The following is a 127,923-nucleotide window of genomic DNA, read 5'->3' on the forward strand; positions in this document are numbered from 1 at the left end:
GAGCTCTCCTGCGTGCTGGCCCCTTCCTAGCCCTGGGACCCAGCAGGGACCTCATTCCGTGGTCTCCCCATCTCATGCATAAACTGGGAGTGATAGCCTTCCTCGTGTCATAGGAGGGCCGTGTGGGTGACTTACTCTCTGGGGCTGGCGTGTGGCACGGTCTTACTCAGGACCTAGGACTTATTATTGTGTTATTTCTTTTTTTTTTTTTTATTGTGTTATTTCTGAATTATACCCCCTCACAAGCCCCTGGGCCCTTCAGGGAGCTTCCTATAATGAGCAGATTAGAAACAGGGAGGTACTAAAATCTCACACCAGGAGTCCCTGGCATCAGGAGAGGGAGGCGCCACATAGCCAGCCATCTAGCAGTGCCTTTTAAATTTGGCACACCAGACCTATCAGCCACCTTCCCCTAGTCCTGGCCTGGGCATTGACTGGTTCCACCTGGCTGTCACTTTTGCCCCAGAGCACTTTGTGATGTCATTCCTCAACTTGAGCGGTTGGGGAGAGCCTCCTGGGTTTGCAAAAGGACCATCATTCCTCGGAGTTCTGCGTCCTATCTCTGCACGCGCACCCACACTTTCCCGTGTACCCGTGGGCACCTTTCCTCCATCCTGCTCACAGCCCATCAGGAATTGGTGTCATTCTTCCTCCTGACCAGAGAGTAACTGAGGCTCACAGGAGTGAGTGGCCAGACCAAAAGTCCTCCCTGATGATGGGGAGAGCCTGTGTCCCCCCTTCTGCCCCCCTCCTGGCTGGGCTGCCCAGACCCCCGCAGTGGATACTGCAGAGCAGAGTTCAACCAGAGAGTCGAACTGTGGGGCCTCCTCCCCTTCTCTGGGGTGGGCCATACTACCTTTGTTTCCATCTGGGCTTTTCCCTGACCCTGGGGGGCTTGGAGCTGAGGTGGGTTCTGGGGTCTTCCAGCAGACTGGGGTGGCCCTTTCCCATCACAGCCTTCGGGGAGCCTCTTGTCTGGGACTCCGAGCCGAGCTAAGGAGAATGGAGAGGCCTTCCAAGAGGAAATGTGACTCCCCGCCCAGGGAGGGCCACTCTTGGGCCTGCTTGCTCTCTGCCTCCACCTCCCCCACCTCCATCTCCATCCTGGAGAAATCGGATGCGCCCAACTCCCCAGAGGACCTGACGTGGACAAGGAGGCAGAGGATGAGGATCTGGTGAAAATTAATAAAGAGCAGCTCACTGGAGTGGAAGCGGGATGCTAAGTGGGGAGGGTGGCGCCACTGGGTGTCAGTGACAGGCCAGGCAGACTGAGATCCAGCGCAGACTCACGACAGGGGAGAACCATCAGTTAGGGCCCAACAGGGAAGTGTGCGCGCCGCACCTGGGACCAGAAATCGGCCACCCGTGCATCTCAGCCAACGGGAAACTGCCGTCACCCCCATGCTCGCTTCTCTCCAATAGACTTTTGTTCAACATCCCCACCCCCCATTTCCTCCATCTTCTCCATAAAATAACGTTCCTCCCTTCTGTGTGTTGGGCTTGCCTGTGGTTTTGCCATAGCTTGCTTGTGATTGGCAATCCTGTGCTATTCCCAGGGGCCTGCGGCCCCCCCCCTCCGCGATGGGCTCCCCAGGGCGCAGCGGCAGAGAGGAGGTGGAGGGGGGCGGGGTGCCCGGTTTCGTTTCTGCGCCGCCGGAGCCCCCTCCCTGGCGTCCAGCAGAGTTTCATTTCTCCGCCGCGGCGGCTGCGGGGGCGGGCGGACCGCGAGGGGCGGCGCCTGGCGCTGCATAAAAGCCGAGGGGCAGCCGGTGGCCCTCGCGGCTGCGCGGGGACAGGTGAGTGTCGCGCTCCTGGGTCCCAGCATCTTCCATCGGGCTGGTGGGGGTGGGGGGGTGCTGGCTGCAGAGACCAGCTCTCCGGGGCGGCGGGCGCGGGGGGGGGGGGCGGTTGGGGAGAGATGCGGGATGGGAGATTGTAGCGGCTGGCCCTGGTGATTATGGGGATGGGGATGGGGATGCTGCGCTCTGGCGCGCCTGGTTCTCTTCGGGCCAACAGGCTGCTGAGGCTCTGATGACTCATCAGGAGCAGCGCCCCCCTCAACCCTGCGGGCTCTTCTGCTGGGGAAGGTGGGCAGGCGGAGGGGGTGGCGGCCAGGTGGGGGGGGGTCTTTCAGGGGATGCGCACTGAGAAAGTTTCACATCCACCGCGGCGGGGCCTCCACGGCCACCTCCAGGGTGGACCACCCCTCGGGCCCTTTTGTATTTCCTGCTGTTGACCCGAAAAATAAAGCAGTGAGTTCTTTCGCCCGCCGAAGTGGGTTTGTTCGGGAATAGCCGAGATGCGCAATCCCGGACACGCAAGGTCTTGGCAAAAGCGTAAGAGCAGTCCGCCCAACCAAGGGCTGGAAGGGGGTGGGGAGGGGCTGTTTTGACCATTAGTCCACCCGAGAGCAATGCAAGGGTTCGGGGTGATGGCGGCTTCTCGTGGGCCGGGGTGCAGGAGGGGCGGATGTCGGTGGGAGACGTACTATTGCCTCTTTCTCCGCGGAGGCCCGCCGCGGAGGGTCCTCGGTGGGATTGAGGAGGAATGGTACAGGCCCCTTCCGGCCTCCCCATTGCTCCGGGGACGTTTTGACTTTGTCACTTTTCCCACTGTCGGGGAGCGCAAGCCCGGCGGGCGCACGGTTGGGACTGCGTAGACGCGGGGTCCGCGGGAGCCGCTGCGGACGCGGAGGGTGGAGCGGAGGGTTCCCGCTAGGGGGCGCGCCGAGTCCCGAGCCGCCCAGCGGGAAGGAGCGGCAGGTGCCAGGCCCGCCCCCCGCCCCCCCCCCCCCCCCCGGGGGGGACCCAGGCGTCTGGGGAGGGACCCCTGCCCAGGAATGGGCCGCGAACACGCTAGTCCCCAGGGATGGAGGGAGGTGAGACGGTCCCGGGGGCTGACCTAGGGAACCAGGCTCTGACACCTGCGCTCTGTCCACCCCTGGTGACCACTGAGCTGTGCCCGTGGGATTCTAGGAATTTGGTTAAATTTTAAATCGGGTTTTGTCAAGTGATTCTGACCCGCAGCTGTCAGTCCCAGGCGGCTCCTGAAATGTCTAGCTGTGTCATTTTTTTTTAATATTTTATTTATTCATGAGAGACAGAGAGAGGCAGAGACACAGGCAGAGGGAGAAGCAGGCTCCATGCAGGGGGCCCCACGCGGGACTCGATCCTGGGACTCCAGGATCATGCCCTGGGCCAAAGGCAGGTGCTAAACCGCCGAGCCACCCAGGAGCCCTGTGTCATTTTTAAAAAAAAATTTTTTTTAAAGATTTATTTATTTATTTATTTATTTATTTATTTATTCATGAAAGACACACACACACAAGGAGGCAGAGACACAGGCAGAGGGAGAAGCAGGCTCCATGCAGGGAGCCCGATGTGGGACTCGATCCCGGGTCTCCAGGATCACGCCCTAGGCTGAAGGCAGACGCTCAACTGCTGAGCCACCCGGGCATCCCTCATTTTCTTTTTTTCCACTTTGGATCCAAGCTGCTGGCCGGGATGGCCAGGAGCCCCTGTCATGCGGGCGTCCCTTCCCCCCATTTCCATCCTGGCTTCCCTCCCATTCTAACACCCCCTCCCTTCACCTCCCAGCACTGAGCTTTAAGTGGAGAGCATTAGGTCTAAAGTACACCATAAAAAATTTAAACATCAGGGGATTTCAAGAGAAAAAGGTAAATTTAAGTTCTGCGAGGATTATTTTTAAAACTGGACTTAATTTTTGTTGGGCACGTTGTGGACTTTGAATCGGTCATTTGGCAGGATGCGCACTGGTTGGTGGTGCTTATGAGGGGTCGGGAGATCTCTATGGAGTCTGGGTTGAGGAGGCTTTCCCACAAGGGTGGCAACCCACTTGGCACCCGTTGAATGCCACCTCCACCCCCCAGTGCGGAGACTGCCCAGTGATCCTGCTGCTGGATGGTGTCTGGGTCTGGAAGCCACTGGCAAACTTCCACCCTCTGAAATCAAACGTTCAAGGGGCAGCTGGACAGCTGCCTCGGTGGACAGCAGGGCCCTGAGTGTTCACAGACCTGCCCTGGGTAGTCTCCCCCACCCCTGCCCCAAACTTTGGCAGTGAGAGAAGAGGCCGTCCGTCCTGGCTGCTGGGGTTGAGCAAGATGGGTGAGGATGGAGGCTTGGGGGTGGTGTGCACCTACTTCAGTACTCCTCGCAGTCTTGTCTATAAACATGCGATAGGGATTAGACATTTTATTTTTTATTTTTGTTTTGTTAAGATTTTATTTATTCATGAGGGACACAGAGAGAAAGAGAGAGGGGGGAGAGGGACAGAGACACAGGCAGAGGGAGAAGCAGGCTCCAGGCAGGGAGCCCGATGTGCGACTCGATCCCGGGACTCCAGGATCACACCCTGGGCCGAAGGCAGCACTAAACCGCTGAGCCACCCGGCCTACCCTGGGTTAGACATTTTATAAGCGGTTTGGGGCTGGGAGTTTGACTCCACCAAGGCTGGAACTAGTGAATGCATTCAGTTGAGTTTGACAGCTGCCGTGGGGTGCTGAGTGTAATGGATGAGTAAGAAATGAGCTTTAATTGGGGCACCTGGGTGGCTCAGTGGGTCCCAAGGTCCTGGGATCAAGTCCCACATCAGGTTCCCTGAGGGGAGCCCGCTTCTCCCTCTGCCTGTGTCTCTGTCTCTCTCTCTGTCTCTCATGAATAAATGGATAAAATCTTAAAAAAAAAAAAGAAAAGAAAAGAAAAAAAAAAAGAAATGGGCTTTAATGACGGAGATCACCCTGCTCCTGAAATTTTCACAAAATCCTGTGTTGACCGAATCTGAACCTGTGGTCATGGAGGTACAAGCCCTGGGGACCATGGATGTCCTGACTGGATGCGTTAAGGCCAACTGAGGCAGCTGTGGTCTTCAACTTGGAGCTCCAGTCTGGGATCCCTTGAGCACAGAGCAATTCCAAAAGCATAGAGGAGAAGGAAGGGGAGCTAAGGAAGTAAATTTCCAAATTTCCATATTCTGTAAGTAGTCGTTACAATCGATTGCCTTTCAGAAAACCTTTCTCCCACTTGCGTTAAAAGGAATACATCCAAAAAAAAAAAAAAAAAAGGAATACATCCTTCTCTCCCCTCACCCTTTTTTTTAACCTGGCTCTTTCAAATGCCCCAATATTTGTTTGTTTGTTTATAAAGATTTATTTATTTATTTGAGAGAGAGAGCATGAGCAGGAGGGACAGAGGGAAGAACAGACCCCACACACTGAGCATGGAGCCCGACTCGGGGCTCAATCCCACAATCTTGAGATCACAACTCAAGCGGAAGCTAGGAGTTGGTTTCCCAACTGACTGCACCATCCAGGCACCCCTCAACTGCCCCGATATTAAAGGAAGATTGCATAGCTCTTGGGGGAGGGTCTTGTGAAAAGAAGCATAGAGAGCATCAAAAAAAAAAAAAAATCATGGAGTCAGGCAGTAAATTTATAGCAAGGCTCTGTGCCTTGTCCATCTATCTTAGAACTAAGATATCTAAGATTTACCAAAAGGATTCTGAGAACCATGACCTCGCTTCAACGCACATCCCCTGCACACCGTTCTCAGCAGTGGGACTTTCCATTGATGTGCGCTCACATTTATTCACCCAGGTGTGGTCACCGGGCGTGAGAGAACAGCTCTGTGATTCAGTCCAGCTAGTCAGCGCTACGTCGTCAAGTTAAAAGGAAGTTGTGTTGGAGGTAAGTACGTGCTTTATAATTTTCATAACATTTATTTCAAGTTACGGAAAAATTCTCACGATCTTTTACCCGAGATTATTAGATGTGTAAAATTTAATATTTAGAGACTTGTGGTCCCCGAAATTATGAAAAATGAATTTCAAATATGTATGTATATGTTTTTTGGATGCAGATGAGTATGCTAAAGTGGTTAATTAACTTCTTTCAAAAGAAAATGATACTGTATCTATATTGTATATATAGGAGAAGGTGAGTGTTAGTGGAACCTATGGTGGTAATCAAAATAGGTTCAAAATACACAAAATGTATAAATCAAACCATCATGCTGTACGCCTCACACTTATGCAGTGATGGATGTCAGTTATGCCTCAATAAAACTGGGAAAAATAAAGTAAAAGGCAGTAAGATACACTTGTATGGGGGAAATGGAATAAAAATATGAAGTCTAGAGCAAGAGGAACAAAGTAAAAGAACCTAAAGGTCAGGTATTTTTTTCAACCATAATTTTGGGTATCAAATTCCCATAATAAAAAAATAAAATAAAATAAACATAAAACAAAACAAAACAAAACAAAAACAAATTCCCATAATATTCAGATTCCTGCAGCTACATTGGAAGAGGTTCTGTAATAATTTTACTTTTACATGTGAATTTCAAAAGCGCAACAGTAATTTTATTCTTTGCCACAATTTAAATTTATGGCGAAAAGATTTTTGATGTTTGACCTCAAATTGTAACAGGAAGTATGTAGTTGGAAGTTTGGGCTCTGGAGCACATTCCTGAAGAGGGCTGGGCTGGGAGGCAGGTCTGTCTCCATTCATCCTTCGGCTCCTTGTTGTCATTTCTTTTCCTTAACTCTTTTCCTAAAGAGTTAAGGAGCCCAGGGTGGGTCCCCGCTATGTCTTGCGGTAGGCGTGTTTCTGTGACTGACGGTGGCTCAGCTTCTGAACTGTCTTAATTCTGATGTGCTTTGGTTTTAGGCTGCATTGATAAAGGAAGAAGATGGTTAATTCACAAGGAAAAATCACTGACTCGAATCCTGTACCCAATCATGTGTTACTAAACGGACTTACTGATAAGGCAGAGAAAAATCAGGGAATAGTAAGTTGCTATCTGAAAAAGTCTATCTGTGTGGACATGAGCCGTGTCTGTGTGAGGACTGTCCATGTAGACCGTGCTTCCTCCCTGCTGCCCCCACCCCATGTCAGATGCTGCTTCCTTATCCCTCCTGCCCTGCTTGCCTGTGTGATCCCTCCCTTGTTCAGCTGGGGTCCGTCTTGGCTGATGCTGGTTGATGGGGTGCAGTTTCAGCCTGGGAAGCCACGGGAGACACTGATGGGCTCCTGGTTCAATGACCACTGTGCTGTCCTGTGCCCACTGCATGGCTCCACCTCCAGCTGCAACCCTCAGGTGTCATTGTGACGCTCCCTCACAGGGAAGCCGTGTGGTGCCCTTTTTCCCAGAATCAAGGGGGGATTTTTGGGGGGTGGAGGGAGCCAAACTTGGCCTGTGGAATTGGTCTGACCTGAGTTTTATCCCAATGCGGACACTTCCAGCTGTAGGATCTTGTTTATAAGATGGCTCTTCCTCCCTGGTTTGAAAGCCTGGTTTTCCATCTCCCGAGTGGGAATGATAATAGTATTTACTTCATGTGACTATGAGAGAGAGAGAGCTCTCTTTACTGCTGTCATGCATCTGAAAGTCACATGGGTCGTCAACCTCTTTCAAGTTGACTCCATCTTTGTAATCGATGCTTGATAGTATTTTAAACAATATTAAAAGCCACTGAAGGGCATAGAAAGATAAGAGGGCTCCTAATATAACTGTGTTTCTTGCCTGACTCCAACCAGCAGCATATGGGGTGGTAAGAGCTCATGCTACTCGTAGGCACTTACTTGGCCATAGCTTGGCCTTTTCCAGGCACATTGAATGGGTGTGTTTTATAATTCAGCAATTCTATTTCCACGTGTAGACCTTGTAGACCTTGGTTCTCCAAGTGTGGAGACCAGCATCCTCAGTAAGGCCTGGAAAGCTCGAAATGCAAATGTGTCTGAAATGCAAATATCATCCCCACACAGCCACCTCCCCCAGACCTAAAGCACTAGGAACTCCAGGGGTGGCGCCTACCATCTATCTGTGTTTTCATGGGCCCTCCTGGGTGATCCTGTTGGTGCTCAGGTTCGAGAACCACTATGCAAATTCTTGCAGGTGTACTCGCTGAGAGCCATGTTCAAAATGATGTTGTTTTATGATAGCAAAACCCAGAATCAACACAAGCACCCGTGAATGGTGGACACATATGTAGATAGCGGTACGCTCATGCAGTAGAATTCTTATATAGGAGTCAGAATCAAGGCATGAGGTCTGAAAAACCTCATGGTGAAACAGAGTCAAGTCATCGAAAAAATGTATGGTGTGGTCCCATTTATATAAAGTTCCAAGTCAGGCAGCGGGAAGCAGTGTATTGCTTCAAGATGGGTAGGTGAGAGAGCCATACAGAAGAACAAGGTTCTTATGAGCTCAGGATGGAGGGACCCTGGGTGTGGGGAAGGGTGACAGCAGGAAGGTGATGGGGGAGCATACTGGAATTTTGGTGTTTTCTTTTTTTTTTCTTTTTAGATTGTGTGTTTTCTTAATTCAGGTAATTGGCTCATGCACAAGCACTACTATTCATGTTTTATAAACTCTTGTGAATGGGTGATATAAAAAAATGAAAACCTAAAAGAACCCATGAGGAAGGCTAAGATGGCATCTGGTGGGTACAAAGGTGTAGGCAGTCTTCCAGCATGACCACCACAGGGCTTTTCCTGTGGAGGTGTTCTCCAGACCTTTCTGAAGTTTGTTATAGAGAAAAATCACAGCAGGCACTTGTTAAAAACATGACCAGGAGGATTTTATTGGAGGCTATGGCTATAAGGGAGAGAGATCGAAGTCAGGGTAGCAAGGGACGATGGGGATATATAGACAGCCAGAAGGGTGAGAGAGAGGAGCAAGAGTTACTAAGATCAGGCTAGCAACAAGGGGCCAGGGGAGGGAACTTGATTGACTCTAAACGGTGAGCGGATTCTGGATGAACTGCCTTAGCAGATTCTTTGCTAAGTCTGGACTCAGCACCCCAAGAGAGGTAAAGCAGAGAAGAGGGCTCAAAGAGGCCCCACTAACATTGGGTCAAGGGGGTCTTTGTCTGTATGGACCCCCTTCTCTGCAGAAATCTGTCAGCATTGTCTGTGTATCAACTTTTGTACTCACGTACTTTGTAAGGTAGTGGTTCTCAACCAGAGCTGCTTTATCCCCTTGGAACACATGGCAATGTCTGAAATCATTTTGGGGTCTCCAAACACCACTTTGGTGGTATTCACCTCAGGGTGAATGACGAGCCAGGCGTTCTGCTAAACCTCCTGCAATGCACAGGATGGCGCCCGACAATGAAAGCTGATCTGGCACAAACTATAAATAGCTTCTCACCGTGATATAAAGGAACTACTAAAACTTATATATATATATATATATATATATATATATATATATATATATATATATATTACAAAGCCCATTCTCGTATTTTCTTCTTAATCAGGTAGGTTGTTCTCTTGTTGAGTTTTGAGAGTCCTTTATATATTCTGGGCATAAGTCCTTTATCAGATATATGTTTTGCAAACATTTTCTCCCAGATTATGGCTTGCTTTTATTCTCCTAAAAGTCTTTTTTAAAGATTGGGTCTTTTCAATTTTGATGAAGTCCAATTTATCAATGGTTCTTTTAGGAATTGTACTTTGGGGGCCACATCTAAGAAAACATTGCCTAATCCTAAGCCACAAAGATTATTCTCCTGTTTTCTTCTAGAAGTTCTGTAGTTTTGGGTTTTGCATTTAGGTCTATGATCCATTGTGAGTTAATTTTTTTTATATGATGTGGAATATAGACACAAAATTCTTTTGTGCATGTATATAAATGCCCAGTTGTCCCAGCACCCTTTGTTGAAAAACTTATCCTTCTACTACATTGCCTTTGCACTTTTGTCAAAAATCAGGTGGCCATACATAATGTCAGTTTATTTCTGGAATACATATTCTGTTCTATTATCTATTTCTTTATGTTTGCACCAGTATCACATTGTTTTGGTTACTGAAGCTTTTTAAGTAAATATTGAAATCAGATAATGTTAGTGATCCAACTTTGTTCTTCTTTTTCAAAATCACTTTGACTATTCTAGGCATATTTAGACCATTTATATTTATTGTGCATGTTAATGTAACTAAGTTTGAGGTCATTTTACTATTTGCTTTCCGTTTGACCTATCTGTCCTTTATTTCTCTTTTTCTCTGTCCCTACCTTCTTTGAAGTAATCAAATTATTTTTTATGATTCTAAAGAAGGACTCTTTAATATTCCCTATGGTGCTGAATTGCTGGTGATTAATTCATTTACTTTTTTATGTCTGAAAAAGTCTTTGCCTTCATTTGCTAAAAAGATATTTTGGCTGGGTATAGAATTCTAGGTTGATGGATTTTTTCCCCCCAATCCCGCAGTATTTAAAAAAGGCTATTCAACTCTCTTCTTATTTGTATTGTTTCTGATGAGAAATCTATTGTAAATTTCATCTTTGCTCCTTAATGTGTAACATAGTCCCTGGCTGCTTGAACTTTCTCTCCATCACCAGTTTTGAGCAATTTGTTTAAAATGGGCCTTGAGGGATCCCTGGGTGGCGCAGCGGTTTGGCGCCTGCCTTTGGCCCAGGGCGCGATCCTGGAGACCCGGGATCGAATCCCACATCGGGCTCCCAGTGCATGGAGCCTGCTTCTCCCTCTGCCTGTGTCTCTGCCTCTCTCTCTCTCTCTCTCTGTGACTATCATAAATAAATAAAAAATTAAAAAAATATATAAAAAAAATAAAAATAAAAATAAAAAATAAATAAAATGGGCCTTGATGTAGTTTATGTTTCTTACATTTGGGATTCGTGGAGCTTCTTGGGTCTTTGGGTTCATCATTCAACAAGTTTGGGAAATTTTTATCTATTATTTCTTTACATATTTCTTTCTGTTCCTTTCCCATTCTCTTTTGTGAGCTCTATGAACCTATGGTATTAGGATGATTGAAGTTGTCCATCTTTGATGGAACAAGTCCTCCAGGCCAGGACAGAATTCTTTGATTCTGCTTTCTTTAGGGGAACAGCCTGTGTAGCCAATATGAGGAGAAGGTACGCCCATGCATCGACCTCATCGACTCCTTGCGGGCGCTGGGTGTGGAGCAGGACCTGGCCCTCCCGGCCATTGCTGTCATTGGGGACCAGAGCTCGGGCAAGAGCTCTGTGCTGGAGGCTCTGTCAGGAGTTGCCCTTCCAAGAGGCAGTGGTAAGAACTTGCCCTCTGTATTAGTCAGCTCAGGCAGCCATAACAAAGTGCCACAGACTACAAGGCTAAAACAACAAAAATTTATTTCTCATAGTTTTGAAGGCTGGAAGTCCAAGACCAAGGTGTTAGCAGGGTTGGCTTCTCCCAAGACCTTTCTCTTCATGCAGATGATCATCCTCTCATTGTGTCCTCATGTGGCCCTTTCTCTGTCCATGCAGATGTCTGATGACTTTCCTTTTTTTTGTATGGATGCCATCATATTTGTTAGGGCTGCATTCTTATGAGCTCATTTAACTTTAATTACCCTTTAAAAAAAAAGATTTTCTTTATTTATTCATGAGAGACACAGAGAGGCAGAGACATAGGCAGAGGGAGAAGCAGGCTCCCTGCGGGGAGCCCTATGTGGGACTCAATCCTAGGACCCTGGGATCATTCCCTAAGCTGAAGGTAGGTGCTCAACCACTGAGCCACCCAGGTGCCCCTTAATTACCCTTTTGAAGAAAGGCCCCATATCCAAATACAGTCACATTGAAGGTTAGGGCTTCAACATATGAATGGGGGGGGCATGATTCAGTCCATAGCAACCTTGTGTTGCATATTTTTGTATGGATTGTATGTAACCTGCACTTTGTGGAAGGTCTAAGTAAATGTAGTTGGGTCCCTAGAACCATGTGCATGTGGGTGTCTTTCCTGAGCCCCTTCTCATGAAGTGACCTTCCAAATGGGAGGTCAAGATTGGTGCTCTGGTTAGTGGTGCTGTTTGAGTGCCAAGGCCAAGGGATCAGTGAGGGCTGAAGGGAAGGAGGTAGATCTGAGATGGACCTTGAAGTACAGGTCAGATGTAGAGGGTGGGATCTGGAAGTTTGGAGCAAAGGGATTGTGGTAGGATGGCCTGGTGACAGCAGTACACATCCCTTATGGTAGTAGATCCTGTATCCTGGGGAATAATGGAGGATATTTGCCTGAGTTTGGGGGTTTCCCACTGCAGTGTGCCATCTGAGCTGATGGCAATACACTGAGATGAAGTGAGAAACCTAAAGTGATGGCTTTCAAGCATTCATGAGCAAAAAATTACCTGGGATGCATACTCTAGATGCATATTTCTAAGGCCACCCCAGACATAATGTTTCTGAATGTGACAAAATAAGATCAGACTGCTTTAGCAGTCTGCCCAGATGATCATGGAAAAGTTTGCACACCACTGGTCTGAGGCCACCCTTTGGGACCGCTAAGAGCAGAGTTTATAGGACTGATGTGCATGTGGCCTCCAGGTATTGTTACAAGATGTCCTCTGGTGCTGAAGCTGAAGAAGCTCATAAATGAGGATGAGTGGAGAGGCAAAGTCAGTTACCAGGATACTGAGATGGAGATTTCAGACCCTTCAGAGGTGGAAGTGGAAATCAATAAAGGTGAGTGCCCCATGTTTGTTTGTCATCACCTGCTTGGATGTCTGGTCACCTGTGTGAAGTGGGAGGAGGTCCATCTGTCCTTCTTCCTACCTTCCCTTTCTGGGCTGGTCTTCCTCTCACCCTGTGAGCCAGGCCCTGGCTCCCTCATAGCTTCTCTTCTTTGACCCTCATTATGACCAGCACCTTGGACAGGATCTGATCTCAGCAATTTATTGCTTAGTTTGTAAGTAAGTATCTGGAGGTAATGTGAATTTTAAAATTTAAACAAGGAGGAGCTGTCCTTTATTCAAGGGCTTTCCCCCTCCACAGATCTGATGGAGGAAGAATCGGTTTGTGGGGCTGGGAAACCTCTTTCCCATTCACGTAGGAATTCACCTGGTTGAAAGGCATTCTGGAACACTCCTGAACCCTCTTTAGAAGCTTTCCTGGGGCCCTTTCCGCCAAGAGTGAAATGCATGTGTGTGCATAATCCTAGCTTGGGCTGACTTACGATAGGTCTCAGTGAATGCAAGCCACGCAGGTCACGCTGCCAACTTGAAGCATCTGAAAGGGGAAATAGCACTTGAAGTAGGGAAGGACCAGTAGTGACCCCATTGGCTGCTGCTGAGACTGAGGAGAATAAATAAGCTTTTCAATCATTTGAGGAGGGTTCAAAAGTAGCATAACATTAATATTGAGCAGCAGAAAAGGAGTTTGACTTTTATGAAGTAGAAGCCCTAAGTCGTATTTACAGACTGTTTTTTACAAAAGTTAAGGGATGTTTTATAGTCAAAACGCTATTGTGTGATTGTTGGGGTCAGGTTAGCTCCTAAGGCAGAAAATTCAAAACCACTGTGTATACTTAATTGTCCCTTTCTGTGTAACAAACTGATCTCAAAACCCAATGGCTTGGAACTGTTCATTACTCGTGATTCAGAGGATCAGCTGGCTTGCTGGGTCCAGCAGTCCAAGATGGCTTTGGTCACATACCCAAGCCCGGGGCTGCAATGACCAGGCCTTCTCTCCATGTGGTGGCCATCCTCTTCCAGGAGGCCAAGTTGGGCTCTTTAGATGGTGGTAGAGGGCTTCCCAGCAACAAGGGGGGAGAAGCCCCATGCACAAGTTCTCAATCTCTATTGCAATCCATTCTGTGATGTCCTGTCAGCCAAAGGGGGTCACATGGGCAAGCCCAATGTCAAGGGACAGACTGTCTGAATGGGAGAAGGTCACCCTGTAGAGGAGCATGCAGACAGTGATGGAAGGGACTGTTGAGGCCATTTGTGCAAGTGGGCTGCTAACACGGTGGTTTAAACAATGTGCCCATTTTATTTCTCTCTCATGTAGATGTCTGGAGGTGGGCAGACCAGAGCTGGTTTGAGGGTTCCAGCGTCAGGAACCAGACTCCCATGTTGTTTCTCGTTGTGTGTGGCCGTCACTCCCAAAGCCACATAATTATTCAGAATGCCCTTGTCCCAGCCAGCTGGACACCAGCACAGGGCTTTTCCTGCCTGTTCAGGAGAGTTTATGGAGGTTGCCTGTGCCTTTGTCACATTTATCTCATGGGCCAAACTTAATCTCACAACCACATATCTGGTAAATGGAAATTGGAGGCACAGTTATCAGATAATGACACACATGCCATTGCTGTCACTCTCATCCCAAGGTCTTGAGTGTATAAAACAAGCCAAAAAGGCATTCTGGGTGTAGAAAGAAGTCAAATGGTAGCAGCTAACAATTTGACAAAATCCATGTATATCTTGAAATTTTCATCATTAAGGAGGAAGAAGTAAAATGAAATCCCATAATGGAATACCAGTGCTCATCTTCCTTGAAATAAGCACATTCCCCTCCATACCTTTCCAGATCATGTTTCAAGAGTCCCTGTGTGTTTTTATTTGCTTTCATTTTACCTTGTTGGTAATTTCCTAATGACATCAATGGGAAGATTTAGGTGTGACAGCAGGAAGAACTCAGGTCTGCCCAGCTCTGAACTGGTACAGGTGGGGGTGATCTTGAGGGATGTTTTCACTAGGTCTCTCTGCATATGGTTCTGCCCATTGGCAAAGAAAATACTGAGTTGTGCTTTGAGGTTCCTTTTAGCTCCAGAAAAGTACATCTGTTCCAGATATGCCTTGTCCAGGACTCATGGCAGGGAAGTTTTGCTGTAGGGCTGTAGGGAGATGCTTCCACTATAAGCTCTGTTGAGTTTCTCTCATTTCCCCCTTCCCTAGCCCAGGATGCCATTGCCGGGGAAGGACAGGGGATCAGTCATGAGCTAATCAGCCTGGAGGTCAGCTCTCCTCATGTCCCGGATCTGACCCTGATAGACCTCCCTGGCATCACCAGGGTGGCTGTGGGCAATCAGCCAGCTGACATCGGACGCCAGGTAAAACCTTGGTCTGGGAGGGTTGCGGAGTGGTGCCCCAGACAGCAGTGTGTTCAGGGCTGAGCCAGGATAGTGAATCTCAGGAGGTGTGAAGTGGATGGGGAGAGCGTGGTGGTCTCTGTGGCCTCTACCAAGTCAGATGGAGGCACTCTGGGGAGTGTGAGACCAACAGGCAAGACTGGAAATCCATTTTACACACGTTTGCGTTTTACCCCGTGACTCGTTTTTGGTTATAGTTACATTTTGTGGTGTATCTAGACCAATGTGTATTAGGAAGGGGTTTTATGTGGGGAGAGAAAGCATTAGAAACAAGTATAATGATATTTTCGTATTGGCGAATGTCACCCAATAGATGAAATAAAGATTTAGGGCACAGTTGAGCGCTTTTTTGAGTTTTATTTTTCCCCGTGGTTATCAGCTGTGGAGTCTTAGAAGGCAGTTACTGGGCTAAGATCTGGTGGTTTCCCAGAGCTCTGGACCCCAGAGCTCTGTTTCTGCCACGGGGAAACTTGGATTCTTGTAACCCAGGCATGAGTTTTAAGTGCCACCAGGATTTGCCGTGGGCTCATTTCTTTTGGGGAGATACTCCTGGGACTCTGAGGTCCCAAAGCAAGTGCAAGGTCAGGCCCTGTCCCTGCTCTCATATGCTCTTATTTTTCCGCAGACCAAGCAACTCATTAGGAAGTACATCCTTAAGCAGGAGACGATCAACTTGGTGGTGGTCCCCTGCAACGTGGACATTGCCACCACGGAGGCACTGAGCATGGCTCAGGAGGTGGACCCTGATGGAGACAGGACCATAGGTAAGAAGAAGGAAGAACCTAGACACCATAGGTGGTCTTCACTTTGCAGCAGCCTCAGCCAATGATGCCGCTGGTCCTGGCCGGACTTGTGCTTCTCCGAGGGTGGGCCACGCGCCACCTGCTGCAGGAATAACTGCAGAATGTTTAGAAATTCAAGTGCCTCGACCCCGCCAACCCTCCTGTGTCAGACTCTACGGGGCAGGGCCCTGCATCCTAAGACTTGCCTCGGGAAGGGGGTTCTGCTGCACAGGGATATTTGAAAACCACTGCAGTAATACTAGATTGAACTTTGCCACTGGGCAGAAAGAAAATTAAAAGGTCATCATATGCTGCTGTCTCTCTGGCAAGGGCCAAGAGCTGGGGGAGGTAGGCCCCCCACCACCACTCAGGAGGGCAAGTTGTCTTTGTGCAGCCTGAGCTGGCTCTGTCACAGGCGGGGGCTCTGTGTCACCCTGGGCTGTGGTCTGCCCTCAGGCTAGGCTGTGAGTGTTCTCTAATCAAAAGGCCCCGGCTTGCAGGAATCTTGACAAAGCCTGACCTGGTGGACAGAGGGACTGAAGGCAAGGTGGTGGACGTGGCACAAAACCTCGTCTGTCACCTGAAGAAGGGCTACATGATCGTCAAGTGCCGGGGCCAGCAGGACATCCAGGACCAAGTGAGCCTGGCCGAGGCTCTGCAGAAGGAGAAAGACTTCTTTGAGGACCACCCACATTTCAGGTACCCTGGCTGTGTTTTCTTATGGGTGAACCCAAACCTAGGACCTCTGTTTTGCCTGGGGACAAAGGAGATATTTGGAGTGTATGTGTGAGTGCGCTTGTATAATGACCCTGGGAATCGTCTGGAAGAATAAGAGAGGAATTGACATGGGGGCGCCTGGGGGGCTCAGTCGGTTAAGCATCTGCCTTTGGCTCAGGTCATGACCCCAGGGTCCTGGGACCCAGCCGTGCGTCGGGCTCCCTGCTCAGTGGGGAGTCTGCTTCTCCTCCCTCTCTTGCTCCCCCTGCTTGTGCTCTCTCGACCTCTCTGTGTCAAATAAATAGTCTTTTTTTTTTAAAGAGGAATTGTCAAAGTATAGCAGAAAATAAATTTAAAAAATCAGATGAGGAAAAAAAAATCAGATGAGGGAATTTGCTATAGTCATTTATATATGGTGTTTGAACCAGAATGAAGACGTAAATGCCTCAGAATAGAAAAAAATTTAGAAAGCCCGGAAATTGACCCAGATACATATATTTGATGTATGATAAACATGGCCTTTCAAATCACTGGCCACATGAGTTTGATTATCAATCAATGGACTGGAGGAAATTATAAACTTTATGTTATGTACATTTTATTACAATTTAAAAAGTTGGCAGTTGTAGAGACCAACACTTAGCCATGCGTGTACTTTCACAAATAGACATGTAAACTCATGGTTCCCTGCTGCCCTTTAGCCTAAAAAATCCTTTAAAATATAAATAATCCGGGATCCCTGGGTGGCTTAGCGGTTTAGTGCCTGCCTTTGGCCTAGGGTGTGATCCTAGAGTCCTGGGATCGAGTCCCGCATTGGGCTCCCTGCATGGAGCCTGCTTCTCCCTCTGCCTGTGTCTCTGCCTCTCTTTCTCTGTGTCTCTTATGAATAAATAAATAAAATCTTTAAAAATAAATAAATAAAATAAAATATAAAGAATCCTGTAAAACAAAAAAAAATAAAAATAAATATAAAAGGAATGAGCACCATGGTCAAAGAGGATTTAGCTTTATTTTTTTTTAAATAAAAAATGTTCGTTCAAAAAAATGAAAAACAAAGAATCCTGTAATAACTCAGCGAACATAGATTTGGGTGGAGTAAGAATAAGGCTTCCTTCCTCCAAAAAAGCTCATGGTGTAAGATCTCATCTTGAGGAAGGGCCGTGTCCCACAAACCCGTATCCTGCACACTCCTACGTAGGTACACGTCAGTGTATTTTTGTGAAGCCCTATACCGATATGCATTGTGTAGACTGGCATGTGCATCACACACAGAAGGATGTGAGTGTTATGAAAATACATTTGTAAGTGATCACGTGTGTTTTTATAAAGACTGGTTTTATAGTCACATGTCATGAGGCATATTTAATGTATCAGCTGGAAGGAATCACTCAATACTATTTTTTTAAACATTTTTTTTCATTTTTTAAAAAGATTTTATTTATTCATGAGAGACACAGAGCGAGAGGCAGAGACACAGGCAGATGGAGAAGCAGACTCCCTATAGGGAGCCTGATGCGGGATTCGATCCCAGGACCCTGGGATCACGCCCTGAGCCCAAGGCAGATGCTCAACCACTGAGCCACACAGGCATCCCTTTTATTTTTTTAAATAGGCTCCATGCCCAGTGTAGAGACTAATGCAGGGCTTGAACTCATGACCCTGAGATCAAGAGTTGGATGCTCCACCGACTGAGCCACCTAGGGTCCCCTGTACCATTTTTAAGTTATGCTTTTTTATTTTAATTCCAGTTGTCAACATACAGTGTTATATTAGTCTGAGGTGTATAATTGATTCAACAATTATAAAGTGATTCAACCATTCGGTACAACTCTCTGCCGCTGTTGAAGTATCCAAAATAACTACAATTCGGTCACCATTCCGTGGAAGCCAGTTCTGACCCTCCATTGGGTACCACTTGCAGGACATCCCTTCCAGGTGGAAGGAACTTGACTGTCCCTGCAGTGGAGAGCCGACTTGCGTTTCCTGGCCACACCACGGTGGATGTGTGCATGTCTTCTCTTCTCTGTCTGCAGGGTTCTTCTGGAGGAAGGAAGGGCCACAGTCCCCAACCTGGCGGAGAAACTGACCTCTGAGCTCATCACGCACATCTGTGTAAGCACGTGCAGAGCCGTCCGTTTTCTGACTAGAATCCCGTAGGCCCCAAGCTCCACCACGGGGGCCTGACTAACCCACTAACGGATCTCCCCGGTGATCTCTCCAGGGTGCAGCTCAGGTTCAGTGGGTCTGGGGTGCAGCTTGGGATTCTCTATTTCTAGCAAGCTCCCAGATGGTGTGGACGCTACACGTCAGGACCACAGGTTGGGTGGGATCTGATAGGCTATATCCACGTGGCCTAATTAAAAATTAAAGCCTTAAGGGCACTGCACCAACTTTGCCTTTCTCCTAGTCAGCCACTGTCCATAATGTCCCGGTAATTGTGATGTGCTTATATTTCATATTTTAAATCTCTCTGTGGGTTCTTTTTCAAATTTGTCTGGCCAGAACTCTCCTGCACTTTCACATTTGCCGTCCCTCAGAAAGAGTTGTCACTTGTGTTTTGCGCTCCACAACTCCAATGTCAGAAGCCTTGGTTCTGCGGGCCAGCCCCTATGAGGACCTGGGTCAGGGTTTTGACTTTGGGCCTGTTTTGGAACGTGATCTGCGGCTGTTCGTGGAAGCCCGGGTTCAGAATGGGTTTGTGCAGGGAGAGAGGCAACGTTTGCTTCAGCCAATCCCCAAGAAGGGCCTCCCGGTGGAACCGCTTTACAAATTCTCAGCGTGAGGTTTTGGGGGAACCCCTCGGGGAGTGGGAATTTGGGCAGCAACCCTGTTTGAGGGCTGGCTTGTAGTTACAGATGTTCAACAGAGATTTTATGTTGTCCCACTCAGCGTGGAGTTCAGGCATCCCGTACAGTCCCCAGGAATGGGGATGGAGGGTGGGGTGGTGCTCAGCATCCCAACATCGTGACAGCCTGGCTCCTTGAGGGCCCGGCTTTACTTAGAAAGAAGATGCTGGCTCACTGGATTCCCCGCCTTGAGCAAGCTTACCTGGATTTATTCTTTGCCCCAACCAAGGGAGGCTCTGAAACGTAAGCTCAACTCTTCTCTCCTACAAATGCCCCATGAGGCTCTACTCCTCCCTCCTCGTCCATCCCTGGGTGCTCACGTCACCTGGCTGTGCCTCTGGGTGTCTGTTCTGTGCCTGCCCGCTCACAGAGGCATTTCCAGGGATGCTTTGATGTGTCAGCCCGCAGTTTTCAATGACTGCAGTAGAAGAGGGAGCTCATGCATGCCATCAACCATGTTATCAGAGACAGAAGTCCCTGATACAGTTAGTTTGTGAACAGCGTAAAAGTTGGTTGGATCAAAAAAAAAAGTTGCTTGGATCTCAGATTGTTCTAACTGCTGCTAAGTGGCTCTTTCTCATCTCCCTGCAGAGTGTATGTAATGTGGTCACAGAAGGAATCCTTCCTGGCATCATATGGGGTGGTCGCTTCAGCACATCCCGAAGGCTGTCCTTTGGGGAGCAGGGGCACAGGGAGGCCTCGGTGAAATTGGCACCTGCGGACACCCCCCCTCCATCTTCTCCCTAGAGGAAGCCAGGCAGTCAGGCACACTTTGCAGGAGGAGGCCTGGGAGCTCCTGCTCCTTCCTTGTCCATACTCATGTCTTTGCATTATTTTCTGTTTTCCTCAGAAAACCCTGCCTCTGTTAGAAAATCAGATAAAGGAGAATCATGAGAAAATAACAGAGGAGTTACAAAAGTACGGCTCAGATGTGCCCGAAGATGAGCACGAGAAAATGTTTTTCCTGATAGATGTGAGTATCGCCATCGCCTCAAGTCGGGGAATCGCACCTCGTGGTCCAGAAAGGGATCCTGTGTCGCACGCACTCTCATCCTGCTCCCCGAAAGCTGACTCGGCGAGTCTGCCCACTCAGTCTGCCCACTCAGCACCAAAGAGGGCCCGGGGCGCGGAGTGACAGTGAGCAGGGAGTGACTCCCCCAGACCCCGCGGCGGTCAGGGCAGGGTGCGGGGACCCGTCACCCCGGCAAGGTGGCGAGGAGTCACGCGCCCTCCAGGCCCCCCTCACTTGTGTTCGGAACGTCTCCGCTTATACTCCCATTCTTCTTGATAGAAACTGAATGCCTTTAACCAAGACATCAGCTCCTTAATCCAAGGGGAGGAGTCCGTGGGGGAGGACGAGAGCCGGCTGTTCACCAAAATCCGAAATGAGTTCCACAAATGGAGCGCTGTGATTGAAAAGAAGTTCCAAAGAGGTGAGTGGAAGCCGCGTGCGCCCCGGCCCACATCCCTGAGCTCAGGCCAGCAGGTGTCTGCTGCAGATTTCAGAGGACACCTGGCCAGAACACGCAGGGGGATCGGCCCAGGTCAGCCCAGGCCTCCACGAGGACCAGCCCTCCCTCGACAGCGGCGGGTCAACACGGCACCTGCCACACGCACCCGGGGCCCCAGTGCCGCTGGCCCCAGAACAACGGCGCCTTGGGCTCGGTCTGCTGGCCGTGGCCTTGAAGGCCGGGCGTATCTCAGTGCATTTCATGGTTGCGGCGGCGGCGGTGGCGACACAGAGGACGCGAAACACACCCGAGGCATCGCCTTGCAGCACCAAATCCTCAAGAGTCCGAAAAAGGTGGAAGTGTGACCTGAAGTTTATGTTTCCATATTTCAAGAAGCTCAAAGTTAATCGTGTACAGACCAGTGATGAAGCTGCAGCAGCTGAGGGGAATTTTAAGGAACCTTGCTTTATTCAGGCAGCTTGGTGGGTTCCGTGACTTATTCCAGCTGACCCGAGGCTCGGTTTGACCGCTGTCCTTGGCTTTGGGTAATGAACGTGGGAAGATAGATCGTGCCATTTTTTTTGCACAATTCGAAAGCCACACCTCTCGGTCCTGTCTGCTCCTTGGCAGAGGGCATGGAAGGTGGGACAAGATAAATAACAGTGTTTCTTGGTGGAAAAAAAACAAGGAGGTGGCCACTCGCCACGTGTGCACAGCTCCCATACTGCTTACTGATCCGCGGCGCAGAGGGTCGAACCCCTGCCGTGAGGCGTGTTCTTACGTCAGGGAGGGACCACTGTCCCTTTCAAGGAAGACAACGGTCCTGACCTCCAGCAACCCCCTCATGCATTGCTCAATAAGCTTGCGACGGCACACAGCCCGTGAGCTAATGTAGCTCTTTTTTTTTTTTAAGGGGCTAAGTTCCTCCCAACGAATGATCAGTTGCAGATCACTGGGCCCCCACATGCAAGAAGAAGAATTTAGATTCCTAACTCGCCCCTCATTCAGAGATAAACTCAAAATGGATAAGAAACCAAAATATGAGCCCTAGAACTCTAAAACTCTTAGGACAAAAATGTAGATTTGAATCTTCGTGACTTTGGATTAGGAGGCGGTTTTTAGATACAGCACTTAACGGGATGGGCGACAAACAGAATACTAGACGAAGTGGACTTCGTCAAGATTAAAAATGTGTGTTTTTAATCCTCGTGTGTGTGTGTGTGTGTGAGAGAGAGAGAGAGAGAGAGAGAGAGAAAAGGCACCCCACCCCACCCCACCCCATAGAACAGGAGAAAATATTTGTAAACCACACATCTGATAAGGGTCCAGAATCCAGACTATACAACGAACTCATAGGATTCAACAACAAGAAGACAAATAATCCAAATTAAAGATGGACAAAGGATTAAAGGAGATATTTCTCTAAATGAAGACATACAAGGGGCTCATGGATGCTCGGCGTCATTAGCCATTGGAAGAATGCAAACCAAAGCCACGGAGAGACCCCGTCTCACTCGCATGTTAGGATGGCTGGCGCGTGTTCATGTCCCCATTACTGATCTCCTGGGGCTTTCATCACAAAGACCGGGGGTCTGAACAAACCTATCTTCTTATAATCCTGGAGGCTGAAAGTTTAAGATCAAGGGACCGGCACGTTCAGATTCTCCAGACGCCTCTCTCCACGGCCTGTAGACGCCACCTTCTCCCTGTATCTTCACGTGGACTTTCCTGTGTGTGTCTGTGTCCTGCTTTCGTCTTCCTATAGGGACACCAGTCAGATTGGATTTGATCGCCTCTTTAAAGGTCCTGTTTCCAAACACAGTCACATTTCTGAGGTGCAAGGGGTTAGGACATATCAATTTCGGGGAGATACAATTCAGCCTTTAGCAGCAGACAGCGGAATCTTTATTCAGCCACAGAAGGGCATCAAGCACTCAACATGCTCCCACATGGATGAATCTTGATGACATCTTGCTAAGTGAAGGAAGTGAGACACACAAAAATACACTTTTTAAAAAAATTCCGTTGATATGGAATGCCCAGAGCAGGCAAATCCATAGAAATAGGAAGCAGGTGAGAGGTTTCCAGGTGCTGTAGGGGCAAGGAATGGGGGGCACATGACGATGGGCACAGGTTCCAAGGGGGTGACAGAGGTGTGTGAGGATTAGCTAGCGGGGATGGCTGCACAATTCTGTTAATGTTCTAAAAATCACTGACCTGTACACTTTATAGGGTGGATTTTGTAGCATCTGAATTCTATCTCCACGTAAAAAAAAAACCAAAAACAAAAATCCTATGAGAACATGTCTCCCGACCAAAAGAAGATGATACCCAGACCTTGATTCCTGGTTGGTTCTTCGAAAAGAGGCACCAGAGCCCTCCTGAACTTCTACCAGAGGAGGTAGCCTCCACGGTGCAGTTTGTCGAGAATAAAAAGAATTCCAAAAGTGTAAAGGAAAAGTGTCTTATGACAGACAGTGACCTTATGTGCCTGGTGACTCTGCTATATTTATATTTGATTTAAAAACACGCTGCACTCACACTATTGCACGTGACTTCGTTCATGATATGTCACTGATTATGGGTGGTGTTCATGGTCGTTTTTATTTTTCCTGTGATACAATTTCTTTGGTAAACATTACAGGATTTCCTCTTGGGAAAGTTCCTCTTCCTTGCTCCTGGGTTGTGCATTCACTGCCCTCTGGTGTCACACCCCAGCTCCTATACTTGCCGTCTGGAGATGACTAAGGAAATGGTCTTGAGATCTGGCTTTTTATTGCAAACCCCGAATTTCTTTCAGTTTTGCAAATCAGATTTGAAAAAAAAAATTTTTTTTTTGCCCCTTGCCTCTCTGTGTTTGCAGAAAGTCTCAAATGGTAGTGTGTAAAAAAAAAAAAAAAAAAAAAGACCCGCAAGGTTATTTCTGTAAAATAATTCAGAACCATTGTCTTCCAGGTTACAAAGCTATATATAAACAAATGGAGAAATTTGAAAATCGGTATCGTGGCAGAGAGCTGCCAGGATTTGTAAATTACAAGACGTTCGAAATTATTATAAAACAACAAATCAAAGAACTGGAAGAGCCAGCTGTTGATATGCTGCACACGATAACTGGTGAGTTCTTGATTTTGCTTTTAGGCATTTTATGTCTAGGGCAGGGAAAGGCTTGAACCCAAACCAGTGCTGAACTCCAGAGTCCTCTGCCTGGGGGTGTTTTCCAGCATCCAAGAACCGGACTAATTCTCTGGTCCTCTGGACACCAACTGGGTGTTCAGCATCTCTGTTCAGTTCCGATGCTGAGTTAGCACCGATCTTACAGCATAAAAGCTCAGGCCCACAGCAGGGCCCCCACTTTAGGCTGGGCTTCCTTTTTTTTAAAAAAAAATTTTTTTCATGAAAGACACACACAGAGAGAGGCAGAGACACAGGCAGAGGGAGAAGCAGGGTCCCTGTGGGGAGCCCGATGTGGAACTTGATCCCGGGACCCCAGAATCACGCCCTGGGCCAAAGGCAGATGCCACCCAGGCGTCTCTAGGCTGAACTTCCAATGGACAGACTATAAATTGGAGTTTCCACAGCCCCCTTCTCAGATTCTATAATTTGCTAGAACAGCTCACAGAACTTAGGAACACACTTTACTTCTCTCTACTGGCTCATTTTAAGGGATGTACTTACCTTTGCCAGTTTATTATAAAGGATGGGAGTGAAAGAGATACGTAGAGGAGGTCTGGGAGGGTCCCCAGGGCAGGTGCTTCTGCTCTGTGACACGGTGGCGGGGGGCACCACCCTCTTGGCACGTGGCTGTGTTCAACAAGCTCTCTGAACCCTGTCATTTAGGGTGTTCAAAGGAGGTGTAATCCATTATCTCAAGGACATAATCGATTATTAACTCCATCTCCAGCCCCTTTCTCCTTCCCAGAGGTGGTGAGGTGGGACAGTGGGGTGGAGAGATGGGGCTGGAAGCTCCCGGCTTCTCAGCCAGGCTTGGTCTCTCTGGTGACCAACCCCCATCCTGAAGCTGTCCGGGGCCCACCAAGAGTTAGAATGAGAGACGCTCCTATCACCCAGGAGATTCTGAGGGATCTAGGAGCTCTGGGTCAGGAACCAGGAACACAGACCAGATGCATATTTTTCATGGTCCACACCCCCAGGCAGCTCCACAGCTGGGATTACTTCATAGTCTCAAAATACTCCATGTATTGAAGTCTCTGAGGGTTAAGGTTGACAGTTGACTGTCCACTGGGGGAGGGTGTTGGGTGTTCTAGAGTGCCGTATGAATGTAGGGTGTCACAGCCGTTGTCATAGTCGGTGGGAGATGGTCAGCTGGTGAGGAGCGATACAGCATTCCGCAGGACTGGCCGATCCCTTCTCCTGGAACTGCCATGCACCTGGGTTTTCAAGACGTCCACTGAATCTCTTTTCCTTGTCCCCACCGTGGCTGATGCCATCATCGCCCAGGCTTCAGCTGGCTCATTTCAGCAAGAAGTAATAATCATTCATGGATCCGTGAACCCGTAGAGGTTGGGGCCAGTCCCATGGCAGCAGCTTACGACATGTATTTTTGATAAAATGTGACCTTGAATCTTAATAAGTGTATATCAAGATAGGTAACTGTGTTGTGTTGATCAATTTTTCACTCTTAATTTGTTCTGGAAGAAAATTTGTAGTGCTTAGAGCTTTATAGTCCTAGAAAAAACCCTTTAAAACCCACATATATATGTTTACCTCCTTCGGTTTCAGAGAGATATGATGTGGAGTCAATGAAAGATTTCAGGGCACCTGGGTGGCTCAGTCGGTCAAGCCGTCTGACTCTTGATCCCGGCTCAGGTCTTGTCCTCAGGGTGCTCCACTGGGTGCGGAGCCTACTTGAAAAAACAAATTTTGAGCATAAAGATGCTATGCACATCTTATTAGGATAGAATTCTGTGAGGAAGGGAAATGGAAATATGAGGAGTTTCAAAAATAAAAAGAAATAATGTAAATTTTCTGATTGAGTAAGAGCATGTTCATATAATTTTTTTTTTCAAATGGGTAACATGGACGGTTAGGTCCTATTGATACATTTAAGGGTGCTGTGTTTTACTATAGAATATGAATATATTTATAACTACAGAAATTAAATTCTTTGCAACTATTTTTGCTTAGGATGAAAACAATTTCTAAGATTTTATTTATTTATTTGAGAGAGAGAGAGCATGAATGGAGGGGGCCAGAGGGAGAGGGAGAGAGAGAGAATCCCAAGCAGACCCACCACTGAGCACAGAGCCCGAGCTGGGACTGGATCTCACAAGCCTGAGATCATGACCTGAGCTGAAACCAAGAGTCTGGACACTCAACTGACTGGGCCACCCAGGTTATAAATGTCAAAGAAATATACCAGGGAACGATTAGGCTTTAAAATTCTTCCACATTGTTCTCTAGCAAGAAGGTACAGCATGGCCTCCGTCCCCAAGTGGGAAGAAGGGGCGGCAGGGGGAGGAAACCTCATTTCTCAAGATTTCATCCTCTCTCTCTCTCTCTCTCTCTCTTTTTTTTGCAACCTACGATAAGGAATGAATCTTGTTTTTTTCCTCAGATATGGTCCAGGTTGCCTTCGGAGATATTTCAAAAGCAAATTTTGATGAATTTTTCAACCTCTACAGAACTACCAAGGTAAAACTGACCACACGTTATTCCAAAAAAAAAAAAAAGTCAGCCTGATGCTGGAAAACAGATGCCATGGATTAAGACCATGTTCACTTTCTTGGGTATTTGGAGAAGTGGACTGGGTGGGTGGCGGGGGGGAGGCTTGGGATGTGTCACTTAAGCTGCCTGGGCCTCTGGAAGGAACATGGAAGAAAATGTTTGGGGTGCACCTAGCAGTTTGCATCACACTTGGTGGCCGCCATTGAGCTCCGGGGACACCAGATATTTTCTGCATGAGAGACCTATTCCCCGGCCTTGGGGCAGCCAGTTTCTCTAAACTATAGGAATGTGAATCGTACAGAATTAAATGGATTTAAATTTGACCCCACTTTGACCCCCGTGAGCTCTCTGATGGGTATATACTCCTTTTTTGTTTGTTTTTTAAGATTTTATTTATTTATTTGAGAGACAGAGGAAGAACACAAGCAGGGGCAGAGGGAGAGGGAGAAGCAGACACCCCGCTGAGCTGGGAGCCGGATGCGGGGTTCGATCTCAGGACCCTGGGATCATGACCTGAGCCGAAGGCAGATGCTTCACTGACTGAGCCCCACAGGCACCCCTTGATTAGATGGGGCTCCATCTAATCCTGATTAGATTAAAACTCCTGATTAGATGGAAAAGATCCCAAAAGAGAAAGAAAGAATCTGAGAAATCAGGTCGGCATGCAGGGCCCGTGCGGGTTCCCAGGCTCAGGTCGGAGGGGTGGGGGGTCGCGGTCTGGGCACACCTGCGGCCCCAGGCTCCCCGGAGGTTGTGACCCCCGGCCGGGTGGGGGCCCCAGCCCGGATGGGCCAGTGTGGGGTGCAGACCTCAAAGGGAGGTGCCATCCTCATTCACACGGGAGCCGGTTAGCCGTGGGCTTCGCGGGGGACCTCCTTCCTCGACCCAGGGATTTGTTTCTGAGGGAACGCGGCCCTGCCTCTCTTTTGCCGTAGTCCAAAATCGAAGACATTAAATTCGAGCTAGAGAAAGAAGCTGAGAAGTCCATCCGACTTCACTTCCAAATGGAGCAGATCGTCTACTGCCAGGACCACGTCTATCAGCGGGCCCTGCAGAGGGTCAGGGAGAAGGATTCGGACGAGGAGAAGAAGAACAAGAAGACCAGCAGCATGAGCCATGACGAGGTTTCTTCTGTCAACATCTCCTTGTCTGAAATCTTGGAGCACCTGCTGGCCTACCGCCAGGTGAGTCTGCAAGCGTCTCCCAGAGGCGGTTTTCTTTTTTTTTTTTTTTGTTAATTTTTATTTATTTATGATAGTCACAGAGAGAGAGAGAGAGAGGCAGAGACACAGGCAGAGGGAGAAGCAGGCTCCATGCACCAGGAGCCCGATGTGGGATTCGATCCCGGGTCTCCAGGATCGTGCCCTGGGCCAAAGACAGGCGCTAAACCGCTGCGCCACCCAGGGATCCCCCAGAGGCGGTTTTCACGCCGTGTCCTTTCCTTGAAATGCCTCCCCTTGGCCCCCCCACCGGTCTGTGTGGCCACCACCAGCCGGCAGCTCGCCCTCAGCCCTGTGGGCCCAGACGCGTCCCTGAAGATCCCATCTGGGCCCTACTGATGTGCAATGGGCCCCTGTCAATCACCCTCCCCCTCTTTGTCCTGGAGTCTTTTTCCAGAACCTGAATTCTGCTGGTTTGCTTTTTTAAATAAAGATTTATTTATTCATGAGAGACACACAGAGAGAGAGAGAGAGAGAGAGAGAGAAGCAGGCTCCATGCAGGGAGCCCTATGTGGGACTCCAACCCAGGACTCCCGCTGTGGCCGTCTTTTTTAGGCAGAAACGTCCCCCAGTTCTTGCTCCTCCCAGCCTCGGTATGAATTTTTGAATGAGCTTCCCCACCCCCACCCCCATTCCTGATGAGAAAAGAGAGCTGTTGGCATCCTCCTGGCGACCCTGTGCATTTTGTCGCTGTGCTGGGGAGAGCTGACATCTTTGTGACAGGAAAGATTTCTGTCCAAGAGCCTCATGGGTCTCTCCGCTTTGCGATCTCCTTTTTGGGTGGGGTGGGGTGGGGGGCCCAGAGGTGTTGGTGTGTTTTGTCTTGGTGTCGACCGTGCACACTTGTGAAGTTTGTTCCCACGTGGTTCCTCGCGTCTGTCCCCGCTGTGAGCCTTTTCTTCCACCGTGTCTTGCTGGCTGTTGGATACGGTTTCCGCGTCTTATTTCACACGCCAAGCCCGTGAGGACGCTCCCCTCTCCTGTGGGACTTTTGCAGCCAATTCTCGTGTATTTTCCCAATGAACACGATGCCAGCGGCGCTGCCCCTCGCGGACCTCCTTCCCAACCACACCCCCTCCCAGTCCGCTGCCTGCCTCCCTCCTTTGCGCTGGGCCCTGCAGATCATCCGGATGCTCTCCCTAAGGTTAACGGCAGCTAACGATCTTCATTGCACCTGCATCCTCTACTCCCCTTTGTGGTGTGAGAGCATGTGCCGTCCTGAGGTCAGGATGCGGTGTCCCCGCAGCCGACCCTGTCCCTGGTGTGCTCATCGTGAAATCGCGGGGGTGGAGGGGGTGTCCCTGGGGTCAGCGGTTGGCACGACGGCCCGGCTCTGTGGGACCTGGGGAGGGCCAGGGCAGGGGTCCAGGGCGCCTGTTGTCACCACTCAGAAACTTCTCCTCCGTCCCCAAGGAGCTAGTTTCCTGCAAATGTGGCCGGTCTGCGTGGTCCTCTGTGTGGCCATCCTCCAGCATCATCTTCCGTGGGGCCCCAGCCTCGGCTGCTGGCTCCTCGTCTCCTTCCCTCCGCCTCCATGGGGTGGCCGGCCACGTCCCTCGCTAGCTGTCATCCCCGGCACGAGCAATGTGTCCCAGCACCGCCCCTCGGGCTGCATTCACTATGCACTTATTCTGCACCTGGCATCTTTTTAAACTTTGGTGTTTCAGCTTGTTTAATCCTTTTTTAACCATCTCACGAGGCCAGGCATAGCCTCAGTATTTCCTGGAGAATAGTGAGGCTGAACTTGCTGGGGTGCCGGGATGAATCGGCTTCCCGAGAGATGAGCCTGTCTCAAGAAAGAGAGGCTTGTTTCAGGGGCAGGTGGGGCCTGGGGAGGGAGGTGGGGGTGGCGAGGCTGACTTTGGACACGCAGGCCCCGCAGGGGGTTCCCCTCTGTGGATTTTCACAGCCCAGCCTCTGTTCTGCTAAATAATTTTTGTGTTGATTAAAAAAAATATTTTCAGTGGAATTGTAAATAAATCGAAAATGGAGTTTTCTTACCCCATCCGGCCATTTACCTTTTTCACGCGCATTTTATCGTCTCTGATCAGAGAAGGAAGCCGAGTGGTCAGGAATCCCTGGCGGGGAGGTGGAGTCAGGGCCGGGATTGGGGGGGGTCCCCCCTGTACTGTGGATTCCCCGCTGCCTCCAGCCCAGAGGACAGTGCTGGGTTCGAGAGATCCGGGCAGGGGGGACCTGCACCTGCCAGGCCCGGCCCGTCCGCCCCCCACCAAACCTCTGTGAACTCTTCTTCCCTGGCAGGAGGCCACCAACCGCATCTCCAGCCACATCCCCTTGATCATCCAGTACTTCATCCTGCAAGTGTACGGCCAGAAGCTGCAGAACGGCATGCTGCAGCTGCTCCAGGACAAGGACACCTACAGCTGGCTCCTGAAGGAGCGCAGTGACACCAGCGACAAGAGGAAGTTCCTGAAGGAGCGGCTGGCGCGGCTGGCCCAGGCTCGGCGCCGCTTAGCCAAATTCCCTGGTTAAGGCCGGCTCCCTGTCCCGCCTGCATCTCCAGGGCACGTCTGCAGGGAGCAGCACCCGCCCTCTCTCCCCAAACCCACATCGCAGATACTCGAGGAGTTAGTAGCCAGTCTTCCCGGTCACCATCCATGCTTGTCCCTGAGTGGGCAAGGACCTCCTAAGAAGACGCAGGTCATGATTAAGATCGAGACTTAGGGATTGAGTCCCACGTCGGGCTCCCTGCACGGAGCCTGCTTCTCTCTCTGCCAGTGTCCCTGCCTCTCTCTCTGTGTCTCTCATGAATAAATAAATGAAAAAAATCTTAAAAAAAAAAAAAAAAAGAACGAGATTCAGATTGGGGGTGGACGCCGCCGCCCTCCTGGTTAGGCGAAATGATTTTCTGCCCTCGGGGTTGTTCCCCTTGAACCCTCTCCATCTTCCACCAGGGGACCAGTGCATGCAAAGCATTGTAGAAGGATTAGTTCCTGCTTTTGTGCAACTTCTTTCATGCACCTGTTTTGGGAGCATTAGCGCCACGTGTGGGTGCTCTTAGAAGCTGTATTTCACTGATTTGTAATAAACTTGTTTATACCAGACATTGCTCTGATGCCTTATGTTCGGGTGGGGGGTGGAGAAGCCTGAACATGACAGCGGGTGGGACCCCAGTGGAGTAAACGATGGGGCGCTGGCCTCCGTGGCCCGGCCAGGGAGAGCGCAGGAGCCGAGCAAAGAATGAGGCCAGAGGGAGCCAAGGACTCAAGCTAAAGAAATGGAATATAAATGAAACAAGAAATGTGGGTGAAGGGGGTCGAAGGCCCAGGCTTCCAGTTCGAAGACACATAAGCTGACAACACTGTGTTGCGCATTTGCAAGTCGCTAAGAGCGTAGTTCTTCAAAGTTCTTATCACAAGAAGAATTGTGAGAATTGTGAGGTGGTGGGTGCTAAGGAACCAGACTCGATGCGATGATTATTCCACAAAAAGCACGCAAGCCCGTTAAGGGGGGCACCCGGCAGGGTTTTGCAGGCAGATGCTCTGGCTGTGGCGGGGGGTCCAGGAGGTGGACAAGGCAGGGTATTGACCTTGAATTGCCCTGGGGGAGCCCTGCAGAGTCCCGACTGCCCTCCTTGGTCTGGCCAGGGCTGGGGACACGTGCAGACACCCTGCCGCGGGCGGCTCAGGCCTGGGAACCCCAACAGCAGGCTGTGGCCACATGGGGCGCAAAGAGATCTGCCTCCATGTCCCTAAAGGGGGTCAAATTGTCCGAACCCACGGGAGAGCCCCCTGAGGGAGGGCTGGGAGCGGGTGCTCTCCGGGGAGACACATTTCTGTCTGCACAAGCAGTGTGGGCGGTGGGAGCACCGTCTGCCAGGTGTCCGGAAAGGGAGAAGCTTCCCAGGAGCTGTGCGTTTCCAGGCAACGGGGGCTTCAGGCCAAGCCAGCCAACCGCTTGTTGGGGGAAGCAGACTAGTGATTCTGTCCCCTCCGCAGCCAGCCCCATCCCCCAGGTCCCTTCTGACGCTCGGGATGCTAATGACCGCCAGTGCTTTGGCGTAATCTGAGAATTTGCTGACAAGGGAGGATGCCCGGAGAGCTGATGCGCATTCCACGGGTTCCAGTCCGCACCTCATGCCTTTTACGCCAATGACACACCTGAGGGTTGACTCACAACCCCTGAGGGGCAGGGGCAGGTTTCCTTCCTGCTGAAAGGAAACATTATTGCACAGACTTCTGCAAGAGTTGGGGAGGAGCAGGCCTTCCTACAGCATGTGAGGCCCGGGTCCCTCCTGTTAGCACAGGGATGTGGGCCCGCTTCTTGGGGGCGGGGTGGGGGACGGGGCTGGGCTGGGTGACATCTCCAGCACCAGGCATCCCTCCCCCCCCACCCCAGGAGGGTTCTGCTGGGACCAGAGCAGCCAGGGATGTCAGAGTCGTCCGGGGGTCTTCTTTGCTGTGCTTCCGATGTTGCTGGAGCTTGAAAGAGAAGGTGGACGAAGGAAGCTGAGAGTGTGTGCTCCCCAGGATGGAACTTCCCAGGGAACATGCCTGCTGCAGACTCACGAGGTGCTTGCAATTGCTTTTGTTTTATGCAATTTTTAAAGATTTTATTTATTTATTCATGAGAGACACAGAGAGAGGCAGAGACACAGGCAGAGGGAGAAGCAGGCTCCTTGCAGGGAGCCTGATGCGGGACTCGATCCTGGATCCTGGGATCATGCCCTGAGCTGAAGGCAGATGCTCAACCACTGAGCCCCCCAGGCGTCCCAGCAATCAATTTCATTTTGATCCCAAACAGCAGGTGTCTAGGGATCCCCCAGGCCTGCCCCAGGGAAGCATACTGTCCTTTCTCCTGTGTGTTCAGACTCAGGGAGAGACAGCTCTGGAGTCCACTTAGGGTGACTTCTTTGCTCAGATGGCAGCCGGGCTCAGACGAGGGGTTGACATGCCCTCCGGTTCTCCCATCAGCTGTCCCTAGCCGCCCCCTGGCCCTTGAGGGACACTGCCAGGATCAGAACCTGCATCTCCAGTTGCTGCTGCCCCTTCCTCTAGAAGGAAAGTCCATCTATCTGTCCAGAATCTAGTAGAATATCCAAGATGCCCACTCCTGAACCCTCTGTGCAGCTCCTTACAAAGCCAGGCTCGGGGCGAGGCCTTGGTTGGAACGGGAAGCGGCCATGAAATCAGAGCGGAATCAGGTAAGCCCTAGAAGGACAGAGAGAGAGAGAGAGAGAGCTGAGAACAGGCCTGGAACCTGGGTTCGAGGCAGGACTGTCCCGCATGGACAACTCAACCGGAGGCAAACGGAGGGGAGCGCAGGTTTCCATGCTGGGAACCCACCCGCTGAGCCAGCTGCAAGAGGCAACCCGAGGACCAGCACACCTTACTCCCTTTCTATCAACACGCGTGTCTTCACTTTCATTAGTATTTGGGGTTTGTTTATATTAAGCCAATGAACTTATATCGTTGATAAAGGTCTTAATGCAAAACTATCAGGATCTCCCTAGTTTCAGCATTCCGGCGAGATCCTCTAAGTCGAGTCAGCATCACGCACAAGTGAAACCACTCGCAAGGCGGCTCCAGCATGAAAAAAGTAACTGAAAAGATTGTCGGCTGTGAAGGCCCCCGCCCTGTCTCTGCGTGTCCCCTAGAAGCGATGATTCGCTATTCACTAATTCAGCGTTCCTGACGGTTTTGTGGGACATAATTACCATCAGATTCGACTGTATTTCAGGGCATGGCCTAACAAAACTGTGTGTTTTATTATTTTTTTTAAATACAGGTTTTTTTCCATAATTTTAACCCATCTTGGTATAATAAAGACGGTCACCTGTCATGCATGTAGGGCCCACGGGTTTGTGGAATGAAGGCTCCAAATGGATTTCTGTTCTCGGGCAGATGAAAAACTCATCCAGTCTTTCTCTCCTGCTCACGGTCCCGACTCCACGGGACCGGCTGAGGAGGCGGTGCTGCCACCAAGAACCAAGAGGGGCTTTGGGGGAGACAGCTTTAGGGGACAAGATGCTGAACGCATTTTTTAGCAGGCGGGCCTGGGGATGATGTGTGGGGTAATGGGCAGAGAGGTCTGGAAGGGAGTTGGGTCTCAGGGTCTGAGTCTAGGGGAAGCGGGAGCCACGGGTGATGCCCATGCAGGAGATGCTGCGGGTCACCTCCGACCGGCCAGGCCTGAGGGCCGACAGGACCAACCGTAAGACCCCATCTGCGCTTGCCACCCCGGCCCCTCTTGGTCCTCAGACCAGCCCCCCCCCCACCCGCCCCTGCCTCCACGGGCAGCAGCTACTCAGCATCCTTGCCCAACAAGGAGGTGCAGACCTGGTCGGCTCCCCATGCAGATCTCCAAAGACTCAATAAACATTTGGAAAAAAAAAAAGTATAATTTATTTGTACAATGCTCACAATTCAATTTTACAGTTTTAAAAAAAGATACAAACCAAAGAAGACGAACAGTGGTCACATACAAAGAAGCTAAGGAAGGAACACGTTCTCACCCCAACGATGCTTTTCAAAATCTGGCTTGGAGAGCCGGGACCGGCGGTGCCGAGGGTTGGGAAGGCCCCCAGGGATGCTGCGGCCAAGGAGGCACACGGATCTGAAGCATCCCGCACCCCCGCCTGGGGATGGGACCCCACGACCTTCCCCTTTCGGGGTTAAGCCCCGGCAGCAGAATCGTGCGTGAGCAGAGGCAGAGCCTGGGGAAAGCAGTACACGGGGCAAGAGCGCTTCTGCTCCCCGCCCGGCATTCAGGCCTGGCCCTTCCCTCCAGGGAAAGGCCGCAGGACAGGAAGGGGCCTCAGGGCGTCCCCACCCCCCTCCTCTTCTCTGGTGCAAGCCCAGGTGCTGCTCCTCTGCAACACCTGTGTGCAGAACCCCTTGCAAAGCCCGTTCTAGCCCGCCACCGTTGGCACTTGGCCGGGACCATAGTCGCAAAGAGCCAAAGGCAGCGACTACGCGGAGGCATCAAGACTCGGTGAGCACTGAGGTAGGTAAGTAAGGTGTAGAAGCTTCACACCGAAACAGTGTCTCTTGAATCACACATCCCTGATTTCCCCCGGGGGTGGCCTCAATTTCCATGTGATTGGCAGGCCCCAAGGGGGTCAAGCACGGCACCCCCAAGGACGAGGATGGGGAGTGAGGCTGGGTCTCCCTTGGGGGCGCCCCTGCCCAACAGGCGGAGGCCAACCGCCCAGCAGCGCGCATGCGGGACGTGTCTGCAATGGCTTTCCTTGCTCCGAGGGCTCTGTCTACACCCTCGCCCTCAAGTCCTCAGCCATGAAGGGCTGGTCCCTTTATTTCCAGCCACCATCCGGGGTTACTGAAAAGGCACTAAAAAATGATCAACGAAGACCCCTGTGGGGAGACTGGCCCTGGGGTAGCCCTCCAGAGCAGTGGCCTCAGAGCCTGCCCCTGACGGTCCCACCTGGCTTTCTCCCTTTCAATCTCAAGTCATCCAGCAGCTGAGAAGTCACTGGCCCCATATGCATCCGAAGGTGGACCCCGGAGAGGGCTCGGAAGGAAGATCCCAATGGGGGAGCCCCCACCCCATTGCTCCGCGTTGGCGCTGGGTGCCCGCACCCAGCTGGGCCTGGCCACCCTTTTTGGACGAGGGGTCAGGGAGCAAGTTCTGCAGAACCGTGGAGAGTGCCAAAGACAGACAAATTCACTATTTAATAACGATGAAAGGACCTTCGAAGCATCTCTAAAAATACATCATGTGCGAGGAATGGAGAATCAGCCCCTTCATCTCCTCGAGGAACAAGGACAAAGGCCACGGGGATCAGCTGTTTGCCTGTTTGGCGGGAAAAAAAGAAATAACGTTATTTTCTTCAGACATAAAAGGGGAGCCAATGGTTTTTCTCCTCCCTAGATTGACTTAGAACCTAATGAGCGAGCTAAGAGGGGCCACGAGGTATCTTTCCTACAGCACGGAGGTCAAAGCGTTGGGCTGGAGGAGGTGGACAGGGCAGGTGAGAGGACGTGGCATGTGCACGCGTGTGGCTAGCACAGCCGGCACGTGGGCCTCCTCCGGGGACCTCAAACGTGACCTGAGTCCTTGCAGCCCAAGTGCTTAATTAGTGCCACTCGGGCCTGTCACTCCATGCACTGGACAGTCGGCCCCTTGGCCTGGCCCAGCCGGCTCCCCCTCCAGCCCGCAGCCCCCCAGCAGGACAGAGGTGGTGGCCTGTTTCCAGCGCTCGGCCCTTTACCAGCCACAGCCTGGCCCCCGCCGCCTCCGCCCCGGGGTCACGTGAAGGTGTCAGGTCCCACGGTGTGTGATCTGCGGGACATGCAGGCCGCGCTGCATCAGGCCACCCCTTCTGGTTTGATAAAGGAAGTTTGTACCTTTCCGTGTTTGTGAGCCCTGCTCCTGGCCTCCCAGGGAAGCTACACCCTAATTTTCACCCTGGTCAGAATGATTTAACCAGACTTCGAAGCCTGGGCTCTATTACTGCCCTGAGCATGCATTGTACGTCCGTTTTGTTAGCAACTAACCTCACAGACACGGTTCAAACTAAAAACAAGAGTAATAATGTGGGCAGCCCGGGTGGCTCAGTGATTTAGCGCCGCCTTCAGCCCAGGGCGTGATCCTGGAGACCCGAGATCGAGTCCCACATCGGGCTCCCTGCATGGAGCCTGCTTCTCCCTCTGCCTGTGTCTCTGCCTCTCTCTCTCTGTGTCTCTCATGAATAAATAAATAAAATCTTAAAAAAAAAATAAAAATCATACTTAAAAAAATAATAATAAAAAATAAAAATAAGAGTAAGAATGTCCATTAATTCCATCCCACTCCTCTGAGGCCTGCAGCCTCGCACACACTGAAAACATAGGATACAGTTTGCAAATTTACGGGATGTTCGTCATGATGACGTGTCCCTCTTGAGGCCACGTACAACCCCTTAGTCTACGTCCCTAACCCGGAGCACTCACTCTGAAACACCCCGGGCAGCCATCCTCACTACTTGGGCTCGAATAAAACTCTTTTTTTTTTTTTTTTTTTAAGGAATTCTAAAAGTTTTGTTCATCTTCCGTGGACAGGATGTGCCCCTCCCTCGACTGTGTGGGCCCCTTGGGAAGCAGAGAGGAGACAACAGAAGCTTCTCTTTAACCAATAAGCCCGGCCCTGGAAGGGGTGAAATCGGGGCAAAGTGCCCACCGGGAGTCCTCGGGGTGGGGGTGGGGGGTGAGATCCGTTTCTAGCCCAAGATCTGGGCGGAGCCTGAGAAAAGGACTCTGCGAAGTGGTGAGAGGCAGGTGGGAAGGATTGCAGGGAACCCCCCGGACCCTTCCCCGTCTTTACCTCCTCTCCTCGTGCCAGAGAGCTCCAGCCCGGGGCCCACGGGACGGGCACGGCCACGTCCCCTGTGGCTGGTTGGCCTTGCTCTGCTCTCCGCCCATCCCCAGAAGGTGATCCCGTGAGGTCTGGGTGGGTTAACAGGGCCAGCAGAGCACGGGGAAGCCCATCTAGAGCTGGCTCTGGACTCTGAAAAGCTCTTTCCTGGAGTTTTTCCACCCGAGTGAGCCCTGGGCTGCACGCAGCAGCGAGGGTGCACAGTAGAGGGACGAGGGTGCACAGTAGAGGGACGGAGGGCGGTGCTCACTGCAAACCGGAGCCTGGGAGGCAGAATCTGGGTGCCCCCCCACCGTCAGCCTCCCGCCGGGAGCCCACACCCCCCAGACTTCTGGGCTTCGACAGCAGCCTGGGAGCGCGAGAAAGTTACCCTCATTTGCCGATAAATCCAGTCGGTGAAAACGGTCACGTTTCCGTACACTCCCGGCCTGTTAGCCTTGGCACAGCCGGATCCCCAGCTCGTGTCGCCGATCAACCACCAGACGCGGCTCTTCAGAGTGACCAGGGGACCTCCGCTGTCACCCTGGGGGACACAGCAAGAGCAGGGGTTCAAGCCGCAACCCGTGCACGCAGCCGGCCACGCACAGAGGGTGGGGGGTCGGGGTGGGGGTCGAGGTCCCCATGGGAGTTACGAGTGGGTGTGCAGCTTTCGTGTCCCCCTCCCCCGAGGGACAGTAACCTATAACCCCGAGACTAGCGAGTACCAGGTAGGAGCTGCTAGCTAAATTGTCGACCGTAGTTTAAAATAGTCCAGAAGCTTCTTTCTGTCCCACCGACAAGCTGACAAAATGAAAACCCCGGGGTGGGGGAGTGGGGGGGGGGGGACGCCGCGGCGCCAGGTGGGCGGCAGCGCAGGTGATGGTGGGCACTCACCTGGCAGGAGTCGACGCCTCCCCGCAGGAAGCCCGCGCAGATCATGGCCGGAGTGACCAGGTTGTTGTAGACGTACTTGCTGTTGCAGCGCCAGGGCTCGATGAGGGGCACCATGACCGCGTTCAGCTCGTCTGAGGTCTTCCCTGGGACAGAGGATGACGCCCAGCTGCGGCGTGGCCAGCGGCCCGCAGGGGACAGTGCACTCCCTCCCGGGACACGCCGCGGTGAGAGCAGCGCCCTGGGCATGTCCCGTCCCCCCTGCACCCCACCCCGGGGAAGCTGGGTCATCTGGACCCTTCCTGTCCCGGGAGGGCCTCCTCTGTGTTCTAGAACCTCCTCTTCTCCCCCACCCCCCAGCCACTGGGCCCTGAGGCTCCGTCCCACACCACCCCGCTCCTGTGTTCCCACCCTCACCACCCCATGGCCCCACTTCTCCGCTCCCCTGCACGTCCAGATATCTCTAAGCCAGCGTGGGCTCTTGTCACCGCCGCCGCCTGGCTCCCACCTGACCGCCTCCACATGGGTGTCCTCCGGGCACCGCAGGCTTCACGTGCCAACACGGGGCCCCTCCCTGCCCCCCCCCCGCCCCAAATCCTCACCGGCCCGGACTCCCCGGCTCGGGAAGCAGCACCACGGCCCACCCTGGGGCTCAGAGCACGAAGCAAGCAGCTGCCCTCCCCGGGCCCCTCACGCTCCCCGACGTGGACTTTCTTTTTATTTTATTTTTAAACATTTTATTCATTTATTCATGAGAGAGGCAGAGACCCAGGCAGAGGGAGAAGCAGGCTCCCTGCGGGGACCCGATGTGGGACTCCATCCGGATCCCCAGGACCCAGGGGTCACGCCCTGAGCCAAAGGCAGATGCTCAACTGCTGAGTCACCCAGGCGTCCCCTCCTTCCTCTTTTCTTAATAAGATGTATTGATTCCCGAGCAGGAGGAAAGGCAGAGAGAGGGGGAAAATCCTCAAGCAGATTCCTCTCTTGAGCCTGGAGCCCGAAGTCCTCTAATCATGGGGTTAGGGGGATTAAACCCCGGACCTCCCACTTCCAGACCCGGTTCTGTGTCCCCGCGGGGACCCCGGGGAGCCTCACCTTTCTCGTAGGTGGCCCCCCACCCGGAAATCCAGCAGGACTGCTCCGGCTCTAGCATCATGCCCGGGTTAGGCAGGCACACTGGCTTCACTCTGTCTGTTTCCGGGAGAAAAAGCGCGGTGAGCTCGGCCCGGTGGGACCGGGGGCCTGGTACCCGCCTCCATCACTCAGGGACAAATCCTGCCTCCTGTCCCTGCCAGGCCCCTCCTTCCCACGAGCAAGGTGCTCCCTTCTCCTTGGCAATGGGATTCTTTGCAAGCTCTGCTTCTAAAAACTCACAACTAACGTTTTTTTTTTTGTTTTTTTTCCAGACTTAAACCTTCGAGAAAAAGAGCAAATAGGTTTCAAACAATGAAACCTTTTTCGAAGCTTAAATCCTCAAGGAGCACACACTTTAAAATACACAGTGTCTCCAGGTGATCGGTGGCAAGAAGGACACACGGGCGGCAGCGGCCGAGAAGCTGACGGGCACTCCCAGCCCGCACCTCCGATGCCCCCTGGACCGATTCCTTCTGGGGTCTACACTGTATCCCGGCTTGAATCCAAACCCCTACGAGGGAGGGATGAGGCTGGGCTTCCTCTGTGCCCACGTGGGCCGGAACATTCCAGCGGGGCCCTCGGATGGACTAGAACGGGGGCCGAATGAGAAGCTAAGGGAAATCGGTGTTTTTTATTGTTGTAAACTGTGAAGTATCTGGTTTTCAGGATTTATGTAAAGAAAGTAAAGTAGTGATAAATTTTAGACAGATAGTTCTCAACCGGAGAAGACTTGGCCCCCGGGGGATGTTTCGCAGCAATGGGACACTTTTTTTGTCACAACTAAAGGGCACCGAGTGGGTGGATACCTGGGATCCCATATATGTCCTACTATGTGCAGGAGGGCCCCACGGCCAAGAGGCATCTGACCCCAAGTGTCAACAGCACTGTGGCTGGAAACCCCTTCTGGACTTGCCCGTGTTGATGAAATCATCGCTCAACGCAAACCCCTCCGCCCGGTGAGATCGACCTCTGTCCTCAAGATGTGGCCAAAGCTCTCCGCGCACCCTGAGCCCCAGGGACACAGGTCCGTACCGTTAAAAGTCAGAGGCGTCTGCAACTTCATGAGGGCGATGTCGTTGTTCTTGGTCTTGGAATCATAATTTGGATGGGAAATCACTTTTCCCACTCGGTGTCCGTGTCCATAGAACATGAAGGATTGTCTCAAAATTCCCGCGAAGGCCGTCCAGTACCGCGGGTTGTTTAGAGGTCTGGAAGGCAGAGCCGGACACCGCTCAGTATCTCAGACGCGCGATTGTCACTCACTTGGTGACATTCAAAAGCGGGAGCCACGTGTCCCGTAGGTGACACGACCCACTAGGAGCTTCAGGACAGGGCAGGGCTGGCGAGGAGGTCTCAGGCTCCTCCCTCGGTCCCACACGGCTCCCTCCGCTCCCCGCCGTGAGGCCCGTCCCTCCTGTGCTCCTGCCCCGGCCTGCAAACCCTCCGGGTTCTGAGGACACTTTCACTTGGGCCTGATGCCTCCTTGAGGCTTCAAACCTCATTTCTGGCAGGACTGGGTCTTACCTATGGGGCGTCTTCTCGTACACAGTAGGTGCTTAATAATAAATGTGCACGGATGCCTGGGCTCCAGGCCTAACAGCCATCAGGGCATTAGCTTTATCTAGGTGCTTCCCTTTGGAGAGAATCCCAGTCCCGGGGAGGGGGAAGGAGGTCAGAGAGGGAACACCGCTGGGTAATGAACGTGGGTCCATCCACCCTCCCAACAGCCCTCGGGAGGAGCCGGCTCGCCTGTCCGGCAGGTGTGCAGAGGTGACGCTGTGGCCGGCCACCTTGAGTGAGCGGCCCGCGGCCACGCGGCTGGGGAATGGCAGAGACCGGACCCCAGCCAGGCTCGAGCTCACTCCAAATCAGAAAGGCAGCTCTGCTGCGCCAAGTTTCCTCCAGAACAGGCACGTGACCAAAAGTCTCTATGTTTAAGGAACAAGGAGGAGGACGAGTCCTTCCACAAAAGCTAGCGCTATACGTCACGGCCACCTGCCCGCTCCCTGCCCATCTGCGTGGCCGGCGTCCGAGGGAACCTTGGGGCAGAGCGACGGGAGGTCCCCTGGTGTGCTCCTGAGGATGGGCGTCCAGGGGAGACCAGGCCTCTCACGGGGCCAGGGGTGCTGAGAACCCAGGGAGGGTGCGGGCTGGAAGGGGCCCCGCTCACAGCAGCACCTGTCGCACAGGAGCCTGCCCGGAGCGCACCTGCTGAAGGGACGGGCTCGGCATCTGCTCCCCACGCACGAACTCACCCGACCCTCAGGCAAGGCCTCCGCAGCGGGTGCCGTGCCCACATCCAGGCAAAGAAACCGGAGCTTGCAGAGGTCAGAGATTTCCCTCCGGGTCACACGGCCCCAGAGCCACCTCCAAACCCACGACCTCACGGCCCTGAGAGCCGCCCGCCCCCCCAACCCTGTCAGGGACTTACTCCTCCACACAGTGGGCGGCTGTCACGATCCACTCGGGGCTGATAATAGAGCCTCCACAGACGTGGGTGCCCTGGACGTGCAGGCTGACCTGCCAGGGCCAGTCCCCCAGGGAGGCGCTGGTCCCGCCCACGATCCGGCTCTGACGGCTCCCCTTCGCAGAGACCCCGCACTCTGAAAGCCACAAGCACCGCCGGTGAGCACAGCAGGGCCGGCCCGGGACCCCGCAGCCCGGGCCCAGCCAGCAGGTGGCTGCTCTCACCGCCTCTCATTCCCACTGGTCTGGGATCTGAATTTGAGAGAATGTGTCCCGATCTCTTTCCGGTGGAGGGGAGGAGAGGATGGCCCTCCAGCCCCCCAGGCCCCGGGGCAGCCCTGCTTCTGCGGGCACTTGATGCCACCTTCTGTTCAGCACTCACCCCATCAGTGTCTCTGGCAGGCCTGGCCCAGGGGCCTTGGATAGTAAAGGGCCTGCACCTGCTTGAGTCATGGGGAGACCTGATGCTCAGAACAAAGCACAGGAGGGTGGGCAGGAGGGAGTGAAGAGGAGGAGGAAGAGGAAGGAGAGGGAAGTACAGGGAAGGAGGGGGAAGGAGGAGGGAGGAGGGGGAGAGAGGAAGAGGGAGGCAGGAGAAGGATAGGGAAGGAGGAGGAGGGAGGAGGGAGAGGAAGAAGAAGGAGGGGGAAGTACAGGAAAGGAGGGGGAAGAAGGAGAGGGGAGAGGGAGGAAGAAGGAGGGGGAAGGAGGAAGGGGAGGGAGGAGGGGGAGGGAGATGGGAGAAGGATGGGGAAGAAGGGGGAGGGTGAGGAAGGAGGGGGAAGTACAGGGAAGGAGGGGGTAGGTGGAGGAAGAAGGGGTAAGGAGGAGGAAGAGGGAGCATGTGGAGGGGAGAGGGAGAAAGATGGGGAGGGAGGAGGGAGGGGGAGGAAGGGTGAGGGAGGGAGGATGAGGGAGGGAAAGGGAGGGAGAGGGAGGGGGAGGGAGGACAAGAAAGAAGGGGGAGGAAGGAAGGAAGATGGAGGGAGACAGAGGAGGAAGGAGGGGAAGAAAGGAAGAAGAGGGAGGGGAAGTGAAGGAGGGAAGAAGGAGAGAAGGGGAGAAGGGAGGAAGGAACAGGGAAAGGAAGGAGGAAGGAAGGGGAAGGAGGAAGGAGAGGGAGGAGGAAGAGGGGGAGGGAGTGTGGGACCCTCAATGCCTGGCCTGGTGCCACTTGAGCGCCGCACTCTCTTGAGGCCTAAAGCAGCTTGAGCTGTGCGAGGCCGGGAGGCGGCGGCCGGGACCGTGGGGTCACGCAGCCCACCCAGAGCAGCTGCTAGTTCCATCTGCTCACCCTGAAAAGCTGAGCTCTGGGGCCATCCCAGAGAGGGGAGCCCAGGGACGGTGCACCCACCCTGGGAAAAGTGTGGGAGCCATACATAATCCCGACACAGAGACGGGAACTGCCAGGGCCCGTCCATCTCCCGAGCTCGACGTCCTCACGGGACGGTGCTCCTGGACGCGAGGCTGACGGCGTCTCCAGGACACCGCGGGCCAAGACAGGTGTTCCCTTGGGGGGGGGTGCAGATGGGGCGCAAGGCCTCTGGGCGCATCCCAGCCCATCACCCCGCCTCCCCAGACCCAGGGGAGGCATTTCTGAAGGTACAGAGTGACTTCCTATTTAGGGAAAGAAAAAAAAAAGGGGTAACCAAGCATCACTTACCTATACAGCGTAAAGAAACCACCGTTTTTGAAGAACAGACGTCACTACAAAAGAACAGGGCACGTTCTGGTCACTGTGATAAGCAGGGGATGCTCGACTCTCAAGACTCTTAGAAAGAAACATTTTCTCCCCGTGTTCTCACTGCCCCGCCTCCCCACCATTGAAGCAAATAAGGGGAGTGGATCCAAGTGGGGGGTTTCAAGTCTCCGCTGTGTGACCTCGGGCTGGTTACTTAATCTCCCTTTGCCTCAGTGTCCCCCATCCGAAGAGCGGGAGAATGAGGGTAGCAGGTCGGACTGGTTGTAAGGGGAAGCGCCCGGTTACACGAGCTACTGTTTTTATTCCAAGAACTTAAAAGTCAGCCTCTGGTCTTGCACGGGAGCCCCCCCCCGGGCACGCGCAGGCCCCTGCGACTGCTGTGCGCTCACCGCACACGCAGCAAGAACCACCGACCGTTTGCTCAGGAGCCGAAGGGCAGTTACTTGTTTGGGAGGAGAGTGTTCGAGGCTACGAACAACCCGCGCGTCCTGCCCCAGGGGGAGCTGCCCCTAATACATCTCGAGGGGGAGAAGCAGCCCTAGCGTGCGGGCGTTTGCAGCTGGTCAGACCCGCAGGGGCCAGGCCCGAGCCGAGCCCAAGCCACGCGGTGAGCGACAGCCTCCTCCGCTGGCCAGTGGGGCTGACGGCACCGGTTGGCCAATCCCGCTGCAGCCTGGCTCCATGCCAGCCCCCTTCTAGAGGAAAAAGCGTGAAGATGCCAATCACCAGGGGCACCTGGGTGGCTCAGGGCGTGACCCCGGGGTCCCAGGATCGAGTCCTGTATCGGGGTCCCCGCAGGGAGCCTGCTTCTCCCTCTGCCTGGGTCTCTGCCTCTCTCTCTGGGTCTCTCATGAGTAACTAAATAAAATCTTAAAAAAAAAAAATACCAATCACAAAATCATCTCGCTTCCTAACAGCATCCAATCCAGAGCAAAGCCCCTGCTTCCTTGAACCTCCCCAAAAGGACCCAACACCAGCCTGAGTCCTATATATCAAGTCACCTCTGACACCCTCACACCAAGAGGCCCCACGGTTCCGAGGACACCCGGTGGTCTCCGGTTGCAAGACATAACAACGCCAAGAGAACACATGTTTTCATTAAAAAAGGATGTTTTGGGGGCACCTGGGTGGCTCAGTGGTTGAGCGTCTGCCTTCGGCTCAGGGTATGACCCCGGGGTCCCGGGATCAAGTCCCACATCGGGCTCCCCGCAGGGAGCCTGCTTCTCCCTCTGCCTGTGTTTCTCATGAGTAAATAAATAAAATCTTTACAAAAGTAAATAAAAGAACAATTTTCTAAGAGTCATGAGGCTGATTGTCCTCTGTGTGGAGGTGCGCCTGCAGCCACCAGCGCGTGGACACGCCCGCGGTCACGCAGGTGAGCCCCGCCGGGAGCCTGTGACTTGGGTATCAAAGCCAAGAGAAAGGAGCCTTGGCCCCCCTTTTCCATGTCCGGGATGCCCCGTGCCAGGCAAAGAGCGCCTTGTCCTCCCCCCAAACCCGGCTGCCACCTTGTGAGGCCCCGAGGCTCCTGCGGGGAGGTGCCAGCGGCCCCCTGCTCAGCCCTGATTCCACGCGTGAGCGTCACGGGGAAGGACGGGAACACCTGGCCTTGACGGAGAGCCCGGGCAGCTGCCTTTGGCTTCCTGGGCGGGCAGGCGGGCGCACCTGGCCAGGCCGGCCCTCCTCCCGGGCTCACCCCGTCACATTCCTGGGGACAGCCGGGCGGAAGCCAGCCCCCCAGCCACGCAGCCGCCAGGAATGCAAACCGGCCACTAGGCTCCCCCTGGAAGGAAAGGAGGGGCGCCGTGGCTACCGCAGCCTGCCCCAAAATGCAGCCGCTGGCACCTGGGCGGCGGGGAGGAGGCGGCCCGGCCAGCCACCTGGGGGTGACTGATGGGGACCTGGGAGCTGACCAAGGCTCGTGCACAAAGGACGCTGTGTGACTTTGCCATTAAAGGACAGCCATGGAGTAACGACGATCCTAGGAAGCCCGCACACCCGGTGAACATACGCACAACAGCACGCGGAGCTTCCGCTCCTTCCCTCGGCCCTGCTGACCGGTCAAGCCGTCCGTCCCGGGATCTGTTGCTCGGGTGATTTTCCACCCGCTGGACACACCGTGACCTGCCCAGGGCCACACGCTGGCTCCGAGGTGCAAGACACATCGCTCCCCGCCCTGCCCAGGCCCCGGAATGCTGCCCGCCCCCCCGGCGAAGGCGGCCTCTGGCAGGTGGCCCAGGGCCGGGGGACCAGCCGCCCCTGCCGCCTGGGATGGAGGGGGTCCCTGGGCGGCAGGACGTCCGGGCTGAAACTGGCAAAGTCCAGGGCAAAGCAGGATCAGTTGGTCGCCCCGGTTGGGACCCCGAGGCTTTCTCTGGGATTCCTGGAGATACACCCTGACACGCTAACGTCTGGGGAGTAAAGAATAGCAGTAAGGGGGGCGCCTGGAGGGCTCCGTCGGTGAAGCGTCTGCCTTCGCTCGGGTCATGATCCCGGGGTCCTGGGATCGAGTCCCGCATTGGGCTCCCTGCTCAGCGGGGCTGCCTGTTTTTCTCTCTCTCTCCCACTGTGCCTCCACCCCCCTGCCCCTGCCATGCTCGCTCGCTCTCAAATAAATAAATAAAATCTTAAAAAAAAAAAAAAACGCAGTAAGGAGGACTCTCCACTTTATGTTATCCAGTGGCAGCAAGGGCACAAACCAAATGACAAATAAGCGCAGCCGGTGGCTCAGCAGTTTAGCGCTGCCTTTGGCCCAGGGCGTGATCCTGGAGACCCGGAATCGAGTCCCACGTCTGGCTCCTTGCATGGAGCCTGCTTCTCCCTCTGCCTGTGTCTCTGCCTCTCTCTGTGTCTCTCATGAATAAATAAAATCTTTTAAAAAAATGACAAATAACCCACAGCTGCTTCCCAAGGATGAACCCACAGCAACCAGCCCCGCGTGGAGTCCAGTCTCCTCATGAGAAACTCAGCGATTCGAGGAATTACGGCGCAGAGCAACCAGCCTCGGGACCTCGTGGTTCTCCGTGGTGTCTCCTACTCGCTCTCGGGACAAATTTTCCTAAAGGAAACACGAAATCGCCACCTACCTGTGGTACAGTTTCTTGTAGAGATCCATATGGCCGGCGCTTATGTTCAGCTTCATGAAGCTGGTGGCCCCGCTGTCATCCGCTATTCCTTGGCTCGAATAGAAACTATTCCTAAAAGAGGCAGAAAATGTTCATTGAAACGAGGGCTTCGTTGCAAGCCATTGCAAATCCCCTGCCCTATCGTCACACGTCTCTCCCGCGGTGCTCAGACTACGAGGAAGAGCTGAGCGTTTGGAAGACGAAGAGCACAAGGTCTAATCAAGCCACGTCGGGTGTGAGGAGCCTCTCTGCACCCGATAACCCGCAACTGTCAGGGAGAAGCTCTCTCTGCCGGTTGTTTTCTAATCTGGTTTGTGTTAGGGATGTTTTTAAAAATTTTTTTTTAAGATTTTATGTATTTATTCATGAGAGACCCAGAGAGAGAGGCAGAGACACAGGCAGAGGGAGAAGCAAGCTCCCTGCAGGGAGCCTGACGTGGGACTCGATCCCAGGACCCCGGGGTCACACCCTGAGCCGAAGGCAGATGCTCAACCCCTGAGCCACCCAGGCGTCCCTGGTTTGGGTTAGGGATGTATGAGTACGTGTAACTTAAGAAAATTTGCAGGTATTAATACACCGTCAGCTACACGATCCCATCAGGTCCTGAACGGTGATGAGGGCTTCACTGTGTCATTCCCTGGCGATTTGGGGATTGGCATTTTGAAATATTTCATTAGCTAAGATGCCAAGTTTCTTATCAAGTGGTAATTAATTCTGAAAAATGGCATATAGAGATCCTCTTAGTATTGCAGGGAAGCCACACGGGGACACCCCGAGGGAAAGGCCATGGTGATGAAACCACACAGCCTTCTTCCCCGTGGGGCCAGACAGCTGCCATGCACCCCTGACTGGGAACCCCTGGGAGGGACCCTCTGCCTCTCCCACCCTCCCTGGGGCCCCCTGCAGGACCGAATCCCCTTCTGTGTAAATCTGATGTCACTGCTCTCTTGTTCAAAAGCTCTAGGGCCATCCCCCAAGCCTGCCCGCTGTGAAGATCGAGCACGATCTGTTCCCCTGCGTCTCCCCCAGAGCCCCCTGCCTGTCCCCAGCCAGGCGTCACCCAGCCCTCGGCCCTCGGCCAGCACCGTGGACCTTGGTGGCCGCGGCACTAGACGCCCCCAGGTATCTGGGAGCGGATGGCGGTGGGGAGGCGGCGGGGCTGGGCGCAGTGAGTCGGGTCCTCTAGATGCAGGGGAGGGTGGGCCCCTGCTGGTTTCCCCGACCAGTGCTGGGAAGGAGACAGCTGTCGCCAGCACTGGGGTGTGTGCTGTGGCACCTCCGGGGAGGGGCTCAGAGAATCTTTGCTCTGTTTCTGCGTCTGGGGCCACAACTCACCGGTAACCCATGTCCTGGCACGCGGCCCTCCCGTAGCTGTCACTCCAGTTGTCCTGACACACGGGGTGCCAGGACTTCCTCTGGGACGAGTACACCTGGAGGATAAAGTTCGGTCCGTAGAGGCGAACTGCACCAAGGGAGACAGTCTGTGAGTCTCTGCAGGTTGTCCGAACGCCACCCGGGCCCTCCCGCGCCCCCTCTCCCCCCGACACAGAGGCTCAGAGGTGCCAGGCCTCAGTCCCCCTGCTCCGCGGGCGCTGACCACACACAAGGGGGTCCCCGGTCTATCCCTTCCCGGCTTGAAAGTGCTCTCCACCCCAAAGGACTGACAGCAGGTGTTCAGACAAGGACCTGCACGCGGATGTGCAGCAGCAGCGTTTTTCACAACAGCCACCAGGTGGGAAAACCTAAGCGGCCACGAACGGATGAACGAACAAAATGCGGTCCATCCATACCAAGGAGCGTCATCAGCCGGGAAAGGAGCGAGGCCCCGGCCCACGCTCCAAGCCGTGGGAGCCATGACGACACTCTGCTGCGTGGAGCATCCGAACACCCTATGCCCCAGGCTCTGTGACCCGCCTGGAGTAGGAAATCCATGGCGACAGAGAGTAGATTAGCAGCTGCTTAGGGCCCCGGGTGGGGACGGAAGGAGGGACAAGCCAGGGGGGCGGGCGGGGGGGATCCCTGCTCCTGCTTCCCTGAGCAGGTGATGCAAGTATTCTAAAATTGACGTGGTGATGGATGCACGTCTCTGTGGATATGAAAAAGCCACTGAATTGTAGGATGAATTTTATGGCATGTGAATTATACCTTGATAAAGCTAATGTGGTGCTTTTGTTTTTAAGATTCCATTTATTTATTCATGAGAGGCACAGAGAGAGGCACAGACACAGGCAGAGGGAGAAGCAGGCTCCATGCAGGGACCCCGGGATCACGCCCTGAGCTGAAGGCTGATGCTCCACCATGGAGCCACCCAGGCCGTCCCAAAGCGTCTTTTAAATAAATGAATAAGATCAAGGATATTTTTTTTAAAAAATGATCTTCTAAATAATCATTTTGAACAATAAATTGACCCCTCCTGCTCAACACCCTGGATCCGGGCAGTGCACCCAGAGATGAGCCAAGTCCCCTGGGCCACGGCTCTACCTCTAAATCCAGCAACTCAGCTCTGCCCGAGCGACCTCAGCTGTTTTGTTCAAAGAAACAAAACATTATAGACATAACATAGGTTAAGCCTCTCGCTACTCCAGCGCCTTCTCCCCTCCCCGGAGGTCACCACAGTCCAGAATTCTGAGCATTCTCCTCGCGTGGGCAGCTGGGCGCAGCCACAGAGCGGGATCCCGTATGGCTCGAGGATCGGCGGGTGTCGTGCACAAATATAAACGACCTTGATGACAGCGCGCCAGGAGCCAGGGCACGCTGCCGAATGCTGTGTCCCGCACGACGTCACCTAAGCAAAGTCTAAAAGCGGGTGAAACCGTGCCCGGAGGTCTGGGTGGGGGGGACTACGTGTGATGTAAAATATAAAATGAGGACCTGGTGATCGCAGACCTCACATCGCCACCCCCACCCCCCGTCTGGGGCCACAGCCCACTCGCTGGACGTTCGGACCGACACCTGGGGGCTCATCCCCTGTGAGGTGAGCATCTGTAGGTCGGATTATTTCCTGATGCTTCCGGGATGATTGATCCCACATACCAGGTGCGTGCAGGCTAGCCACGTGCTACGTGAGTGGATAAACACACTGTGGCCCGTCCAGATGATGGAGTATTATTTGGTGCTAAAGAGAAATGAGCCATCAAATGGGAAAAGCCAGGGAGGAAAACCTAAGTGCACGTCACTAAGTGACAGGAGCCAATCTGAAAAGGCTTCCAGACTGATTCCCCCACGTGAGCTTCTGGAAAGTGCACGTTTGTTCAAACGCAAATGCATGATACACGTGTCCACAATGGCAAGACCGAACTCCACTGTGAACTAAGACCTTTAGTTAATAAGAATGCATTAATTAATCATTGGCTCATCCATGAAAATGGAAGCCCCATACCCCAGTGCAAGGGGTCAAAAATGGGCAGCTGTGTGTGGGGGACGGGGATTCGGGAAGTCTGTACTCTCTGCTCAATCTTCTGTACGTTTGACACTGCTAAAAAATAAAGTCCATTAAATTAAAAAAAATAATAACTGGAATTAGGGGCGCCTGGGGGGCTCAGCGGGTGAGCTCAGGGTATGATCCCAGGGTCCCAGGATTGAGTCCCGCATCAGGCTCCCTCCGTGGAGCCTGCTTCTCCCTCTGCCTGTGTCTCTGCCTCTCTCTCTCTCTCTCATGAATAAATAAATTTTAAAAATCTTTAAAAAAAATAACTGGAATTAAACATAATTGCAAAACTAAAAATAAAACTGACACTGTGGCATGGCAGATAGTAAAGGAGACTATTCGATTTGTATCTTGACTTGTGGCCCTCTTAAGAGATTTATTTTTTCCCCTTCCATCAAATGCTCACTAGGGTAGGTGATGGGGAGTAAGGAGGGCTCTTGCTGTGCTGAGCGCAGAGTTGTACCAGGTGTTGCATCGCTACGCTGTACACCTGAAACCAATATTCCGCTGTAGGTTATCTAACTGGAATTTAAGTAAGAACTTAAAAAAAAAATGCAACTTGGGGAAACACGACAGCGGATGTGCCAGTGAGCTGGAAATGGTCTCAAGCTCAAGTTCTTTTTTTTTTTTTTTTTTTTTTAAGTATTAGGGATTGTTTGGCTTTATTGAGGCACAATTGATGAAGAACCACTGTATATACTTAAGGGGTACGGCCTGGCGTTCGTTTGGATTCATGCACACACCGTGACACGTGGGCCACAATCAAGCAGGGTGACACACCCATCTCCGCACACGGCTTCGCTTTCCTCTGTGGCGAGCACATCTGACGTCTTCCCCCTCGGCCAGTCTCAAGCGTGCAAAACAGCGCGCTCGCTGGGCCACCCCGAGCCATTCTTGTTTCTCTCGTGACAGGTAAAGGTCACAGAAACCATGGCAACAGATGTAGAAAGTGAACTAATGTTAACAACGCTCGCACATTCAATACGCACATAAATATATTCGAGAATATATATACTCCGAGGCAGAGAACGCTCTGCACGTATATTTGAACGCTTTCCACGGGACGGGGGATGTTCTCGAGCACTAGAAGACGTGCATTTCATTGAGAATCATTTCTGCTCTGCGAGGTGGGCGACTTAGAAGCACACCAGATGCGTGTTCTGATGGGATGCAGAACACGCACACGACGTCATGTTCATCTACTTGGTCTTATGTAAATAATCAGCGTGGAAATGATACAAACTGCAACTAAGGTGAGTCGATCAAATTACAGATGTGCAAACGCTCCGACCTGGCAATTCTGCTTCTGGGGCGTGTCTCCTGCCAATGTGCTCCTGTGGTTGGAACACGCATGTTATGTCCACCGAGAAGAGAGAGCTCCCGTGGCTCTGGAGCCACACGCGGGAGCACGGGGTGGGCTGCCGCGGGGAACACGGGGACCCGCGTCCCAACCAGAAGTGGTCCTCAGGACGTGGCATCAAGGCCTTCGTGGTCGGCTGGGCAGTGACCACGGGAAAATGAGGACCGTGGGAAATAGGCACACGCGTATTTGCTTTTTTCACTTAAAACCTTAAAGAAAAAAAAGGGGAGAAAAACCCGTCTATGGGGATCCCTGGGTGGCGCAGTGGTTTAGCGCCTGCCTTTGGCCCAGGGCGCGATCCTGGAGACCCGGGATCGAATCCCACGTCGGGCTCCCCGTGCATGGAGCCTGCTTCTCCCTCTGCCTGTGTCTCTGCCTCTCTCTCTCTCTCTCTCTGTGTAGGACTATCATAAATAAATAAAAATTAAAAACAAAAAACAAAAAAAGTCTATGTGTTGCTCCTGAGAAAGTAGGATGATTGGTTGGTGCCTGGGCACACATGCGTGCATGTGCGTGTGCGTGTGTGTGAGCAGAGTGGGGGAGAATGAGTTTTCCCTGCACCCTATGGTCCTTCCTGATTTCGATCTACTTGAGGATGTCAACTCCAAGTATTTAAATAAACACAACGTAAACATCAAGAAGAGAAGAAGGAAGGGGAGAGTCTGCAGGAAATAGAACAAATGTGTCTTGCCGGAGTCTCTCCTTGCACGCATGCGTGCACACAGATGAAAACACCAAAAGCCATCACCCATGATAGCTTAAGGGCGCTCTATGAACCTCAACGCCCCCTTCTTAAGAGAATGGGGAGGGTCACATCGTCACCAACACGCAGGCAGGGCGCTGTGTTGAAAGTGTAAGGAACACATGGGTCACTGCTGAGTGTGGACATGTTCCAGATGCAGGCACAGCTCGAGGGACATGGGTGACCCCAGGGGCTGCATGGATCCAGGGCCCAGCCTTCCTCTCCGGGGAGTCCCACCGGCCAGGCCCAGTGGCATGCCCCACACCAGCGTCGTGACCGGGCGGGGAGGAGGGGCAGGGGGGCAGTCCTCACCCGGGGTGGCCCGGAACAAGAGAGGGGACCCGCATCCCCCGCCCGCCGCAGCCCTCCTCGGGTTTAAACAAAACCCTGAGGAGTGAGGGGACACTTGAGGGCAGAAGAGGAAAAGCTGCTTGTCCGATTTCTGGTGACCCCTCTGACACCACAATTTTGAAATTTCCGTCTGTTTAGAAAACTGAGGTTCTCATGTGAAGGTGTCAGAGGGTGCAGCAGGAAGCGGGACTCGGGGGGCGCAGCCGTCGGCCTGGCTGGCTCACTCGTTCTGCTGGAGGACCACAAGCTAAAAGCTCGTCAGAACAAATAAGCAGTTTCTGCCAGGGGCAGAGAGCAGTTAAACACGCGGCGGGTGACGCTTGGCTCGCCCACCTCGGCCCACCCAGAGGACACGGGGAACAAGCAGCCCCCCGCATGCAGGCCCCTCGGCAGGTGCCCAACTGGGGTGGGAGTCACGCTGGAGGTGGCCGTCGGTGGGTAGGAGCACGACACCTGCTCAGGACAGCCGCTCCTCCACCCTGGAAATCACTTGGAACAGTGATCGGAAAATCAGGCAGGCCACCTCCGCGGCGAGAGATACACGTCGCCTTAAAGGCGAGCTGGCTTGGAAAATAACAGAGGGCACTCCCGACTCGCTACCTTAAACCCTCTGCTCATGGAGTTGCTGTCAGAGGACGTCCTGGGCCGGTCGCACGCACACCATCAGCGTGGCCCCGGCCCCGCGGTCTCCCTCCTACCGCCGTGTGACCCCGGGCCAGGAGCGCAGCCTCTCTGAGCCCCGCTCCTCATCTGGGGTTAGAGCGAAGGTTCAGGGTCCCGAACGGGTGGCTGGGCCGGACCCAGGCCCGGCCACAGTGTCGGTGGTGGACGCCCGGGGCCCCCTGCACTTACCGCACCGGTTCTCGTCCTCCCCGCTGGGGCAGTGCAGGACCCCGTCGCACCACTGAGAGGGGCTGATGCAGGTCCCCGAGCTGCCGCACTCTATCCCGGACACCGAGCACTTGTCCTCCACTTGCAGAGAGACGGGAGGGAGACCGGTCAGCCCGAGACACCGAGCAAACTTCACGCACCTGCCGCGAGTTCCAGAGACCACTCTCTGGGCCCCGAAGCAACAGGAGAGAAGAACCTTTCCCCCCCTTTGGTTTAATAAGGAGCAGATGTGTCCTTGCCACGGTCGATAGCAAGGGAGGCAGGGCTGGCAGCCACAGGAGCCCCCGCAGCATCACCTCCAGGGGGACCCCGAGGGGCCCGGGGCCTTGGACTTGGATAGTACCCCACCTCCTGTCTGCCACACAGGTGACTCCTGTGGTCCCTAAACTCCATGAGCCTGTAGTGCCCTGCGCTGGTGGAAGAAGCCGGGCTGTGGTTAACGAGGTGGCACAGGCAAGGCCCGCCCCCGCACGTAGCAGGTGACACGGCACGCTGAGATCCGGGGGACAGGTGTGGCTACACGGCGGGGAGTCTGTGCTCACCAGTGCCAGGAAACACCTAGCGCCCCGGATCTACCCAAAGTGTGTCACCACGGCGTGTGTCACCCTGCCACCAACATCACGGGGTGCTGACCACCCACAGATGAGGATGATGCACGCAAGTGACTCCTAACAACCCAGACAAGGAGATCGGGTGAGAGGGGTCCTCCCTGTCACCCAACAGAGGGGAAGAGAAGACAGCTGGTTTGCTGGGAGAGACTGCAGGAAGAAGAGAGGGCAGGGCCCCCCGCAAAGCCTCGGCCCCCTTCCCACACTTACTGAACTTCCAGAGCAGGACCGCCGCCACAGCTGCCCCCGCCAGGATGGTCCCCAGGACGACGGTGATGCACAGCGCTTTCTTAGTCTCTAGGAAAGGGAGGGGGGAGCACACCGTGGAGCGGCAGCGTTTGCTCAAATTGAGTCACACTCTCCAACGGTCCCCGCCACTTGGATAGTACAGCATGTCAAGCAGTAATTTCTCATACAGTGAGAAGTGAGACTTTGAATTTTTCATTTAAAGATTTCCTTTGTTCATTCATGAGAGACACAGAGAAAAAGAGAGGCAGAGACACAGGCAGAGGGAGAAGCAGGTTCCCTGCGGGGAGCCCGATGCTGAACTCGATGCCAGGACCCCGGGGTCACGCCCTGAGCCGAAGGCAGATGCTCAACCGCTGAGCCACCTGCGGGTCCCAGTTTCATGCTTTCTGCAGCCATGATATGAACGTAACCTACCCTTACGTTAAGTTTTAAAAAGCCATGGTCTTAAGGGCGCCTGGGTGGTGCAGTCAGTGAAGCCGCCGACTCTTGGTTTCCTCTCAGGTCATGGTCTCAGAGTCGTGAGATCGAGCCCCGCACTGGGCTCCCTACTACATGCGTGTGTGCTCTCTGTCTCTCTCTCTCTCTCAAATAAATAAATAAATAAATAAATCTTTTTTTTTAAAATGTCTGGTCTTAGAATAGTCAAATACATGTTTAATGTAGAACATTGCCTAAAACTTGGGCAAGTACCTTGTTTTTGGTAATTCCAGGCATAGGAAAACAGCCATAATGCCCCCAAACTACGACCTCAAGGTAGAATAAATCGTCTTACCCAAGACAGTTCAGGGAGTGGATGCCGCCGACCCAGAGTCCCAGCGACAGCCACCAGCCACGTACGCCTGTTTGCACTTCAGTTACTTATCATGAAACGTACTGAGTAGCTATTCATTAAAGGTCATTATGTCAATTCCAAAGCTCAGCAGTCACGTGCGGCCAGGGGCTGCTCTACCGGAGAGGGCAGCTGTGGAACATTCTCGCCCCCCGTGGAATGTTCCACCGGCAGTGCTGACATCGGCCCTTTGGTTTGAGGCAGGAGCACTGGGCTCACACCTCAGCCAAGAGTAACGTCATTTGGAGAAAGTCACCCATGCTCTCCAGTCAAAACACACCGGCAGGTCACTGTTGGTCAACGTGTGAACCAAACGCCGTATCAAGGTTCAGAGAGCAGCGCCAGACACACCACACCCAGCAGTTCCTACAGGGCGGCTCCTGCGAGCCCTCCTCAGAGGAGAAAGGCGGAGAGGCCAGGGTGGGGTGGGGGGTGGGGGCATTCAACAGACCCTCAGCAGCCCCTCGGTTTACAGCAGGACACCCTGTACGTAGGTGTCCCAGAGTGTGCGGGGAGGCCGGCCACTCCCTGTATGCATCTGTGCTTCTGGACACAGGTGGACGGGGCCGACCCACCCACCCGCCTGGCCTCCAAACCCACCTCTGGGTGAGCATGTTCTGGAACCGCAGCAGGCTCAGGGATCGCCTGGGAGTCTGCTAACCACTTTCCTGGCCCTCCTTACCAGGAGCTCGGTTCCGCTGGGAGAGGGGAGGCGTGAATTTACAGTCGTAACAGGTGCACAGCTGAGGCGGAGGCCACTGGTCTGCGGAGGGCCAGGTGACACTGAAAGCCACGTTATCAGAACCAGGCCTCTGGTGATTACGTGTCAGGGCTGAGCTGGGTGGAGTGGCAGGGGAAGCTCACGGGGGAAATCCTAAATTCTAAATTCCTTGGAACTCACTCGCCAAGGACGATCTCTTCCGTTGGAGGGGGAGTAGGGGGTTTCCTGTGTATTTTATCTGGGATACAATAACACACCTGGCGAGCTAAAAGCTATTAAATTAAGCATTCTTAACCTCTCACTGAGAGTACGGCCGTCTGCCCAGCTCTCCCTAGGAGCACGTAGGCAGTGGGAAGCCCTGACCCTGCTTTTGGTGGATGGGCACCTGCCATCAGGGTCTGCTCAGTCCACGCTGGGTCATGATTTGCAATCGTGCTCCTGTTGCATTTCACTACGACGTACTGTTCGTGCACCCTCATCGTCCTCAATTTAGTCAGTTGATGCAGCCCTACCACGTCCAGGGCCAACGACCTGCCTCACAGACCGCTGACCTTCAGTTTTCCAAAACCCAGACCTCAGGATGTATAGATGTGGGGACTCGGTGTGAGACATTTGGGACCGTTGCCGTAGCAAACGGATACAGTGAGGCCCAGGGTGGCCCTGGCACTCCCGATGGGTTCTTCTGGATTTGTGCTTCGTGAGTAACTCGCTAGACACTGCCAAGGCCCTGACACTATGTGTGGCTATGTGCGGCACGAATCCCACCACACCACGTTCTGGAAGAAGCAGAACGATGGAGATCGGTGGTCGCCACGTGTTGGGGGAATAAGGGAGGGATGAATGGGCGCGCCTCAGGGGATTTTGAGGACACTGAAGTATTTTACTGTGACGATGCACGTGTCTTTATACATTTAACAAAAGCTGCAAAATGTACTAGGAATGTGATCCTAAAGTAAAACTATGGACTTTAGTTAATTATACTGTATCCACATCATCAGTCCATCGATTGCAACAAGTGTAGCACCCTAAGGCAAGATGATGGGAAAACCTTGGGGGGTGAATGAAAGGCTATGTGGGAACTCAGGACTCAATTTTTCCTCAATTTTCCAAGCCTAAAATTACTCTAAAAACTAGTCTATTGATTGGGACACCTGGGGGGCTCAGTGGTTGAGTGTCCGCCTTCAACCTGCAGGGTCCTGGCATTGAGTCCTACATTGGGCTCCATGTAGGGAGCCTTCGTCTCCCTCTGCCTGTGTCTTGGCCTCTCTCTCTGTGTCTCTCATTGATAAATAAATAAAGTCCTAAAAAGGGGGGGCAATGGTCAGAAACCAAGAGTCCCCTCTTGAGGTTAGCACGTTCAGAGGGTGGAATCCATACTAGTGACCGTCCTACCCAGGCAGACAAGAGGAGCCCACTTGCCTGACACCTACATCCCCAGTCTTCCAGGGGTAAAACCTGGAGATGGTAAGCGATGGAAAGAAAGAGGGAACCATATAGGAAAGAAGGAGGAAGACTGAAGGATAGGAAATGAGGGAATAAATGAGAGTAGAGATTATGGAAGGGAAGGAAGGACCAGGAGCCATTTGCAAAGGTGAGTGTCGGGCAGGACTAAGGGTGACAGCGCTGGTTAAGGGCTGCCGGGGCCTGGGGAGGGGCATGCCGGGACTTTAGGCAGCACAGGTGTTAAGGACTCATTTCCATGCTTTACGATGTGCTGGGGGCGTGTGGAGATTCACTTCGTTATTGCTCTTTGTACAAGCTGCATGTACACGCGAGCTTGCAAAATAAAATAAAAACATCGTCAACAAAAATGGTAACCGTTCAGTGGCTGGTACTGGTACCAGCTATACTGGTTTCCCCGGGCAGTTCTTCACCCTTCCCCTAGCCCGCAGTCAAAGCTGGGAGGGTGGGAAGCCTGGGTGACTCAGTGGGTTGAGCATCTGACTCTTGGTTTGGGTTCAGGTCACGGTCTCAGGGTCATGCGATTGAGCCCCACGTTGGGCTCCATGCTCGGGGGCGGGGGGTCTGCTCGCCATTCTCTCCCTCCAAGTGCTCTCTCTAAAATAAATCATCTTAAAAAAATAATAAAACAAAAACAAAGAGCTGGGAGGGCCGCAGGAAGAAAGGAGATGAACGAGAGAGTCAGAAGGAAGCACGTGGCATTGAGGGGATCAGTCCCGGGAGCCCTCGCCCTGCAATACGCACTGCACTCTGCCCGTGAGATCCTTGAATTCGAGACCTACTTCCGTGTGCGCCAACCACACCAGCCGCTTCACTGGCTGAGCACCAAGCCCTCGTCCAGCAACTTAAACGTGACTTGCTGTATCCAGGGAACCATGCCACAAAGAAAGGGAGGGGGGTACGGGATTCCCGCTCTGGAGCTTACCCTTCATTGGCAAGAACAGGCAGAGGCCCAGCTCGGAAGACCACCCCGGGTGGTCAAGTAAAGTGAAGGAAGGGCTTTGCAGGTTGGCAGCCCTCACAGGGCCCCAGGCCGGAGGTGACAGAGGCAGTGACAGCTGTGACAGTGAGGGAGAGGGGAAGGGTGCAGGACCAGCCCCCGCAGAGGAAGGACAGTCAGCGACAGAGCCCCCTGGGGAAGGCGGACCCCAGCGCTGGTGCTGTTGTAGGAAAGAAACACAAAAGGGTCCTACTTGCGGTGCACCCCGTCCCCAACGGGGACTTGGGCTGCGTGTGGATGGCAGGTGTCGAAGTGTGCGTCAGCACCCTCGGGGTGTACTGGGGCACTGCAGGCGGGTAGTACGGGGCCGGATACACCGGGTAGGCTCTGGGGGCCGTAGCGGGCTGCGGGGGGTACAGGCTCTCGGGTTGGTATCCATGGTTTTCATAGTAAGGTCCAACTCCTGGCGGTGACCCCTAAACGATGAAAGAGAAGGTGAGTGCTAGGAAACCCCAATTACCCCAGAGGTTAGGTGTGCATCCATCACACTTGGACAAGGTGCTGAAAAGCTGCTGCAGATTCCCCTCAGGTTCAAACACTGAAGTCACCTAGACCAAGAACTAACCAGAACTTTCAATAAGTGTCAACAGTTTTTGGGGATCCCTGGGTGGCTCGGCGGTTGGGCGCCTGCCTTCGGCCCAGGGTGTGATCCTGGAGTCCCAGGATTGAGTCCCACGTCGGGCTCCCCGCATGGAGCCTGCTTCTCCCTCTGCCTGTGTCTGTGCCTCTCTCTCTCTCTCTCTCTCATGAATAAATAAATAAAATCTTAAAAAAAAAGTGTCAACAGTTTTGTGTGTGTTTGTTAACTATTTTTTTTGAAATAGAGATAAATAAAATACTTTGAAATAAAGTGAATGATCAATACCGAGATTTAGTAAAAAAAAAAAAAGAAATGATATAAAATAAAATAAAGTAAAAGAAAAGAAAGTAAAAGAAAAAAAAGGAAAGGAAAGGAAAGGAAAGGAAAGAAAAGAAAAAAAGAAAAGAAAAGAAAAGAAAAAAGAAAAAAATGTGTATAGGTCTGGATGTGAGCCTGTGTTCACTGCCTCCTGGAAACCGGGCCACACCCCCCCCTTGGATGATGCAGGTGGGACGGACAGACCCATTTTGCAGGGAGGAGCGTGCGTGATAGAGGTTAAGAAAGTTACCTAAAGGCTCATGCTATCCATGTTATTCTAAAAGTTCCTTTTCCACCTCGTCCTCCCTTAGGCGATGTGTCACCATTTACCGGGGGACCCTTGAACCGTGTGCACGGCAGTCCTGCTGCGACGAGCCAGTTCCGAGGGGAGCGCGGGGTCTGTGCACGACACCCTCCCCCTCGCTCTCTGCCCAGGTAAACGCTGCCTCCTCTGGCTGCACCTGCGAGCCCCCCCCTTCCCCCATCGCCCACCGGCTGGGCCGTCCTCTCTGGGGGACCCTCAAACTTCTTTCCCCTCGTTCACTTCTCCTCCTGCTTCTTGTTGAGCGGGGTCTCAGGTAGGACCCGGGTTCTGAGCCCAGGCACCGCTTAGCATTTTAAATGGGGCCTCCCGGGAAGCAAGATTATACGGGAACGGGAACGAGCCGGAGCCGGAGCCGGAGCCAGAGCCGGAGCCGCAGCCGCGTGCGGGCTGCCGGAGTTAACCTCTGCTTAATAACTCACCGATGCTCTCCTTCACGAGTCCAAAGACCGTAACTCTGAACCAGAGCAGTGGACAGAGAGGGAACCAGTGTAATCTCTCATCTAAACAGGCCACCGAAGGCCAAAAAAAAAAAAAAAAAAAACCTAGAGCCTGTGTTTGTCTCTATCGGAAGCATCTAAGAACACGCCGTCCCACCCGGGAAAGGTCGTGGCAGCACAGCGTCTGTCCCAGCGAAGCCCCGGGGCAATGCATAGGAATTTTAAAATGGATCCAGTGAAAATAAAAACCAGCAACTGCTAAAGAGGGAAAAGCAAAAGGTCCGCTTTCCAGATACGAGCTATGGAAAATCTGGTTGGTTAGGAACCACGACCCTGTACCGCATGCACGCGTCCCCGGGGAGATGAGTCGGTGAGATAGAACAGGGAACAGAGGTACTGCATTTGCCCCCAGCGTTGTTGCAGGGGGACGTCGGGGGGCGTCCGGGGAGAGGGGTAGCCTCCCCCGGTTTTATCAGGACGTCGGGCTGCACAGGGGCTGCACAGGGGTCTGCCGGCCGGCGGTGACCCCCGCACCTGTTCCACCTTGGGACTTACTCCCCACCCCCCCCACACACCCTTCTGCCCCTGGTTGTCGCCACAGCTCACCCCGAAACTCACCTGCAGGGCAGGAAGAGGAGGGGCCCAGGTGAGCAGTGCACACACCCCACACCCACCCGACAGCTCTGGGTCTGTCTGCACCCTGACCCATTCCCACCCGCCCACCCGCCCCAGAGAGAGAGCCCTGACCAGCGTCCACGGGGCACACGCAGCCCCGCAGCCGGCTCTTAAAATGCTGCCCAACGTACGCTTTGGAAAATAACAGCAGGAATAAGGAAACGGAGAAGACTGGGAAAGTAATAATTAACCACTTACTGAGTTTAAGGCCATCTTGATTTTATCAGCAGCATCAGGTAATGGCAAAGGTTTGGGACGTTCGAGATGACCTAGAAGAAAGAATGATAAGACTGTATTATTTTGAGACCGGTTAATATTTAGGAGACACGTGGAGAAAAAAACCAGAAGATATTCCAGACGAGAGTTAGCTCTCTCCGGAGCAAACAGCAGTTTTACCCACTCACCTTGGCCCTCACCTCCACCTGCCTCTTCCCCACCAAACGCTCACGGAAGGAGCTGGGTGCTTGCCTGCATTCAGGGCCAGGGCCGCTGTACTTAGCTCAGCTCTCGCCGAGGCCGAGATGTCCCGCGGGCCGCCTCTGGCGACGGAGGACCCGGGGACGCAAAGCACAAAGTGACTCACAGACCATCAAGGTCAAGGGAGGGGAAGGGTGGGCAAAGACCTGGGGTCACCTCATGGCACTGACACTTCCTGGAGGTGTCATCATGCCAATGCCTGAGCCTCTCTGATTCTGGGATGGACATGGATGTGGAGTTGGGCACAGTCTCGCTCGGGTGAGGATTTAACCAGGGGGTCCAGGTGGGTCCAGCTCATGCTCCAGGTGAGCAACAGCATCCCACGAGACACCCCTCCTTGCTCCCTCCTGCAGAGGGTCCAAGGGGTGAGGGGAAGGCCTCCATCCACAGGGACGAGGGGAAGGTGCCCACCCACGGGACGAGGGGGAGCCTCCCACCCATGGGACGAGAGGGAGGCTCCTGCCCACAGGGACGAGGGGAAGGTTCCCACCCATGGGACGAGGGGGAGGCTCCCGCCCACGGGAACAAGGGGAAGGCTCCTGCCCACGGGGGACGAGGGGAAGACTCCTGCCCATGGGGACGTAGGGGAGGCACCCAACCACGGGGACGAGGGGGATGCTCCCAATTATGGGGACAAGGGGGACACTCCCACCCACAGGGACAAGGGGAAGGTGCCCACCCACAGGACAAGGGGAAGGTTCCCACCCACGGGACGAGGGGGAGCCTCCCACCCATGGGACGAGAGGGAGGCTCCTGCCCACAGGGACGAGGGGAAGGTTCCCACCCACGGGGACGAGGGGGACGCTCCCACTGTGCAGCAAGTGGTCCACAACTTAATACCAGATGGAGGCCACACGTTTCTTTCTAAATAAGCCGTATGGAATCTCCCACTTCTTAATAAACACGTGTAACAAAATTCCATAAAGCTCACCCACATGCACCCACTAAGTCACGTGCTACCCCAAATCCAGAGAAGAAAACATTCCAGAACGAACCATTTTGACAGTTTCTAAGGTTAGCAGGAATGAAAAGAAGGCTCTGTTGTTTGCAGATGTTTGTGAACAGTTAACCGTAATTTCTAGAAAAACCATCAACATGGAATGCTTTATAGTAAAGCCCCCATTGAGGCATCACCCTCGCCCTCCGGGTGCTCACGGAGGGTTTCTCTCCGCCCCTCCCTGCTGTCTCGGAGTGACCAAAGAAGACTCGAGGATACGGCCTTCCAAGCCTTCCAGACCACATTCCCGATGAGAAGGCTCTGGGCTTCCTAGCGCCTGCCAAGGGCCTGGTGCACAGTAGGTGCTCAAAGGGCGGCACAGTGCGGGGGTTGAACCCATGACCTCTGGGACCTGGGGCCTGGGGCAGGCTGGTTAAATGTTCCCAGGCCTCTGTGCTCTCGTCTGCAAAAGGAGATAAGAGCAGGGTTGTTGGGGTGTGAAATGAGTTGATACCAATGTACTCTTGGTGCCTGGCATACGGTGAGGGCTGCTGACATTTTTGTTAAATAAAGGTGATTGTAAAGCTGATAACTGTTGCCTCCAAGGGGGTAGGGAAGGAGGCGACATAGGACGCATTTGCAGGTTTGCAGATTTGCATCTGGCACTTCTCCCCGAGTCCCAAGTCCACTGGGAGCTACATGCAACAGGACCAGCTCCGGCCCACTCACTGCCTTGCACCTCGTGAGCACAATGGTTGTTGGACTCGTTAAACTAAAAACAAACAAACAACCCCCCCCACACACACACACACTAAAAACAACCCACATTGGCTTGCTATAAATAAAAATGTGAGTATGGCTTTTTAATCTTGGGAAACCTCAAGGAACAGGTCGCAATAAAAATGCACCAGGTCATTTATTTACTTTTCACGTGAAGCTAAGATACAAGAATGAGGCACACCGGGGTGGCCCGGTCGGTTGAGCGTCTGACTCTCAATCTCAGCTCAGGTCTTGGTCTCAGGGTCATGAGTTCAAGCCCCGTGTTGGGCTTGACATTGGGCATGGAGCCCACTCAGATTTAAAAAAAAAAAAAAAAAAAAAAAAGAATGAGTTCGTATTGATAGCTTTGAGGCTTTTTTAGGTTTTTAAAAAAGATTAACACTTTTCTGGGAATGAAGAAAAGTGACCCATATACAGGTGAGAGGATCTTCGTGTAAGCCTTTAAACGATGTGATCATCACATACATCACATATGAAGACACCTGTCCGATGTCCACTCCTTGAAGGACGGGGGCTCTATCTAAGACTCGCCATCAAGACAGGACCCCCCCCCCCACTCCCCTCTGGTCCAAGCAGGGGAGACCATCACAGCACGTCCCTGACGTTGTTTCCCGAAGCGTCCCGCCTGAGCACACGTTCTCAGCCCTCCGGTCTCCAGCTCCCCGTGCCTCTGAGCTATCTCACCAGTTATAGATTTGGGGTGAAGTTTCAGGAAATGAAAATCCGATCCTCCTGGCGGCTTTACCCGGTTAAGAGCCCTCTGAAGGGGATGATGGGTCAACGCTCAAAATCCACGCTTCCTATTCCCTCGCGATCCCCAACAGCGAGGGGCCAGGTAGCCAAGGAAGGAAGGAGCGCAGGCGACCGCAGCTGCGAATTGTCCAGTAAACACCACAGGACCCAGAAGTAACCGCAGGATAAGCCTGTCTCATCCAGAGATCCCTTGACCCGCAAAACCTAGAACCAGAAACACCCAGCGCGCCCAGATCGGCCTCCGCGGACTTTGGAACAGAAGACAGGAGTCGAGCTGCCTGTAATTTCTCTGGCCCAAAAGCAAAGAAGGGGAAGTGTCTCACTCTGGGACTGGACCTACAGGAAGCACCGACGTCCGAAATGACCAGGAGGCCACTGGGTCCGGTTCATCTTCCAAACAGGCGTTTACATATAACGTTGTGTGAAAAAAAAAAACAAAAAACAAAAAAACACAAAACCACGCACACACACAAACCACAACACCCGCACAGAACGAAAGAGACACAAAACCCCAAGTCTTTCCACAGCAAAGCACATCTCTTTAACTGGGTTTTTTTTTTTTTTTTTGAACAGAGCAAGACAGCCCGAGGTAGCGAGAGAGGACAGTTTCTCGAACGTTCTTTCCTGTCATTTAAAGGACACGGATGATTGTCCTCGATTCCGGAAAGCCAGACCTAACAAAGCACGTTTCCTTCAAGCGACAATAGAGCAAATGTGTGACAAAGCTCCTGGTCCCTCCTGGTCCTCGGCCAGCTCCCGTGCCAACACTAACAGAAGGGCCCACTTGAGTCACACCACACCACACAACGCGCTGCCTGGTTTCGGTCACTCCGGGCTCTCTTTTCAGAGAGCTGAGTCATCCCGAGCACCTGCCGGGCCCCTGCCTGCCCCCCCCACCCCATGACGTGACGAAGCTCTTTCCAAACCAAGACAGTCTTTTCTCTGGGGATCTCTGGAAGCATTTGCTGGAGAGGTACTTTGAAAACCACCCAACCAATGCAAATGAGGTCCATCTCATCGATCCGGACTCCCATCCAGGGGGCCCCGGGGTATTATTCCTCATAACGGGGTCCCCGTGGACCCCACCACACACCTCTATCATGCATTTGCTGTTGCCCCGAGCCCCACTGAGCGCCTTTAAGACACCGGGGGTGTGAGGAGGCGTGAGGAGGTGTGACAAGAGGGCGAGGCCCTACCTTCCTTGACCTGTCCGCCTCCTTCAATCCCCGAAGCAAACAACACCAATAGACGCTCCCTGTCCAACAAACAAACGATCGCTAGGAGCTGCTTACACCCCAACCAGGCCATAAAATCACAGGATATGATATGCAAAGATGCTCTCGTATCCTGTTGCGGATACCAAGCGAGGTTAGGTGCCGGTTATCGGACACTGAGGGTGTAAGCGACAGATCCATGTAAACAAATATAAGACAAGCGATCGAGAGGCCTGCGCAGTGATTCACACGGGGATGAGAGAGACAGACAGAGACAGAGACATCGCCTCGGAGAGGTACTGCCCGCATCTTCCAAGTTTCTCTTTCTATGAATGCCCCATTGTCCTAGTGAGATTACAAACTTTTTAGGCCAGGAATTGGGTCGGGTCCTTTTTTCTTTCTTTCTTTCTTTCCTCCTCTCCTCTCCTCTCCTCTCCTCTCCTCTCCTCTCCTCTCCTCTCCTCTCCTCTCCTCTCCTCCCCTCCCCTCCCCTCCCCTCCCCTCCCCTCCCCTCCCCTTCCCTCCCCTTTTCTTTCTTTCTTTTCTTTCTTTCTTTCTTTCTTTCTTTCTTTCTTTCTTTCTTTCTTCTCTTTCTCTCTTTCTCTCTTTCTTTCTTTCTTTCTTCTTTTTCTTTCAAGCTAAGCTTTGTAGCGTACAAAAAAAGTGTTCTGATATTTTTCGAGTTCCAGAAGCCAAACGAGTAAGATGGAATGAGAGAGAGAGAGGGAGAGAGAGAGGAGAGCAGGCTGGGAAGCCCGCACCTGGACAGAACCAGCCTCCAAGGTGGGGATGTGGGTGACCTCAGAGACGCAGGTGCACAAAACTGACTGCATACCTAATGCGGCATGCGGGCTGGAGAGGTGCCCAGGTCCCTCCGGGAGGAAGGAGTCCCCAGGCTGTGCTAAGGGCTGAAGACCTTCCCCAGGCCCATCTGTGGAATGGGATGATCAATGAACAAGGTTGTTTCCAAGGAACGAGTGTGTCTGCCTCCAGCACCGGGGCCGACACGCGATGGCACACGCTAATAACATCACGACGGCAACTAAGCTTTTACCTGCTGGTGTATCAAAGGGACGAATACGTGCAAAGGAGATTCAGTTGATTCTGTGTATATCCAAAGGGCGAAAGAAAGCAGGATCCCAGTGGTCAGAAAGGCAGGTTCAACTCAACCCGGGAAAACCACATTTCCAACAAGGCAGGTGTTAAGTATCCACCAGTTGCCTTGGAAAGAACAGAGTTCTCCAAACTGAGAAACATTTGATCCAATGTTTCCGGAAGGTGGGCTATCCGCGCGTATTTTATCCGAGTATATTCTAGAACAGAACTGAGTTTGGTCGGGGGCCAGGCAGGACGGTCTTTTATCGCCTGTGATGAGACACTCACAAAACGAACTCCAAACCCGACGTCCCTAGAAAACGGGGGCTCTGCGTGCCCGGAGTCTGATCGAGGGTTGACATGAGGTCAGGTGTGGTGCCCTGGGAGCAGTGGCCAGGGGGGCCTCTGGCACCAGGTCTCGTGCCCACGTGCAACCTGGGCCGTTTTATCTTCCAGTTCAGCTCTCACTGGAAAATATCTCTCTGTTGAGCTGGATGCCATCGCCTCTTCTCAGTTCCACTTGAGCTCCCCTCGATCCTTCTGTCAATTCTGCATTTGCATGAACTTCCAGGAGCTTCCAGACTTCAGCGGCCGGCACCTGCCAACACTTGGTGCCCTTCAAACATTCTGTGCTTTCTTATCACATCTCTGTACCCTCACCTTCCTGCACACACAGCCCGGGAGGGGCCTCATGGCTGGGCTCCGTCCACACCAGCAGAATGCCTGGAGTTCTCACCCAGAGCAAGCCCTGTCCTCCTCCTCCCGGACTCACCTCGACAAGTGTGACTTTGAGCCACCTTCCCTCTTCGAAGTCCACACTGTTCACAATCCAAGTAACTGCCCACACCCTCCACCTCTTTCTCCCTCCGTGTTTCTAAGGTTGACTGTGACATTTCCACCCGTCCGAGTCCCTCGGCTCCCGACCACTGTCTGGAAGCTGGGACAAACCAAATCTCAGGCTGGCTCTTCTCCTTCCTGACCGCAAGCTTTGCCTCTAGGTTGTCCCCTATAACTGCCTGTTTGACCAGCCGAGCCCTTTGCTACTCTCTGGGATTCCACATGTAGTTGGGGCCAGGACGGTCAACAGCACAGAGGGGTGTGAGCCTCCCTCCTCCATCCCCGGAAGCCACCAGCCTGTCCTGGGGCAGATCCAACATCAGGGGGTCCCCGCAGGTGCCCTGGAAAGGAGAGGGAAGGACGAGCAGCAAAGGCTTAGCAGTGTGGGGGGCAGGATGACCCCCGGAGACCTTGAGCAGTGGGAGGGAACAGAGGTCAGAAAGCTCAGAAAGCGCAGAGACCCTGAGTGCCTCTCTAGACGCCCCCTCCCCCCCATTCACCCTCCTCACCAGCCGGCCAGCTTCCAGTCCTTAACCAAAACTGATCGGCCACTAAATTGACCCAGTCCATTTCCTCTCTGCTTCCATTACCAAGGCTTGGACTTGACTCTGGTCCCCCCAAATCTGTGATTTTCTGGAGGGCTTAAAAAAATAGAGACGTGAGCTCCACTGTCAATCTGATGCAGTGACTGGAACGGGGGCAAGGACCCCATATTATTACGAAGCTCTCTTGGGACTCTTGACACAGGTTTGGGTGGAAAGAGTGAGAGCCACCAGCCTGGACTCCTGGTGTTCACTTCCTGGGAGGCCCGTGTGTGTCTAGGCTACACCGTCTACTGGATGTTTTCATCTGACTCTTGTCCCTCATTGCTCCAAGGAGCTCAGTTGTCTACACCGCCCTACCGAGGAGTCCCAGACCCTTCTGCCCCGGTCACTCTGGAAGATTCAGCACAGAACCCAGGGAGGGCTGTAGGGAGGGCTGTAGGCTCCATTGTCTGGGCAGGGGGAACCAGCCCAGCGCACCAGCACACCCCTTCGGCCTGAGGATTCCTTGGGTCCCTTGGGTCCCTTTCTCAGCTCCCTTGGCGCTCCATCCAGGTACCTGTACCTGAGACATTCCAATCTCCCAGAGGAAAAGGAGGTCACAAGACCAGCCACAGCCCTACGGAGCCTGGTGGCCAGGCTTCACCCTTAGGGCTTCCCATGGGTTACAGGACCCTGGGCGAGGATCTTGCCTCTCTGCCTCAGTTAACTCACAACTAAGTGAAGGATGTTATCAAGAGTTTGGAATGACACCTGGCTGGAAGAAAGTGCCTCATCCACCTTTGCTGTTATTATAATACTAACGCGGCCACATTTTCTCCTACCATTCCAGTGACTGAGCCCCTGGGCAAGCCCAGGGTTCCAGGCCACCTCCAGGGCTCTGGCAACAGCACAGCCCTGCTAGGAGAAGCCTGACCTTGGAAATGCGGAAGAGCAAAGCTGCTTGGCTGGACTGGTGAAGGCCCATGCAGCCCACCCATTGATATTTAAAAACTAAAAACAAATACGGAGAGGAAGGTGTTGAATGGATCTCCAGGCACCAGTGAGGACTCCCCCAGTTCTGCATGCTTGCCTTCCTAGATAACCCCAACCTCCTGCTGTGCTGGGGGCAGGGAGGCAGGCCTCACCCCTGGAAAAGCTGGAGGAAGGGAAGCAGCTCCCCAGTGACTTAGGGGGAGTCTCCTCCATCACCTGGCCAGCCAGGCTCCCCTCACCTGGCCCGGCCTGGCTCCATGGGGGCCTGCGCCCCCAGGTTCCTGAGCCTGGGTAATCTCTGCCCACACTCCCAGCGGCCACTCGCCTTCAGGAGAGGCTGGCGACAGCCTCACTTCCTGGAGAACCTTCCCAACCTCCCCGGCTAAGTCAACAAGCCTTGTCTCACTTCGAGTTTCCTAAACACCTTGGAACTCCGCTTGGCAGCCCTTATAATTTTCCATGATTCGGTGACCCTCTACAGCTGCCAGGACGGTGACCGTAAGGCTCAGCTCGCCCCCGGGGGTGTCCTCATCCTAAGTCCCAGGACCCAGAGGCTGCAGTCTCAGGGCCCAGCGGTGGGTGACACCTGCCCACCAGGTGGACCTGGGGCGGGGAACCACTAGGAGCCACTAGGATTCCTCTCTGGCGGGCCGCTGCCTGTGTCTTGGTAAAGGCATTCGGGCTTTGCAATTCTGGACCAATGCGCTGTGCCCTGGGGAGGCGCAGCCCGCTTCAGGGCGGGCTCAGGGCTCTGGGCACGCAAGGGCCCTCTGCAGAGAGGACGCACGGGCTTTGGGGCGCTTGGACTCCGCTTGTGCAGGGCCCGTGGGGCCGCGGGCAGGTCGCCCGCCACCAGGTTGGTGTGCTCGGCCGACAGGCGCCCCGGGTCCCCTTGTCCCCGCAGGGAGCGCACGGTGGGGTCAGGACGGCTCCTCCGGGGCAGCCTCCTGCGGACCCCGGTGCCCAGGACGCCTGGCTCTGATGGCCACCGCCGGTCCCGCGCCGCCGAGCCGATGGCGCCCTCCTCGCCCAGGGTTGGGGCCGGGACGGGGTGGGGGGCCCTCCGGGATCCCATCCCCGCCCGCCGCCCTATCGCTCCCAGAATCTCAGCGAGTTTCCAGTTTCCCGGAACCTCCGGAGGGAACCAAGGAGCAGAAGGAGTTCAGGTAACACTCCGGGGCTGCAGAGATTTTCCCGAAACAAAGAAAAGGACAGGCCACTCTCTGTCCTCCTGCCCCCCGCCCCTGCGCCCCCAAGATAAAGGCGCACGCGGGCTCCCCAGCTCCGGGGCGCAGAAGGCAGGTGGGCCCGGAGGCGGCTCTGGCCGAGAGGCCCGACTCCGAGGGGCCCCGAGCACCCCCTGCTCCCACCAGTGAGCGAGAGACTCGGGGCAGCGAGTCCCGGCCGCGCGGAGCGATCGTGGGGCCCCGGGGACCTGGGAGCTGCGCACCAAGGGGTCCCGGGGGCGCCGCGCCCTCCAGCCCCCCCAGGGCGCTCGGCCCGGCCCGGCCCGGAGGGTCCCGCCGGCGGGAGGACGCACCTGCTGCGCTGGCGCTGCCCACACCTGGCCTCACTCACGTCCAGCCGCGCGCGCCGCTCACCTGCGGGGCTCGGCCGGCGCTCCCCGCCCCTCGCGCTTCCTCCTCCGCCTCCCGCGGCGCTCGGCTTCCTCGGCCCTGCACTCCCCGGCTCTCGCTTTAATCCCGGGAGGCGGTGTCCAAGTGCTCAGGGCGACACCCCTAAACGCGGTCCCAGGTCACCTCTGGCAGAGGGAGGGGACGGGCAGGTGCGGCGGCCCCGGGCGGGGCGGGTCCAGGCTGGGGCGGGGGCGGGGGGGGGAGGAGTTTGCCCCAGGGACTGCCCGGGACGGGCTCCGGCCCCCGCCCGGCGGGGGAACCCCATGGAGCTCCGGGCCCCCCCACCGCGGTGGCCGGCAGTGCAGGGCTGGGAGCAGTGTGTCCCTGCCCTTGTCCTCTGCACTGCTCCGGTTTGGATGGAGGAGCAGAGTTCTGGGGAGCACTGCCTGAGCCCCGCGGGAGCCCCAGAAGCAGCTGCTCCGAGAGCTCCTGGACCCGACAAGCAGAACCCAGGCCCCCAGGACCCCTGGCTCTGGCGCCCAGGACACAGCACCGTGCGCCAAGGCCCGTCCAGCCCACCGGTGCCAGCCTTTCCTGGCCTTCAGGTCCCCAGCTCCTCCCACCCTCCGGACACCCCAGGGAGCACGGACAGGTCTTCCCAGCACGGCAGGCAAGGGACGCGGTGAGATAAGCCTCAGTCCAGGAGAGGCGTGGCTCTTCCCTGTCCTGCAGACTCTTTCCAATGCAGTTTGCAGCACACTAAGTAGCATGCATGGCTTTACAATAAAGTGGAAGCAGAAGAAAACCTAATTCATTCAAAATCACATGTCTCCTTGGCCTGGGAGCTGGACTCTCCTAGTAAGTTCTTTCCCACCCTGCACCTTGACCCCCCCAGGTGCAGAAGGCAGGTGGTTCCGGAGGCAGCTCTGCCTTAGATCCTTAAAGGGAACCGTCCCATGTGCGGGGAACCCACCCATCTCACATACCTCACAGGTGTCCAGGTTGCCCCAAGGAGGAGACAATCCAGGACCATGTATGGCAGATACGCTCAGGTCAGATTCTGTCCTCCGGGCAACCCACTTACTTCTGTCCAGACGGGTGTGTTTGGAGCTGTCTAGGAGTGACCCCATTATGTAAACCCCTAATGTCCACCTTCACCCCAGGTGGTATGTGGGTCCCTATATTCAGCTCTCCTGAAGGTTATTCTCTCAACATGCATTTCTCCTCTCGACCGCTTCATGGAATTTTTGTTGCAGTATACACACCTCCCTGGGGCAGACTGTCAGCCTGCATAATCAACGTCGCCTCGGCGCTAGAGGTGGGCATGTAGCCAGCTAGTCTCTGGCTCAGCAGCTTAATCACATTCCCGCTTCAGGGATGAACACACAACATGCTTATGGCCAGCGAGATGTGGGGTTTAGGGGAGGGAGGTTGGATTTTTTTTTTTTTTTCCACTTTTCTAAGGAAACTTCCAGAGAACCACTTCCTTGTCCTCGGAAAAAGAAGCTAGCGGTCTCAGGAATTGCAGATCATTATCTTTCCATCACCAGGAAGGTAGAGCCCAATAAACAAAGTTCCTCCATCAAAAACGACAGCACAGAGAAGACTAGAAACCCGGTTCTTCATGGTGTCATTGAACCACTGACTCAAATCGGCTCTGAAGTAAAGCCCACATTACCACTTCTTGGATGAATACAAGCGGAAAATCAGGATTGCTCACCAAGGGAAGTAGCTGTGATGCAATGAAAGCAAAATACTATTATTAAATGTTAAAAATAAGCAACAGGGGATCCCTGGATGGCTCAGCGGTTTAGTCCTGCCTTCAGCCCAGGGCGTGGTCCTGGAGTCTCAGGATCCAGTCCCACGTCGGGCTCCCTGTGTGGAGCCTGCTTCTCTCTCTGCCTATGTCTCTGAGTCTCTCTCTCTCTCTCTCTCTGTGTCTCTCATGAATAAATAAATAAAACCTTAAAAAAATAAAAAGAAAATAAAAATAAGCAACAGAGTTCTGTTCATATGGCAGGGTCGATACCTTGAAATAATGCTTACACTACAAACAACCGAAGAGGCTGGCTAGGATATATGTTGTGACGTCCTTTAAAATTACAGCTGAATTTGCAAGAAAACTTAGGAAATCTTGAGGCACAAAAGTGAAGTGGGCGTATGTATCTAGGGAAGTGAAGAAGGAATCTTAGTGGCAGGCATCCCGAAACCATTCTCAAATACTGCAGAGTTTTGTGCACAGGGGGTGAGGGTGAGGGTGAGTAAAGTCACAGGCCTCAGCAAGGTGGCTGTGATATCACTCTAGCAAGTGGACACCCAAAAATCTCTTCCCTCAGAAAAATAATGATTTTTAAAAATTGATATACACCCCACTGGAATATGGAGGTATAAATTTGTCTATAGTTTACAGAAGGAATAATGGTCTCGTGAGAATTTATAATTACAAGGGAGTCCTCATATCACAATTTATATCACAATTTAGGTTTTGAACCCAAATTCCCACCTTTGTGGTCAGAAAATGTCAGGCCAAGAGTTTAATCTAAAATGGTGTAGGTTGGGGGTCCCTGGGTGGCTCAGCGGTTTAGCGCTGCCTTCGGCCCAGGGCGTGATCCTGGAGTCCCGAGATCGAGTCCCACGATGGGCTCCCTGCATGGAGCCTGCTTCTCCCTCTGCCTGTGTCTCTGCCTCTTGCTTTCTGCCTCTCATGAATAAATAAATAAATAAATAAATAAATAAATAAATAAATAAATACCTTTACAAAATAAAAATAAATAAAATAGTGTACTTTGGTGATGCCCTCGGCACATGGCCAAAGCAGACTCAGAGCCTCTCTAGTGGAATGCTGTTTGTGCTGGTTAATTTTTTTTTAAACATTTTATTTATTTATTTGAGAAGGAGAGAGAGAGAGGAACAGAGCACAGAGGGAGAGGGTGAAACAGATTCCCTGCTGAGCAGGGAGCCCGATGCTGGGCTGGATCTCAGCACCCTGAGTCCGTGACCTGAGAAGAAGGCAGACGCTCTACCGACTGAGCCACTCAGACGCCCCATGTGCTAGTTAACTTTATGTGTCAACTCCACTGGGTTAAGGATTGGCGGGATAGCTGGTAAGACACCATATCTGGGTGTGGCTGTGAGGGTGCTTCTGGAAGAGATTAGCTTTTGAATCAATACACTGAGCATTGCCCTCTCCAATGTAGATGGATGTTATCTAATCGCTTGAGGGACTGAGTAGAACTAAAGGCAGAGGAAGAGTTAATTTGCTTTCTCTGCCTGACCTAGGACATCCATGTTCTCCAGCCCTCCAACATTGGTGCTCCTGGTTATCAGACCTTTAACTCAGATCAAATCATGCCACCGGTTTTTCTGTCCTCCAGCTTGCAGAGAACAGATTGTAGCCTCCATTATCACATGAGCTGATTCCAATTTCAATAGGTGGGAGGGGGAGGGAGAGATGGATATAGCCTATTGGTTCTGTTTTCTCTGGATAACCTTGACTATTTGCCACTCAGCCCAGGAGAAAAAGTCCCATACAGTCACAATTAAAATGAGCTTTAATTGAGTTAAAAAGAACTAAAATAAGACATCATGAAAAAAAAAGCTATGGAATCAGACCATACATATTGGAATTATTAGACACAGATGAGACAATAAGTATGTTCATTACGTTTGAAAACAGAGAATCTAAAAATGAATAAGAAACAAGGATTTTTTTAAAGGATTTATTTATTTGAGAGAGAAAGAGAGAGAGAGAGTGAAGTGAAGAGCAGAGGGAGAATCCCAAGTGATTCCCTGCTGAGCCAGGAGCCCAGCGTGGGGCTGGATCTCATGACCCTGAGATCACAACCTGAGCTGAAACCAAGTGCTGGACACTTAACCAACTGAGTCACCCAAGTGCCCTGGAAGCAAATATTAAAAAAAAAAAAAAATTAGTAGAACTAGAGGGGGAAATAGTAAAGAGAACTTCCAGAAGAAAAAGAATTTCAGTAGCCGAAGAGAGACTCCATGATATGGAATACAGACCTGGAGAAATTATCCAAAATTCACACAAGGACAAAGTCTTTTTTTTAAAAAATATATGAAAAATATGCTGTATGATGTGGAGATAGAGGAAGAAGATCTAAATAGACCTGGTTAAGGGAGTCTGGGTGGATCAGTCCATTAAGCATCTGACTCTTGGTCTCAGCTCAGGTCCTAGTCTCAAAGTCAGGAGTTCAAGCCCCACATTGATGTCCACGCTGGACATGGAGTCTACTTAAAAATAAAATAAAATAGGTCTGATTAGACTTCCAAAATGTGATAAGAGGTAGAACAAGGCAGAAGCAATAATGACTAAAAGTTTTCCAAAATTGGGGCACCTGGGTGGCTCAGTCAGTTAAGTGTCCAACTCTTGATTTTGACTCAGGTCATGTTCTCAGGGTTGGGAGATTGAGCCCTTCATCAGGCTCAGCACTCAGCGGGGCATCTGCTTGAGGTTCTCTCTCTCCCTCTGCCCCTCCCCACTCTCTAAAAGAATAAAACAAATAAATTTTTTTTTAAAGTTTCCCAAAATTAATAAAAGTTATATGTCTTTAGATTATTGAAGCACAACAAATTCAAAGCAGGTAAAAGGGGAATCCATAGTTAAACATAATATAGTTAGAAGGCAGAATCCTTAAAATAAAGAGAAATTCTAGAAAAACCTCCTGGGGCAAAGGACTTAGCTCCCTAAAGGGCAGTCAGAATAAAATGGCATGAAATATTCAAAGCATCAGGAAAAAGTGACTGTCAACCTAGAAGTTTACATCCTGCAAAAAATATCCTTCAAGAAAGAGGGAAAAGACATTTTCGGACAAATCAAGACAGTATTAACCACAAGGAAACCTGAAAAGGACACAGTTCAAGAAGAAGGAAAACGATCCCAGAAGGGAAGCCTGACACACAAGAGGCGGTGGTGAGTGAAGGATGTGGTAAAAATGTGGGTCAATCTAAACCAATATTGCCAGCAAAACACGGTACCTCTGATAATGTTTAATTTGCAAAGGTAGAAGAAGCAGCAGCAGCAGCAACAAGTAGAACGGAGATACCAGAAAATAAAAGCATGAAAACTTAGTGTTATCCCTAGCATAATGAATAAGATTAAGGCATTTTGATGATTGTATTCCTCTGGAATAGAAGAAACACACTGATTAATGTTCGACATTGCTGAAATGCTTGTTAAAAGGATAATTACAAAAGAATAAGAAATAGGGGCGCCTGGGTGGACCAGTCGGTTAAGCATCTGCCTTCAGCTCAGGTCATGATCCCGGGGTCCTGGGATCGAGCTCCCTGCTCATTGAGGAATCTGCTTCTCCCTCTTCCTCTGTCGTTCCCCCCACCCAGCTCATGCTTTCTCTCTCTTTTTCTCTCTCAAATAAATAAATGCTTTTTCTCTTTTTTTTCCAAATAAATAAATGCCTTTTCTCTCTTTTTCTCTCTCAAATTAATAAATACAATCTTTAAAACAAACCAACAACCAACCAACAAACAAACAATAAGGTATAAGGTATAAGAATAACAGTGTATGTTGATATGTCCAACCCGAAGAAGAAAAAAATGGAATAAGTGGGAAAGAACTCAATGAAGCCAAAAAAAGTGAAGCAAAGAAGGATGATGGTGAAAGGAGTAAGACTGAACCCAGAAAAAAACAGGACAAAAAGAAATCACAAAATATACGTGGATAAGTGTATGCAAAATACATGAGCAATGATAGTACATGTAAATACTCTGAACTAGGGGACACCTGGTGGCTCAGTGGTTGAGCACCTGCCTTTGGCTCAGGGTGTGATTCCAGGGTCCTGGGATCAAGTCCCACATCCGATTCCCTGCATGGATCCTGCTTTTCCCTCTGCCTATGTCTCTGCCTCTCTGTCTGTGTCTCTCATGAATAAATAAATAAAATCTTTAAAAATATACTCTGAACTGTCCAGTTACCATGAATAGATATTTTAAAAATACATAGATTATCAGATCATCTAGTTTTTTAAGACAGCCATATGCTGTGCTACTTATGAAACATATGTAGAATGGACATATATAAAAGAAAGCTGGTTTGGCTATATTAATAATGGACAAAATAGACCTGAAAACAAAAGGCTTTATTGAGAATAAGGAGAGCCACTTATAATAATAAAATAAACAAATTGCTTGGAAAGTATAGTAGTTGTGAACTTGCATATCCCTAACAACATAGTTTCCAAAAATGTATAAAGGAAACATTTATAGAATTACAAAATCTTTCCAAATCTACCACCTTCTCTCTTGACCATCAAAGGTCAAGCAAACAAACATCAGTGAAAACATAAAAGATGTGAACAACACAACGAGCAGACTTTATTGATGGACATACATGGACACTTTTTTTTTTTTAAGGAATATATAGACACTTACACCAAATAACTGGCCAGATGATTTCCCAGGTTAATTCTTAGGAGCAGTTAAGAAATTGAGTATTCTAGTTTTCCAAAAATTCTTCCAAGGAATCAAAAAAACAGAAAATATTCATTTATTTATCAATGCCTACACCAGCAAAGATAGTTAAGGGAAAATCACAAGCCAATGTAACTCATGAATATAAATGTAGAAATCCTAAACAAATATTAACAAAATGAATCCAACATTCTACAAGAAAGATTACAATCAAGTTGGATTTATCCCAGGAATATAATGTTGCTTTAATGTTAGAAAACCTCTCACTACAGTTCAACATGACAACATAAATCATAAACTACCTTAATATATTTAAAAAGAGCATTCAATAAAATTCAACATGTCTCCATGATAATATAAAAAAAAAACATCCTTTACAAAGATGAAATGAAAGGAAGCTTTCTTACTTGATAAAGGAGATCTATAAAAATTTCCAAAAATATCACTCTTAGTGGTGAAAAGGAAGGGATTGTTGCTAGCACCACTTCTACTCAACTTTGTATGGGATGTTTTTTAGCAAGAATGAGAAATTAACCTGATGAAAATTACAATGGAAGAAACTAGTCTGTCATTATTTGAGAAATTAACCTGATGAAAGTTACAATGAAAGAAATTAGTCTGTCATTATTTGAAGTTGATGTCGTTGTGTACCTATAAAACCTCAAAGATTCAAGAGAAAAACAGAATTATAAAGAAAGCTTAGTGGTCTATATTTGATGCAAGACGCAGAGACAATGCACAAAATAACTTGCTTTCTTCTTTTTTTTTAATTTTTATTTATTTATGATAGTCACAGAGAGAGAGAGAGAGAGAGGCAGAGACATAGTCAGAGGGAGAAGCAGGCTCCATGCACCGGGAGCCCGATGTGGGATTCGATCCCGGGTCTCCAGGATCGCGCCCTGGGCCAAAGGCAGGCGCCAAACCGCTGCGCCACCCAGGGATCCCCAACTTGCTTTCTTCTATGTCACCAACTAGCCACTGGAAGTGCTTTTTAAAAATGTATCGTTTAATCATGGTAGCATGATTTTGTGAGTGAATGTCATTTTTAGAAGAGGCATGTAGAAATATTGAGGAATGAAGTGTCATGATGTCTGCAATTTAATTTCAAATGGCTCATTAGAAAAAGCCACCTATGGGGAAATGTTAAGAGTTGTTGGCTCTAGGAGGAGTGTGGACATATGTCTATTGTACTAATCTTTCAGATTTTCTGCATCTTTGAAATGTGTCATCAAAAAAGTCGGGGAAAAAAAAAGCCAAAGGTTTACCACTTAAATGGCAACAAAAATTAGTTGCCTTGAATAAATCTTACCCAAATATGTGAAAACCCTTAGAGAGAAAATTATAAGCCTTTGCTGAAAGGTATTAAAGATTAAATAAATAGAAAGAAAGAGGGAAGCCTGGGTGGCTCAGCGGTTAAGTGTCTGCCTTCGGCTCAGGGCATGACCCTGGAGTCCCCGGGATCGAGTCCCACAACCCGCATGGTGCCTGCTTCTCCCTCTGCCTGTGTCTCTGCCTCTCTCTCTGTGTCTCTCATGAATAAATAAATAACATCCTTAAAAAAAAAAAAAAGAAAGAAATACATTGCATTTACAGAAGGTGTAGTATTATAAGGATGTCAACTGTCCCCTCGAATTGATGTCATATATTGAGCACAGTTGCAACCAAAATTCTGATGCATGTGTCCTGGAGCTCACTGATGAGTTAAAATATATATGCAAGAGCATGGAAGAACAAAGAGCTAAGAAGCACCAAAACACGCCCGACAAAAGCAAAGACATGGCAGGATTCTTCCCAAATAAACTGTCTCAGAAGACCAATCGCAGGAGATTGAGTCTAATGACTTTGTTATAAGAAGCAGCCCAATGGTCCTGGCGTGGGGAAAAGAAGAACGGTGAAGGGGAAGAACAGAGAGCCAAGAAACAGAACCATGTGCGTATGGAGATGTGACATGTAAACAGGCGGCATACAGGTCCGTGGAGAAGTCTCACGGAAACCGAGGATCGTATGGAAAAAGATGGAGTTAGAATCCTCCTTCCCATTATAGGCGTAAGTCAATTCTGATGGATTAAAGACCATACGTGAAAATAAACGTGCTAGAACTTCTAGGAGATGTAGTAGCTTTGCAATGACACGACTTCACCAGAATTCCCTACTTTGTGTGTATGGGTTTAGGTTGGGCCAGAAGGGATCTTGGGGGATCTGGAGGGCAGAAGTGAAGCAGGACTGGATTTTGCTCCCGGATCGTGTTGCTGGTCGGTTGACACTCCTCCTTGCATGAGACACAGCCAGGCCTTTCCCCGCAGATCCTTCAGCTTCTCCAACTCCTTGGTTGTTGGTGTGTGTTTAGCTCTGTGATGACCAGCCCTTGCCCCAGCTTCAGTGGGACACTCTCATCAAGGTCATGGGCAACCGTCTGGCCTCATGGACTCCAGCCCATGCATCTGGGTTCTAACTTGCCTCTTCTGTCCCCCACTTTACATCTGCTGTGGACTGAATGATGATCCCCCAAATGCCCATGTAGAAGTCCTGACCCCCAATGTGACTGTACATGGAATTAGGGCTTTTAGATAATCCAGCAGAAATGAGGTCACAGGGTGGACTGGTGATTGACAGGGTTGATGGCCCTTATAAGAAGAGCTAGAGAGATCTCTGCAGGTGTGTCTGTCTCGGTCTCTGTCTCCGTCTCCCTCTCTTCATGTGTGCACCCCAATGAAAGGCCATGTGAAGACACATCAAGAAGGCTGCCATCTGCAAGCCAGAGAGTCCTCACCAGGAACCAAACAGGCCAGCATCCTGACCTTGGACTTTCCAGCCTCTAGAACTGTGAGAAATAAACGTTCACTGTGGTATTTTGCTAGAGCAGCCCGGGCCAAGACAACATCCTTCCCTGCTCTGTGGTCGTCAAGCTTCAGCATCACATGTGGAGACAAGGGACACACAGGGGCTGGTTGGCAGCTCCCTCAATTGCACCATCTCAAGTCCTCTACCCAATACCCTGGAAAATGCCCCCCGTTATAGTACATCGAACACAAAACTGAGCAAGTGCTCCAGCGTAGAGGAACCCTGAGGATACCACGTTGAGTGCACTAAGCCAGACACGATAGCACAGATGCTGTATGATTCCACTGATATGAGGTTTCTGGAATAGTCAGATTCATAGAGTCGGGGGTGCCGGGGTGGGGGGGAGGGGGTTATTGTTTAAGGGGGACAAAGTTTCAACTGGACAAAGTGGAAAGTTCTAGAGATGGGTTATGGTGATAGCTGCACGATAAAGTGAATGTATTTTAAAACCACTGAACTGTGCCCCTAAAAATGGTTAAAATGGTAAATTTTATGTCAAGCATATTTTAACACAGACACACACCAGATAAGCAAAAATTAAAGTCGCTCAATACTATGTATGACCAAAACTGAGTCAGCTGGGAGGGGGCGAGAAAAGAAGAGGGTTTGAATTGCTACAACCACATTGAAAACCTTTTCTGTATCACCCCACCATGTCGAAGAAACGTAAGATTTTTACCCAGAAATTCTACTGAAGTGTGCACCCTAAAGAAACTCTTGAACTGTGCCCAGAAATTCCCCCAGGAATGTTCACAGAAGCACCATTTCTATTGCGGAAAACTGGAAACCACCCAAAGATGGACAGGAAACTCCTGTCAGCTCTTGCTAATAGGAAAGGGAATTCATGTGTAGTGCTCTATTCAAAAGACTGAAATTACTGTACCCATTACGATGAAAAAAACTCCTACAAATTTTTGAGCAAAAAAGCAAGTTTTTTGCTGCAAGGACACATGCAGGTGATTCCACCTACATAAATATCCAAACATTTAACATTAGATGATATATTTATAGCTTTTCGGTATATGCAGATATACGTACATATAAAACCACGAAGCGTAGAACGAAATGGGCAAATATAAGATTTGATATTGTGGTTTCCCCAGTGGGAATAGGGGGCGTGTAATGGGAAAGGATTTTAAGTGAGGGGACCAACGGGCTGGTGTTGGTGACCATTGTTAACCAGGACCATGAGGACATAGGTGTTCCCTTCCTTTTCTCTTTATACCTCATTTTTTTTTTGCATTATATGTATGCTGTCATATGTATGGAATATTTCATAGTTTTAAAAATGACGTGGGAAAAAAATTAAAATAAAATAAAAATGACGTGGGCATAATCATTAGACTGATTGGTTTTAAAATGTGTATCCCTAGGGACGCCTGGGTGGCTCAGTGGTTGAGCATCTGCCTTTGGCTCATGTCATGATCCCGGGGTCCTGGGATCAAGTCCCATGTGGGGCTCCCCACAGGGAGCCTGCTTCTCCCTCTGCCTGTGTCTCTGCCTCTCTCTGTGCCTCTCTTGAATAAATAAAATATTTTTTATGGGTCAAATAAATAAAATCTTTAAAAAATAATAATAAAATAAAATAAAATAAAATAAAATAAAATAAAATAAAATAAAATAAAAAAATATGTGCCCTTAGAAGCAAGTCTGTTGATGGGAATAATTCATGGTCAGCTGTTAATTAGACCTTCTGCTCCACGCTATTTATGATGGAGAAGGTAATTTTGTACTTCCGTTGTGTTAATGAGCCCCGAGAGTCCCATCGGTACCCACAGTCGGAAAGAGACTGAACACATCCCTGGGAAAGGCGGGGCACAGGATTTATTCCCAGTGAAGTGCTGCAGGAGGAGTGTCAAGGCCTCAGCCACTTGAAACCATCCCTGGGAGTGTGCAGGATCTTTGGCGAGTCCTGGAGAGTTGGGTGAGGCCCCTCCGGAACCTCACCCCGTGGGCCCCTTCAGGCAGACACCACGCTCTCAGCGAGTTCTTCACACAAATCTGCATCCCAGTTGTTCAAACAAAGGAAAAAGTTTTCCGTATTTGTTCTTTTTTCGAGGTGGAAGCCAGTTGCAAGGCTTGGCTCCGAGGCTCAGCATGCACTGCGTCCCGGGCCCTGTGAAAATAACAATGGCCTTTTATTAAACAGTCACCAAGCCGGTGACCTCGTTAGGAGGTAGGCGCACAGGTATCCCCGTGTCACAGCTGAGGACACACGGTGTCCCGGAGGACACAGAGCTCCCGGGGTCACACAGGCGTGCGGAGACCAGAACTGGGTCTCTGGTCTTGGGTGTCGCTTAGGCAGCTAAGTGGGAATGAGGGCCTGGGCTCCCAGCCCAGGGCTTGGGTAGAGGCCCCTGCCAGGGAGGCTGTCCTGCTATCGGAGCCCCCAAATCCTAAAGTCCCCTTGACTCCAGACCCCAGAGGCGGGCAGTTCCAGGGGAAAGGGTGCCAGGGACCGGGGCGGGCGGGGGGGGGGGGGGGTGGCGGGGCGGTGGGAGGACCAGCAGAAGCTGTTAGCGGAGAAAGAACACCTCTTATCTCCGGCTTCCCTTGTCAGCCTCCTCCGATGCCCTGAGTCCCACCAGCCAACCTTGGTCCTCCTTCCCAGCGGTTCTCAGCCCCAGGGGGACACCCCATGCGGACGGCGGGGGCTGGCTGATGTGCATTCATTGAGAGGCTAAGTTATCACTATCACTGTCCCCAACACACCTGATTCATAAGGATGGAGGAAAAATAGGGGTAATTGTGATTAAAAAAAAAACAAAAACAAAAAACTTCACTTGAGAAGGGGAAGGAGAAGCAGCAGTTGGTGGTCACATGGCTTCCCTTGGACCCTGTCCAGAAGGAAGGACCAGGATTCCTGCTCTGCTATCCCGAGGTCCTGGTAGCCCCCAGCTCTGCCCTCAGGGGACTTCCTTGGTCCAGTGGGGCAGGGGAGGGCTCCTCCCGCTGCCCAGCTGCTTGAGCAACCGTCTGTTGCCCGATGAAAACACCTGGAAGCATCTGTGCCTCCGAGTGGAGGGATCATAGACTTTTCTGAGGCAGACCTGGGCTTCTCTGGCCGCGGGTCTGTGCCGGGCTTTCCTGGGTGTGGTTTCCATCAACCAGAGTCCGAGTCAGACACAGTCCTCGAAGCCAGACTGGAGCCTGGTCTTCTGGTCTTTACAGCTGGTGTCTTGTCCCCAAGAGCAGAGGTGCTCGGACGAGGTCCCACCGCCTTCCTGAGACACCCCTCCAGTCCCAGGAAGCCAGGGAGGGGAGACCACATTTTGCCTTTGACATGACTTTGTGACCTTTCTCTTGCTTGATGTCTGTTTTCTCTCCTCTCCTGAGCTACTGGGCTTACTTGTGGGTGACTCTCTTTACCCTCGCCCAGGGATGAAGGGACAGGGACACAGCCCATCGCCTCCAAGTGTGCAGGCTCTTCATATGCAGGCTAGTCAGCTCCCTACATGTGCCCACCACTACCTGCCTACCCCCCCCCACCCCCCGGGCCCCTGCTGAAGCCCATTCCTCTGATTCCTAATCCCCCCACCTCACCCCACCCCAGCCTACAAAATCCACGGCAGTCCTGCCGACAGACACCTGGCCTGTGAGCTCAGCGCTTTCTGAGGCAGCCTGCATCCAATGGCTGGTTGACTGGAGCCCCTGTCTCCAATTCGGGACAACTCAGGTGGAGCCGGAGCTGCCCAGGGTGGTGGAAGACACCTTGGGGTGACTGCCCCACAGCTTGATGCTTCCCTCTGCCTGACTCTGCCACCTTCACTCCCCGAAGGCCGACCCCAGTAACACTCCCCAGGAAACTTCCTTCCTGCCGGAGAACCTGCAACAGGACAGAATCTCCTAACCTCTTGATGCCCTAGTCTTCTCTGTAAAGTCTCATAGAGATGCAACTCTGTTCAAATGAGTTATGACGTGTTAAAGATTTCGAAGAGCACCCAGCACCTACTAAATGCCCAGTTACTGCTATTCCTACTTCTAATCCTACTTCTACTACTACTACTACTACTACTACTACTACTACTACTGCTACTACTACTAGAAAAGTGCTCAGGATGCCTCCCCTCCTCCTAAAACATGCCTAGCAAAACACCTACCCAGACTCAGACCCGCATCCCTATGGGGACATATTCTAGACTCTCAAGATGATACCTGTGGCTCTAAAAACCATAAAGTAAATGTATTCACTTCCTACCTATGTGAATCAATCCATTTTGAATTAATCCATTCTAGAATCAACCTCTGGATGGATGAACCACCAACCTCAGCCTGGGGAGTCCTAAGATCTGCCTCTCATCAAAACACTTTGGTCTACTTTGGAGGATCCAAGTCTTGCCTCCCCAGTGTTGTCCATCCTCCATCTACCCTCTCCCTGGGCCCCAATGGAATATGTTCCACTCGTTGTAGTGAAAGAAAAACTTGTTTTCACTGTGTCAAGACTAATATTTACATGACATTGTCGAGTGCCAACATTCTGGACTTTAATGACAGCATAATTGCAGGCTCCCAGGAGAGTGCAGATGCGAACCGGGTATGGGTACCTGCAGTGCCCTTTAAAGCATTTTAATAAATGCAGCACTAGCCCTAACAATAACAATTCATGGTTAAACAAACTTCTTTAAAGTTCAGCCTCCAGAATTCAATTTCAAGCCCAGCTCCTGGGCTTTGAATGCAAGGTTATAGAAGTCGGGACTAGTTGAGGCGTGCAGGGGCTACTCTGCAAGGTGGCGTGGCTGTCACAAAGCCTTCCACACGTCCTGCTCTCCAGACCTGCTGCCCATCTTATCCATGAGGATTCTTTAGGGAGGGGCTGGGAATCCTCTGCACCTGTACAAAGCCAGGCTGCCAGTCTCATCAACCTGAGGCTAGAGGGAGGCAGCGAGTGGCTCTAGTGTGGGACAGGGAATGTAAAGGGGCTGCTTCCCTTTCCTCCCCAGACAGGGAGACCTGTTCCCTCACTTTACATGTGTGTGGACAAGCTACAGAGGGCAGGGCCACACCTGTACAGGCATGGAGGAGATGCCTGTGGTGGGCACCGAGGCAGGGCAGGCACCAGCAGGTCCAAATCCCCTCCTTTGTACTCTGCTTGGGTGTGTTTTGCAGAGCGTGTGCCAGATGTTGCTGGAAGGACAAACGCTGCTCCTTGACAACATTTAAAAAGGGGCTGGATCAGAGCTCAAAGACTCATTCAAAGAATTTGGTTTGACCTCAGTGCGGGGTGGGGTGAGGGGATCCTTAAGGGTTTAAGCGGGAAGGTGAGATGAATTTGCACCTCTGGTTTCTGCCCCCTTCCCTTCCCCCACCCAGGTACAGGGCAGGGAGGGGAGGTGCTTGCAGGGGATGGGGGTGGTTAGAAACCAGAAATAGCTTTCAGCTTCATTGGTATAGCAAATATTTTTCCATCTCTCTCTCTCTCTTTTTTTTTTTTTTTAGCGTTTTATTAAATTTGTCTCTAAATGAGTAATGCAGGTTTTATTATTCATCTCAGAATGCACTGAAGGGGTTCAGAGTATGTCTTCCCCCAAATACACCCTTTTGGCCTGTGGACTATTTTGAGCTGAAGGCAACCAAGACCCTGTTGGCTCAAGAGAAACTTTTACCCATCCCTTAACTCCATAGAAGAATCCAAATTGAGGATCTTTCCCAGAATTGGAGTTATTAGCAGAGATGAATTTATCTGGGTGACCCATCTGTGGGCAGGGTGGACATCTGATTACCAAACATCTGCTCTTCGTCTCATCGCCCTGTGAAGTGTTCTCTTTCCCTTTGAAACCCAGACCCCTAACCCATTCCTTAGCTCAGGGGGGCATAGACAACCTCATTTTACCTTTCTGTCTTGGAAACTTTTGCTTTTGGAATCATTTTACCTTTCATGACTTGGCTTCCGTAGTCATGAAATTAAATTTTATTGTTCTCCTGTTAATCTGCATCATGTCAATTTGGTTCTTAGACCAGATGCAGGAACTTTGGAAGGGTAAAGGAAAATTTTTCTTCCCCAACAGCACGTTACCTAGGGTCTATCAAGAGAAATTAAATGTATTAACTACCAATGCAATTCTATTTCCAGAAAGGTTGCTCTGATGAAATGGGTCTTACCGAACCCCTCATGTGATCCCTGGAGTTTTGCCCTCCTGCCAGCCCCACCTTACAAAAATAAGTCTTTTTAGGGGTATTGATCTGAATAAATATTTTTTTTTGAAAGAGAGAAGAATTAGAAATAGTTCATTCATAGTAAGTTTGTTTTGTTTTGTTTTGTTTTTTTAAGGGAGAGATAAAGGGCATGAGTGAGGGGGTGGATAGAGGCAGAGGGAGAAGGAGAATCTCCAGCAGACTCCCTGCTTAGTGCAGAGCCTAACATGGGGCTCAATCTCAAGACCCTGAGGTCACAACCTGAGCCAAAACCAAGAGTCCAGAAGTTAACTGGCTGAGCTACCCAGGTGTCCCCATAGTAAGTTCTTAAATATTTTAAATTCAAGGTTTTCTTATAAGGGTATTTCTCATCATTAAACATATCCCCCCCCCCCCCCCGCTTCTATATATTTTCTTTTTTCTGGCTAAAATACACAACTTTAAAAAGAAGATTAAACTGGCCTGGTGATTCTATAGATGTTCTCTTCCGTATTCACACTTAAATATCCTTCAGATTTTGAGTGGATATTTGGGACTCCCAGAGCCTCTATAACCAGACCTTGGTACACCTGCTGAATTTGTCACCATTGTCCCAGTCCCTTCCTGCCCCCACCCTCCAAGCCCTACTGCTCTGAGTTAGGAAGTCAGCTTGGGGAGCTATGCCAGTTCTCTGTCTCCTTCCTGGTAATGGTTGGCCCAAAGTTACATAAAACTCTTAAATCTCTCTCCCCCGAGAAACACAATGTCCAGCCATGAGAGCCACTACAACAGGTGAAGCAGGCGACAGCTATGTTGGGGTGGGTCAATGGTCAATGTGCTCTGAAGCAGAACAGGAACATCTGGGGACAGCCAACAGCTTGCAGTGAGCTCTGCTCCTCCTTCCCTTTCTTCAGGTGCGAGGACGCCCCACATTGCAACTTGGTTATCACAAATACGTCCACCTAGAAAACGAGCCATAACTGATCGACAAACAGCATAGCTCATCTTGACTTGAATGCTCCTCGTTCTATTCATTTGGGGATCTCTGACATGCCGGACACAATTTAAATATGCACATACATGTGCTCATCTGCACATATGTGTATATACACGTGTGCACTTTTTTTTTCTCACTGGTTTTCAGAAACCATAACTGCTTTAGTGAATCTGCCCTTTAAAGAATGAGCACAGAGACCACTTAGGCCTACACTCAAAACAGCTCACTGTCTCCGTTAACAAGATCTGACTGTCTTCAGTAGCATGACTGCACTATTCCAGGAGATCTCTGGCCCAGGGAAATGACTTGATTGTTCACTAGTGAAACCTCTAGGAGGCCCCACCAATTCTTCAGTGACAAATATCATTAATTTATGCCCTGTGATTCTTCAAATCCCTGCCTCACACTCCTTGCCCAGCTGTTTCCACCAGTCCCGAATGTTGCAACAGGATCCACACCCAGTTCCGCTCAAACCATCTCCCCACCCTACCCTGAAGGCCCCACCTCAAGCTCCACTTCCAGGCCTGGGTGGGTCCTGCCCCACCTCCCCTCTCCCAGACATCACAGGGCCTTATCATCATGACTGATAAACTGGTCTTTGTCTGGGTGTGTTGGCGGTTATCTGGGGAGCCCGCACCTGACAATAAAGGACAATTTTATGTAAATGGAGAGTGATAAGTTACTCAGCAAAGTAATAAGGAAAATATAACTGGTCATGTTCCCAGTTGTAAAAGTCTTTCAGTCTTGGGTACAAAATGTCTGCTGTAAAACAGCAAATGATTCCACTATAAAGAAGGAAGAAAACAAAAATCTACTTCCTTCTTTACTGATTTAAAAAAGGGACTGTTGACGGTCCCTGGCCCCACCCCCAGTATCTCCCTGGCTGTGTGCCCTGGGAAGGGCTGGAGATCACTGTTCAGTGAGCTAAAGGGCCGAGTGTGAGTGAGAGTGCCCGCCAGGATGAGGACAAGGGCAAAGCGGTCCGGACCATGCCAGGTGGAACAGCCCAGACCTCAGGGACTCCTTACGTCAGAGAATTGGGGTTTGTACTCCACTTTGCCTCTAACTACTTTCAGAATCTCACAGGCAAATTGCTGAAATCCTCTGAGAATGAATTCCTCTATCCATAAAATAGGCATAATAACATATATCTGTATTGCAGGGGATTCAATTAGCCAATGAATGAAGAGAGACTTTGCAAACCGTGAAGAGCTGGGCAAGTAAAAGTTGCCACCTCTTCCAAAGAAAGGAGAATTCAGACAACTTTCAAGCAGTTTAGGTCTAGGACGGGCTGGACAGAGACATTCATACCTGGGGTTGGCCTGTGTGGCTGTGCATGTCGTGTACAGACCAAATCCAAGGAGTGCCTTCCACATTTGTACTCAGATGTATGGCAGTTTTATTTTTTTTAAATTTATTTAATTATTCATGTTAGACACAGAGAGAGGCAGAGACACAGGCAGAGGGAGAAGCAGGCTCCATGCAGGAAGCCCAATGTGGGACTCGATCCCAGGACCCCGGGATCACACTGTATGGCAGTTTTAACATGGCAGGTTTCCAACAAGCCAGGAAATGTCTCATGGAAAAGACGATTTATTCCGATTCATATGAAAATTCCTCGTGAGCCCCTCATGAGGCTGCCTGTCCATGCGCTGTCTCGAAAGATAGGAGAAACTAACCCTCTAGCACTACTCTCCTGCACGTGGTTTGTAAAGTTGAATCATGGTTTTGTATCTTAATTGTTCTCTGACTTAAATATATAATTAGAGGCCAGAAGTAGAGGCATCAATGACTTTAAAAATGTGCCCAGCCACTTTAGATTGATTTATAACAAACCTCTTAATTGGTTGTCACGGGCCAAACCTGCTATGACGTGTCTTAGTAGAATCAGAGTGCTAAGAGCGTTTGAACTAACAGTTTAAAATCAAGAAACTTCACATAAAAATGCAGCTTTCCAGCTCCTCTTTAAAACTTGGAAGACCTGGCTGCCAGCTTGCACGGCCCATAAGGAGCAGGGATGGCCTCCCAGGGGCTGGCCCTGCGTGGAACATGCTTAGAACCGTCATGAGCTGTTCCAGAAGTTGCTGGGTCTGGTGGACGCCCGATGCCTCGTGGCCTGTCCCAGAGTCCCCATCTCCCTAGAGGGCTGAGGTCAGAAGCTACTACTGAGTAGGAATCATCCTTGCCTTCTCTGCTCTCTCTCTCCTAGCCTCTTAAATTCCTCAGCTTAGAGAAACGACAGAGGAGGCCCCCCCGCTCCCACATGCCTCCTTCTGCTCTGTGGGGTGGCCGCACACATTTACTGGGCACCTGCGTTGTGCCAGGCCCTGTGCTGGGGGCACAGAGGGAGCCCACTGTGAGTCATCGTGCAGTTTTCATCCCATCAGAGAAGGTAGAAACTTATAAATAATAAACACGTGGAATCAGAGGGTGCTAAGTGCTAAAAAGAAAAATAAAACTCACTGCAAGGGGACAGAGTGATGATAGGAGAGGGTTCCCGTCCAACCTGTAGGGTAGGAGAGGTAACAGGTGCATCTGCCAGAGAAAAAGCTTTCCAGGCAGAGGTCCCTCCCTGCAGGAGTTCACATGGGGCCCAGAGGAACAGCCCAAGAGACAAGAACCATAAAGAGTAAGAGATAGGTAGTAGGGCCGATGATGCAAGGCCTCCGAGCAACAAAAAGAATTTTGGGTTGTATTCCGAGGTGGGCGGTGGCAGAGAAATCACACGACCTGGCTTGTGTCCGGGAGGCACGATAAGACTGTGCTCTCGGCCACGATAAGACTGAATTGCTGGGGCCCTGTGCGGGTGAGGAGGGTCCTTGGAAAGGGGACGTCCAGTGGTGCTCTGGGTGTCACGGTCCCTGGGGGATGGGTGGGGGAGCAGATAAGATTCACATTAGCCGAAAGAATGTGGGCCTTGCGGTGAGAAGTCAGGGAGGCCCCCAGGGGCTTTGGTCTGAACGGCTAGAGCAATCGGGTGCCCTTGACTGGGATGGGGAAGGCAGATTTGGGGGATGAAACCAAGAACGCGGCCGTGGGCGTACTGAGTCTGAGACGCTGCTGTGGGCTGAATGGTCCCACACCACCCCTCCCATAGGGTGAAGCCCTAACCCCAGAGCCCCAGGGTGACCGTACTTGGAGATGGGGCCTTCAAAAGGGTGGTTCAGTTAAAATGAGGCCCTTAGGGTGGCTCTGATCCGTTGGACTCATGTCCTTATAAGAAGAGGAATTTGGACATATGGAGGGATGACCGGGCAAGGGCACGGCGAGAAGACCACCACCCAAAGGCCAAGCAGAGGGGCCTCAGGAGAAACCAACCCTGACGACACCTTGATCTTGGACTTTTGTCCTTCAGAACTCTGAGGAAGAAAATTGCTTCAGCTGCCGGGCCCGTGGTATGTAGTGACAGCAGCCCTGGGCAGTGAGCAGAGATGGCCATCAGCCCTCTGGGCGGAGATGGTCAGGACGCAGTCGGAGCCGGGGGAGTGGACACGGCGCGGTTGGGGGTCAGCAGGGGGATGCTGCTGAAAGCCAGGGGCTTGGGGAGACAGAGCCCCAGGGGGGGTCAGAGGGAGCCCACAGAAGGAGGATGAGAAGGTGCAGCCCGTCATCAGGCAGGAAGGGGGCCACCCAGCCAGGGGAGCGTCTGGGAGGCTGTGTGACAAGAGTTCAAGGAGAAGGAAGCAGGTGCCTGTGATGTGTGGGAGGACCAGGCTGCACCTGTCTCGATCCGGGGAGCATGGTGAGGGGGATTCTAGAGTGACAAAAACCTGGTTGTTGTAGAATTAGGAGAGCATGAGAGAAGGAAGTGACACCCCATGCCCTTCTCCTTCTTTTTTTTTTTTTTTAAAGATTTTTATTTATTTATTCATGAGAGACAGAGAGAGAGAGAGAGAGAGGCAGAGACACAGGCAGAGGGAGAAGCAGGCTCTCTGCAGGGGACTCGATCCCAGGACCCTGGGATCACGCCCTGAGCCGGAGGCAGACGCTCAACTATTGAGGGACCCAGGCGTCCTCCTTCTGAGGCACAATCTTACAGCCAGTCCAATAATAGAGGATTTCCCTCTGTGTTGTTTATAGAAGGAGCACCCGTGTAGAGAACGGGCATTCCTACTGGCCCCCCAGGCCGCACACGGCCCTGTCTCTGTGCCGGCAGGGGGATTGCAGTGCAGAATTTGGTCCTTCTGGAAAGGACCATCATCTGCCAAGGTGAACTGCTCTGCTTTCCCCTCCACAGGACTCAGAGCTTCCCCCCACTTCTCCGTCCTTGGTTTCTGGGAAGCTCAGAAGCACATTTATTGTGTCCACCTCTATGGTCAGTTGCTTTTTCTTCTTCTTTGTCCTCCTGTCCTGTTTCTTTATGTTGCTCACCTTATTGTTTAGTTTTTCTTTCTTTCCATTCTATACTGGTATCCAACTCTTGAGACCAGCCGTGTATAAATCAGTCTCTGCAAACACATTCCCTGTTGGGTCCCTTCCAGCTCTTTCAGGCCAGGTACCCTCATCGTGTAGCCTCTTAAGGATTTATTTAAACTTTGGATTTATTTTTTTTTAATTTGGAATAAAATAGACATAAAACATAGACATAACACATAAAACATGGATTTATTTTTTTAATTTTTTAAATTTATTTTTAAGACGTGTCTCGTCATCATGACAACAGCGACGTTTAATTCTCGAATTTTCCAACCGAATGAATCTCCCCATTTCAATATAAAAATTTACAGTGAGATGCCTCGCAGTTGCTTAGAAAGGAAGCCACAAACCCAGAGCACAGCTAGAGGTAAGGGGTGGCTGCCATGAGGAAGCACATCTACCCTCAATGTTTTGCTGAAAAAGATGTGAAGCCGTCACCAGCATCGCCTGCAGAATGTTGTCCCCATGGGCCCTGCAGGGCCAGGAGGAGGGCCTGCCCCGCCAAAGGGAACTTCCTCTCCCTCGAAGCAAATTGTCTTCCTCCTTTCATTTTACAGCCTTTTAAAAGGCTGCTGTCTAGAATATTCTGCTAAGGCTTTAGGCTTTTGGACTAAAAGAACCAGAAAGACCCACTTCTGGCCACTTCTCCCCTTGGGCTCCAGAGAAACAAAGTCCAGTGCTGGCTTGGTCCGGACCAGAAGGAAAGAGAGAGGGTAAGGAAAGCAGATGAATTAATACCTGAAACTGTCCAGCCACACATGAAACCATCAATGATACCACAACTGTGTAGGACGAGGTGGCTTCAGGTGTAACAGTGAGATTAGCAAAAACAACAGGATTTCTTTTTTTGTTTGAAGATGTTATTTATTTATTCATGAGAGACATAGGCAGAGGGAGAAGCAGGCTCCCTGTGGGGAGCACGATGTGGGACTCGATCCAGGATCCTGGGATCACACCCTGAGCCAGAGACAGACTCTCAACCACTGAGCCACCCAGGTGACCCACAACAGGAGTTTTTAAAAGCACTTTTTGTCCTGCATGGAGAAGTGACCCAAAGGCTCAAAAAAAATGGGTCGGTTGCTTCCTGATGGTAAAACAACTGTGCAAGTCAGGTCACAGGGGGTCAGGTGGCAGGCAGCCAGCTCCACACCAGCGGGACCTCACCTTCATTCCATCCAATGTGAATCCAGCTAAAATAAGCAAACAAACAAAACAGAAGAGGGTTGATCAGACATGGAAGATGGGGAAAGTGCCGCCACGGAGGTCATCTGTATGGATATATGAGTGTGTGATGTCTCCAGTAATTCTCGGGGGTCATTCTATGTAAGAATCACCTCAAAAGCTTGATAGAAAATGCAAATTTATGAGCTTTGCCTCCAAGAGCCTTCTATGGTGGTTTCAGGGGTGAGGCTGACGCTGGTGGTCCGGGACACACTCTGTCCACCCCCTCCCAGCCGCCTCCGGGCTTCGGGGACAGGAGGCTGCCTCGAGCAGGGTTTTAGACCTTGTCAGATGAATGGGGTTTCACCTGGAAGGGTGAGGGCCAGCCTTGCACTGTGACTTTCCCGGGGGGCTCTCCTCCGGTCCTCACTGGTGACCACCTGGACCTCCATGCCCTCAGAGATCACTCTCTTGCTGGCTTCCTTATGCTGATTTAAAATTTAAAATCATCGGAAAAGAAATGGCATATTTAAGGGGGCACATTTGCAGCTTGGCTTTTACACCGGCACAGGGGTGATGGTGGGTTTAAACCTAAAAGTTAAATTAAATCACGAAGCAATGTTTTGACAAAGCTCCCCACCTCGTCGCCGGCCTGCTGTCCCTGAGATGCCCTCCCTGCGTGGAGATGAAGAGAGGACCGGATTTACATTCTGTCCCATTGGTAAGTAGCCAGAGCGACCGCATCCACCGCTGATCCTCAGTGTCGTATTTCACAAGTCATACTAAAAGCCAACTGGACTCTCCTTTTAAAAGACACATGTGAGCATTGGGAAGCATTGAGTGGAGAACCCACCTGAGAAGCCTCACCTGTGCCAGGTGCCCGGACGGCGTGTCAGGGGGGAGTGGTGGCAGACTTAGGGGGCTGCTGGGTGCTGGGCGGAGGAGAGCATTTGGAGGAGGCTTTAGGAGGGGTTGGGAGCAGACTCCATTATGGAGTCTCGTTGGGGAGGCAGAGGGTCATAAATAAATAATACAGATGATAATACATAGATATATAGATATATAGATATATAATCTATAATATAGATTATAAAATAATAAAATTTTAATTTGTGAATGGATGGAGCTGGCTGGAACAGTGTGAGACAGACGAGAAGCAACCTGAGCAAAGTGAATGACCTCCCAGGGTGATTTTAGTCTTCAGAAAAGCAGTTCCTTACCTGAGAGACACCTTTGCTGGAGCTAAAATCTCCATGAGGCCGTACACCATGGCCCCTCGGCCACGTCCTGATCCCAATAATTAACTCTTGCTTGGGATGAGCAGGCGCTCCCTGGAGAGGGGCTAGCTGAGCAGTGTGTTCTGATCAAGCTGGTTGAAGCCAGACAACTGGTTTTAAACCCTGGCACCGTCATCCTTGAAATGTAATCATGAGAAGTAGATGACATTCTCCAAGGCGGGCCCAGTGCTCCCCGTTACTGAGACGATCAAGGGACACGAGGTGTAGAAAGGCACTTGCCGGCCTCTCATGCGCCCAGCCTGTCGTTACCACACCTGGACGGCATCTGACACCTGTTAGAACGCCCTCACAGGTGTTCTCCAGGGACCAGCCACCGAGAAGATAGAGCGGGAAGGGAAGAGTCTTTCTACCTCTACAGAATAACGGTGATGACGGCCTGACACAGAGCCACGGGCGGGAGCCAGCGGATGGCCCGCCCAGCGAAGCAAAACATCCAGGTCCTGGTCTTGAGAAAGGAGCCTGTGGCCCAATTCTCAGAACCTGGGCATTTTTGTCTGGTTGTTGATGAACTTTAAACCCATAATCTCACCGTGGCCTTGGTGCTGTCGACATGAAGCTTGACACGTACTCAAAGGTAGCTTGACTTCTAGGTATAAAACGTCTTCCCTCCTCCCGAAATCCAGCGAAGAGGTGGTAAAAGGGGAGCCACGTACATTCTTATTTTTACAAACTCTAGACGAATGTAATTTCCGGTTTATCAAGGAGGAGTTTGGGAGGATAAAATAATTTCCCGGTGCCATGTTGGTTCTTATTCAGGAGAACCCAAACAGGAGAAAGACTTGAGAAAGGAGAGTATATGGTCAATATTTCTAGAATATAATCTGTGATGCAAGTCATATTAAATCAGTACTACTTATTGCACTGATTACATTCCCATTAAAAATAATAAAATTTTGGGATGCCTGGGTGGCTCGGCGGTTGGGCGTCTGCCTTCCGGCCTAGGTGTGATGCTGGAGTCCTGGGGATCGAGTCCCACATCAGGATCCCTGTATGGAGCCTGCTTCTCCCTCTGCCTATGTCTCTGTTTCTCTCTCTGTGTGTCTCTCATGAATAAATAAATAAAATCTTTTAAAATAATAATAATAATAATTTTGTGTATTTATTCACAAATTAAAATTTTATTATTTTTAATGGGAATGTAATCAGTACAATAATGCTATAGATGAAATATTTGTGTCCCCCCCGAAAAGATTTTCATGGTGAAATCCTAACCCCCAATATATTAGGAGGTGGGGCTTCTGGTAGACCCGTAGGTCATGAGGATGAAGCCCCATGAATAGGGTCAGTGCCCTCATGGAGGGGGCCCCTGCAGAGCTCCCTGGCCTCTGGCTCCGTGTGAGGACACAAGGAGAACACAGTTGGCAATGACCCGGGAAGAGGTGACCTCACAGAATGTGCAGGCACCTTGATCTCAGTCTTTCCGGCATCTAGAACTGTGAGCAATGTTTGTTGTTTGAGCCACCCAGGCTGTGGTATTTTTGTTGTAGCTACCCGAATGGACTAAGGCACTAGGTTTAATCTTTTTTTTTTTTTTTTAAGTTTTAAGAGGGTTTACCATGTGCTGGGTCCTTTGATGGCATTTGCTAAAAATGATCTCCTTAGATTCTGGGCATGATACTGGAAGTCGGGGGCCATTAGCCTACCCTACAGAAGCGACACAGAGTTTGAGCGTGTCCTTCAGAGTTGCACGGTGGTCAGGGGCTGGGCCACCATTCAGGAGATGGGACAGACCGGAGTCCACATCTACTGCATGTCCTCCAGCTGAGTAGTTGGGCTGGGCATCATATGGTACCACCATCAAGGTGAGCGAGATGCAGAGTTGGGGCTCCAGGCTGGACCAGCACCCCTGCACCCAGAGTGGGTGACAGCAGAGTCATGCCCAAGCCTGAGCCCCACAGACTGTGTTCCCACCCTCCCCAACTCCCAGATAGCCTCGCCCGGGAAGTTGGGTTTCTCACATTTCCAAGTTTACTTCTCGGCCACAAGAGCACAGCTGGCTGGGGTGTTAGAAGAGGCGTAGGGTCACGGGTCCTACCTGGGAGTTGGGTGGGAGGCGGGGAGATGGGATGGAGAGCAAGGGGAATGGTAGAAATGGGAATCAGTGAGGAGAAGAGGCTGCATGAGCCCTGACCCTTCCTTGGCCGGGACGTGCAGCCAGGGTGCCCGGGGTGAGGGGCCCAGAGCCCCCCAGGACCGGTTCCACCAGTGGGAATCTGGGTGGTGTGTGTTTACTTGCTTAGTGATTCAGCTTCTTTTCTTACCTTCTTTTCTCACTACTAGCTTGAGGAAACTTCTCCTCTTCCCACTGGGCAGCCTGCAACCACCCAGGGCCTGGCCTGGTTTTTCCAGTTGGACCAGAAACGCCTGCTGAGGTACATTAACCCCTGGGGCTCATGAGCATCCTCCTTTGGGCCTGAAGGAGAGGATATTTCCTTGCACGCATCTTGGCTGCCCCTGCAAATGTCAGCCTCTGACCCTCACTGGGTATGTTCATATTCACTGGCCGTGCATCCAGGCAAGGACTGGAGTGTCTAAGTCTGGATTCCAGGCCCCTAGGTTTGAGCGCACATTGCCAATGGCTGAGCCTCTGTTTTGGTCGGTGTTTATTTCCGTCGAGCAGGGACTTGTGACCTGCCAGTCCTGCCTCACTGCCCCAGCTGTCCCAGGACATGATGGATCAGAAGGCAATTTTAAAAAGAGAAGAAAGTGCTAAACCAATGCACAGAACCAAACATAAAATTCCAACCATGGTCGGAAGGACCCAGTAACTGGGCGCAGATGGGACTGGATTTTTTTAGGTATTGGCACATTCTAGTTCTTCCCTGAAGCAACGGCCTATTTACACAAGGCCTGAGCATCTTATGCTTCTGGAAGAGGGCGGTGCATATTTGCAAGAAGCTCTACTAGAGCCGGGCCCGTATCGTACGGGGGCTGAAGTTTATCCATTGTGGGAGGACCCTCTTTAAGAAGTAAGCCACAAAATTATAAAATATGACACAAAATTATAAATACGACAGCAGCCCAGGAGCAGGTATCTATTTAAAATGAGAAAAGAACCCGCAATGAATTATAAATGCTCAAAAACCAGCAGTACTGCAACATCAAACGACCGAAGAATCTTAATTCTGTAATATTTGAACTACATTTTCAGGGTGCGTATGCTTTGCTCACTTCTTATGACAATTTATAAACAGCATTTCTAAGGAGGGGATGGATGGACCCTCTGCCGTTCCCCATCCTGGAAGCTTCTGTCTCCAGCTCTCTGGAACCCACAAACGTGGGGCGCTGGGCAGCATCGGAGAACCCGAACCAGCGCTGCGGGTGGTCGGAGCGTCCCTGGAAGCCGTTCCCACCCTTCACAGTTAACCACAAATGACCTACACATGACGGCAGACAACATCAAAATGACACATCCCAACCGAAATGTACCCCCAACTCAGCTTCCCCTCAGCACGCGTCCAAATGTGCCCGCGGCGGCTGTAGCATCCACAAGAGCCCTGGGATAAAGCCAACGTGTGGGCAGAAAGAAGCTGTGGTCCTCAGGATTGCAGTGAAAATATTTCACCTTTGCAATGTTGGCAAAATGCTGTGACTGCACGGTCGCCGTCCCAGGGCTGCCAGGTGAGCCCCGTTCTGCACTCCACCGCGAGGCTCCAGGACAAAGCCTGGCCTCCTGCAGGGGAGAATTTTACTAAGTTTTAAACATAATATTGAAATGTTTAAGATTGTTCGCAAGTTTATAAGTCTAGGTTGTTAAAATGGAATAAATGCTCCAAAGGGTTTTGCTTGTCAGGTGCCTAGCCACCACCGACCTTCTGGTGTCTCTTTCTACAGGTGACAGGACTGAGCCCAGACCCCATCCTGCGGGTGCCCTCTGTGATGACCAGCCTCTGCGCCCTGATTTTTCTGCAGCCTCACTTGGTTAGTTTAGAAGAAAAGCACTCGTGGCCCATTCTCTTTCCCTAATTACTAGCTAGAAGGAGCGGCGCACTGAGGCCATTGGGCCTGGTGTTGGGGGGATCAACGTAGGTGGGAAGGAGACTGAGTGTCTGCCGGGAGGTGACTCATTCAGGCTTGGATAGTTCCATCTGCAGCACAGATTCCAGGGAGGCCCAAATGGAGATGGCATTGAGGGAGGGAAACGAAGGCTTGAGTCTGGAGCTGCAGAGAGAGACCCGGGGGAAGGTGGAAACGTGGCCATCATTTGAGCTCAGAAGCAGAGAGAGCCAATAAAGCCTGAGGTTGGGCCCGGTCGCTGAGCCTCAAGCTGGTAGCGACAGCTCAGGGGACGGAGCCCTGGGGACAGCAGAGGGTGTGGAATGGGGCAGGGTGGGGCCCTGCGCTGACTTGTGCGCCACCCCCCAAGCTCATCCACGGAAGGCCTGGGCCCTGGAACCTTGGTGGGTGACTGTGTTTGAAGACCCAGCTCCTTGAAGGAAGTGCTCAGTTCAAATGAGAGGGTTAGAGTGGCTCTTGCCCGAGCCCACTGGTGCCAGAGGGAGAGGAAATGCAGAGACGCCAGGGAGTGCGTGTCCAGAGGACGACCACGTGAGGGTACGGGAGAAGGCAGCCGTCTGCAGGCCTCGGAGAGATGCCACGGGAGACGCCAGCCCTGTCCACACCTGGCTCTCGGGCCTCCAGCGTCTGGACTGTAAGAGGATGGTTCCTCAGGCTATAGGATTGCTTCAGCAGCCCCAGGGGACTCCTACAGACATCCAAGAGAAACTGTGCTCCGGGAGGTGGGGGACAATCAGTCATGAGGCTGTTGGGGGCCACATCAGGTGAGGACTGACCATGACCTCCCAGGTTGCATTCTGAATTTTTGTCTGATAATAAATGGGCAGCTAAATCTTTGAAATAGTTTGAATGTTGCAGAAATATATATGTACATACATGAGAAGAAACTCGAAGCTGCTACGCTGTCTGGTGCCTTGAAACATTTTCATTGTCTCGAACACACAGTAATAACAAGAAGTGTGTAAAAGGAGACGCCTGGGTGGCTCAGTCGGTTAAGCGTCCGATTCTTGGTTTCAGCTCACGTCATGGTCTTCGCGTCGTGAGATCGAGACTCGTGCCAGGCTCCGTGCTCAGCTCGGGGTCTGCTCAAGATCCTCTCGCTCTCCCCCTCCCCCTGCTCTCTCTCTCTCTCTCTGTTTCTCAATCAATCAAAACAATTTAGAAAGGAAGTATGTAAAGAGAAGACAGATGCAGGGTAAAAACTAGATCCACACCTTTTTCGGGGGCCGACATGGAGCAACAGTGCTCTGGGTGGGCTCCCGGGATGGGGGGAGGACGGACACCCGGGGCATTGGGAGAGATGAGGAGCTGGGATCAGACTGGGGCGAAGCACAGGCTGGGACAGATCTGTACCGACCTCTCCTGGGGGGCTCTTACAAAGCGGGAGGTATGTGGACAAGGGAGCTGCAGCAGGAAACGGGAGAAGGCCCGCTGTCGCACCCAGCTTCCCCAGTGAGGGCGGGAAGGGGCCCCGGATGCCCAGGTTAGAGCTGACTCTGGACAGGGAGCTGCAGGGCTCCAGGGCACCGGGTGGGCGAGCTCTCCTAGAAGGGGCTGCACACAGGAACCTCGTTATAAACTCGAATGCTGGGAGACACACAGGAAAACTCATCTTTATATTGCAAAATTCTCTCTGGGCAAATTCATTTTACAGAAGAACTGATAATGGCTTTTTTTTTTTAAGATTTTATTTATTTATTCATGAGAAACACAGAGACAGGCAGAGATACAGGCAGAGGGAGAAGCAGGCTCCCTGCAGAGAACCCGATGCGGGACTCGATCCCCAGACCCCGGGATCACGCCCTGAGCCAACGGCTGATGCTCAACCACCCGGGCATCCCTGACAAAGGCTTTATATAGGGTACATAAGTCTACTCACAGCCATACCTGGCAGAGGAGCTTCTATTTTTCGATTTAGATATTGTGATGTCCTGGAGGATATTTTTGTGTATAGGAAAGATTATTTGCAACAATCTCATGTTTGCTTTATCCACAGCTGTCTATTATATTTTTATTTTTTAAAGGTTTTATTTATTTGAGAGAGACAGACAGACAGACATAGCGACCGCGAGAGCACAAGCAGGGAGGAGAGGGATAAGCAGGCTCCCCACTGAGCAGGGAGCCTGATGCGGGACTCGATCCCAGGATCCTGGGATCATGACCTGAGCCAAAGGCAGATGTTCAACCGACTGAGCCACCCAGGTGCCCCTTTTCTTGGGCTTTTATGTTTACTTTACCTTATTGCATATAAATTTGGAGAATTTAAATAATCATTTGGGGGGGAAAGGAAGCCTCTGAACCTGTTTATTAAATGTCCATAAATATTTTGAATGCATTTCTTATATTAAAATATTTTTATTTTGGGGGTGCCTGGGTGGCTCAGCAGTTGAGCATCTGGCTTTGGCTCAGGTCATGATCCCAGGGTCCTGGGATCGAGTCCCACATCAGGCTCCCCATGGGCACCCTACTTCTCCCTCTGCCTGTGTCTCTGCCTCTCTGTGTCTCTCATGAATAAATAAATAAAACCTTAAAAAAATAAAATATTTTTATTTTCCCTTCAAGTACTTTAGTTGTCTAACAAACAAAACCCTTTGAAGCACTTTTTAATTTTAACAACCTAACTTGTCCAAAGATGGACAAGGCAAAGAGTTGGATCCTCCCCTACAGCCCTTGGAAGGAACACAGCCCTTCTAGAGCCTTGGTTTTAGTTTGGTGGGATCTGTGTCTGACTCTCCATCTCCAGAACTGTAGGACAACAAATCCGTATTATTTAACGCACCAGGTTTATGGTGATTTGTTACAATAGCAATAGACAAAAAAACTCATAGAAAGAAGCTCACATGTACGTGCTCACACCCAGCCCCCACCCCACACACACATGTGCACACCTTCTTTTGCAGTTTAAAATAGGAAAAACCAGAACTGTAGGTGACAATAGCGATCATTAGAGGCCATCCATGTCTCCTGCAGAAGAATAGAAATGCTGATTTTCTTTATATTTTTATGAAAATGTATAGTAGTGGGTGCCTGGGTGGCTCAGTAAGTTAAGTGTCTGCCTTTAACTCAGGTCATGACCTCAGGGTCCTGGGATTGAGTCTCGCATCGGGCTCCCTGCCCAGCAAGGAGTCTGCTTCTCCCTCTCCAACTGCCTACCCCTGCTCATGCTGTCTTTCTCATAAATTAATAAAATCTGTATTAAAAAAAGAAAAGGTATAGTATGATATGCATGTTAAAAAGGACGGGCACTCAAAGAATTAAAATTACAGGAGCGTGGAACCATTCGGGGACCTTCGCAGAGAGCAGAAGATGGAACAGAGCCTGATGGAGCAGCCCCGCCCTTGCTGGGGGGCCGACACGGGCTGCAGGTGCCATGGGGGAGGGGGGCAGAGGGTGTCGGGGAGAAGGATTCCTGCCCCCTTAAGGGTCCTTTTAGCTGGACTAAGAATCAAGTTGCCATGACACAGAGAAAATTAAATTTAATAGTGTGCATCAGGGAGTCCACACGGGTGTGGATGTTCAGGCAGTCAGGCAGCATGAGGCACAGATGTCATCCTGAAGGAAGGACAGACAGCCAGGGGTCTGGGGCTTCAGAGGGAAGGAAGGCACTTCACAGGCCGACAAGGAGAGCAGATGTTTGGTGATGAGATGGTTGCTCCGCTATATAGATAGAATTTATCTCTGCTAAGAACCCTTATTCTGGAAAGACCCCCAATTTAGATCCTTCTATGGAGTTAAGAGAGGACCAACAGGGTCTCAGTTGCCTTTAGCTCAAAATTGTGTCAAAGCGGCATGTTCTTGGGGGAGGTGTTGTCTAACTCCTTCACCCTCAACCAAAAGAAATATCGAATAGTTCGATCGATTAATTGTTGATAATTTATTAGGTCCAAACAACTCAATAACAGCAGGCTGTCTGGTGTCCTGCAGGTGTCTCTGTGTACCCCTGAGAAATTTTAAATACCCCACAGTGCCCCAGTGAACTTGCTGAGGTTCCTCGGGGTGCCTTGTTGCACAGTTTGGGAACCATCGCCTTAGGCTCCTGGGGCATTCCTTCTCTTCACCGACATGTCACCCAGGGGGCTTACCTGTGACATAGGTCACCCCCTCTGGCAGAGGGGGCACAGTCTCTGTGGACTCAGCCATGAGCGGATGAGGTCACTCGCTCAGGTCCCTCTGTCCCAGGTGCTTCAGGACTAGGTGGATGGTGGACAGAGACCCTGGGAAAGTCCAGTCACTGAGGGAAAGGCAAGGTCGGGATTCATTGTAACTTTGAAGTCCCGCTAGGTGTAGGTTTGATTGGAAATGGCTAGAGTCATAGGATTGTTGGAAATAGCCAGGAAGGGATATTGAGGGGGGGTGGGTACGGAGAGAATATTTGGGCTATCTGTGGATACTGTCCACTGAAAGTTGATGGATCATTCAGGAATTTCCTACACCGAAAGCTCAAGCCATTTGCCTGGGAGCAGATGTCAGGAGTCAAGTCAAGTCATGCTAGTGAGCATAGTGGGATGGGATCCTTTCCTTGAACCGAGGAGTGTGTGTGTTGCTTCTGCTCTCAAATCAGTTCGTCTCATTAATAGACGCATTTCCAATAAACACTTCGTAAAGCCAGAAGTTACAACCACGTCAAAGTTTGTACTTCGGACCTACATCACTGCCCCCAGCTGTGCATCGATCAGAGTGAGGACCGCAATTCAAGAGTCATTTTTCCATACTCAGTGCCCTACGTCCCAGATAATTTAAAAATTACATTTTACTAGGAGAGCACGTCAAGGTAACTCAAAAAGCCTTAAATGGATATTGTCAAATCAAAAACCAATCTGGGCTTTAGTAAGGAGAGACTTTGAACGAAGTCTTGAGGGAGGGAAAGGCACCTTGGCCAAGAGGAGGGGACCGTGGGCACAGTAAGATCACACTGGCTGAAGATTTGGCAGCTTCTCAAGAGCCAGGCAACGGGGGCAGGAGGTTTGTTCCAAAAGAGGGGTAGACAGAACTCAAAGGGACAAGGTATGAGGAAGTGAGGTGGAGGAGAGACCGCAGGATCCCATAGTAAGCTGGAGACACCTGCTACGCTCCCGGAGGGGTGGCTGTTGGCTCAGGCCAAAGCTCGGTGACCCAGAAGAGATGGTCCTTAATGAGCTCTGATAAGAAGCATTTGTTTCAGTCGATCAGTGGGAATGAGCAGTTGAGCTAATTATTGATGAGGCAAAGAATAGGAACTTGGGGGGATCTGTGCCTGAACCCGTCATAGGTAAACGAGGGGGGCATCCATGAATCCTACCAAGTCACAGGAGGAAGGGCATTCCTTGGAGTAAACCATTTACTGGGGCACAACAGGGTCAGGGGATTTCTCAACCCTCAGGCAACATTCAACAGTGTCAGTATTTAATATACCATGTTCGGTTGACATCGGTAGACGTGGGAGGGCGGAGATCCACGTTCAGAGAGGAAAGAATCCACACAAAATTCCTGACTATCCAAGAAGAGCTGGCTCTTGTGCTTCTCCAATGGCCAGTGGCTTGGTGTCAAGTCGCTGGGTTATTTAGATTCAACTGGTTACACTTGAGAGATGATAGAAGGTTTTGTTTTTTTTTTTGAAAAATGTCAATATTCACAAGGGGCTGGATTCCATCCTTGACTGATTACAGGCATACTGGTGTTTACCTATCAGCTTAGAAAGTGATCTTGCATATGATCTTGCAAAAGTACTTTAGAAGTTACACAAGAGAAAATTTGAAGACTAGGAGAGGAGCCAGAGGATAGGAGGGGCCCTCCTGGGGAGCCGCGGTGGATGGAAAGAAATAGAGTTTTTTTGGTGCTTCTTATCTGAAAAAGAAGCATATTTCTTAAAGGTCTTCTTTATTCACAAGAGACACAGGCAAAGGGAGAAGCAGGCTCCTCGAGGGGATCCCGATGCAGGACTGGATGCCGGGACCCCGGGACCACGCCCTGAGCCGAAGGCAGACACTCAACCCCTGAGCCACCCAGAGGCCCCACAAAGAAGCATAGTTATGTTGGCTTTTGTCTTTGTGCAAAACAGTGGGCTATTTACTTGTGACCTATGAAATGAATGAGTAAGGTTACTGATGTTTTATAGGCACTAGATACAATCAGCATGTTGCTCATTTGCTGGAAATGCGTAAGCGGTGTCCAGGGCCTATGCCCAGGGTGCCTCCCACTCTGCCTCAGATCTGAAGATTAGGGACATAGGCCACCAAAGACATTCTCATATGAAAAATCCCATATAAGCTTTAATGACAGATTAATGGTCAAATCTTCACTTAAAATATAGCATTTGGGGATGCATGGGTGGCTCAGTGGTTTAGCGCTGCCTTCAGCCCAGGGCGTGATCCTGGAATCCTGGGATCGAGTCCCATGTTGGGCTCCGTGCACGGAGCCTGCTTCTCCCTCTGCCTGTGTCTCTGCCTCTCTCTGTCTCTCAGGAATAAATAAATAAAATCTTTAAAAGTATATATATATAGCATTTGTTAATTTCCTTACACACATTAAAAAAAACCAGAGAGCATACAAATAAATTCCAAGTTACTGTGGGGCTGATTTTGCATATGCCCGGTTGGATGAAGAGGTGCCCCTGAGTTCTGTGCGTGCGCATGTGTGCCGCGGACTCCTCCAGGGTCCACCCTGGGGTCTTCGGTTCTGTCTAGTTCCTTTGAGCTACAGCCAGTTGGCTGGGCAGGGTGTTGCCACTGGACACCTTATCCCAAACTGTGCTACTGAGGGAACAACCCTGGTTTCTTTGCCATTCCTTCCCCAGGCGAATGGGTGTAACACGGACACCCTATGGCTTTTAGTGCGGCCTTTAAAAAACAAAAAACAAACAAAAAAAAAAAAACACACACACACACAAAAAACAAAACAAAAAAAAAACAAAAACAACTTACTTTTAACACCCTCGTCCTCGGAGGGTGAGGTCAGACCTCCTGGACTAATTCAATCCTCACTGAATAGCTTTTCTTCTCTATCTCCTGTTAGTGATTCAACCAGGGGGCCACTCAAAGCATCCGGACTGAGCACGGACTGGGGTCACTTCAGGCCACCGTGCTTCTAGGAAAGAGAAGTTTGTCTTCTGTAAAAAAGCGGCTGATGTCGTACTTCACAATACAAACACTGTTTGAAAAGCAAGTAGGAGTGCCTTGCACGATGAGGAACCCTGTACGAACTTTAACAGAGGCAGCCTCATCTTTTCTGGGGGATGATTTTTTTTGGGGGGAACCACTCTCCTGATGGATAGAAGCAGTGATTGTGATTGATGAAGACTTTGATGTCATGGCATCATTCGGTGGCTTTTATATGTTATTTATTTATTTATTTATTTATTTATTTATTTATTTATTGTTGGTGGCTCTTAGTTATCACTATTACACTCTTTGCTTATCAATTGCCTTTGGGTTAGTTTTTTTAAATTAATGTAATGGGTTTGGGGTTATTTGGTTACAGTAATGCCTTACTAGGATTTTTGGTTTAGAATTTTCTAATAACTAAGCCCTGTGCCATTGGCATTCACGTGTGTTAACCCACCCACTTCCAGGCAGGCGTGGATGGAAGCTCACGCTCGGGGAGCTTATTGGGGCTGTTACGATGTGCTGCTTGTAAATCCACATAGATTCAAGTATTGGCAAAATTCTCTCGAAGAAAGTATAACTAAAATCATCAGATCATTTGAAATTTTATAGAGTGTAGTTTATAATATTGGGTAGTATATTTAGGCTGATACTTTTGTCTAATGGAGGCATAATTAAATGATTCATGTACATCTGCAGGGCAAGTGGAGATCAACTTCTGTTCATCTTTGTTGTGGTCACCAAGTCCTTTTCTGCTGAAGGACAAAAACGGGAAGATGATGGCAGATTTCTGGGTCTTTTGCTCTAATTAAATGCATTGAGATAAAAAAAGATTGTAAAGTTAGCTAATCTTTAAATCCTGTTTTGTTTTTTTTTAAATTTCTAGTAGCTGAGGAGGTCTATGCATAGTAGAGAGCACGTTGTGTGCACACACACACACACATGCATATGCACCTTCACACCTGTATGCACGTGCCCCATTATGATCTCAGGCATGCTCACTCACACATGCATATGCATGCACATGGCCTCACACACACATATATGTTCAAACATGACAACACAGATACACACACACACACACACACACACACACACACTCCTGTCATTCTTTGTTTTCTTTTTACACAAAAACAATTTTATTCTCCAGGTCAAGATTCACCCAGAGGGAGCAGGCTGGCTTCAAATTTTACTGCTGACAAGAGAAGGGAGGAAGGAAGGAGGAAAGAGGGTGAAGAATCAGGACAAGTTTCGTACACTGGATATAGAATCACCTTTTATAGGTATATGTAGCAATCGGATGTAATTTACGGAAATTCTCATTTCTCTTCTTGTGAAGAAACTTACTTAAATGATGGATCTTGAAATAAAAACTGTCTCCAGGTCTGGTTTCACAGAAAGGGAGAGAGGGTGTGGTGTCTGACACTTGACACTCGGTTGGCATTGGACCCATCATGAACAACACTCCCCCCACCCCACCAAGCCTTTGACAATGGCCCTCTGGAACACTGCCATGGTCAGACTGCATCAGGATAAAAGCCAGTCCCAGAGCTATACCCGAACCTGGCTGGCTGCTTCCCCACCTGGTGTGGATGTCCTTATGGGACACAAGACCTCATTCAAGGCAATGCTCTTGTGATAGTCATTCTCTTCCAGGTAAGGAAACCAAGAGCATTTTTGTATCTTGGAAGTAGTCTTGGATCTGGGGACTTATTAAGGCTACAGGAGACTTTACTTTCAAATAACAAGTGTCTTCAGAAGAACTACAAAATTCTGGGCACCTGGGTGGCTCAGGTGGTTAAGCGTCTGACTTTGGCTCAGGTCATGATCTCAGAGTCCTGGGATCGAGCCCCACATTGGGAACCAATGCTCAACAACGGGTCAGCTTGTCCCTCTCCCCCTCACTCTGTCCCTCCCCCCAGTAGTGCTCTCTAACACTCTCTCTCTCTCAAATAAAGTCTTAAAAAAAAAAAAGAACCGCAAAATTCTATAGACTGCCAAGAAAAGGGAGTTGTCATGGAAATACATCTTAAAATTCAGAGTTGTTATCCTCTGTTCTCTCCAAACTTAGCAGAAATGGTGAATGTCTCCTTGTCACCCATTCCACTCCTGCCCCATCATGTAGCAACAGCCTTGGGATTGGAGGATGGATCTCAGAGCATCCTCCTAAGCCAATCATAGCAGCTTCTTTGATAGCAATGGGTCTGAACACTCCATGGAAGTCAACCAATACATGGCCTTTCTCTGGCGGCCAGGAATTGGCTCAGGCATGGACACGTGAGCAGTTATGGACAACGAAACATCAAGGGAGGTTGGTAGGCAGCCCTGGGAAAGACTCCTTGATCTTTGAAGAGATGATTTCTTCTCTCTCACTGAACGTTAACATGTATGCACAGTTATTGCTGGCACCAGCTGACAACCAACCACTATTAGGAGGAAGGTCATACTGTAGATGGCAGATTGGAGACTCAAAAAATACCTTGATCCTTGGTGACTTTGTTTTTTTAACCAGTCAAGTTCCCAGTAGATGGCACATTGGAATCAGGATAACGTGGAGAGTCTAATAAAGTAATTATTTAAAAAATTATATGGGAGGTGAGTATAGTGCCCACTTGTAGTTAGTAGCAGTGAGGGCAGCTGTTCCATCCTGCCCTCTGCACCTCAAGTCCTGAAAAGGGAGAGGATCCCTCCCAGAACTTGGAGGCAGACAGGCTATGTGGAGATGGCCTTCTGAGAAGTTGGGTCCAACTGTGGGGACTGCAGCCAGTTTGAGGGGTCCCTGCAAGGAGACAGCTGGGAGACGAAATGCTCAACCTCACAGCCACTTCCCACTAGGATCTTCTGTTGATGGCCGTCATTAGCAAAATTCAACTGGAAGTCCGTCCGGGTGGGTTTCTGAGGTGGAGAGCTCAGAGGGGACCCAGAGAGGTTGAGAGACAGTCTAGAAGGGTGAATGGAAGCTTTCTAACACATTGAAGAACAACTGGACCAAGTAGAGCCAGATTGCAGCTGCATGACATAGCAAAGTTCTTTAAAGTCACATTGAATTGGCTTTTTTCCTTCTACCACCCCAAAGCATCCGAATACACATGCACACAAAATACTTTACATACACAGCTATTCTATTCTATAGCTATGCTATAAATTGAATGAGCAAACTCTTGGAAAGGGCCAAAGCAACCTGCCTATGGGGTCTAGGCCTACAGACAGGCGGTGCCATCAGTATGTCAACTTCCAAGCAGCAAAGGACACCAATGGTGCCCCATGTGTGACAAGAGCCTGCAATTGGCTCATTCTGAGAAACAAAGAGCAGGACTGTTGCTTTCCTCTTGTGAACAAACAGCTAATTTCTTTTGATAAAGATTGTTTTCCTGGCTTTGATGAGGGGTGGATACACAGGTGGAGTTGACCCTGAACCTGCCAACCATAAAAGGAGAGAGTAGAGGCACTGAATGGACAAAACAATAGGAGACTGCAAAATAACATCCCAGAACACAGTAGAGAAATAAATGCCTTGAAAACATTTCCAATAACTACAACAAATAAGACAATGCCTCTGAGGAAATCCAAACACTAGAGCCATTATTAAAGGGCTTTAACTCACTGTAGCATTCTTCAAAGACACGGAGGCAGGGGTAATAGTAGAAACAAACAGCTCTCAAAGCTGGCAATCAAGAAGCAGGTGAGAAAAATGACTGACTGGAGAGCCTGGAAATTTTTAAAAAACTGGAAATATTGAGATAAACAATTTAGTGAGACACAACTAACTCTAAAGTAGATACAGTTAAAGAGAGAGTTAGTGAAAGAGAAGATCACACCAGGGAATTAATGATAATGAGACAAAAAAGGAAAGATGTGAAAGAGAATGAAACAAACTTAGGATGAACTGAGATGCTGAAACATACATCTGATACAAGTTCCAGGATGACAGATGATAGGATAGGATAGGATAGGATAGGATAGGATAGGATAGGATAGGATAGATGTTGTGGCTACATCCTCCAGCCCTACACGTAGTAGCTGTTGGGTTTTCAAAATTTAAGAAAGGCAGCATTTTACAAATAGACAACACTGAAAAGCAAGCAGGATACCCACCAACAAACCTCCAGCCAGATGCACTGCAGTAAGAATGCAGAATGTCAAGGACAGAGAGACGATGTGAGGGGTGCTGGGGAGGAAAGAAAGACAGACAACCCACACAAAGGAAAAGAGGTGACATTCACACTGACAGTTGAAGGTGGTGAGTGAACACTTGCAAAATGCAGGGAAAAATGACTTCCAACCCAGAATTCTGCGAGTGACCAAATTACTATTAAGATCGAATGTGGAAGAAAGACGTCAGTCTTAAAAGGAATGAAGATGTTAGCACAGACTTTTGATGAAAGACAGAATCAGTGGCTCTCAACCTCTTGGGTGCCCATTAAGCCACTTTGGGGAAAATTTAAAAATTCCAGGGCCTGGGCCACATCCAGGGCCACGAGTCCGCTCATTCACGTCTCCCGAGGTGGGTCTGACAGTCAGCCAGCATTGAAATAGCCGTGCTACCTAAAAAAAAATTGAAGAAGAGGGAAAATGGATCCAGGAGAGTTTCCCCAAGAGCACGGGAATCAGTAAAGTATGTTAGTTAATATTACGGACTCTTGTTTTGCAGAAAAAAAAAATACTCCCCTATAATAGCTTCATTGGTTTGGGTGAGCTGGTTATTGCATAATCTAAGCTCTCTGGCTTCATTCTATCCCAAATAGATTTTTCTCACTCATTTGTGACATGATTGGCATTTGTTTGGAGGAGAAAGTTCCGTTTAGTGGCATGAGGCCATGAAGGAAGGCAGCGGATGCCATCTTGCTGCATACTGGAGACAACTGGGGAGTGTTTCACACCTTTTAATGCTTGGGGTTTATACCCTGTGGTTCTGCTTTAGTGCATACGGGGTGAGGCCACAGTGACGGGACTCTCAGGTCTCCCCAGGGGTAGCCACGGTGGACACCCACTGAGTAACAGGTTCTCCAGCCAAGGACATGGGAACAAGCAGAGGAGGCTGACTCAGGTGTGGAACTGCTCTGGAAACCTGGGCTTAACGGATCACCAAGCCCTTTAAAAGGTACAAATAAATACTGCTCATCTTTATTTTAAACAAAGAATTCATACATGGGCCAAATTGATGTCTTTTGGACGCACTGGGACTATCAAGAGGATCTGTGGCTAATTTAAAGAATTGCTGACTTCTAATTCTCCTAGGCCTACTTCTGCATTTCATATCTGGAACCTCTGTTGGCTCTTGGGAACGTGATGGATTCAAAACTCTTATCTCAACTATGCTGTTACTTGGGGGACTTTGGACACATCAATTTATTGTATGTTGGGGTTACTTCCTTAACAGTGAAGTGGGGAGGCCCGACCAGTCCTGAGTGTACATATGGCTGCAGTCACCTGATAGCGTGCTCTCGGGGCAAGCCTTGGGTGGTGGTGGAAGATAAGGTGCTTATCTGGGGCTTCCGAGGAAGCCTCATAGCCTTTGTGCAAACATCTCTCTTTAATTCACTTCAACAGGCATTTACATGGAGCACCCCCACTGCGTACTGCCTCTGGCCCTGACACATCCCAGTCTGGGATAAGTAAGGTACCATCCCTTCCTTGAAATTTGAAAATCCGTCCCAAGTATAAGCATTCCTGGAACAAGAGTTGCAGACTTAAATGCATAAGGAGCAGACGATGGTCCTGTGCGGGTCGAGAAGATGAGCTTGTGGGGGGCTGTTGTTTGCGTGTGCACCCAAATCAAGGTGTTGATCAACACGGCTGTCTCCATCCGGGCATTTCTGGGCTGATTTAGGTGAGACCTGTTCGCTAAAATAAAATAAAAGCTGGCCAACTTTAGCGGGGTTCAAGGACTCCCTTTTAAAACTCAAATTCTGCTGGCTGGCTCGTCTCTGTCTTCCGCACTTTGCATGAAAACCGCTTGAGCACCTGGTGCAAAATATAGATTCCCTGGGGCTGCCCTCAGGGGATCCGAGTCGGTGGGCTTGGGGCAGGGCCCAGGAATCTGCATTTTAACCCAGGGGGGTCACACCTGGGGAAACACGGCTCCGCTCTCTGCAGGTTTGGGCCTGCCTTCTCGCTGGCTCTGTCCTCCAATGGCCGGGGGTGTCCGCTGTGCCTCTCCTGGGGCTGAAGTCCCCAGAGTGGGGGTCACTCTTGCAACACCCTGAAATCCACCGCTCGGCTGCCTTGCTGCCGCGAGAATATGGAACTACAGTGTATGGATTCTTTCTTTCCTGCAACACTTTAGAGGTATCGGTGCGGCGACGCCAAGGTGGCATGCCTCGGTTGCCATGGTGACACTGTCACTGTGAATGGCTGCTGTCAGCCTTGTTCAGGGGCCCCTCAAAGGGCGTGCCTCTGTGAGAGCTGGATTATTGGTGCGTCTCTGAGAACGCTGGACTGGTTCCGTTCCCTCATCTTACACGTAGGGAAACTGAGGCTTGTGAAGGGGATTGGCTCCCCTCCCCTCCGGTCCCACACTGAGACGTCTGTGGTGTGTCAACCTTCTGAGACCTTTGTCTACAGCCGGGGTCTGTGACCCTACTGAGGTGGAAGTGGGGAGAGCCCTCGAACGCCCCATGGCCCACACCCCTTGCTGATTTTGAACGGCTCTACCTGGGGCAGAATCACTGTCCCACCAGGGTCGTGAGTGGATCCTCAATGGAATTGGCAGGTCTGCAAACCCAACTCTTATCTCTCAGGAGGGCAATGGGCTTACAGCCCCCTCTGCCTCTGTCTCTGTCTCTGTCTCTGTCTCTCACACACACACAACCTCCAAGATTATAGGCCTCCACAGGTCGACTCCGGCTAAAATCACAGTTCTGGAGGAAAGGAAGGAGCGTCATCCAGGACAGTGTGACTTCATCCCGTCGTCCCCTCACTACCCAGCCAACAGTGCAGACAAGGGAGGACCAGCGACTTGGATTGAGGGCCCCCACTGTGGTGGCCAGGATGCATGCGCCTTTGCTCCTTGGGTTCCCAGGGCCCGTGGTCGAGGCGCTCGGGCAGCCAAACCCCCAGCGGGACCAACAGTCACAGCGAGCCGGTGACGTGAACCACCTGCCGCACTTACATGTGACACAGCATTTTGCATCTTAACCCACATCCAAAGTTGGGAGGGTTTTGCCTTACAAGCGAGAAAACAACCCTTAAGAAAACGGCAACCGCTCAATGGAACAAGAGAATGATGAAAGGCTGCCCTCACGGCACCCCTCCAGCTCCCCCAAAGCTCCTCAAGAGTTGGGCTTGTCTCTACACAAATGCTGACCTAGTAGGTCACCCACTTGGGAATGTGGTTCCTGCAGGTGGCAGGTGATGTCTACTGTGACCCTGCTGTAGTCGGCACTTTGGTGTCCCCCCAAATCCCTATGTTAAATAGCATCACCCCCACCTCCTGCCCCGCTCCCGCCCCCGATGATGGTATTAGGGGATGGGGCCTTGAGTGATGCTCAGGTAATGAGGGTAGGGCCCTGGTGAATGGGGTTAGTGTCCTCACAGAAGAGACCCCAGAGAGCCCCCTGCCGCCCTCTATCACGGGAGGCCACAGCAGGAAGACCCGGCCAGTACAAACCGGGAAGCGGGGCTCACCAGACACCAGCTCTCCTGGGCCCTTGATCCTGGACTTCCAGCCTGCAGGACTGTCAGACAAATGCCGTCCCTCTGTCCATAAGCCGCCCAGTGTGTGGGATCCTGCCACTCACAGACCCTGTCTCACGCCGCTCCTTTCTGGCCTGTCTGGGTCGAACCTCACAGAACAGCACCTGCTACCTGCAGCTCTGTACCGGCTTGCAGGCTGGCGTCCACCTGGAGCTCCGGAAGTTGCTCTGAGGTGGCTCTGGGGCCTTCCCCCCGTTTCAGTCCCCCTGCCACCGTGCAGTCCTCACCCACCTCCCCTGCCAGACCCTGACTTTGCCAGCACATGGGCCTCCGTGGAATGTCTGCCTGTCTTGCACCGGGGCCCCTGCTGGCTCCTCCTCTGTGCCTCCAAAGGCGGGCACTCGAGGAGTCCCTGGTTCCATGCTCCTCATTTCCCTCCCTTGACACTGTACCAGTTGGCATCGTGTGTGTCCTGCCATGGCCAGAGGACCTTCCACCTCTGTCCTAGGCTCTGTCTCTCAGGCAGCTGTGGACCAGGAAGCTCGGCCACCCCATCCTTGGAGGGGCTGCTCAGGTGCACCCAGGAGGCCAGACAGCTCCTGCAGCTCCAGGGAGATGTTGCTGAGCAGAGGCCTGAAGGACAGAGGGTAGAAAAGATGATTCTTTGCCCCTCGCAGCTCCAGCCCTGAGGAAAGCACGGAGCCACCCCTCTCCTGTCCTGCCTCCATCCTCCCTTTGCTCCCATGTACGCACAGCCAGGCCTCCCTGCTCCCCCCAACTGGGGGTGGCCTGTGGCCTGGGGGGACCCGGGAGCCCCAACTGGTAGATCCTTAACTCCCAGGTTTCAAGGGGCCTGGGAGGCATGGGGACCCCGACTGGTGGAGCAGAAGCAGCTCTGGAAGGGAGGTGTCCTTTCTAGCTTCTCACTCTAGCAGTTTCTGTGGAGCTGGTACTGTGTCTAGGTGGCCGCCAGCCGCAGGACAGAGCGGGGGGGGGCATGACGCGGACGCACGCTGCTCTTTCGGGAAGTTCGAGGGCAAGTAAGGAAGGGCTACCCTGAGAACCAGAGGCAAGCACGGGCTCTGAGATGGGGACAGGGAGGGGATGGTCACGGCGTGGGGAGTGGGCGCTCCAAGACGCACAGGGATGGGAAGCGGAAGTGGACGGGAAGTCTGAGAGGACCAGAGGTGACGGAGGAGATGGACGGGGGGTTCTCAAGTCCCCCCGTATCTGGGGAACTCACACACCTCCTCCCTCTTTGGTCATTTTCAGAGGTCATTTTTAAAGGTGATTTATTTTTGTTCTGGTAAAGTTAACGCATATTAATCGGCGTACAATAGAGTCATCCAACACGTCCGTACATCACCTGCTGCTCATCACGACAGGTGCACTCCTTCATCCCTTCACGCTTCTTCTTCTTCTTTTCTTAAGATTTTATTTATTTATTCATGAGAGACACAGAGAGAGGCAGACACACAGGCAGAGGGAGAAGCAGGCTCCCTGCAGGGGAGCCAGATGTGGGACTTGATCCTGGGACCCCGGGGTCACACCCTGAGCCGAAGGCAGATGCTCAACCCCTGAGCCCCCCAGACTCCCCTCCATGCTTCATTTTTATGTAGCTTCCAGAAGAGGCAGCTTTCACTACGATTCACTTTGATTTTAGACCTCCTGCATATGTACTTTCAGCTTGGGGACCATGATTTTCTGTGAAGGAAAACATTTTGGAATTCACGCAGAGGCCACCCCGGAAGGGCAGGTGGTGGCTGTCAGGGACTGGTGCAAGGCGGCCACAGCCAGACCTGACCCTGGGTCTGGTTTTTCCAATGGGGCCCTGGTCACTGTCACCTGCCCACGGTCAGTTTCTTGCTGAGACACACCAGAATAATTCTTGCAAATTCCCAGGGAATGCCTCCAACACATTTGCCCCAACAGTGACATCCTCCTGCCTTTCTCCACCTTTCGGCAAAATGGTTGACTTCCGGGGTGACTGGTGTGGTTTATGAGTCACTCGTACCTGGGAACTAAAGTTTCCCCAGTGCCTGATAGCTTCCTTGTTTCTAAATATGAACTCTTTTTAGAGCTTTTTTTTTTTCTTCAAAGGGCATCTGAGGGATGCTCAACACAGCATGAACTTCCTCGGGGAGTCCCTCTTTTATTCCCTGTATCTTCCTCTTTTCACATGATTTACCCTCCCCAACAGCTCAAGGGCAACGCATGACACGTTCCCATGCAGAATCATCACCTGCTGGTCAAGCCCTCATTATCCCCTTCCTCTCCCCAAAACTCTGAGTAGGCGCCCTGATAATATTACTCACACGTTAAGTATCACAATTTATAGCAAATCAGTCTGAAAAAAAGAGTCAAACCAGTTTTCAGTATACAGTAGTCTTTCAAGCAACTGTCAATGTGCATTTTATTCTGCTTATTTTTTTTAAAAGATGTATTTATTTATTTGAAAGAGAGAATGGGGGGGGTTGGCGAGGAGGAGCAGAGGGAGAGGGAGAGAGAACCCTAAGCAGACTCCCTGCCAAGAACCGAGCTGGAGTCGGATGCAGGGCTTGATCTCAGAATCCAGAGATCATGATCTGAGCTGACATCAGGAGCCAGCCACCCAGGTGTCCCTCAATATACATTTTAAATGAAGTCTAAAATTTGTGTCTAAAATCGGCCGGCGGAATTGCCCGCTTTCGTCGGGATCTCCCTTCGATGACACAAAATTAAATGTTGTTTAAACCGTGTGCACTCTGGGACCCGCTTCCTCTACTTGATCTTTAGGAACCATGTCACCATAATCCAATGAAATAGGGTTTTAGGTTGTTTTTTTTTTTTTTTTTTTTTTTTTTTTCAGATGCCATGCACGGAGACAAAGAGTGCGAAGGGGAACTTCGAATATACTCTGCTGTCTGAGCACGTCCTCTTCCTGGCACAACCCTGCTGATGGCTGAGTGCGCGGGCGGATGCCCTCCCTCAAGCTCACGCCAGCTCTCATCCACTCCTCGGCGTGACGTGCAAACTCTCCCCTGCAGGCCGTCCCAGCCACACTGCCTGCCTCAGACACCCCGCACATCCTCTTTGCCAAAACCACCCTCAGCCCTGGCCTCGGAGCCCTCCTTCCTCCGTGAAGCTGTCCCTGACCTTCGGATGAGCTCACGCCTCCAGAATTTACGGTTTTGTAGCTCGCGCCCCTTGCGGTTGGCCTATGGGCCTGGATGACGCGTCTGCGGTCCCGGGGCACCTGCTCCTGCCCGGGAAGCAGGCACGGGTCATGCAGAGGCCACGTGCGCCGAATGGACGACTCACCATCACAAGCACTTTTAAGTTTATCACCGTAAATAAATCTGTAGAGGAGGCACTGCCCCATTTTATGGGGACTCGGGGATAGTATGTTTGTTGTGCAAAGGCCAATAGCTGGCGACTGTTAGAGTGTGAACTCCAGAGCCAGGCTCTTAACCGTTGAGCTAAAGATTCCCTCAGATTTTCTTTTTTTCTTTTTTTCTATTTTTTCTTCAACATTTTCTTAAATTAGATCTGGCCTTGGCTGAGTTATCCCGATGACTGTCCTACAGTTGACTTCCCTCGGGGCTCCTTGAACCCTCCTTTGTAATCCGAAGGGCACAGAGGCAATGCAATCCTTTGGGGCTATTCCTAGGAGGTAAGGACAGCCCAGGAGCCGGATTCCCACTTCCTAGATGGGGCTTTCTTGGAGGGAGGGGTCAAGAGAACAGCTCCCAGGCCTCCCCCCAACCCGGGAACCCTTGGGGAGGGTGGGGGGCAATGGGCACCACTGTCCTGCATAGAAATAAGCACAGCCTGTATCCCGCCACAGGGTCAGGGGCCAGGGGGTGTGGGTAGTTTCATCTGCTTCTCCAGTGAAATAAAACGAGTGAATGAATTCTACTAGCCTTGCCAATAATGGCCTGGGCGCCACTTTTAGGGACTGGTTTCTGTGTTACATGGGATTCTCTCAAGAGGTCTAACTTAACACAAACCCTATCCATCTTTTACACTTTAGTGAGAATTTGTATTTACTTGCCCTCCTCCTGCCCTCTGACAGCTAGCCACATAGAAAAGAGAAAGGCAGGGGAGCACTGGGTTATAAAAGGCTTAGAGACCTAAAGTCCCAGGAGGGAACGAAAGGGCCCTGAATGTAATCTTTGTCCAAGTTACAGTCTTCGCCAGATGGGCCCTGAGTCCACTGAAAGCCCCAGAGAGGTGACCTTGTACCCAAGCACTGTAAAGAACGGGGACCCCAGAAGAAGCAAGCCTGGCTTTAGGGTCAACCCCTCTGCCCCGCCCCCTCCTCTTGTGGCAGACGACAGCCAGCAGCCGTGATCCCAGCTCAGGAAACTTGGCACGCGTGTAGCAGGCTTGCTGGGTCCCCAGGCAGGTCCCTATACGCCCCCGACCTGCCCTGCTCCGAAGTCGTCCAGCACTCCCTCTGCTGCCCGAGGCTGCCCTGGCTCCTTTGTCTTGTCCCCAAGTCCCATTTCCTCCTGCTGGATTGATTATGTGCCAAGCCCTGTTCAGGGCCAGGATGCGCGGTGGGCCACCGGCAGGGGCTTGTCCCGAGGGGCTGCTGGAGCCCATGCTTGGGCAGTGCACGTCCCCAAGCTGCACGGGGTCGATTGGGGATCATGCACCCGGGCCCCTGCCCCAGTGTCCTTTGTGGTGTGGCTGCCTGCTGGGGACTCCCTGTGGTGGCTCCAGCAGGTGATCCTCGTCCCTGTGGGACTCAGGGTCCTCCCCCCGCTGCTGCCGCCCCAGTTGCGGGTCCCGCGGCCCAGAGCCTCTGCCTTCCACACCTTCCACACCTTCCACAGCTAGGCTTTGCACAGACCCCGCTGCCAGCCAGATCTTCCTAATTTTCCTGGGAATTGCTTTGAGCTCAGCTTCAAGAGCAAACACTCCGTTAGCATGTTGACCTAATCTCCGTATGACAATGGGTCCAGGTTCCGGATACCAAGCCGGGCCGTGACCACCTTGAGGCCAAGAGCTGATGAGAGCCCGAGGGGCCTGGCAGACAGTCACAGGAGGCAGAAGGAGGGGAGAGGGACTGGAGGGGTGTCTCTGACCCTGGGCAGCTGTGAGGGGCTCAGAGGGCACAGTGCAGGGCGTCCGGGGAGAGGAGCAGGGCAGGCCCCTGCACCCCCTGGCTGGAGACGGCCACGTGGAGGTGCAAGAGCTGTCGGGAAGGAGGTACTTTGACTTCACCAGCATTCTGTGGGTGTTTCGAGGCAGCTCATGCAGCTTGGTTACATTTAACAGCGTTTTCATTACGCCTCTGTGTTCCAGGTGATTTTACAAGGCTTTAAAACACTTGATTCGGTTCACACTGCTGCTGCAAAGCAGATTGCAGCACTATTTCCATTTTATGGAAGGGAGCTGTGCAAACAGACACCTGGTTCCTGTTTCCTGGTCACGTAGCCAGTCACCACTAAGGTAAATTCCAGAACTGTCGGCTCCCTGAAGGTTGGCAAAGTCCATAGGACGTATTTCTCTAGGCTGGGGTCTTTGGGCTTGTCTCACCCCCTTCCTGTGTGCAGGACACCCTCTCCAAAGAGAAAGAATGAGCACAGAGGCCCAGGGAGGTGGGGAGACCCAGGGTAAAGGGGAGGAAGCAGAGTTGGTGAGGCAGTGGGCATAGATGCTTGCTGGCAGCCGCATGCAAAGAGCATTGAGAGGTGCCCAGACCTCAGAGAGGATGTGTCTAGGCTGCTCACTGACCACCTGGCTCTCAGGTGCATGCCCTGAGCACAGGTGAGTTTTTCCTATGCCCTGCTCATCTCCTTACAGAGCTTCCAGAGTGTCATTCAATGCCCTCTCCTAAAGCAGTCCTGCTGGTCACCCAGACAACAGAGAGGTGGCAGGGTCATTCTGGCCCTGGAGCCTGTTAGCTCATAGACACACTCCCTGGAGACATCCAGCCTAGTGGGAGATGGTGCATCTCTCCTCCAGAGGGGACTGGGAGCCCGGGTGAGCCCTATGAGCAGGGACAGGGACTCCCTGTGTTCAAGTACAGAGGGAGCTGCACTGTGCAGGGCTTCAAGGCAGGTGATAAAGCATCAGGCCCTCCAAGGGGGGAAACTGATAGCGGCCCATGCCGACAGCTGGTGTCTCCAAAGCTTATATCCAGGGCATACAGTGACAAATGAATGACAAATAAACCCACTGCCAGAAGAAGGAGCCAGCCAGTAAATGGTCCTAGAGTGAGCTTATTACTCTGAGCGGAAGGGGAATGTCTTGTATGAAGATCCATCACTACCATGGCCCAAGTGCACTAGTGAGAGGCAGGCAGCACAGGTGACAGCCCAGGAGCAGCACAAAGTGATACCAGTTCCTCCTGGTAAGGTGGCATTTCTGCCAAAAATGCATCACTGGAATTTAGTCAGGAGGAAACACTGGGAAACGCACATGGAAGGACATTTTGCTAAATAACCGACCAGGACTCCTCCAAAGAGTCAAGATCATGAAAGTCAAAGAGAGCCCAGAATACAAGGAGACTAAAGAGGCATGGCCGTGATGACATGCAGCTTGTGACTCTGGACCAGAATAGGGACACCCGGGGAGGGGGGGAACTTGGGGGAGTCTGACTGGGTGTGCAGGCGAGACAGCGGCGTTAGACCAGTTTCACTCCCTGACTTCAGTGGTCGTGGACGGTGTCATCACCCACCTGGGGAATCGGAGTGGAGCATATTTGAGACTTCTGCATGCCTTGTTTGCAACATTCTTCGATGTCTGGAGTTATTTCAAAGCAAAAAGTTAAACAGTAAAAACATTTAATAGTAAGTTGGAAGACACATTAAAAAAAAAGAAAAAAAAAAAAAACCTATCCAGAACATAGCCCAGGGAGACAAAGAAGTGGAAAGGACATGAGAGAGACAGAGTTGGGAGAGATGGAAGAGACGGAGGCCTGGAAGATGGGGTGAGAAAAATCTGATGATTATCTAAGCGGAATTCTGCAGGCAGATAGTAGAGACAGTGGGAAGGCTGCAGTACTCAAAAAGGTCATGGCTAGGAACTTTCCAGAACTTTGATAGACATCAAGTCTTAGGAATGACTCCAAAGCAAATAAGTAAGAAGGAAATTCCTATCTACACACCTCGTAGGAAGGCTGCAGAGAGCACCGAAACAGAAAAGGGAAATCATAAACATAGAATTCGTGTGTAAAACGGGGAAGGAACAGGGGAGGTGCCCACTCTCATCTCAGCTCAGCGCTTTACCGGAAAAATGCACACAAGGACTAAAGCTCAGAAAAGAAGAAGTCAAATGACATTTGTTCACAGGCAACATGACTGGGCGTGCCACGTGGGAAATCCCAAGGAATCTACAAAACACAAACAAATGGGCGGAACTGATGAGCAAATACAGGAAGGTGGCAGGATGCAAGTTTGGTATTTTCTTTTCTTTCTTTCTTTTTCTTTTCTTTTCTTTTTTTTTCTTTTTTTTGAGAGAGAAAATCGGCAAAAGGAAGAAGGAGAGAGAATCTTAGACAGACTCCAAAGCACAAAGCCCAATACAAGGCTCGAACTCATGACCCTGAGACCATGACCTAAGCCAAAACCAAGAGTTGGATGCTTAACCCACTGAGCCACCTAGGCACCCCTAAGGCCAGTGCTTTTAGAAGTCAAAATTTTCTGTATACTAGAAAACTAGAAAACGAACCTTAAAAAAATAGTTACCATAGCATCAAAAGATCAAATACATGGAGATAAATTTAACAGAGTGTATCTATAAAGCATTTACACTGAAAACTAAAACCCAGTGCAGACAGAAATGTAAAAATGTCTAAGTAGGAGAGATAGAACATGTTTTCGGATCCAAAGATTCCATTGGAAACCACACTATGTCCGTTGTCCCCAAAGTATCCTACAGATTAAATGCAATCTCAAGCAAAATCTGAGTCATTTTATTGTAAAATTTTTCAAAATTCATTCTAAAATTTACATGTCTCTCTGAAGAGACAATTTTCTTTTAAAAAAAGAATAAAATTGGAGGACTTGCACTATTTGATGTCGAGATTTACTTTACAGCTACAGTAATCAAGATGGAGCGGTATCGGCCGAGGATAGACCAGTGCAACAGAACAGCATCCAGGGATAGACCTACATGTATCTGGTCAAGTGAGTTTTGAGAAAGGAGCCAACGCATTTCAGTGGAGAGAAGGGAGCCAGGGAGATGGATGAAGGGGATATCTGTATTAGAAAAATGAGCCTAAACCGCTTCCCTGTGTCATGCACAAAAATTAATTTGCAGTAATTATTGCCTTAAATGTAAAAACTACAACTGCAAAGTTTGATCTTTGGGCAGGCAAATATTTCTTAGGCAGGATGCCAAAAGCCCTGGACATGAGAGAAAAAAAGGTGATTTCATTTAGGATCTTCCAATAAAAACCATGAAGCAAATGGACAGGCAACACAGAGACTGGGAGACAATATTTCTAATACAAATATCTGACAAAGGACTTGTGTCCAGAATATATTAACAGCTGCTACAACTGGACAATACTCAGCATGGTTACAGTCTTCTAATTTCAGAAAACACAGTTTCCTATAAACTTGTTCGTGTTTCCATAATAAATAGAGTGCAAGCATGTGTTAGCTGGATTCTCTCTTTCGGAGTCTTCGAGTCTTTGACAGGCTTGTAATCGAGGTGTCAGGTTGGCTGTGTTCTCCTCCCGGGTTTGAATGGAGAAGGGTCACTTCCAAGCCCACTCTTGACCTTACAGCTCCTCATGGTTGTTGGGCTGAGGCCTCAACATGTCATTGGCTGTTGGCCAGAGGCCACCTTCAGCCCCTAGAGCCACCCCAGATTCCTGTCATGCAGGGTTATCCACCATGACCGCTTGTTTCCTTAAAGCCAGCAAGAGAAGGAGAGCAAAGTTGGGGTGGAGGGGAGGAAGGAGAGGGAGAGGGAAGAGAAACCCAAGAGGGAGAGACTCCACCAAGAATGATGAAGCCTGGGGATCCCTGGGTGGCTCAGCAGTTGAGCATCTGCCTTCAGCCCAGGGTATGATCCTGGAGACCCAGGATAGAGTCCCACATCAGGCTCCCTGCATGGAGCCTGCTTCTCCCTCTGCCTGTGTCTCTGCCTCTCTCTCTCTCTCTCTCTCTCTCTGTGTCTCTCATGAATAAATAAATAAAATCTTTAAAAAAAAGAATGATGAAGCCTTACATGATTGGAACCACATACATCCAGACACCATTGTGGTGTTGGGTTGGTTAGAAGCCAGGCACACATCTCTCCACGCTTGAGGCGAGGGCATTGCACGGTGTGAATTCCAGGACTGGGAGTGGTTGTGGGGGGTGGGGGTTGCAGGGACCACTTTGTGAGTCTGCCTCCCACAAATGCAAGTGTAGATCCAAGTTTTTCTGGACTTTCCAGAGAAGCTGTGGTATACTAGTACAGCTAAAACAAATACAAAGAACTGAAAAAATGTGAAGGACACAAATTATTCTGTGAATAGAAGAACATTTAAAGATTATCATGAATACCTTTTATTTTAAAAAGTTTATTTATTCATGAGAGACACAGAGAGAGAGGCAGGGACACAGGCAGAGGGAGACACAGGCTCCATGCAGGGAGCCTGATGTAAGACTCGATCCCGGGACCCCAGGATCACAACCTGAGCAGAAGGCAGACGCTCAACCACTGAGCCACCCGGCGCCCCTATCATGAATACCTTTTGTGAGATTAAAATTACTACATTCATAAAGCAAATAGCATGATTTGAAAGAGAAGCTATAAGTGAAAAAGAAAGCATATGCGTAAAATATCAATCTGATCATCGATATAGAATTTCAAAACTTACGTTCTAAATAAAGGCAAGGAAAACTCTTGGGAGGTAGAAACTCACCGTATTTCTAGTTTTTTCTTCTACGTATCTCAAATCAATAAATTCGTAAATAGAATATGCTCAGTATTTTAAAGTTATGGTGGTAGATTCCAGACATTCCAGAAGAAATGAAGTGACCATTTAATGACTGGAATGGGTAGGGGTGAGGGAGGGATAAGCTGTTTGATGATGACCCTTCATTGTGTGTAATCATAGTGGTTTCATTTTCAAAAGATACATTTAGAAAAATAAGACCATTTTTAGCCAATAACAGCACTGGAGCTGCAACCAGAGAATGAACAACAAATCCAAGAGGACTCACAGTTTGGTATATATTTTGGCAAACGTAACATGTGTCTAGATTTGGGGCCCCAGCCCTATGGATTCAGATCCCTAGCTTTTGAGTAGATGCTTCTGCAGCAGTAGACTCACATCAATCAACCCAACAGTCTGAGGTATAAATGCTAACTTACAGCCTATAATCAACAATTGCCCAAGTGACCATTTTTTTCACGTGGATACTCAGCTTGGAAGCCCAAATGGAACCAGAAAATTGCAATGGGAGACCTGGACCCCAAATAAAGGAATTAGTTGAATAAATGAGAGTTCATTCCTTTTTTTTTTTTTTTAAGATTTTATTTATTTATTCATGAGAGACACACAGAGAGAGGCAGAGACACAGGAAGAGGGAGAAGCAGGCTCCCTGCGGGGAGCCTGATGGGGGACTCGATCCCAGGACCCCGGGATCCCGACCTGAGCCGAAGGCAGATTCTGCTGAACCGCTGAGCCACCCAGGCGTCCCTGGGAGTTCATTCCTATTCAAACATATACAAGGTGTTTTGATGGGAGAGTCTTGTCTGGAGTATGGGGATGGTGACAGTCCTTGCCCTGGACCGTGCTTCCTGAGCCCAGTGAATATCTATTTCTGTGACCACCTTTTTTTTTTTTTTTCTGCTTCCTTTGGCTGATAAGTCTGCCCCACATCCCCACACCTAATTAGGTCAAGATAGCATCATTCAGGTCATTGTCGGGGCACCTGGCTGGCTCAGTGGGGAGGGCATGTGACTCTTGATCTGGAGGTTGTGAGCTCAAACCCCACGTCAGGCGTAGAGCTTACTCAAGACATTACATCATCCAGGTCATTGTCAAGCCACACTTTCCGGGAGCTATTCTGTACAATTAAGAAAGTTTTGCACATCTTTTCCCCCTGGAGCTATTTCCGAGTTTCAGTTTCACTGTCATAGGACAATCTTAGTTTCTTTTTCATTTCAAGTGCTTGGAAAGCTGCTCATCTGTATTCCTAAATCACCAAAACAGTTACGGATAGTGTGTTAGCTAAAATAATTCTATTTTTATCATTCCTTTATTAGCCAAAGTAAGGAATGATAGTTGTAAAGAAGATTGTTTAGGCTTGCGTGAAATTCATCTGTTTCCATATCATTAAAATAGAGTCTTTTCGCCCTAGTTATGTGATGGTGATGATTGGGTCTTTTTTAATGCACTTCAGCTCCCGAAGGAGAAAGTCATAAAGAACGGTGAGCCTAGTTCCCTATTAAATAAAGAGAAAAAATAAATTACCTTCTCAGCTGCCATTTCTTCAAATATCATTGTGTCCATTCTCTCCACTTCTGAAATGTTGCACTTTCACTGTATCTTCCATCTTTAGTGCCCTCTTTTGTCTTTTCCGGTTTCTTTGTCACCACTTGCTTGGATCTGGATTTTTTTTTTTTTTTTCTGGCTTACCTTCCAGGTTTTAATTCTCTCTTCAGCTGGGTCTAACCTGCTGTAAAACACACTCACTGTGTTCTCAATTTGTGATGTATTTTTTCAGTTGTGGAATTTGTATTTTGTTCCCAAACTTTTCTCACTTTTTTCTTTAAGTTTTTTGTTTCCTGCTAAAAATTTTGAATATCGCCTTTTATGACCTTGAACACCATAAGCATGATTACTGTAGTGATTGTGTTTGATAATTCTTTTACCCAGAGCCCTCGCATGCCTCTTTCTATTGTCTGTTCCTTTCGCTAGTTCTGATTTATGTTGTCTTGTCTCCTTGTGTTTCTGGTTGTCTTTGATAGAGCGCCAAACATTGTATTTCAGAGATCGCTTAGAAATAATTTGAGGTGGGGATCCCTAGGTGGCGCAACGGTTTGGCGCCTGCCTTTGGCCCAGGGCGCGATCCTGGAGACCCAGGATCGAATCCCATGTCGGGCTCCCAGTGCATGGAGCCTGCTTCTCCCTCTGCCTGTGTCTCTGCCTCTCTCTCTCTGTGTGACTATCATAAATTTAAAAAAAAAGAAAAGAAAAGAAAAGAAAAGAAAAGAAAAGAAAAGAAAAGAAAAGAAAAGAAAAGAAAAAATTTGAGGTGCGGTGGGATATCACCTTTCTCTAGACAGGATTTTCTCCTATTTCAGCCAGGTACTGGGAGGTACCACCAACCTGGGATTGCCTTAATACAATTTCAGTGGTTGACATACTTGGGACCACGTGGGTGTCTTGAGGCTACGCGGTGGTCCACGTGGGGGCTGAGTGGCTTTTTCTTCCTCTTGACCTCTAACGTGTGACCCATTGTGTTCCCAACTCAAGGTTTCAGGGAGTTATAAAAACCTAGACTTGGCAGGCCTGGATTCCTGTCCTGGACCTCCTGCCCCACGAGGTGGCCAAAGTGCTACTCAGATGCTTGGCCTTCTCTTTGTGAATCCACAGACACCCTCAGCACAGAGGCAGCATCCAATGCTGACCATCCCTCTCCAGATTTCCATCTTCTTCTGAATCTATGTCCATACCATTTTACCGCCTTGTTAGGGCTCCAATTGCTTTAAACTGTTTTATTATTTATTTATTTATTTATTTATTTATTTATTTATTCATTCATTTAAGATTTATTTTTATTTATTTATGATAGACATAGAGAGAGAGAAAGAGAGAGGCAGAGACACAGGCAGAGGGAGAAGCTGGCCCCATGCAGGGAGCCCGACGTGGGACTCGATCCCGGGACTCCAGGATCGCGCCCTGGGCCAAAGGCAGGTGCGAAACCGCTGAGCCACCCACGGATCCCCACTTTAAACTGTTTTAAAAAACAGTTTACCCAGTTGCTTTCACTGGGGTTGTTGGTCTAAACTCTCTACTCAGTCCAAATACGCAGAAGTGGAACTCCCTCAAAACCCTGACGAACAAATGCAAGTTATCATATGCTCTCTTTTCCTTAAGATAGCCTTCGGAGTCTCGGTCAAACTGTAGTTCTCCACACTCCAAATATTTATGTCTCAGTTTACTCGATCCACAGCCATTTGCTTTAATAAACTCAAAGACCGAAGTGTTAATTTACGACTCGCACCGCACCAGTGGCTCATTTGTATTCTTTGGGATCCACTCAAGATAACTCTTCATAAGCTGCACATCTTCCAACAACAGGAAGTGGGGTTATTTATTTCAAATGAGAAAAGCACACAGACAGATGGGGGGTCTGAATAAGCAGTTACGTCTGTGGAAGTGAAAATGCACCCCGATGTTTGAAGAGAGGGGTCGTAACGCAAATGTAGCCGCGTACGCCTCTGCCGTAGGGTGTGGGCTACTGCAGTCACAGTGGTGGCACAGTTAACCTCCACCAACGGTGGTGAAGAGTATGTCTGATGATGGGACGTGATCTCATGGCCACAGCAAGCTTCTCCACCAGCTGCTTATTCTTTTCTTTTTTATTTTATTTTTGCTTATTCTTTAAAAAAACAAAACAATACCCCCCCACCCCCCCCAAAAAAAACCCTGCTGAGACACATCTGCTCCATTGCACCACCAGCCAGGGCACCTGTTTCCCTAAAAAGGAGGCCCCATAACATCAGGGACTTTGTGCATTGAATTCACTGTCATCCCGTCAGGGCTGGAAAGGAGGTCTGATGCATAGTTTGCAGAATCGACCAACAAAGGCCAACATTACCGATTGTCCACTCGCAGGCAATTCCTCCGGGGGTGGCCACAGGGGAGGTGGGACAGTTAGGGTGTCGGGGTTTGCAGGGACCAGGTCTGGGAGTGATGGCCTGCCTGCCGCTGACTTTCCTGAGGACGTGATTTAGGGTAACACGCTGGCAAAGATGACTGGGCTCAGCAAACCCAGCAATCGGGTGATGGAATCCGGCCGGGTGCCGCCTCAATGGCTTTTAGGCTGTCCCTCCTCACGTCAGACGGGGCACTGCCCTTGCCTCTCCAGCTCCTGAAGGCCATCCCAACAGTAACCTAAGTCCCCAGGAGGTTTGCTCCCACGGGTGCTGGGATCTCCGGATTTCCCCAAGAGCAGACTAGTAGGTATTCGGGGTTATGGGAAGCCAGAGGACCACCTGCCTTCGACACGGGCAGGCATTGGGGTCTTGGGGTGGGACTGCCTGGCGGGGCTGTGGAAGCAAAGAGGAGCCGGGTGTCCTCCTTGGGGACTAGGCAGAGGACTGCTGCCCCGTGGACACATTGGAGGAACAGCAGGGGAGAAGGGCCTGGCCAGAGCTGGCCTCAGTTTCTTTATCTGTGGAGTGGGAGACTGCACTTGGCCGCAAAGAACTCTGGTTCCTGACAGCTGTCCCCCTGTCCCTTGGTATACCGACAGTGACCCAGTTCCTCACCTTCCCGAGCCCTCGGCCGGTGACTCACCAGGTGCAGACCAAACAGAGCACACAGGTCGCCCCGGGGAAGGACAGAGCGACGGGCTGGGCTGCAAACGCGCTCTGCCTCCCGCAGCAGTCGGGGCTGGCCGGGGCCAGGGGTTCCCTCCACACCCCGTCCGCAGGTGCCGCACCCGGGGCCTCCTGGAAAGTCACCTGCATTATTCTTCACGTTGATTTCGGATGGAAGCCAACCATCACGTCGCACTCTGTTCCAGGCTTTGGATCTGGAACCGAGGGAGCCTCCCCACACCCTACAGGGTCCTCCTCCCACTCAGGATAGTGGCTGGGACACAGCCCCGCATAATGAATCCCAGGGAGCATCTATATGCAGGTCCCCAAACCAGAGTGACAAGGGACGGACTCTGTACCGTCTGTAGCCTCGGGCCGAACCCCACCGGGAGATGTTTGCCGTCACTGAGGAGCCCTGTCTCGGAGTCTGTGCCGGGTGCTGGGGCCCTGGGCAGGAGGAGGGGGGGGCGGCCCCAGAAGAGGCGAGGAGTGACAGGCCGAGGGGCAGGGGTAACTGTCCCCGTCTCTCTGCAGGGACGAGGCTCCGTCAGAGAACTGGCACTAGGGGCCAAGCCACCCGACAAAGAGCAGCGCTGGGCGGGCTGCCCAAGGGCCAGTGAGTGGCCGGTGTGTACTTTCTGGGCTGCGTGGTGCCCGCCCGTGACCCGCGCTGCCTGGCACCGTGGGGAAGTGCCAGGCTCCCCCGGGCAGGCCGCGGAGCTCTGTTTACCTACCTACCTTGCTCCGAGGGCTCACAGGCTTGCCGGCATCCACAGTGCACAGAGATAAAGGTGGAGCCAGGGAAAGGGGCAGAGATAGCAGGAGAGGGGTGACGGGGCTGCGGTGGGGCCCAGGGGCCCACACCCCCGGAGGGGCCGCCTGTCGGCCTGAGAGGAGGCTGAGCCCCAGCCTCTACTCCTTCGAGGCCAGTTCCACCCGCGGGGCCTGCACAGCCCAACGATCAGGGCTATTTCCTGGCCTCCTCAGGGCCTTGAATCCTGCCTGACGTCCTGGGAGCAGCAGGCTGTGTCTTGGTTTTGAACCAGGCCCTCACAGAGAATGGGGAGGGGGGCAGGAGCCAGAGCCCAGGATGATGGAGGAAGGGGCCAGGGCTGGCAGTGGTGACCCCGAGGGTGGGCACGGGACAGGTGGGACCGTGGAGGTGCCAGGGTGGGAGGGGACCGGCACCTGGGCCCGGGGGCTGCTCGCTGCCTGTGCAGGTGCCAGGCTGTACCTGGGCTGCATCAGCCAGCAGGCTCGCTGGGTGGAGGGGTCCCCGGATCTGGGGCCTCCCCTCTTCCCATCCAGGACAGTGGGACAAAAGGCCCGTCATCCCTGGTTTCTCTGAGTGGGGATGCCGTTCCCGGCGTGTGAGCAGGGGAGCATCCGTCTCCCCAGGGGCGGGCAGGACTCCAGGGGAAGCCGGGGGAGGGCGGCCAGGCTGTGGGGTCCCCTGCGGGGGTGCAGCGCCCCGGGGGCTGAGGCGCACGGAGATGGATGGGGGCAGGGACCTCAGACCCAGAGATGCCCACGGGGGGATGCAGGTGACACCTGTCCCGGTGGGACTCTGGCCACTCGCACATCCTCTCTGGGGAACATGCACGGGTGTGAACTGGGACTCGGGGCAGCCCACTCGACCATCCGCTGGAGATCGGGGACAACCTTGCTTTCCTCAAGGGCATGGGGATGGTGCACGTGGGGCAGGTGCGGCCCCCTGGGCGGTGACTGGTGCAGTACCAGGCCTGTGTCAATATTTGCCATTTTTTCTTGCATTTTTTTTTTTTCAAAAACAGTTAACACCCCTGGACTCAGGTTTACTCTCCAGGGTGAAAAAGTGGGTCAGGGAAGTTGGATCCAGAATAATGTTGTTCTGAAGGGCGTTCAGGTTTCCCCACTGACCGTGGCCGGGGCGCCGAGGGTCCGAGGTGAAAATCCCACAAAGCAGGCTGGGGCTGGCACAGCGGGGCCACGGGTGCCCAGCCCCTCTGCCCTGTCCAGGGGCCTCCCGCACCGTCCAGAGCCGCCCCTTCCTTTCCCTCAAGCTTGTCCCGGCGCGTGGGATTCTCTGCGCCACCGGAAG

The 127,923-nt window shown here is 51.2% G+C and overlaps 2 protein-coding genes and 2 long non-coding RNA genes across 6 annotated transcripts; 2 read left to right on the forward strand and 2 right to left on the reverse strand.

Annotated features, from left to right (window-relative positions):
- The first annotated feature begins 1,680 nt into the window (after positions 1 to 1,680).
- On the forward strand, positions 1,681 to 30,631 carry MX1 (MX dynamin like GTPase 1). The gene is made up of 15 exons (XM_072807046.1): positions 1,681 to 1,796; positions 5,612 to 5,701; positions 6,683 to 6,803; positions 10,866 to 11,052; positions 12,324 to 12,461; positions 14,672 to 14,826; positions 15,491 to 15,629; positions 16,148 to 16,346; positions 18,398 to 18,476; positions 20,061 to 20,183; positions 20,502 to 20,643; positions 23,617 to 23,775; positions 26,237 to 26,313; positions 27,282 to 27,530; positions 29,829 to 30,631. Exons 3-15 carry the CDS (start codon positions 6,705 to 6,707, stop codon positions 30,057 to 30,059), a joined length of 1,977 nt encoding a protein of 658 aa, XP_072663147.1. The 5' UTR covers positions 1,681 to 1,796; positions 5,612 to 5,701; positions 6,683 to 6,704; the 3' UTR covers positions 30,060 to 30,631.
- Positions 15,203 to 25,023, reverse strand: LOC140621714 (uncharacterized). The gene is made up of 2 exons (XR_012021480.1): positions 24,337 to 25,023; positions 15,203 to 15,750 (listed from the first exon to the last, which is right to left on the reverse strand). It is a non-coding gene; the product is annotated as an uncharacterized lncRNA (long non-coding RNA).
- A 3,276-nt stretch (positions 30,632 to 33,907) lies between the features above and the next one.
- TMPRSS2 (transmembrane serine protease 2) lies at positions 33,908 to 69,453 on the reverse strand. 3 transcript variants are annotated; one of them, XM_072807048.1, is made up of 14 exons: positions 69,321 to 69,453; positions 60,369 to 60,439; positions 58,029 to 58,251; positions 53,786 to 53,872; positions 52,929 to 53,048; positions 47,532 to 47,658; positions 46,158 to 46,268; positions 43,033 to 43,076; positions 41,335 to 41,506; positions 39,936 to 40,111; positions 38,865 to 38,960; positions 37,773 to 37,915; positions 37,270 to 37,422; positions 33,908 to 35,339 (listed from the first exon to the last, which is right to left on the reverse strand). In XM_072807048.1, exons 2-14 carry the CDS (start codon positions 60,381 to 60,383, stop codon positions 35,328 to 35,330), a joined length of 1,479 nt encoding a protein of 492 aa, XP_072663149.1. In that variant the 5' UTR covers positions 60,384 to 60,439; positions 69,321 to 69,453; the 3' UTR covers positions 33,908 to 35,327. The 3 variants fall into 3 exon arrangements, with proteins under 3 accessions (XP_072663149.1, XP_072663148.1, XP_072663150.1); XM_072807047.1 differs by having other exon boundaries at positions 69,382 to 69,452; XM_072807049.1 differs by lacking the exon at positions 69,321 to 69,453 and adding an exon at positions 63,049 to 63,322.
- Positions 69,454 to 86,681: 17,228 nt separating this feature from the next.
- On the forward strand, positions 86,682 to 97,483 carry LOC140621717 (uncharacterized). The gene is made up of 3 exons (XR_012021481.1): positions 86,682 to 86,792; positions 94,906 to 96,246; positions 96,460 to 97,483. It is a non-coding gene; the product is annotated as an uncharacterized lncRNA (long non-coding RNA).
- Positions 97,484 to 127,923: the final 30,440 nt, after the last annotated feature.

Source organism: Canis lupus, chromosome 30 (assembly GCF_048164855.1).
Source record: "Canis lupus baileyi chromosome 30, mCanLup2.hap1, whole genome shotgun sequence".
NCBI lineage: Eukaryota > Metazoa > Chordata > Mammalia > Carnivora > Canidae > Canis > Canis lupus.

Bases quoted from the DNA above. Each gene is read 5' to 3' on its own strand.
- MX1 (XM_072807046.1), top strand. From the start codon at position 6,705: ATGGTTAATTCACAAGGAAAAATCACTGACTCGAATCCTGTACCCAAT. The intron at 12,462-14,671 runs GTGAGTGCCCCA...CCCCTTCCCTAG, and splicing joins GGAAGTGGAAATCAATAAAG to CCCAGGATGCCATTGCCGGG. The intron at 26,314-27,281 runs GTAAAACTGACC...CTTTTGCCGTAG, and splicing joins ACCTCTACAGAACTACCAAG to TCCAAAATCGAAGACATTAA.
- TMPRSS2 (XM_072807048.1), bottom strand. The intron at 46,269-47,531 runs GTGAGTTGTGGC...TGCCTCTTTTAG, and splicing joins TGCCAGGACATGGGTTACCG to GAATAGTTTCTATTCGAGCC. The intron at 43,077-46,157 runs GTAGGTGGCGAT...GTTCTTTTGTAG, and splicing joins TACAAGAAACTGTACCACAG to TGACGTCTGTTCTTCAAAAA.